The following is a 144,179-nucleotide window of genomic DNA, read 5'->3' as shown; positions in this document are numbered from 1 at the left end:
GTGTGTGCATATACACATGTTAAATACTTTATGAATGAAACCAAATAAAATCATTTAAGTGGAGTTAACAGGCTATCACGTTCTTTACATTTCCTCTCATCAAACAGAATGAACTCTCCTATTAGATTCAATGTTATAATTAGGCTACAGTTATCAGAACAATACAAACATTCAGACTCCCTCATGTGGCTTAAAAGTGTACTGCACATATAAATGTTAAATAAAAAACTATGTAAGAAATTCTGCAAATTTATTTGGCGACCCAAATGAGATCTCCTGCAATCAACCTGTGGGTCCCGACCCGGTGTTTGGGAGTGGTTCATACACATACATTCTTACACATAGAGTTTCCTCCGGTCTCTCAACCACACTACCTCTACCACAAAGGCGATCGGTGGATTTTTGTAAAATTATGTTTTTAGGGAAGAGCGGTGAACAGCATGTCATTTTCTGCTCAGTTTTTCTAACTAATTTCAAAACTAGCATCCCTACAGTCACATGGCAGCTTCCTCCACCTCTAGGCTGCTGATCCAAAAGGAGATCTGCTGCATTGCAGCACAAAATCTGCGCCTCAACGTGCAGGATGCCAGATGATTCCTCGTGAAATGTTCCGTCTATTAACCTGATTAGTTCCTCGAGCTTTTTGAAGATGTGCATTTGTGAGACACTGCGATGGGTTGTAATAGATAGAAGGGGAGAAGCAGGACGTCGCTCTGGCTCTTCACATTGGACTGCAGCAGTCAGCACAAAATGCAGTTCATAAACATGGCAATAAGACCAACACAAAAATGAGAAAAGGGCAAAAAGCAGCAGCTTTATTTTGGAACTTTCTTTTAGCTAAGTGCTTATGACAAGCTGAAGAGGTAAGACAGCAGAGAGCTAATATTTATAAAACTACCCTACAACTACACTACGACTAGCTGACACATTTTTCTTTTCAGGTAACTATATCAGCTAGCTAGCTCACTATCCATGTGTTCAGTTAAGCTAGTTAGCAAGCCTGCTCGTCTGTTTCAATGGAGAAAGTGAAACTAACCAGTAAAGTCAATGGTGACTTTGGTATTTTTCAACCTGGACCCTATCTTCCCACGTTTTTGTGTCTAAGTGACTAACGGGGACAACATTTTCTTAAACTGGTCCAGTATTGAGGGAAACGGGCCCTATTGTAATGTACGTCTACTAAAAGTGCTTGATTTTGCAGGCTCAGATTGTTACTATAAGTGTCTGACAACATAATGGAAAGGACCCTGTTGAGAAATAAAAAGGTTTTCTTTACCTTTGTGCTTGATCTATCCACTCAGAAAAAGTCTCGTTCTGAAATCTCGTGCAGGACCCATATTATTGACATCACCTACAAATTCAGCCTTGGCATTGAAGATCTTTCTTTCAACACTCAGCTACACTTTCACCGGCACTCCTTTCTCCAACTAATGACAATGAGCCTGTCAGGGGCAAATATAAAAGCACTTTTAGTGCTTTTAGTACATCGACGGGGGAGGAGTTCCCCCAAGAGATTACATTGCAGCCCGTTTAGCGCTTTCCCTCAACACTGGACCAATTTCCAAAATTGTTATCCCTATTAGACACTTAGCCAAAAAAAACATAGGAAATAAAGTCCAGGTTTAAAAAAAAAAAAAAGTTACCCTTTAACACGCGACAGATGATGTCTGGAGATGAATGGCACTGAACTACAAGCAGTCCACTTGTAAAATGTTGTACTTACCTGTATCGCGCTTTACATGGACTCAGCGGCCCGTCCAGTTTCCTAAAGTTGTTGACATAATTGAATATTCATTGTGTACAGTAAAGTTTCTGTTACAACGACAAGATCATGTACAAGATTGTCGGCACCAAAGTGCAGTCATTTTTACTTCACGACTCCGGAGGTCCGGACCAAACAGGAGACAGAAAGTTACAGCTGTAGCAGCTAAAGAGCCAGATGTTTCCCTCAGATGGTGGAGACCAAAACAGAGCTAAAAGGAGAGGGAATATTGAGCTACCAAGAACACTACTCCAAATTAGTGACATCCTTGTCTATGTCTGCTTTGTCCGAACAGGTAACCTGAAGTTGAATTTTTCGATAATAAATCTTTTAAGTGAAATTGTTGAGGTTGGAAGTCTGTTTGTTTTTCGTTTACACCGCAGACTGTCGGGAGCTCTGGGTGTGGCTGAGAAACCGAACGGTTTCTTTGCATGAACAGATGGAGAGAGACAAAAAATAAACAGAGGAAAAAAGTAAAGAGAAGGGTGTGTCTGGAAGAAAGAACCGGATGAAGAAGCCGCATTGAAGTGGATGTTGTTGTACTGTAAACTGGTGTGGTTGGGTTCTAATTATAGGCTGGTTTTAAAGAGCATGCATGCTATCATCAACTGTTGCTGCTGCCACCGGGCTGGGCTCAACCACACACAAGTATATGATGCCGCATTCACACACACATTCCAGCTGTTGGCGTATGAATGACGCAACAATTAAGTAAGTAATTTAGAGTGCAATAAGGATTCTACCTTTGAGTATGAAGACTGCTTATGGCGGGTGGGAGGGCAGGTGGATGGGTCAAACAATGTCCCAAAGTGTTGTTGAGTTATCGTGAAGTTGCGTCAGGGATGTTTGCGATGCGGTTTTTTTCACACTTAAGTCATATTGTTTACATTTGACTTAGTTTATGTACTTTTTTAAGCCCAACCATGATATTATTCCAAATTCTCTGTTTTTGCCACCTAAACCTAACTGCGTCCGTTTCCCAGAAACACCGCTGCGTAAAATGACACGCAAAAAGCCTAAAATGCGTTATCACGATGTGCGTAATGTCCTTTTAAAGTGTTGTGCTGTTTATACGCCTTCCCGGCAGTGTTGCCAACTTGGCGACTTTCTCGCTAAATCTGGCGACTTTCCAAACCCTCATGGCGACTTTTTTTGTCAAAAGCTACTAGCGACAAATCTAGCTACTTTTTCTGGTGTTGTTGGAGACTTTTCTGGTGTTTTGACTCTGACGTGAAAGCCCCTCGCGCAGCAGTCCCAGCTGCAGAAAGAGGAGACCCACACTCTCCGTGTCCAGACTGCAAATGAATCGCGCATGCGCAAAGCCGCCGCTGTTCCCGCCTCTCTCCTACAGCGCTCATTACAATTATGCAAATTAGGCGATGACGTCATTTAGCGACTTCTAGCGACTTTTAGGACAGCCAATAGCTACTTTCCTTACTGAGGAGTTGGCAACACTGCTTCCCGGGATCAGGTCGCACATTCATACAACGCCGTATACACACATGTGCATGAGAGCACGAAGGCTTAACCTCATGGAAATTGCGTTAAGTCCGATTCTACGCGCACACACACAAACACAATAAACACACACACAAATACCATTCTTCATCGTCAATTAAAAAGAACAGGATGTCCAAGTACGAAATGAGACAAACTCTCCTCTAATCTCATTGTGGGGAGAGTAGGGACTTCCACCAGACAAGCCCGTAATAATGTCACCTCCCTTTTGTGTCGCACACACACACACACACACACACATCTCCCTCACTCCAGTCCTCTCGTCTTTCAGTCTCTCTCCCCTCCCTCTACGAGTTGTTCTTTTCTGGACGGAGTTGCGCTGCCCTTTTCAAAGTTATTTCGAACGCCTCGGGCTCCCATTAGTATTCAGCTTAACACTGGCTCTCTTTGTTTCAAGGAGAAATTGCCAACTCTTATCCTAAATTTTGCAATAAGACACCGGCAAATGGTATACAGCCCAGACAAAAACGATATGATTCACCTGGGTACCTCTCTCTTTTCTTTCTTTCTCTCTCTTTCACCCCACCCCCCCCCCCCCCCCCCCCCCTTCCTCGGCGGGTGCTGTTATGAATTGGTTTGGTGGAGGTTATTGCCATCATGAGCTGCTTTTGAAATTAGTTTTTTTTTTTCTTCTGAAATTGGATTTCGGCCTACAGTAAAAAAAAAAATTACACTCAGGCAATATGGTGCTCCGCATCTACCTGCAATTAGTACAGGCTAATCCTTGGGCTGTTGCATCATGTGTAATACGTCTTACACACATACGCTCAGGAATGTGTGTGTGTGTGAGAGACAGACAGACAGATAGAATCTAGATCAAGCCAGCTCTTGTTCTCAGAAAGTCGTCTCATCAACGCGCCCTTATGCCCATCCATCACAGAGCACACACACACATACACGTATTCACACACACGTGCGCCAAACACTATTATCTACCCATCCATCACACCCGATCAGTCAGTAAACCTGCTGAATTTTTCATGTCCCGAATCCTTCACCTGTTGAGAACCGCCTGTCTGCAGTCAGGAAAACATCCAATATTTACTCAGTTTAGTGGTCCGCGCGCGTGTGTGTGCGTGTGTGTAACCTTTCTGCCGACTCTAGCAGACATTCTACATGAAGTCTTCTATGTTCAAAGGCAGCAGGGAGTTCAGCACACACACACACACACACACACACACACACTCCCTCTATCCCACCTGCTTTTGAACCGGAGAATCGATGTGAGGGCAGGTCCGGCCTGTGATGCTCTCAGATATTCACCGAGAATGTGTGGGTGCCCGAGGTGGTATCCGTATCTGTGAATGTTTTGATGGATTAACGGCACCCTGTAACTGCTGTTCTGTGAGCGTGCCGACGGTACAGACAGAAGCACGGGCGGTTCAGTGTTGACGACGACTCAGACAACCGCCTGCGGGAGGTTGAAAACAAGGGGATCGGCGGGTCCTTAGAAATGTCTGGAAATGTTTTGTTCGAACCACATTTGGACCCTAAAAACAGTATTAAAGGATTCTGGATGCTATAATCAGAGCATTGATAGAGCAGCAAACCGCTATTTTCTATGAACGGATATAGTGATGTCCACCTGGGCAGAGAATGAAGCCACTCTCCCGTTGAGAGGCAACATTACGAGGCTAGATCTATGAGGAACTCGGCTCTTGCAGTGGCGGAACTACATTTAGTCTACTCAAATACTTCAACTAACTGTTACTTTTATTTTGAAGTATTTGTTTTTTACCAGTGTTTCCATTTAATGTAACTTTATACTGCTAGGTTACAACATCTCAAAGGGAAATATACTTTTAGCACTACATTTATTTGACTGAATATTAATGAATATGAATTACTAGTTTGGCTACTGTACAGATTCCTAATACAAAATATTAATCAACTAATGAAATGTATTATAAAGAAGTATATAGCAGAAGTATTAAGTATATGAAGTAGTTAAAATGAGCTCCACCATTAAACTGATTCAATCCAATAATATAGGCCTACCATACATATATTATTTGAAATGGGCCATTCAGCATAATGAGTATACTTTTACTTGAAGTACTTTTTGATGGCAATACTTTTGTACTTTTACTAACGTAACATTTTGAATGCAGGACTTTTACTTGTAACGGAGTAGTTTTACACTGTGCTCTAGTAAATAATTATATCAATAACATGTTGATTGTATGAATATGAATGGTAAGTTCAAAATATTAAAGGGACAAGTCACCTCAAAATCAAAAATACATATTTTTCCTCTTATCCATAGTACTATTCATCAATCTAGATATCAATGTTGTTTTGGTGTGCATTGCCTAGTTTTAGAGATATGGGCTGTAGAGACGTTTGGCTGTTTGTGTCTTGTTCAGTTCAACGTGAAAAACCTTGGTCATGATCCATTTAACTGCATCAAGACTTTTCTTGCTCAGACTGAATCCATGTTAAGTACAACCGAGAGCTGAATTAGACATTTTTAGGCGACCAAAAATGTTTCAATTAACTTCCATGAAGTGAAAACACACTGTGAAAATGTTAAAGTTCTAAGACGACGACACGGACAACTCTCAGAGGGTAGCCCCGCCCTAAAGCAAACTCTGTCTATTTACTCTAAATGGACCATAATGTACTAAATGAACATCATGCTGTACTGAAGAAGACTTGAAACTAGAGATTGAGACCATAAACTCATGTTTACAATGTTTACTGAGGTAATAAATCAAGAGAGAAGTAGAGTCATTTTCTCATAGACTTCTATACAACCAGAGGAGTCGCCCCCTGGTGGACATTGGAAAGAATGCAAGTTTAAGCTACTTCAGCATTGGCTCCACTTTTCAGAACTCTAGGTTGCCGCCTGTTATAAACAGATGTAATGGACATGATGTGTTTCACACCATCTTTCACACAACAGAATCAGCAGCATCAGGCCAGGAGTGTTGGACTTCACAAACAGGTTTGACTCATTTCAATTAGCAGGATTCCGGCGTCTGCGGTGTTCAACATCATTGCATTTATAACCTACAGAATGTTGTAATAGAACATTGTGCTTGTTTGATATGCCACAGTAAATTAAACACACACAGTAGTCATCTAGATAGACTTTGTTCTTTCACTCGTGATGTCTTCACAGAATTGTAATTTAATGTGTTATTAACGTCACCATAGAGACTGACTGCTTCTAATTGACTGAAAGATAATGAAGGCAGTTTTATATGATTTTTTTCCTCCTCTTTTAAATGACTTAACAAACATAAACAACCTGAAACCGATGCCAAAGGAGCAATAGTCTAAACGTGTTGGTTGTTTGTTTATCGGCACGCCGTGTTCTCAATCTCCCTGAGTATCACACCTTGGTGACAGCGGCGTGGGCGGCGACAGCGCGTGGTTTCCACGGTGACAGACTGATCATTATGGGCTGTGGGATGCCATCATCTCCTTTTTACGGTCCAGATGTTTGTCAGAAGAACTGACTGAGATGGGAAGGACATGACGGTGTGTATGTGTCTGCGGGAAAGTCATCGCTTGTTTGACTTTGTATGTGTTTTATGTCTGTATGACTGCTTGTTTGTGTGTAGACCTTCCTTTTTTCTGTGTGTGTGTGTGTGTGTGTGTGTGTGTGGAAGCAGCTGCATAGGGGACTCCAAATAGAGTGCTGATGAGCAGGGAAAGAGTTGCTGACTGAGATGCAGAGCTGAGCTTCATGGTTGGAGGACAAAACGTAGTTTTATACACACACACACACAATTTCTTGCACACACAGGAACAGGAAACTTTTGAGACACTGCCAGTTCAACATACAACAGGGTACATATATAATGAAAATATATATACATCAGAGGTCCAGAGTTCAACCCCCTGCTGAAGTGTCCTTGAGCAAGATTGAATTCGTACAGCTGCACTTGAATCGGATCCAGTACAGAGCGTGGACTGCCAGTTCACCTCCCGTGTACTGCCGAGGTGAATTTGAGCAAGGCACCAGCCTCCTAACTGAATATCTATGGGTCCTGTGTGTGTGTGTGTGTGTGTGTGTGTGCGTGTGTGTCCGTTTGAATTAGTGTACTACATTTCTTGTCTCACACAATGTACGTCACCAACACTGCCGTCACCCTTGGCTAGCTAGCTAGCTAGGTAACTTGTTATGCTAGCTAGCTATCTTCAACGCACAAATGTAGTGTTTTCAGACCTGATGTGTTTCATCCAGCGACTCTTTTTATCAGCCGGGAAGCGAAAGAAGGAGCGAGACCCGATGTCGGTGTGAGTAAGAAACACACAGGCATCGTATCTTTAGGGAGAGACGTCTCTTACTCGGCTTCTGGGCGTGTAGTCTCTCTAATGACGTATTTTCAGTCTTATTATTCAACAGCTTTATGACAAAATGTGGCTTTCTTGACATACAAAACATATCTTTGAAATTGACAGACATCATATATATATAGTATATAGTATATTGTACCATATACTATATGGTACAATTTGAAAGTGTTAAAAAAATGACTTGTATCTCAGCGTTGCCTATCCCATGTGGACCCATGATGGACCACCAGTACGGGCGGGACGTTATCATTCAATTAAGCTTTACAGCTGGCAACGATTCGTGGACTTGTTCGCATAGACACTTTGGAGTGGAGGGGTCGTCACACCTTGTTGCACTCTGTTGCAAGAACTTTGCAGCGTATGACTTTGCAGCATCCAAATGCAATTTACTGCTTGCTTTTACTTTTGTTGCATTTCATGTTCGCAAACAGTAGAAAATGGTAATCTGCAATTCAGAATTGTGTACATTAAAAAAGAGAGGATGTCAGATGTGATTGGTTACCACGTTATGATGTTCCACCCCATACCGAGTCATGATTCATTTATTTGAACGTTGGCCTCTGTCTGCCTCTCCCTCTCACCACCTGTTATCCCATTGTGCTCTTCATGAGGGATTTGCCACTCCTCATAGAAAAAGCATGAAAGGCTCTGCCCAGGTGGCTGCATTTGTTCCGACTGTTCGACAGCTATCATGCATTCTGCAGTAAACTAACGTGAAGTTCAAAATATCCAGACAGAATCTAGGGCTGCCATTATCTATTAGCCTGTTGGTTATTTGTAAGAATATTTGACTGATATTCATAAGGGTATAACTTGTTTTGTCTGGCCAACAGTCCAAGAGCCAAAGATATTTAATTGACAATGATTTAGAGTAGTGAAGAACTGCAAATTCTCATATTTGAGAAGCTGGAAGCAGTAAATCTTTTGTGTTTTTAGCCATGCTGGTAGCACGGCGCTAGGGGTGAAAATGTCCACCACTTTGGTCTCCATTAATAATTGGTATACACATTCATGTTCCCCGCTGTATGAATAGTGATAAATCATCTAACTTTTCATTTAGTGCCCTCATCAGTCATAACCTTTTTACTTGTCAAAAATACATTTTTATCAACCTTCCCATCAGCCTCTTCTTTGTTTTGTGCTAAGATGAAATCATTCCTCGATCGGAATCCCCCCCCCCCCCTCAAAGTACACAGTGCCCAAGTTAAACTGCCGGCTCAATGAGCAGCTAGAGGCTGTGGACTTTGATTCTTGTTGCTTCATGAACTTCTTTTACAGCTAATCAATTATCAAAATAGTTTTTCATCATTTTTCCCTTTATTGACGAATCAAGACTATTGATTATTTGAAACCATAATGATATGAGACTTCAGGTAAATGAGGTAAAAACAAATGTTGATATATATCACTTTTAGTTTTCTGAAACTTAATGTTCAAATATGCAAATGAGGCATTATCTTGTAAAATATGTGGTAATTTGCACAAATCTCTAGAACAGAAGTTCTTGTTTCATTTTGTTGACGAATTAGAATCAAATGTTTTTACTGAAGGAATATTGGATATCATTTTGCATCATTAACAGAAATCTTCAGAATATAGAGAGGGATGATAGTGGAAGCTTTGGTGTATGTAAGAGCTACTGAAGAGGAGATTTCTGCTTCAGTCAGAGAAAACGGCCTTTAATGATATGTATTGCAAAACTACTTACATTTTGCAAGATGAGTAGTTATACTAAGATCATTGTTTTTTGTGTTACAAGCTTCATGAAATGATATGTTTAAATATGCAAATGAGTCATTATCTAATGGTAACTTTTGGTGAACTCAGGAGAAATCTACAGACGCAAATAGACAAAGTGGATGTTTCCTTTCCACTAGTCTAAAAGAACGCATGTTATAGAAGCTAAATGACCAGTGCATGAGAAACAATGTTTTTGCCAGGGGTCTCGCATAAAAAAAACCTATTTTGGTCCTAATGCAATCCGTCTTTGTGCCATAAATCATTCCTGCAGATCAGCTTGTCACACAAAGAGCTCAAAACACCCAGTAGATTTCCAGCGTTATGACCATTTTAGAACAAACTCACCCACAACGTGTCAGTGTGGGTTTTGATTCGGTGGAAGTTTATCTACCATCATCCTCAATCTTGTTTTTGTGCTTTGTATTGAGATTGTGTTCCATTTCACACTCAATTTAGGAACTCCTTGTTACCCGTGAATGTTTCTTTTAGTTTTTAATGTCAAGACATTGAGTGGCTTCCTGTGAAGAAATGAATCCGACAAAGAAACATCTTTATCTGCACTCACCAGCCCTCCCTTACTTATTCTTCTGTAACGCGTAAGGAAGACGCTCCATATGATACCGTGCTCACTGCTGTTTGCTGGCTCGACTTTGATCGGGATAACAACTCACACAGGGAAAATGTCATTTATCAGAGCATAGTCACTGCTGTAAAGAGCATAAAATATCACCCCTCAACCCTCAGTCTTGTTCCAATTGAGTTATACCGCTAACAAATCCGCTGTAATTGCAGTACATTGGATTATCGGAGCTGCATCTCTGATTTAGAAGAAGGGTTTGTCCTGTATGCTGGCTAGAAAACGAAACAGACAATCAAAGCACAACGTATGATGGACAGCATGTTCATGGGAAACAAACTTTAGTTTCAAGTTTTAACCACCTGATTGCTTCTCTTCCAATCTTCAAAGTGCCTATTATTCAGCCCAACAAATGCATATTAGGAAAATTGCAGCCTGGCCGGCTGATTTGCCTCAAGTGCCCGCTGCCGAGACTCAACGCGAGCAAAATGAAAGAAAATAGCCCGTGCTCGTGGTTTGAAATAATACAGGAAAAGGGGGAGGTAGAAAAAATACGTCTTGCAATCCCCTCGCTCTGAATGCAGTTTTGCGTTATTGTGAATCAAACTGAAGTGGAACACAAGAGGAGGAAGAGTTTGAAATGCAGAGAGCAGAGGAAGGGCAGGGAGAAAGGGGGAGATAAGGGCTGAGAGGCTTAGAGTCAGGAAGAGAGCAGAATGAAGAGGAAGCATGGAGGCAGAGAAAGTAGCGGGGGGATGCTGAATCAGAGAGGAGCGAGAGATGCTGCGATAAGTACTGCAGAGAGGAAGTGGGGCTGTCAAAGATAAAGACAAACTCAGACAGAGGGAGAAAGAGATTAGAGGCAGGCTCGACATTTTCGAAGAGCGATGGAGGGGAGAAGGAGAACAAATGGAACGACGGAGAAAGAGCGACGGAAGAGAACGGGAGACAGACAGAGTGGAGAGGCCAAGGAAGTGTCTTCAGGGTGCCAGCCAGGAGGAAGTGCCAGTGGCCGTAACCACGGCAGAGGCACTGGTCGCTATGGGAACCAGTAGGGCCGGAAAAGACAGTCTGGTCAACAAGGCCAAACCGACTCTGTCCTTCCTTTTTTTCCTCATGAGGAGAAATTATCCGTAGCAACATATTCGTGACCTTTTGGTATTTTACCCGGAGTCACATAATCGGTTTTTTTCTTCCACTTTGAATCCCAGATAGAGATGCATTAGTGGTGTGAGAAAATGTAGGACATACAACCTGCAGCACATGTCCACACTTACGGGATGATTGCTTTGACATTTTAAGGACAGATAGCAGAAGTCGCGGCTATAGCTGCAGGTCAACGACTAGAGAGTTCAGCTCAGCTCCACTACTTACTAAAACTGTCGCACTCAGGCTGCATGGGGATCCATTGTAAAAATCCTCCCTTCCTAAATGCATCCTACAACACCGCTGCTTGTCCGAGAGTGGAGTGCTATGGTGAAACTTTAGCCCCATTCACACATGCACTGCAAGTCTGAACTTATCTAGACATTACCTGAAGGGGCCCGTGTGTGAGAACGCAAAGAATCAGTTGTACCGGTCATCAAACAAACTGCCAGCTCCCGAGTAAAAAGTCCATGCAACGTCTGATTGAGCCCACATGTGGGTAGAGACGCTCAATGTCCAAAGAATTCACAGTGAGTGAGTGGCTGCGTTGGTGACGTTTCCAATGCGACCCTCACATCGGAACAGGAAAAACTCCCCCAAAAAAAACTTTAACGGGGAGAAAAGAGGGAGAGACCCTCTAGGCTCCCCTCCAGCATCAGCTGTGGACATGTCAGGGTCAAGTTTCCACTCATTACATATTAGTGTCTCTCCAAAATAAACTTCCGTCTTCACAGGAAGTCATGTTTAGGCAACCAAACCAATTTGATTTAACAAAGAGCGTGGATTATGATAACTACCTAACCTACTAGCGAGTCAGATGAGTCACGACTGACCTGACAAAATGTCAATGTTTACCTTTAGTTTCGCACTGGACATGAACAGCGGTCTCCTGGCTGAAAGTCCTGTGTTTGTTTGACCCAGGCGGCAACTTGAATTCTCTCGACTGACCAGCAGGGGGCGACTCCTTTGGTTGCAAAAAGAAGTCAGATTGTATGAGAAAATAACTCTACTTCTCTCTTGATTTATTACCTCAGTAAACATTCTAAACATGAGTTTATGGTCTCAATCTCTAGTTTCAAGTCTTCTTCAATACAGCATGATGTTCATTTAGTAAATGATGGTCCATTTAGAGTCAAACAGACCATAAAGCAGGGTATGCTTTAGGGCGGGGCTATCTTGTTAGTAATAGGTCGCTGCCACTACCAGAGCTGTATGCGTTGTCCTACGTCACTCCTCTGCATTCAAATATGGTAACTTCTGTTCTCCAGTTGAAAAAAGTCAAGATGGTGATGACGAAATCGCCGAACTCGAGGCTTCAAAACGTGTCCACAAACCAATTGGTGACGTGACGATGACTACGTCCACTTCTTATGTACAGTCTACGGTTTGACGCCGGAGGGTTTACGTTGGAGTTGCTTGAAAGCGTGGCAGTATCAGACACCGACGGACACCCGGCGAGTTGGAAGTGAGATCCGTGGTCACTGGAGACGTGCGTGCGGAGACTCATTCTGATGCCGGGTTTGATGTGACGTACTCAGATCGCACAAGGACGCGTGTTAATGCCAGGTCTGAACAGGACCAGAGAGGTAGGGGAGAGCAGAGACAGAGAGAACCAGGGGGTGCTGGCATGCTGTGACGTGTCCTGTTCAGATTCAGACAGCAGTCAGGGACCCTGTACCCTCCCAGCAGTGCTGTGTGACACAGCTACTAACTCGCTGCACACACACACACACACACACACACACACACACACACACACTTGTCCCCATCCGGCCCAGCGCCGTCTAGCCGGAACTAGGACAGATGAAAGAGAAAGACAGCAAGAAAGAGAGGAAAGCGAAGAACAGGGAGGCGAAAGCAGGAGATGATGGATGAAAGGATGAGAGAATTATTTTTAAAAAGTAGAGGAAACAGAAAATGCAGATAAACAGAAAGAGACACAGCCAGATTTGATAAAGGCAGTACATTGCGTGATCTGTTCTCCAGCGCGCTTGTGGTGCCGGTGGAGTTTGCAGAGTGTTTTTTGGAAACTAGGTCATTGTTCCTCCCACTCAGCCTGTCTGATCCGGCACATAGCCCGGCTTTTTTATTTATTTATTTATTTTTGCTTTTTTTCAGCTAAGCACCTCTCTTGTCTCGTCTTTTTCGGGTGGGAGGGGGAGCAGAGAAGTGGGATTGTTAAAAGTCAAGCACTTTTTAAAATGTGGCCACACACACACGTGAACATGCACGCACACAAATCTCTTAAACAAATGCTGACTGAAATGACATACACACACACACACACACACACACACACACACACACACACACACACACACACACACACACACAGATGGCCAAAGCGGCTGACTACATTGGGAAGAGAGACTCCTGAGGTATGTCCAATATGTCCAGCAGTGCTTTCCTCTCCTCCTCCTCCTCCTCCTCCTCTGCTAATGGCTGCGCACTGACACCGACACCGTAGAGGCTCTTGAATATTCAGTCTCTGCATATTGACCGGGCTCCGATTGAATTATACAGTCATTTATTCATCACTCAATTCACGCGAGAAGGTGTGACGCGCTGCCCCCTCGTACCAATCTGTGAGACGTGCATATGCACACACACGGCCACACACACACACACTGCGGGTAGAGCAGACAGGAAGGGCAGCGAAGGCTGAGGCTCTGCTATCCAGGATGAGTAATCATTGCTAACTGTGCCAGCAGTGAAGCAGCGCGATGGGAGGGAGGGGTGGGTGGGGGTGGGGGTGGGGGGGGGGAAGAAGTGAGAGAGGATGTCAAGAGTGGCAGAGGAGAGGAGAGAGAGAGAAAAAAGAAGCCCGGAAAGGAGCGGAAGAAATGAGGGGAGAAGGGAGTGTAAAGATGAGGACGCAAGTTGAACGAGGAGACGGAGTCGCGTGACTCAGCGTTAGTCACATTATAGAGTTCAGCTCAGGCTGACGGAGGGGGGGGGGGGACCAGTCTGCACTCGGCATGAAAAGGTTGAGTCAACTTACATCGAACTGTTTCTCTCCAGATGCCTCCCAGCAGCTTTTACCCACACTCACAACCATCTGGTGGTAAAAGACAGACCGGCTCAGAGGCGTCCAGCTCTGTCTCACTACAACAGCAGTCTCGGCCTGAATGCTTCAAAGGGGAACTAGGCCCCATTTTAGAAATTCAAACAAGTCATTCCTTGGCGCCGTAGCGCGAGCCTCCACAGACGGCTCTGAGCATGAACGGAGGCGTTTATACTCCATGCGCTGTGAGCTGCATTACACCAGAGAAAAACAAAATGTACCCCAGAGATATGCCCATAGACTGTAGGTGTAACCAGCAAACGCCATAAACCAACCTCACACGTTCATTCAAAATATATAAGACGAGGAGTGATTGTAGTTATCTGTAAACTCATACCTCATATTCATGGGCTACTTTATTGTCTTTATACAAGCCCAGTAAAGAAAAAAGTCAAGTATCACATGCATTATAAAGAAACAAAGGTTAAATATCCTGTAAACAATTTCATTTGGCGTCAAATGATTTACTTTATCAAGTTAAGCAAGAGGCGGGCTTTACTACTTCACCACTGACTTCCTGTTTATATTCCGGTAGATGTGGTTAGAATGGACATTGATATTAGCGATGGTTAATTGCGATGAACTATATCATTTTATCCCTCCTCCTCCTCATTCAACAGCAGAGACACAGCAGGAGCTCCATGTCTGTATATGGGTACATTTTCTGTTTCGCAACTAAAAATTTGAGAACGGTTTCACAACTCTCGTCCATTGTCAATGGAACAGCGCCAACAAACTGACTGTCCCGTGTGAAACCAAAAGTCAATGTTGACTTTTTTCACCTTAGCTTTGAGATACTTACACACTTAACTGACATATTTATTTTAACAAACCACAATCTTTTTCCATGCCTAACCGCCGTGTTTTTTCCCCGCTCCAAATCAGTTGATGCCTAATTGAGGTTTGTAATGAGCATTTCTGTTTTTTGCGACATTTGAAAATATGAGTTTAAAATACGCTTGACAACTATAGATGACATACTGTACTCACTCTTCCTTCTCTGCACTGAGCTCTGCAGACGGCTTTGCATCTATGACATTTTGTCCAGCTCATGCTAGATACTGTATGTCTTCAGTCCCCATGATATAAACATTTGATTAATCCATTGAAGTAAGAGGGAAGATTCAAGTTTGTTTTTTTAACAACAACCGTTGAGACGAAGCAATCATCTTTTCAACAGTGACTTGAGATTGCAGCCAAAGTAAAGGATTCTGGATTGTTTTAATTACATGTATTGCTCTGCATTACAAATGCATCTTATGGATTCATTTTGTAAATGAGGTGGATTTTGTTCAATGTCGGTTTTTGTACTACCCACACACACCTTAGCTTTAGAATCAAATACAAATGTGGAATTTTAACCCTGAATTTTAGCATTGACTTTAATTAAATTCTGCCATCTATTTCAAATGTAATAACTTTATGCTCATATGTCTTACCCTCTTCTATTATTCTTTATCTATTGTTTAACCGAAGGCGGAACATAAAACATATATATAAAAAGAAAAAAAGAAAGGAGGACAGTGTTTTGGAGCCATGACATTACAAACTTACAATAAAAAACGATTAAATTCAACTTTAAAGTTAACCAAATTTGATCCTTTACCCAAATTAAATTACCTTCCACCATTCAGACGGTTCATCAGAGAGACTTAGATGTGGGGGACTGAAGTGTGTCCTTGAATTACTAAAGTCCAGCATAAAGAAAGCACAGTAGTTGTGTGGTGATACGCCGTCTGTGACGTTCCCTGCTTATCACGGTTAAAATGTGCCATTGAAAAGAGATAAAGGCTTGCCGTCGGTATGGAAATCAGAACTGTGATATCATAACAAAAGCAGAGGAATTTAATTTGGGGTTCTCATTCAGGCCATAAGCTTTCAGTAAGGCCTTCAGGCCTGAAATCAACTATATATACAGTATATATATATTTATTTATTTATTGAATCAAACTTTTTCACTTTCATTTGGATGTAGTAACCAGAAACCTTTACTTGAAAACAGATTATCTTATGTTTTAGAATATGATTTGGACTAAGTTACATGCCAGTTTTTGTTTACATATTTATTTATTTATTTAATTGTTTTGTTATTATTACGTCTTTTTTCTTTTCCCTTGATTTTTGCTGTTTTTTAAAAATATCTAAATGTATTTAAGTGTCTAGATAATCAGGGAATGGGACACATTTTAAAACATATCAGTGAGCAAACATGTTGTGTTCAGAGTTCTCTCGTGTGGAACCAGACGACCAGTGTAGCACGTAGAAGCCGAGCTCTTTGACCCAGCCCCCATGGTGCTGCAGTCTGCTGTGTGCCAGCCCACCCTACAGGTTGATGAAGGGCCTGTACGGTGGTCCCTCCACACCGACCTGGGCCTGCACCGGCCCATCTGCAATCCCACTCTGTCCTGCCCCCGCTGAGCTGGGTGATAGAAGAGATCCGTGTCACCGGGCTCCAGAGTGTGGTGGTGGTGGTGGTGGGGGGGATTCATTAGCCGACCTGTGCTGCTGACCGGGACACCATTGACTCTGTGGCGGCTCCGTAATGCTCCGACACAGAGAACTAGATAGATGACAGAGTGGAGAAAGAGGGGGATAGTGGATTAAAAAGAGGAGAAGAAAGGGGGTGTAAGAGAGGGATAGAAAAGGTGAAGATAGATGAGAGAGAGAGAGAGAACACATGAGGGACACATGAGAGGAGGGAAAAGTGAAAAACAGGGGGGGGCTAATAGAAAGCAAAGGAGTATAACCATAGATATGTTTTCATCTAACTGTCAAGCTGATTTTACGCGAACCTTTGAAATGCCACAAAAAAAAGAAGTGAGTTAGGCGCACTTCCATCAGCCGGTTTGAAGTGGATCAATAGTGCTTCTGAATGTGAGACCGAACACATTCACCAGACTCTTTCACTGGCTGTTCACCGGGCAAGTTGCTGTTGTCCTGTAGCTTGCGCTAATGCTGGCAATATGTCATGCTTTCATCTGAAGATGAAAAAGAAGACATGCACCTGGCGCTTTTTTCGACCAACTAATAGACATTAAACCGCAGCAGGAGCCTCGAATGAGTCACAAGGGCTTTTTGAAATTTCTGGGAAGATGTGATTGGCAGATATTTCCAGAAAGACCTTTAAACTTTAGAACTATATGCGGCACCGGGTTACATCATTTCTTTGCTTCACAAATGTGTTTTTATCCATAATTAATATATTAATTTATGTGTTCATTCAAATGCAGTTTAACTAATCCAGGCTAACACAATGTTAGCCACATCAAATGATCCTATTAATTCTCATCCCGCTAACTTGGTTTTTCAAACTTAATTAGCTCTTCTATGATTGGCTGAGCACTGATTGTATGATTTTGCTCGTGATTAGCTGATATGGCACTGTGGCTACAGATGGTCCATTTTGACTGCATCTACACATTGTTATTAGGGGTGTAACGATACACGTATTCGTATTGAACCGTTCGGTACGGGGCTCACGGTTCGGTACGCATTACGAACCGAACAATACGTTTGAATAATATTAAATTGCTTTTGAAATATAAAATATAGCTGAAATTGGTGGAGCCACTGCGCTCAAACATGGCAACCCACCCGACGTAACGTGCTGTCCTTCCCTGATTCGCCACGCTCCTATCACGTGACCGTTCCCGGATGCTCACAAACAACAACAGTCTTGATTACCGATCGACTACCAGGGCCCCGTTCCTCGTACGGGATAATTTTCAGGATAAGATTACATAAGTCAGGCTTTTCGGTTCCACGAAGCAAGTTTGGCAAAATCACCATAGCAACACATCCATAAACTTGAACCTGCTCCAGCGCAGGCTAACTGAAGGTAGCTGGATAAGCTTGCCACTCCCCCGGAAAAAAATGGCAGCTCCCTTCCTCAGAGATCCCATTGATGAAGGAGCGATATTAGTTAGATTAGCGTTTTATAGGGAGACAGTCAATGCAGCCGAGCATTGACTGTCTCACAGACTGGATGCAGCCTTGCGCTTTTTTGCGACCGGTACATTTTTGTACAGTGTCGGCGATGCGGAGAACATCGGGAAAGCCGCTGCATGCCGTGCTGTTCGTAAAGTTTATTTGGTGCTTAATAAACTCATGGATGTGTTCATTACATTACCATGGCACATATTGTATTGACTCACCATTCTGAATAATGTTTTGTGCTTAGTTTTTACTTGCTCCCATGTCCTCTTGGGTTGCAACTACATGGGGGTTGAAAGCACTCATAATTATATGACAGTGTTATTGGTACACCATAGCATACCATTATTGTAGAAAATGATTAAGGTGGACTCATGATAAGAATAGAGAGAATCACACACAATTTATTTTCACTGCTTCAATTGATTGAATTTCTGATTATGAATAATACATACATACTGATCCGCCCATACACAGATTCACACATACATTCAAACTCCTAGTTCTATATGGTAATCTACACATACATGTATATACACATATATAGTACATGATACATAAGCGCATACAGTACATATATCCTCATAAGTATCTATTAATTCGTATCAATTAGATACTCTTTGGGCTTGTTTTTATCTACTTATTCTGAAAGAGTTGAGATCATTATTTTCGCTATAAGATCTCATTGGATGATGCATTCCATTAAGCCTACTGCCAGCAGGCACATTTAAAGAAATATAATCTGATTGATTGGGGTGATGAGGCTCTTAAAATTTGCCTATACATTTTCCCAACACTTACGCATTTAAATTGTCTGCGATATTTTGCAGTGCTTCTTGTCTAGCCCTCGCAGCGGTGGCGGTGTTAGATTTTGCCATGATTATTGTCTTGAATTCCTCATATGCATTCATGATCATCTCCTGCTCGTCAGTGGAGAAAAAAGAGGCTCTTTCTTTGAGTTTATTTGCCATTGTACTGTTAGAAAACCTACGGTCTAATCCCGTTTCTTTGCATGGAGGGGCTTAGGACCCAGGGGAATGTAGGTGAAGGAAACAGGAAGTGACGGAACGGAAGACACGCCACACAAACAGCTGTTCACGGCCGACCAGCTGTTCGCTGGCCGGCCGTTTCTTTTCAGCGTTAATTAATTAATGCTTTAACGCAAAAAAAAAAATACCGTGATATACCGTGAAACTGCCAGAATCTTGCAAAATACCGTGATATGCATTTTTGGTCATACCGCCCAGCCCTACCGCAGCGTTTAGGTATCTGTTCCCTCCTGATTCAAACAGGGCTAAAGGTATATCCCTACTCTGGAGTGATAAACCAGGCTGTAGGAACATGCTTAATGCTATTGACACTACTCCTTCACCAGCCCATTTCTCCAGACCATAATTCCTGCTTTGTAAAAGAAAACAAAAGCCCAAACAGAGAATCAAATCAGACACGCCCCCTTGAGAGTCTCACCAGCAAGGATGAATTGTATCGTATAGAACCGAACCGAGGATTTTGTGAACCGTTACACCCCTAATTGTTGTACATTTTAGAGTTTAATCAAAATACCTCCATATTTGATATATATTATTATCTCATTGTGTCCATAATAAAAAGGAGTCTTTTAAATGTGAAAGTGACTTGATGTATAGAATTTCTATTCGCAGAAATGTTATTATAAGTGTATAATCCCCTGAAACTAAGAATCGTTGTGTTTTTTGTAGCTTTCATTAGAGCGGGTCTTAAGGGAGTCCGCCATGTTTCTACAGTAGCCTGGAAAAACCATACACATAAAACGTCTTTAACACGCTTGTGAAACTGTGGTAACATGAGCCGCACACTTCTGTTGCTCCTATAGTAGTGTTATTGTGGTAAGGATGGCCTCTGGTTTCGGAAACGGAGGAGTGAGCAGAAGGGTATTCAGTTGGTTGCAATTTGCAACCGTTAGATGCCACCAAATCCTACACACTGATCCTTTAAAGGTCTTCGTCACGATCCAGCTAACTGTGATTAAATCTGCACCTTTTACAGGTTTGGAAGGAAAGGAACGTTATAGTGTTTTTCAACCCGGATTTAATTCTCCCAGTCCATTCTGACTGCGGCTAACTTTACATTTGTCCCCTCTATTGCAGAGATGTAGGAAGTATGGAAAAATAAATATTGAGGCAAGCGAGCGACACAAGCTCCCTAAAGCTATACGATGTTTTTACAGACTCCACGTTTCCCAAATCTCTCCAACAGACGCGACAAGTGCAAAGTCGGCATGGCCCCGTCAAAAGGAACGCAATGACGTACTTGTTGTCATGTATGAAGTTCAGGGGGAGCGACAGGTAGTGTGTCATAGACGGATACAAACAGATAAAGATGTACAAGATGTTTCTCCTCACTCTGTGGCTTACAAGAAGAGGGAAAAACGAGGTGAAAAAATGGAGAAAAGCCGGGCTCACCTACACAAACACACACACGCACGCGCACACACATGCTAATCTGTCAAGGCAACAAAGGGAAGTAAGCCAGGGCTGCATTTGCATGACAAACTGGCCCCGCTAGGTTGATTGAAGAGAAAACAATTTTAGGAGACAGACTGACTGTGTGGTATGGTGCCTGCCACCTCTGGGTGGGCCTCAGGACCCATAATCGGAGTGTGTTTGTGTGTGCGTGTAGGTGGCTGGTTGATTTGTTTGTGAGTGTGTGTGTGTGTGTGTGTGTGCGGCTGTGTGAGACATGGTAGTTAGGGGATATGAGATTTAGCTGGATGGCAGGAAAACAGAGAAACAGAATTCATCAGGTCATTGTGTCTTTCTGCAGCTGCGTGCGCGTGAAAGAGCATTCGTGTGTGTTCCTTTAGAAATACGGGGGGGTTTGTGTGTGCATGTCCATGCCTGTTTGTAATATGAGGGTACGTAGGAGTGTGTGGTGTGTGGTTGTGAAAGACACTGTGTGTATATAGTCTACTGTGTCTTGTCTGTATATACAATTGAGTTATAAAGCAAGTGTGTGTGTGCATGTGTGAATCTCTGTACCTTAATCCCCAGATTGCCAGAGTTGAGGGTTCAGACATACGCCGGCCTTGTTGCTACTGTCAGCCTAATCTAATCCTATCATCACTCTGAAGCCTTGTCTGGCAGAAAACACACACAGAGTCATGTTTCCATCACTTAAGAGGACATTACATTGGCTTACATTCATTTCCTGGAGACTTACCCGAACCATATTCATAACCGGTACAAGTCTAACCCTAACCCTAACCTAAATCTAAACCTAACCTAAACCTCACCTTATCTTAACCTAACCTAAACTTTACCGTAACTGTAACAGTAACCGTAACCATAACCTAAATCTAAACCTAAAACTAACATTACCCTAACCTTACCCTAACCCTAAACCAAGTCTTCACCCTAAAATGTAGTGATTTACATTCTGTCCCTAGAAGGAAGGCGAGTCCCCACAACGTGACAGGGTAAACATTTCTGTATACTCGTACACTCACCCGCGGACTAATACCCACTCACACACACTTCCTCCCTTGTGTTCTCTTGCTCAGATGAGCAAATGACCGACATGGCTTGCAGTAGCTCTCTGTACACACAGGGCTTTGGAGATGTAGGTTCACTGTGATTTCTGTGACATTTGCAGCCGTGGCACATTGCAGACCCCTAGTCAAAGCATCAAGTGTCATTGGTTCCCATTTGAAATTCTAAAGCTTAGAAAACCAACCAAAACCACATGTGAATCATTTTCAGGAGGAAGAAACCAAACCCCGCCCTAAAGCATACCCTGCTTTATGGTCTGTTTGACTCTAAATGGACCATCATTTACTAAATGAACATCATGCTGTATTGAAGAAGACTTGAAACTAGAGATTGAGACCATAAACTCATGTTTACAATGTTTACTGAGGTAATAAATCAAGAGAGAAGTAGAGTCATTTTCTCATAGACTTCTATACAATCACACTTCTTTTTGCAACCAGAGGAGTCGCCCCCTGCTGGTCACTAGAGAGAATGCAAATTTAAGACACTTCAAGGCCAAACCCGAACATAATTTGTAAATGATTTGTAAATGATACCCGCCGTGGAACGACAGGCTCTGGTCCGGTATTCACACATTGTTGTACAACAAAGGTTTGCGCAGTGAAATGCTGTTTATACCTCACAAGAATACAAAACAAAAGAAGCAATGCATTCCCGTAGTGCATTTTTCGGTTTACATCAGGAAGAATGTAAACAGCAGCAACAAAAACACTGGTGAATGGAATGGCAGATGATATGGGCGACATCTTAACATAAAAAACATTGACATTAGAGAAACATTGTCCATTGACTCTTGACTACGTTTGAGCACCAATCATCATGGATGCACACATGGAAGACGGACATTGTTTATTTCTCTGCATTTCATTCCTGTGATTGTCAGCTTGTCACCCTGCCTTGTCGTTAACAGTTAAACTGTTGCCAGAGTAGCGTAGTTGTCAAACCCTGTTTCAATCTTGCAATCTTGCAATCCCTCAGTTACATTATTAAGCAGTTGTTGATATTTTCTTACATTTTTCAGATGTGTTTCGGGCTCCAGATTCAGCCTTAGTACCAGATAAGAGACACAAGTAGTCAGAACGCATTAAAATCATGATAAATAAATTGTGTTTTCAAGGCGAAATTATGATGATTCTGCCCCAAATGTCAAATGTAACACTGTTGCCTGTGCGACGCTCATTCGTTGAGCATATAGCATACAATGGGATAGCCAAGTCTTTAGTGAATGACTTCATCTCAAGTGACTTGCTGTGAGTGAAACAGAATAATGAGCAAAACATTAGTGCCCTTACAACCTTGTGGTGATGACAGAACCACCGTATAAGAGCAGCAGAGTCATGGACAAAGGAGTCAATGCTATTTTTCAGTTTTGAACTTGCCATTTTATAATGGGCCTTAAATAGTCTTCTGTGTGAGCGGGTGAAACTGCAGACACCTGGTTTGGCTGACCAGAGGGAGGATTAGGACTGTTAGGATGGACTGAGGCTGTGGCATCACACCAGCTTCCAGTGACCTGACTTGTGTGTGTGTGTGTGTGTGTGTGTGTGTGTGTGTGTGTGTGTGTGTGTCTCTCTCATCAGCTCTAGGTCAGTGGTTCTTAACCTCGGTTCGATCGAACCCCAGGGGTTCGATGAGTCACTCTCAGGGGTTCGGCAGACACACACTGCGGTCAAGTGAGCCGCCGCTTTAAAAATTAATGACCGTCTATTTTCCTTAAGGTGCTGTTCAGACCGAGCGCCCCGTTCGGTGTGAACGCAGCATAACGGTACGGTGGCTTGGATAGCCCTACGGTGGCTTGGGTAGCCCAAAAAGCACGGAGAAAGCTAAAACTTATGCTGCGTTCACACCGAACGGGGCGCTCGGTGTGAACGCACCTTAAGGAATAGACGGTCATTAATTTTTAAAGCGGCGGCTCACTTGACCGTCTGCCGAGGGGTTCGGCAGACACACACTGGTGGCAGACACAGGTAGTTTACATGTAAAGTCAATGCACAGACGCGAATGGTTGCGAATGACGCGAATTTCAACCGGGCTGCGCGAATGACGCTGGAAGCGGCCGTCATTCAGACGCAGTTGTGCGACTACGGAAAATATCGCTCTCAACGTTTTGGTGTCACCAAATCGTACCATACCCTCGTATTGTTGGTTTTGTTCTTTGCACACAGTGATTTTGTGTGCAACTGATGCATGGTTCATTTTGTGCACTAATAAAATATATACCTATGTTTTGAAGAAATCATATTTTATTTTTCCAATTACGAAGGGTTCGGTGAATGCACTGATGAAGCTCGCAGGGTTCAGTACCTCCAATAAGGTTAAGAACCACTGCTCTAGGTGAAGGCAGGGAGTCCTGGTGGTGACAGGTTTATTAAATATCTCAGGGCCCACAGTGGACATGGCAGGGAGGGAAACCCCTACTGCTCATTTAATTAATGTGGCCACTCAATGATCATGTTTGGAGCCTCTGTGTGTGTATGAAAATGTGTGTGTGTGTGTCAGCCTGTATGCTTTTCACTTTCCCAGCATGAGTCTATTTGTTAATGGGTGTGTGTGTGTGTGTGTGTGTGTGTATGGTTGTTTTCGCTGCACTGTGGAGGGACAAGGAGCGGTTCTGGGACTGTGACTGTGGAGAGCCGTCCTGCTGAGAGAGAGAGAGAGAAATTGGAGGTGAATATGGTGATGGAGAGCAAGGAGGAGAAGGAGGAGGAGGCTTGGAAGACTCAAAAACAATCCTGTCATGATTGATTACTGAAATTGCTTTGCATGTTTGACATTAAATTAAACGTGAAACTGAGACTTCAGTCTGCCGAGCAAAACAAATTGGTCAACAACTACAAGAGAAACCAGAAAACCTCAAGAAGAATCTCACAGGAGGAACATATTTAGGAACCTCACTTCCACTGGAGGAATCAGGGTCTAAATGTAGTTACTTTGCCGTGGTTCCTTTTAGGGGAAGTCCTTTCTCATGGCCAGGAACTACTTGGGAGCATGACCCAGTGGTCAAACACAAAACTCTACAACTTGTGCACAGCTTCATTTACACAGTCAGCGATCAAAATCATCAGGATGGGGGGGGCGGACATTTCTTGTAAAGTTTCTTCCTCACCATTGTAGTCAAGTTTGTTGACATTGAAAACAAGTTAAAACACGTTCCTGACTAGTCTAAATAAGATGGGATAAAGAAAGATCTTCTGATTGAGAGAGAGATTGAGACTTATCTTCACGGTCAGATGCAGAAAGGAAAACATAATGAGGACTTAAGTTCCTGTGCCTCCTTAGTATCTGGCATTATCTAGTCAAAAAGGGCCAAACGACGTAGTAAGGTAAAGCCTTAATCAAGATATATTATACAATATTTAGTTCCAAACAGGCATTGTGATTGGGGAAGAGACATTCCATGCTTGCTAAGATACTGCAGTATAACGCTTACTGACTGGTATCGCTCCTATTTGTTCACGTATAACTGGAATTCGAGATGTGCTCCAATTGAATTTCGTTTTCAAAATGTGCACGTTGGACCACTGCTGTTTTTGCGCCTGCTTGTTTGTTACAAACGGCCCATGAATGTGACAAATGATACACAGGAGCTGCCAGGAGTTGGCGATCAAGATAACAAAACCAAACTGAAAGCTTATTTCTTTGGGGTTACCTTCGAGAGTAAAAACAGCAGTACTCAAAACTCTGCAACATTCAGTCATTGGCACTGACAAACACTGAGGTCCTGCAAATATGAAGTAAGTTAAAGATACAAAACTCTAAAAATAGCTTTAGTCTGCACCATCTAGAATGAATGTTGACTCCAAAATGTAAGTTCAGACAGAGCACTGAAGTCGTGCTTGTATTGGCTGATAGGTATCAGCTCTTAAAAATATGCTCTACAATGATTAAGAGCTGTGCTGCTGTAAGGTCCTAACACATTCATAATGGTGTGTAGTGCGGACATTATAGCCCGCTAACCGTCACTGTCACTGTATATAGAAAGTGGACGTAGGCACCGTGACGTCACCCATTGGTTTGTGAAATGCCGTTTTGAAGCCTTAAGTTTTTCATTTTGGCCGTCGCCATCTTGGTTTTTGGCCGTTGCCATCTTGTTCTTTTGGAACCAGAAGTGACATGAGAGAGTGGAGCTAAGTACAACTGAACACTGAATATGATATTTTTAGGAGATCAAAATGTAACAATTAACTTTAATGAAGGGAAAACACACTGTGAAAATGTAAAAGTTCTCAGACGAAGACACAAACCGCTCACATATTTTGTGAGTGAGACTGTTTCAGGTTACTGGCAGCTGACAAAAAGGATCAACAAGTGCATTTCCATTTGTTGGCTCCTTGCAACAACTGACGGCTGGATACCAAGTCCAACACATGAGTAGGACCAAAAGCAGAAGAGGATTAGCTCTTTATTGCTACAGAGTGGAGCAGAAATGAGTCCTGAAACCTGGAATTAACTTAGTTTTTTTGCACTTCCATTCAAAATCATTGGGTTTTTGGTTGGATGCCTGAAATAAGGTCTGTGGTTAACACAAGCTTCAGACAGACTGTCCTACGACATATATAATACGCAGTGGCGGGCCGTGCATTTTATACCTGGGCCTTCACTGCTGTCCTGCAGCTGAAACACAGCTACGGTTATTATTTGTTTTGTGTAAAAATGAAGCCAACACCTATAGATACACTATCTGCAGAGAATACGCCGAGAGTGCGTGTCCTCTCTTCTCTGACTGCAGCGCGAGGCTTCTGTGAGAGTTACCGCCTGTGAGTGCTTTGGGGCGGCGGAGGGGCTCACGGCAGCACCCGCTGCTCGACAGTCGAGCCTCCCCAGTTGTATTTCTTGAATAGGTTTTAATGCGTTTGAGGGCTGAAAATGTCCGCTAGACAGAGGCAGCCGATATTGGCATTGTCACCGCCCAACATGTCAGGCTAGCCCACTGACCAATCACGTATGACTAGAACAGCTAGAAGGCTCTGACATGTCAAAGAATACGCCCAACATGTCAAACTAAAGATCTGATTGGTTGAAGACTATGACAATCAACAATATCGTCCGCATTCACTTAAACTGCAGTGTATTTAAGAAAAATTATTAAATTATAAAATAGCTATAACTTTGTGATTCTGTTTAGGCCAGCAGAGAAGGCCTTGCAGGCCCTGACGGCCCACCACTGATAATACGTCATTTTGAAGTTTTACGTATCTTAAAAAAGGGCTAACAAGTGGCTAAATGAGACTGGAACACTGGTCCCCCTTTAGCTTGGTGGTGAGGTGAAGTCATGTGACCGTGCTGTAGTTTGTTTATAAGCTAACGTTAGCTTTTTTTTTTTACTTCGGTTGCATTCATGCTTGAAAAAGCACTTCATATCGCTGAACAAAACATGGAATTATCTTGAACAAACTATTTTCTGCAAATGTGATGCTCACTTTGGAGGTTGGCCAACAGAAAATACGTAACCCCTGCAGCATTTTATACTTAGAAGTTACTTTGGAAACACGGTGCCATCAGAGCTAAAATCGTTTAGCTTCACTAAGTCAGAATGAACTGCCAGACAACGCTGGACAGTCGGGTGTCAAAGGTCATTGCAGTAGTGCCAGTATCTCTCAGTTTAACACCCCCGCTTGTTGTTGCTTCATTAAAAGAGGATTTGTGTTGTTTTTTTCACCAGCCACATGTCCACTTTAGTACACAATCAGATTAAGAGTACAGTATGCAAATATATGCACTCTATGCCCTGACAGATTTTATGTTACTATTTCTCATAGTTTAAGAACTTTTATTATTTGAGTTCAGTGTTTATTTTCTATAATTTGGTCGTAAATTTGTTAACAGCTTGGATTTTCTTTCAAATCTTCAAATGTAAAAAAATTAAAAAAAGGCCTGTCAAATGATCTGTGAAAACAAGTGAAACATAACACGAGACACATGAAACATGCAAATGACAGAGAGGAGAGCCTGATTAGCTGTGAATGACAGGGATTGGACACTAGCGAAAGCAGACAGAAAATGAAATAATGACACGGGCAGCTCTCCCACCTGCACAGACAGACTGTCTCGCCAGCAAACCAATCACTCTCTGAGGAAGCAGCCTCTCACTGGGTGTCACTGGGCAGACAACAAGCACACACACACTCACACACAAAATCAGTGAAGTTTTTCCAAATCGGCAGTCAAATCATTTTCCGAATCTGTGTTCCTGCTCAGAGATCAGATAGATACAGATACATGTTCTATATCTAAGGCAGAAACACAGCAGTCAGACGTGATTCAAGCATGCAGCGCCAACAAGAACTTGGACTGAAAATCACTTTGACTACACTATGAACTCTTGATGATTTGGATCCTGAAGCAGGAATTCAGACTGAAAACAGCATTGTGATAATAAAAATACAAATGTTGGTGTGGTTGTGTTGTTACAGGTAACGCTGAGACAACGTGATCTCACCCCTACTCATCATATTGTGCCACTTGGACTAAAGCGCGGGCAGCCTTTTGCGTAGTATCTCGACGCTGAAGGTTTGCGTATGGTTAACGTTGCAACACGTGGTTATGGGGAAACGCCCCGGGCAAAAACATTGTTTTGTCATGAGCTGGACCCATGGTGGAAAATAACAGGTCATTGTGTGTTTTAAAGTGGACAACGACATGTTTATCGGACTTCCTTATCAAAAAAATTATGTTTACATGCCAAAGTATTGTGTTGTTGCGCTTATCGACAATAAAGGAAGTAGCTCACTGAGCGTATATTTAGTACATTGCATCACGTCCATGAAACATGACCAAGGAAAGCAATACAACCTTAATATTTTATGACTCTAACTTATAAAGTTAGGTAACTCAACGTTAAGCAGCAAATAGCTTTACTAACCATATGATTTTGCTAGCTAACATTAGCTAGCTATGCTAATGTCGTTAGCACAAGAACAGAAAAAATATATACTAAAAGCTTAATTTAATAATTTCAGCTAACATTAGCAAACACATAAACGTTGCGTTACCTAACTTTATAAGTTACAGTTATATGAAGATATCAAGGTTGTGTTGTTTACCTCGGTGTTACCGGTGGAGAATGTTTGGCTTCCTTCAAACTAATACACGCATGCTACCGTATCCGGATGATCGTCTCTGGCGGACACAACTTTAGAGGTCACTTCCTTCTCCACGCTCAAATATTTAGGTGTTGCGTTTCTCTCTTTCCTTCCCAGTCACCACCAAAGGGTTTAGGCATGGAAATAAGATATGGGAAACCCAACCAACATTCAGGATATGTGCATTAGGACATATTTCTGCTGTGAATCAGATGTTACACAGTCCTCAGGTTATGTCCCATGGAATGGCAGCATCTGTCAGTGTTCCTCACGTGTGGAGATACGGATAAAAAATAATCAGCTTCTGCTGCTAATTCCACACCGTCAGACATTTTTATCCACCATGAATAAAACACCTCTGCTGACTGGATGCAGCGTTCATGTTGTCGTGCCGCCTCGCCTTTTGGTTTTAGCACCTCAGCGGTGAACGCTGCGGTTACAAGCTGTTGTGGGGTGATCTGTTGACTCCCTATAGTCCTGCTTACTACTGCTGTAAAAGGAAGTTGGGGTGGGGGAAGCTGGGAGGAGGAACCGCTAGCAATGCAAGCTGTGAGCGGGGACTCTCGCTGGCCTGGTGCAAGCTGTTGACTCCCTGGTCCAGCTACAGAGCTATAGGACGGCAGCGAGGCAGACTGTGGGGAACGCTGGCTGGGCTGGTGCAAGCTGTTTACGGGCCGCGCTGTTTACGAGCGGCGTGGTGGGAGTGAGTCAACCTTGGGGGCTAACAAAGCTATGTGGTGGTACAATAACACAACATATATGCATGCAAAAATCCAACCGGTGAAGGCAGGGGTCCAGCGGAAGCAGCTGTGTTAGTGTAGGCAGCGTTAGCTCGCCCGGTCGCGCTAACCTGCGCGTCGCTGAGTTCTGCCAGGGTGGTAGCAGGTCTGGGGCGCTGCAACATGTTCCCGCCGCCGTCCATCTGTCGGCGCTTGCTCCGAAGCACATCATCTCTCACCTAATGTTATGTTTTCATTATATCCCCCTCAATATGGGAGCTATAGCATTTTGTGTGGCGTGGCCAGGCGGGCAGAGAGGAGGAGTGCTTGGATTGCTGCAATTTGTTCATATGAGCGTCCATCTGTTCCGAACCTGCTGCCCTCACAGTCGGTAGCTTATGCTGCGACAGTCTCAGATGTATGGAAGAGATGATATGTGAGACTGACTACACCTCATCTGAGATGGCTGCTCGAGTTGTGGTTTGAAACCTAAACTCGCAGGGCCTAAATTAAATGTAATTATTTGACAGATTATAAATTCTCAAGGAATTTGGCTACAATCCATTCCACCTGACAAAAAGAAAAAGCAAAAGCAGAAACGGGACCAACGATCCTAATTAGTCCCCGCAATCAAAGTTAAATTAGTCATTATAATACATCCAAATAACTTTGGATCAGGCATTGTTTCGACAGATTTAATGGCATGAAATCTAATAGCAGAACACAGCTAATTATTTTGTTTTTCGGGGTGTCATCGCAGCGTTCGGTTCGCTGGAAAAACAAACGCCAACGTATCACCCACAAAGCGATTGTGTTGAAGAGAGAAGCTGAAAATAATTATCCTTTTTAATTCGAGAAAGATGATAAGTAACAAGTGAAACGGGACAGCATAACTCTACACTGTATGTGTGTGACAGGTAATGGGAGATTTAGAGGCACAGGGTAAAGGGGAAGGGGAAGAGGACGGCAGACTGACTGATAAACATGTGACTGATGTTGACCATGTAGACAGACAACAAATTATTAATGTGACTGTTGATTGTGTAAGCAGAAAACAGTGTGACAGTCAGGTGACATGGCTGTTGGGTAACAATGTACATTTCGGTTCCATTACTTTTGATCATTCCCAGTGTTTGAAGTAGTTAAAGATGCAGTGTGTAGGAATTAGTGCCATCTAGCGGTGAGGTTGCAGATTGCAACCAACCGTAACTTCTCCTGTGTGGGCTACGGACTGGAAAAGGCAAAAACACGAATGGACCCTCTCTAGAGCCAGTGTTTGGTTTGTCCGTTCTGGGCTACTGTAGAAACATGGCGGTGCAACATGGTGGAATCCGTGAAGAGGACCCGCTCCGTATTTAGACATAAACGTTTCATTCTAAGGGAACAAAAACGTTTCAGGTGACTTTATACAATACAGAAAACACACTTATTAAATTCTAACTTCACCTCCAGGTCTTAGTTTAAGTACACCCATTGCATAATATTAAAAAAAGCAAAACCACATTAGTTTCTGTATGACCAAAGTCATGACGTAGCGTAGACAAATATTACTGCTACAGTAGCTTTGGACAATAGCGACATGGGGCAGTGAATTTGATGAATTTACAGCTCGTCAGACCTCAAATGGGACAAGAATTCGCTAGCTTTAGACCCAGCACTGCCGCTGGCCACCAGTTCAAATCATTTTCTGTAACTGTGTAGCATGAAAGCGTGGTGGAATTATCAAGTTAACGTTAGCTAGTTAACTAGCCAGCTGCTAAATTTCACAACTTCCGCCGCCGTTCTAGCCACAACGTTGTATTTAGAAATCCCCAGAAATTCTGCCAGACCACTGTGAGGCTGATGGGAGTGTTGTTACCTTTTGAGTATATTTCATAAACCGGTAAAGTATTGGACAGCGAAAGTAAAACTTTAAACTGATGATCGTGCTAAATTTAAAGTTCTGGAGATTGTTACAATTCATCCTCAGGGGAACATGAGTTTCTGACCCAAATGTGATAGCAATCCAACCAACAGGTGTCAAGGTATGAAACTCGAAAACCACAAATGTCAACCTCATGGTGCCACTAATGAAAAAAGTCAAGGGATTGCCAAAGTGAGCAGAATTCATTGCTTGGGCATCATAAATGTCACATTTTCAACCAAAAGCTATTTCAGATTAAAGTGGTGGACCGACTGACATTACTATCTAGAGATAGCGGGGCTAAAAATACAAGCATTTTCATTGTATGTACTGAAATCAGTAAAACATGAAGTTGTATTAAATAAAGCCAGCCCTATTTGTAACATATTCCATCACTTCAAAACAGCGCCAACAGGGGATACCGATTTCCCTTTCCTTCCTCCGTGTTGTCCTCGCGTCTTCGTTTTAGATGCAGATTGAATTCAACACGGTTGTGTTGTGAGGCCACGGTTTACACAACGTGTCGAGATCACTGTCTGAGCAGCAGACCTGGGGATAGGAGAGCGCCGTGTCGAGGCTGCTGGGAAACGCCCGCAGTGAGAATAACCGTCACGTTGAGTGAACGCAAACGCATGTACTGTAATAACAACAACGTGCTTTTTAAAGCAGGCAAAGCAGTGCTGACTATTCTGAGCAGGTTGACCGTCTGTGCATTTACATATTAACATGTATATATGTTGATATCATATTAGCATACGACACAAACGGAGAGAGCGAATGCATGTATGCATATGTATTCTAGCATATGTAGGCATCTTTTGATTTTATGTTTTAGCAATAGGTTTGTCTCAGTGTGTGTGTGTGTGTGTGTGTGTGTGTGTGTGGACTCCTAACAGCAGGAGGCTATAACCTGAACCATCCACCCTCTGTAATCACTGCTGTTTATGGCTGCATAAAACAACACGCACACACACACTCGCTCTCTTGCTCTCCCTCATTTTATCTCTTCTTCACTCACTTTTACACACACACACACACACATATATACATTATAGCCGCTGTGTGTCTCCCTGGCTGTGTGATTATTGCCGTCTGGTCCGGGGCTCTTATCACTTTTGTGACGGAAGTGGCTGACACACACACACACACGACCCTGACACACCTTCGCCCTCCTCCCCCGTCTCTCTCTCTCTCTCTCTCTCTCTCTCTCGTCCTCTCTCTTCTCTCCCGTGTCCTTCCTCTTTTTCTTTGCGGCGGCGGAGCGGCAGCGTGGCGTCTGCACTCGGCCCCGCCGAGCCGTGTGCCAGTTCTGGGAGATTGGCATTAAAGCCAGACATGAGCTCATCGGCCCAGCTGGGCAGACAGCCCATTACAATGCTCAGCAGGGCTCTACCGCAGGGGTGAAAAGAGCTCAATACCTGCTGATTATCTACTCTTTCTCCCTGTCTGTGTCTCTGGGTCCCTCTCTCCCTGACTCACTGGCTCTCTGCTCTCTCTCTCTCCTTCTTCCTCTCTCCCTTTTCTCTCTTTTCTTCTCCTCCTGTCTCCTATTCATTCATTCAAGTCAAGTGTCCTCCACCTCGGGCTCCGTCTATCTCTTTCTTGATCTGTCTCATTCAATCTGTCTCCCTCTCATTCAAACCCAAACTTGGACACACACATGCGCTGTCTGTCTGTCGTCTTCCTTTCTCTTTTTCTCCCCCTCTTGTCTCTCACAACTTTTCCAGCGAGCGCCGTGGTGTCATTGCAGTGGTGCCTGCGGCAGTAAGAGAGGTAGGGAGGGGTGCTTCTTTTTTTTAAATGACAGGGGGTGGAAGCGAGGTGTGTGTGTGTGTGAGTGTGTGTGTGTGTGTGTCTAGAAATGACAGGGGTGGGAAACCAGACAGCTGGTGCACCTGTGCGGACAGGATATGACACGGCGCTGCAGCCAGACAAGGGCAGGAAGCAGCAAATATGATGTGGCGTGCCAGACGTTTTTTTTTTTTTTTTTTATTGAACGCAACTCTCTACTCTGCAATCTCTCTGTCTGGAGTGGCCTTTCTGTTACTTAGCGCTCCGCTGAAGACGCCCGAGCTACAGTCTATGCCTAGGCAAACACTCCCCCCTCAACCACCCTCTCTCTCCCTCCTGCTCTGTCAGCTGGCGAGATGTATTGCGGTTAATTCATGAATCCCATTCAGCCTTGGTATTAAGGCTGAGTCATATCCATCTTTTGTTCTGCCATTTGGAATGGCATTCAGTGATACAGAGTCCACACAGAAGTCACGGGGTGTGTTTTTTTTTTTTCAAGTTATTAGTCTGACTGAAAATGTTATGTCAGAGTCAAAATGGATCACCGTCATGCGCGGGTACTTTCATCACAAAAGTCCCATGATAGAGGCTGCAGCCCGCAGGACGATTCTTTTTTCTTTTTGGATAAACAGGCATTAGGAGATGCAGGATAGAAACTGTTTTCCTGCTGTTTATATAATGGCTTTAAGTGTGTTGTGTGGATTTTAAAGTGGTGCGGGTTGATTCTTGTTGTGCTGCATGAAACATTTGTGCATCTGGATGAAGGGATTTGCTCAAGTTCAATGGAATATCCCAATGGCTGCCATGAGCAGTGGAGGTTCGCCATCAGCCGTGATGTACAGCAAATTAGTTGTAGAGCACTAGTGATAGATCATTAAAAGGAACAGATACGTTCTCTTTCCAAATATAAATCGTACTGCACTTTTCAGAAGATGGGGTAGAATTTAGAAAATGTCCAGAAGCTAAGCAGATGAACTGGAACACAGATTCAAACGGCGAGGAATGGATGAAACATGGTCAGCTTAAATAAATCATTTTGTGATGATGCCTTGCACCTACATGAGACCTGCGTTTAACGACAGGTAGGGGGGCCACCGATGAGGGCTGACAAGGCCCCGCTACGTCACTCCTCCGCATTCTAAATATGGTAACTTCTGTTTATTGGTTGCGAAAACAAATAACATGGCGATGGCTGTAATCCAAGTTGGCAACGACGAAATCGCCAAACTCGAGGCTTCAAAGCGGCAGTCCACAAACCAATGGTAACATCACGATGGCTATGTCCACTTCTTACACACTGTCTGTAGTTTAACAACAGGTGTTTGCTGAACATGAACAATAACAATCGGGCAGGATGTATGGATTGGGTAGCGAGTGACAGGTGTTGTTGTTGTGATATTGGATTGGTGCACAGACTGGTGTACTCTCAAAGGACAGATTAATATAAAAATCGAAGCAGCAGAAGCCGTGATATCATGACTTTTATTTAGTCAAGTCAACATTTCCCATAATGCAACTCTAACCCCTTCTAAATGCTACAGTTTGTAATGTAGGGTTTACACCGAAGTTCCATAATCTCAAGCCCAAGCCCGATGGTATCATCAGGGCTAATTTTTTACATTTAGGAAAGCTCCCTCAACAACAAGACATCATACAACTGTTTTCACAATCCGACTTGGACTTCTTTTGACGAATAATCTGAACTCCATGTGTAAAATCAGTGGAGTGGCCCTTTAAACTGTTGCTACAAAGTTGGAGGCACACTATTACGTAAACCGGTGTTTCACAATCTTTTTTTTTTGGGGTCCACTTTTTAAAAAAGACAAACCAACGCGACCCAATTCACAATAGGTGTTATCTATAAATCGTGAGTAGAGCAAATTTGTGCATAAAGAACGTTCCTGACCATTTTCACTTCCATTTACGCATCACATTATAATATCCAGCCATTTAGAAGAGATAAACGTTTGATAAAGCACAACTTTATTTTATGCTTTGTGCTAATGAAAACATATACACATGTTAAATATTTTATTAATGAGACCAAATAAACATTCAGGCTCCCTCGTGTGGCTCAAAAGTGTTCTGCAGATATAAATGTGAAATAAAAGACTACGGAAGAAATTCCGCTAATAATCTCTCGCGACCCCGATGTGGGTCCCGACCCAGTGTTTGGGAATGACTAGTCTAAAACATGACTGTATGCGGTTGCATCAAGATTTCCAGACCAAAAGAAGGCCATTTAAAAAGAAGTGTCCTCTCTATAAAAGAAAACTGCTGCATGTAACATTCTTGTTCTCCTTACCACACTGTGATTCACATGGACGTTGTGCTCAGCATGAATGCAGAGTGCTCTCTCTCAGCCTCGCGGTCTCTGGGCAAGAACAAGAGCACATCTCTACACCAGCTGCAGGATGTGACTCTCTCTCTTTTTTCCCCGGCTCCATGTTCCCTCGTGGTTTTCTGATGAAGACGAGTCGTAATTGATTCGAAGCTTCAACCCGTGCCCGGGGAGACGGCTTTGGTTTCAGAAGTAATAGAGTGACTGAGACACCAGAGAAGTGGAACACTTCTTTCCTGCCCATGTTTTTGGGGGGAGCGATGAACCGAGCGGAGCTCCTCCGAGCTGAGCCACGAGATGGCGCTGTGACGTATCGCCTCTGTCAGCGATGGGAGAAGTTGCTTTGGAGATGAGGGGAGGGATGGACCTATCTTACCACTGAGGCCTTTTACTGAGCAGCCTTTTTTTTTTACAGTATCAGCCTGATCACGTCCCTGATGCGTTCATGGTCTCATCACAAATGACTAAACTTTCAAGCATCTGCTTGTCAGTCATCTACTGCATGTGTTGAAAATACAGGCAGGAAACTTCTTCTTTAACGTTGTCTTCAAATATCCAAAACATCTGAACACACACACACACACACACACACACACACACACACACACACACACACACACTCTCATGGCTTTGAATGTGGAGTCTTAATGTCATCAGCAGTGTGCTGACACATGGTGGTGTTGTTTCCTTTCCTGCCTGCCTTTAAAAAATGTTTTTAAATACAATAAAAATTTAATAAAATAATAATTATATATATATATATATATATATATATATATAAAGATATTTTGGGGCATAACATGAAGATGTCATGCGCTCACAAAACAACATGAAACCCATGTGTAAGCAGTAAAAGCCCAACTTTCCTAATATTAACCTATCAACCTAAAGTTAGTATTCCCAAATACAAGATGAGACAGACGTTTCCCGAGAGAGACGCAGTGAGGCTATGCGTGCCAGTGTGTGTGTGTGTGAGTGTGAGTGTGCAGACCGCAGTCGGGGGGGGGGGGGGGGGGGGGCTGGTAGACAAGAGTGCATTTGGTATTCAGCCGTGCCTAGTATTTATCTGTCTGCTGGCTGTCTAGTCTGGTCTGGCCTGTTAGCCGTGTCACCCTGCGTGCTCCCCGGGGGACTAAATTGACGCTCCAGACAGACCGCGCGCGCGTGTGTGTGTGTGTGTGTGTGTGTGCGCGAGTGCTGTGTTGGTGGCCTGTTTTTTTTGTGAGTGGATCGAGGTGGGCTGCAGGAGGCGAGAATCGATGTGTGCTAGCCTGTATGTGTACGAGAGCTTGTCTGGAGGTGTGTGTCTGGAGTGTGTATCGTACATGTGTGTGTGTGTGTGTGTGTGAGAGAAAGAGAGAACATGAGAATGACCTCACATCAAGGCGGAAAAACCTGGAGGGGCCACCTGAAAGCCCCCTTCAATGACTTCTTAGACCTCTTAGTTTGGGAACCTGCTGGTCAAGAGTGGTATTCAGAGCCTCTCTCTCTGATTGGAACAGCCTAGTTTATTTATAGACTGCCGACAGTCCTGCGCTTTAGAGTGTGTCTGTGTGTGTGTGTGTGTGTGTGTGTGCGCGCGCGCGCGTGTTGGGCTCCATTGGTTAGATTCAGAGGGGATGTGTTGGGCTGGGGGGGGGATGCTTCTCTGCTGCACATGTGCCCCTGAACCACAAGACTGGCGCGGGGGTCACCTCAAGGTTAGCCCCCTTCAAAGAGCCGTCTCCATTGGCTAAGGCCCGCCGTAACAAGGGAGTGAAACTCGAAACGCTCTCCCCAACCCTCCCCCGAATAACACACCAGACCGACCCCCCCCCCCTCGTCTGTCTCCTTCCCTCGTCTGTCTCCCTCCCTCTGCTCTGCTCTGCTCTCCCACAGCCATTGTCAACCGCGACCTGGCCGTCTGCTAGCTTTCTGAGTCAGGTCAGCCGGTGAGGACCCCCCCCCCCCCCCCCTACAAGTTAACCCAGACACACATACATGCACAGACATGTAACCCAACTATGTTGCTGCCTTCAAGTCCTCCTGGTACAGCTCTAAATCCTTGTTGTGTATATGTGTGTCAATGCACACTCAGGTCCTGATGGCGAGAAATAATGTTGCAATAACAGTAGTTTTATTCTGGTGAACTGCTAAACTGTAGAAATCAAATGCCATAAATTACTTTGCGGTGCAAGTCAGTATTCATTTTTTGTACTTTTTGGCGCTTAAAGCAAATACTTCAGACTCAACCACGAAGAGGATAGTTTGCTAAACAGGTGCAGCACTCTCAGCTGTATAAACTGTAATATTTATGAATAGTCAGTCAGCACAATAGCCAATTAATGCATTCTGCAGCTAATATATGCAATGGCCTTCATGTATATTAACTAGGCCCACCAGACAGCACCACACCAAGCATGACTGCAACAGGGGGCCTTGCATAAACAAAAATAGTATTTTCTCATTCAAAGACAGCTACTTGCTGAGATCAGAAAATATGTTTATTTGGCTTTGTCACATAAACCACTGGCAAGAAGAAAATAATGTCAAATGACCAAAATTCACGGATAGAAGGACAGGATTGGTCTAAATGTGTTTATGATCGTTTTCTGTGTTTGGTATGAAAAGTGTTTGAAATATTGGATCTCTAATTTGCATAATACGACCTGTTTTCTTTCTTCATATTATCAACACAAAGCGTGGTTGAGTCAGATAATTTGCCAGTCGGAGAGCTTAAACACGCCCTGACACATGTTTCACAATGAGTCCAGACTTTCCCTGTCTGTATTTTACAGTCAAGTCTGAGTGTATATTGCATTTTATCATATGTTGGGCTGCTTCAAGTTAAGAGTCGTGTTATTTCTGTCCGCTCCTGAAGGCAGCACGTCTCTTTCCCCCTGTCTGGCCCGCCTCTGGAGCCCTCCAATTGGCCGGAGCGGCATTCTGTCAGTTTGTGGGCGAGGCGTGAGCGCGCTGTGTGTGTGTGCGCTCTGCTACAGTAGAGGAAGGACAGCTGCTCTCAGCGGCGGAGGAAGGAACGGAAAAAAAAACTATACAATGCGTTAGCCACGGGCAATGGCTCGTCCCCAAAACCTCCTTCTAGTTCACTCTGCGAGCCGCTCCGAGACAAACATGGCGTGAGAAAAACCGTGGGGAAAATAAGTGCGAAACTGTCGGGAGTTACTCGTTGCGGCGGACTCTGCTGCCGCTGCCGGGAAGTTTTCTGTTGTTTTCCAGTCGTGGGGCCCCGACAGTGGCGGCGGCGGCGGCGGCTCTCACCCCGGAGCGGTGTCCCGGTCTGCCCAGCCCCATGCAAAACCTAACGGCCCCTGGCGGCCCCGGCAACTCCAATGTCACCTGCTCCTGCAACTGCACCGCTTCCCAGCCACAGGGAATGGAGATATGTGAGTAAAAAAAAGAAGAAGTGTTGCGTTGCTTCTGACCGTAAAAAAACCTGCCCGCTTAATCTGTTTTATGTGCACGCTCCAGTGTAGCGACAGAAGGGACAACAAATCAGACCAAGTCGTCATGCAAGACGGGCAACCAATTCTGCTGTTAACTCGCTATCGGCCGGACGGACATTCTGTCTTCTGTAGGGTTTACAGTATGTTTGCAGTCTAATACAAACTTTACGGTGATTTTAGGCTCGTTACTGGTGCTTTTAATGTCTTTTCTTGTCTTTATTGGACTCGTAGTTTTTCCGTGCCACACCATATTAAGTTTACAGTGGTTAACAAACGATATGTTATTGCTATAGTAGTCATTACCTTACATAGCCGTGCTGTAATACTCCACATGTAAAAACTTTCATATTCGTGTAGCATTAGCATCGTACAAACTTACAGTCAGACTAGCTATCGAAACGTAATACAGCTTTTCTGCAGTTTCTTTTAACGAGAACTCTTAGACTGTGAGTTTTTCCATTTCTGTTTCTTCTTGCTTTACTTTTTCCGCAGAAAGGGATGCTTTTTTTAAATGAATACTTGGAGGCGAATAGGCCGTGCATAGATAGGGCCGTGCATATGCTCCGAGGGATCCCCACAGAGGGTTAAATAGTTTGCCTGTCAGCACAGACAGGAAACGCTTGAATGGTATGTTATGTCTGTCTGCCTCCTGAGCGAGCCCAGAGAGAAACTATCATTATCAGCTCTGCCCCCCTAACACCAGATCCACTGCAGATGTTCCTCTTTATGACTGAAGACACACAGACAGGGGCACAGGGGCAGCAGCAGACACATGCAGACAGACAGACAGGTAGAAACGCAGAGGACAGACAGACAGACACACTGTGTGTGTGTGTGTGTGTGTGTGTGTGTGTGTGTGTGTGCGCGCGCGCGTGCATCCAGTCTGACAGATCTTCAGACAGACGGAAGACAAATAAACAAGAGACAGGCGGGTATGGATTCACAACCAGGAAAAAAGCCAGACAAGTAGGGACAGAGATGCGGACAGACACATCCGAAGCCAGACGTAGTGACGGACGGACACACAGACGAGCTGCAGACAGACGGACAGGGTTACAGTGATGTGTCATTTCCATCAGGGGCCGAGGCCGGGCCTGGGCAGAGTGAGGTGAACGTGGGATATTAGATGTAGATTTGGCAGCAGAGCGTGGTTTCTGCTGACGCCACATTGTAACCAAGAATCGTGTCTGTGTGTGTCTCTGTCTGTGTGTGTCTCTGTCTGTGTGTGTGTGTGTGTGTGTGTGTGTGCGTGTGTTTGTGTGTGTGTGTCTGTGTGTCTGGCAGGCAGACGAAACTGGTGCTCTACCATTTGTTTTTTTGTTTTTTTCTGTGGCATCATCGTATTGCCAGCCAGGAAAAAAAGCACATAGTCAGGCATGAACGGGTGCACCCACAGACGCACTGATACAGCAGAGAGAGCCTAATTAGATAATCCAGCAGAGAGCTGCATGAGACTTCAGACAAGCAGAGCTGCAGAAAAAACAACCAAAGTCAAATGATTGTGTATTTAAGTATGTAATAAACGGCGTACTGTATTTAAGATCATGCACGTCTGTTTGGTGCCAAATAAAAATGCCGGCCCGGTATGTTCAACGTATTCCTCGTCATCCGAACGCCTCACCAGTTGGAGGGAGCTCAATTCACAAGTGGTTTGAAATAGCCGTGTCCTACTGTAGCGGCCGTCTGGTTTTGAAAAGAGCTCTTGTTTGTCGGCCGTGTTGTCATGCAGACTCGGCAAAGGCTGAATAATGTAGCTCATGCTTTGATGATTTCTGTGGCTGAAGAAAAGAGCTACAGTCTGCCTTTTTTTCCCTTTTTTTCTTCTTCTTCCTCTTTTTAAAGCAGAGCAGGCGGTCTCGCTGGTGCGTTTCCTGAGGAGGGGAATTGAAAGGGACCACGAAAACACAGAGGGAATCACAGTGCAGACAGTGTGTCACGGCCAGGAATCGAACCCCTGCGCCCACACACACTGACTGGGATTCACGTGTAGAATTTGAAAGGAGGAGAGACCCGTAACAAGTGGTCTCTCGCTGTTGCTTGCTCTCGGATTCCTTGTGGTTATCTGGTATCATATGTGTGGTGTTATGAAGTCCTGAGATATCGTCAAGTCCTGAGGTCAAACGGCGCAGCTTCATAAAGACTTTGTTGTATTTGTGCATATTTCTTTAGCTTAAACCTACAGTTAGCCGTTGATATTTTTAACCCACAGTGATGTTTGATTGCACATCTACTGTTATAGGAAGTTGGGGTTTCTCTGTGAAGGCATAGTCCCTGCAGGGTGACACCATAGGCAGGTCCTCTGCAAACACTCTTAAGTCATTTAATCTTGTATTGACTCTTCCTCCTATCAGTCCCGTCTTTTCTTAAGCAAATGGGGAAATACTACGCCAACTGCATGAGGTCATTTCACTTGTTCTAATGCAAACACCCTTTCCCTTTTTTTTCAGTCAAGAGACGTTATCTTGGTAGCGCTGCAGTAAAGTTTTCATGTGGTTGCTTGTGTTTGGACATCTAATGTTTAGGAACATGGGCATTTTAGACCAAATAAAAAAAAAGGTTCTGTATCAAATAGGGATGCTGTGATACTAGAAATGTAGTAGTCGTGCCTGTACCTGTGAATTCAACCAATTTTCCATACCCAGTTCAATACCACAGTAAGAAACGAAGACACAACAATATATTCCCTGTACTTTAAGATACCACCTCCTCCCTTATTACAGTTTGCAGGCTAATATTCGCCAAATTATTATTAATCCCGGATGTTCCGCGTCAAATTTATCATTATGACGTTATCATTTACCTTCGCCTAATACAAATTTTTACTGAACATTGCTTGAACGCATCATAATGTACCTCGATGCAACCTCCCTATGTTAGCTATTAGCTAAGTCCGAGCAGGACTGTGCCAGCTGCTAACGGTAACTAGCTCTCTTCAGCATTGTTGTTCACAAAATAGCATTATCAGCAATATTTTCTATCGTCCGTGGGACGATGGGACACCTCGAGCCCTGATCCCCAGTACGTACGGTACAGTCACATTTTCCAATTTTTGGCATCAACTTGGTACCGCAGTATCGCTTCTTGTGACAGCCCTATCGAGTATTGAAACTTTTATGTTTCTCATAGTAGGGCTTCCAAAAATTGTCTTGATATCGGGACCCAAACTTAGATATCGTATTGGCGTATCAACACAAAGGACAATAAAACCCTGTTGTGTGGAATAATCTTACAATGTGTGCTTCTCATCCTCCTGGTGCACACACAGTGCGCATGCACTGGCCTCTTGGGACAGGCCTCGGTGCATGTGTCAGAGACTTGAGCGGCTGTCTGCGTCTCTGTGTATGTAACAGTTAGCCTGCAGCAGGGGCCAGCCAGCCAGACGGATGTAAACGGCCTGATCTGTAATCCTGTGTGTGAGCGGTGTTAGTGTGTAGGTGGCGGCGGGGGTCATCTGTCAACTTCCCTTAGGCCAAACACGCACACCGGCTACTTGTTGACTCTCCCTCGAAAAACGCACGCGCAAGAAAAATGTACACATAGGCGCACAGGCGTTTACAGCCAGATATATGCACGCAGACGCACGCAGACAGCCACTCTCCGGCTCAGCCAATATTTACCCTGCAGTCTCCCGCCAGACAGCCAATCCAATCTCTCACTAAGCTCTTTGTTGTTTGTTTGGGTTCTGGTTTTTTTGCCTCTTGTTTGTGGAGGTGTTGTTCAGTTTGGAATTAGTTTTTATTTCGTTTTATTGTTAATGAATTTCAATAATTAGCCCTGGTTTAAAAGAAATAATGGAAAAAAGACTCTAAATACAAATTGAAAAAATCTTTTCTTTTTTTTTCCTTTTCTTGCGATCACTGCTCCTGTAATTAATTTCACGGGGAATTTCTACACTTGGTCAGTGTCTCTCACTGGAGCCTTATTTAGTCTGCCGCCTCTCCTGAGCTGGGGGGGGGGGGGGTTACAGCAGGGAACAGTGGTGCTCAACGTGTGCGGGGTTAAGAAAGAGCTCCTTGTTTTCTGTAAGTCAGCGGGTAGAGGCTGCTTTTGTACACCGTGGGGGTTGACCTGCAGACGCACTCTGCTGGCTCAGGTGACTTTAGCACATATTCTGGTAGAGAGCACACTGCAAACATATCCATGTCGTAAAGTTATCCGGAGAGAGTATTGGTTTTTCTCAATTACATCAAAACAGCAGACTACTACAACTCAGGGTGGGGAAATATTGCTCTTAACTTGCCATTTAGTCCAACGTTTGTGTTTTCTTTAACCCTTTGAAATCCAATACTCCCCTTGTCTTTCATCTTAAGCTTAAGGACATAATCCAACATGCTCTATTTTGCAATCTTTTTTTAAGCCATGTGAAGTCTCACAATAAGCAAAATAGGACTGCTAGTCAATGTATTTTTGATCATAGATTCTCAAATGTCAGCAAATATTCAATGGCTTCGAGCGTTTTCAAATGTCCGACCAACAGCCCAAACCCCAAAGATAATCAATTGACTATTAGACAACAACATCAACAAACAAAAAACGTAAATATTCACATTGAAGAAGACGAGACCAGTGACATTTTACAACAATTACTGAACGGTTCTCTATACGACATTCAGAGCATTTAACCTCCGGTTCTGCCGATGTGGAAGTGTCTTAAAACCTGCATTCTCTCTACTGTCCAGCAGGGGGCGACTCCTCTGGTTGTATAGAAGTCTATGAGAAAATGACTCTACTTCTCTCTTGATTTATTCCCTCAGTAAACATGAGTTTATGGTCTCAATCTCTAGTTTCAAGTCTTCTTCAATACAGCATGATGTTCATTTAGTAAATTATGATCCATTTAGAGTAAAATAGACCATAAAGCAGAGTATGCTTTAGGGCGGGGCTACTGTGATTTACAGGTCGCTGCCGCTACCAGAGCCGTATAGGGCGTCTCTACGTCACTCCTCCACATTCCAAATATGGTAACTTCTGTTCATTGGTTGAGGAAAAAATGACATGGTGACAGCTGTAATCCAAGATGGTGACTTAACGTTTTTAAACGACACTCCCCAAAATACAGTCTATGGCTAGCTCAATCAAGGAAAGCCGTGTGTAGATGTTTTTGATTTTTAAATTTAACACCTTTTAATAAATGATCAAATTGTTTGCTACCTAATTTTCTGTTGATTTGCTGGATGACAAATCAATACCTTCTTGAAGCTCCCTATTGAAACGTTTGACCCTGATGTTGCACGTTTTAACGGCTGCACCATTCCATCAATTTGAAACATTCTGGATGTCTTGTACATTTTTTAATACACATTTTCCTCCAAAATTCAGACTCACATATTTAGTACTTTTTGTGAACTTCGTAATCTCCACTATTAAAACAAAGTTCTGTTGGTTTTGGCTCAATAACATGTTTCAACCACTGGTGGGTCAATGAGGTAGAAGAAGTTACTTTTCATTGGGAAATAAAATGCCAGTAAAGTTTCATTTATTATGCATGTGTTCGTTAATTAATTCACTTTTAAATCAAATTCTGTCGTGATTGGGGTTGAGTCATTTCCCCTAATTGTTAAGAAGAAGGTCAAAAAGCTTCAAATTCCTTTTAATGACTGACTTTATCCTTCAATTATTTAATGAGGATGAAATCTTCAGACAGGTTTCAAGATACCTTCAGGAGTTGTGGACCACAGCGATGTTTATTTTTTGCAAGGCGGATCCCAGCGTTGTGTGTGTGCAGCGGTCATGGCGTTGTGTTGTGTTCCCATTCATCACGTTTGTTTACTCACAGAGCGCTTTCTGTATGAGCAACACTGAATGTAAACATTTGTTTGTTTGCTTGAAAACAGCCCTGGGCACTTCTTTTTTTTTTTTTTAAATGAATATTTTTGTTGTCGTGGATGGAAGCTGTGTGGTTGATGTGTGACTTCCCGTGTTTGTTTGGGCTCCTGGTTTCTGTGGTACTGAGCCCTCACACCAGTGGTCCAGGATGTTCAGCTATATACATTATGTCATGTTAGCACAGCAGGGATAGGATTTGTCATGGCTTCTTCTTTGGTCATTTTTAATATTTGCCTTAAATCAGCTTGACCACCGTTCACATTCTCATCTTGTGGTCGTGTTTCTGGAGTCAAACTGACAACCTCTTGAAGCCACAAGCGCTGTGGGAAAACTTAGCCCACTCACTCCAGTCAATCCAGGTCAAGTTCAGGCGGCCACTTCCGAAGTCCAAAGCAACGAGAGGAAAAAAGGTCAATCCCCCCCAACTCGTCCCGGCAGCACCTTCGCTGCTCCAGCAGCATTCACGACCTCGTCACTGGCTGCCGGGGCTCCCTTTGTGTCTAGATTCTGCACCCCCAACCTCCACACACACACACACACACACACACACACACACACACACCCTCCCTCCCTCAGTTCCCAAAATGCCCGTGGGACCAGGGCAGATTTGTAGTCCTAGTGTGTTTGGAGACGGGCCATCCGTCAAGTGTGTGTGTGTGTGGATGATGGTGGGGGGTTGTTGGTAGTCTGCTGTCTCGGTCAACATCTATTTACACACAGTCTGACTGCTCGAGACTCTAAAGAGTCCCAGTGAATGAATCAGCCCCCGCTGTCTGCCGTGCGTCCCATGACTCCAGGTCCGGGGACATGCACGGGGACATATTACAGTCAATCAAGTCGCTGCGCTCCAGACAGTACACAAGCACACTTGTCTTTTTTTTTTTTTTACCATGTCGCAGATTTGTTTTCCCCAGCATTGAGACAAATCAAACCGCTTGGCATGTTTCTTACCCTTTGTGAGCCCGATTTTCTCTCTCTCTCTCCCTCTGTCCTCTGTCCTCTGTCCTCTCTCCTCTCTCCTCTCACTCCCACTCCCTCACATGAAACAAAGCAGCGATTATCACTTTGAAATTACAAATGCTGTTTTTTTGCATCGTATGAGACAAAACGGGAGAAAGAAAAAAGAAGAATCAAGCAGAAATGCTGTGCCGCCTGTTGTTTGTCATATTTTTGGGTAATCTGTTTGTTTATGCGTGCAGGAACACCCAGACTGTGGAATAATGACATGTCTCTTCAAGTGGTTTGCCGGATTTTCTTTGGATTTTGAAGAGGCTTACGTGAAGTTTCCAAAGGGAGGTGTGTGTGTGTGTGTGTGTGTGTGTGTGTGTGTGTGTAGGGGGGCATTTAAGAGCAGAAGTTTCAGTTTGCAAGAGTATAGTTGTATACTTATTGATGAGAGAGAAATGAGCTGAGAGCTGTGGACGTTGGTCTCATTTCTTACTATATTATTTAAGTTGTAATTGCATTGTTTAATCCATGCACTTGAAGGAAATGATGCAGAAAACCAGCAGTTTATTCATAGGGATGAATACATCACAAAGGGCTCCTATGTATCAACAGCAACTTTGACTTTTTTTGAAATGGGAATAGTTTACCTTGTTAGGGAAGTGAGTGTCAGTTTCTTTTTGGCAAAGCATCATGCATTAGGCATGTGCTGTTATTTAAGGGGACTCGGGGAGTACTACTGTGGAAAAAGGTGCATAAAAGCTAATGTGGCTCCAGAGGGAGCCGTGTGAAGCCTGATAAATTGGCTCCAGTGATCACTGAATCAGCAGCGGTTGGGCCGCAGACTACCAGCTTGTAAAATAAATTTTAAAAAAAATCAGATTGTGGAGTTGGAAAGAAGTGAGCTTACTAGACCTCCGCAAGCGCTGCTTGTGGACAAGGAGCTCGAGGCTACATTAGCCGCCACTAGCTTAGCACACCCAAATCTCCATTGTGGGTAGGACAAGAGGAGACGAATGTGTGGAATGGAAAATCATTATGTCTGGTTCTGCTGCATCAATAAAAACACAACAGCTCGGTAGAGGGTTTGACAGTGCTAAATCAGTGGAGTCCTCTTTTAAACATGTGGTGCGGATTGTTGAGCCCTTTCTGACCTGATGATCAACCTGAAGTGTGTCACAGCTGAAGGTAGAGGTGCGTAGTAATTCCCGGCACCAGGGAAGCCATATGGAAACATACCCGTCTGTCAATTTCCTGGCAAAGTGCGATTTGGAAAAGGGAATTCTGAATTCTTCGCGTGTACTTGGAGTCTTACTGTCTGCTTTTTAAAGCAACACGACTAAATGAGAGCTGCAACGATTAGTTGTCACTATTAAATTGATCAATAACTATTTTGATTATCGGTCAGATAGTTTGAGTATTCTTTCTAAAGGAAAGAAACTCTAAATTCTCTGAGTCCAGCTTCTAAAGTGTGAATATTTTTCTTGTTTTTTTACTCCTCTGTGACATTAAACAGAATATCTTTTGAGCTGCGGACAAAAGTAGACATTTGACGACGTCATCTCTATTTTCTGACACTTTGTAGACCAAACAACTAACCCGTTAATCGAGAAAATAATCGACAGGTTAATCGACAATGAAAATAATGGTTATTTGCAGGCTAAATCATAACTGTAAAGTAGGTACATGCAGGGTCTAAATTTGTAACCCGACTTTTGCCAAACGCGGCAAAAACGTAATTCGCTATTGGCGTGTTGTCGTAATAAGTCTGCTTCACTACAAACTCTCTTCACTATGAGTTGATTGTTATCTAACTAGTGGACACAGCTGTCTCTATGTCAGAAGCAGTCAGAATCAGTGTGATTTAAAGCTTTAACAGATAACAGTACAGTAAAGATATCATCAGGATTTCTTTCTTTAAAGCAACAGATCAGTTTAAAGTGAATTCCCCTTGTAATGGTCTTCTCTCACACGTCCATAAGTTGTGGTCTCCCGCTGCAAGAAGACACCGATCGTGTGTGAACGAGCTCCTCTCGTCACGACTAGTGGTTCTTGTTGCTCTTTTTTAAATTTGCCTGAATATAACTGAAGCGATTGACAACGATTGCGCGTTGCCTAGCACCACGTCGAAGCCTCTCACTGCAAATAAAGTAAAAATAAAACGCCTAAGTTTGACAGGAATATGAGCTACAAAAAGAATGAAAGCATTGTGGTGTGCCTCACGTTATTAATAATCCATAGTTTTAATTCTGGATATTGCAGAATGTTCTGGGTAGTTTGTATCAAAGAAGTGGTCGTTACTGCAGAACCCTCTGCTGCTTTGTGCCAAGATATTAATCCTATTTTCATGCATATTCCATGGTATATATATCTATAGATCCCCCCCAGCTGGGCCGCTGGCTGCTTCCTAACAAGGCCTTGCTCCGGGTTTGACCGCATCGCAGGAAATTACAAGGATTACACCAGAGGTAGAGCAGGAGATGGAGATAGCTTTTGTGTTTTAAATTTAAAAAAATACAACAGTGAAACAGCTCTGGGTCAATATATACTTGGATGAAATGTGGCTCCCCTTCAGTCCATATGTATTGGGACTAGGTAATAGATGGTGTGTTTTTGTTAGCATCGCACTGGTTCCCTTCTACAAAGAAACAATGTGATTTTTCCTTTGGATTTTTGATTATTGCAGAGCATATGCTCTGTGGCAAACACAAGTTCATGACACTTAAATGTTTTGTTCAGTGAGATGATCTTCACAAATGAACACCACTTTTAGGATTTTTCAAGCGTGAATGCAATCGGCAGAAGTGAAAAGCTAACGCTGGGCTATAAACAAATACTAGACCACTACTAAGCTAAAGGAGTAATAGACTGTGTATAAGAAGTGGACGTAGTCATCGTGAGGTCACCCTTTGGTTTGTGGACTGTCGTTTTGAAACCTAGAGTTCGCCATCTTAGTTTTATTTTTGGAACCAGTGAACAGAAGTGACCATATTTGGAATGTGGAGAAGCAACATAGAGATGGCTCTGGTAGTGACCTGTCAATCACAGAAAGCCCGCCCTAAAGCATACTCTGCTTTATGGTCTGTTTGACTCTAAATGGACCATCATTTACTAAATGAACATCATGCTGTACTGAAGAAGACTTGAAACTAGAGATTGAGACCATAAACTCATGTTTACAATGTTTACTGAGGTAATAAATCAAGAGAGAAGTAGAGTCATTTTCTCATAGACTTCTATACAATCAGAGGAGTTGCCCCCTGATGGTCAGTAGAGAGAATGCAGCTTTAAGACACTTCTGCATTGGCTTCACTCTTCAGAACCAGAGGTTGCCGCCTGGTGATGACATGTTGTAGTCTCACTCGTTAGCAACCGCCCTCTTAAAAATACTTTAAAGGAGAATTTTTAAAGAGATGTAAAAGCTTCAAAATTCACGAGACAAGTATTTGACATATTTTTACGTCGTAAAACAAAACGTTAAAATCACTTAAACTCGTGTTAATCACAGACTTCATTTCAGACATCTAACCAAAAACCCATTAAAAAAAACCCGACTTCCTGGTGAGGGAACCGGAAGTGCCAAAAATGCTGACTCACTTTTGGAGTTTAGGACTTATTCCTGCAGCACTCTATGGAACAACTCGATATTTTATTTTTTAACATTTTAACCCAGTTTAACCTCCCAGCCTGGAGACAAGTGGTAAAAGTGTGGGCGTCAGAAAGAGAAGGATCTGGTCGCCCAATCTCCTCCTCCTCCTCCTCCTTCTCCTCCCTCTACCTTCCCATCCAGACACCGCAAGTCAGACAGCGGTGTCTGATACCTACCACCCCCCACACTTCTCCCCCTCATCCTCCCCCTCCTCTCCCCTCAGCAGCCACCAGCTGACCCCAATCAGGCACAGGGCCTGCTGTATTGTCTGGGTGGGGAGGGGACACACACACACACCTACACACACACACACACACACATGCTCATAGACTCAGACAGGGGGTCAGAGGGAGATAGAGGCTGTCTAGTCTGGTCTAGCCTGCCTCTTTGACTCCCAACCCCCCAACCATAACACGGCATCTCTCCTCTCCCCTTCATCTCCTTTTCCTCTCCTCTTCTCCTTCCCTGCCTTCATTTAGACTCGGATTCAGATTGGAAGTCCCAGATGTATCTGACGCTTGTTATGCAAAGTGTGTTGGAGTGGCATTGTCTTGCTAACTGAGTTATTTAGCGTCATCATCTAAATGAGTTGGTGTTCTTGTCTGCCTGCTCAACATTGCGGACATATGGGACGCCGATTTCTTTTTGTCAAGGAAAGAGCATCTTCAAGCTTGATTTTTGTGAAGTTGTATACCAGGCGGCAACCTCTTCTGCAGAGTGAGGTTAATGCGGAAGTGTCTTAAAACTTGCATTCTCTCTGCTGACCAGCAGGGGGCGACTCCTCTGGTTGTATAGAAGTCTATGAGAAAATTACTCTACTTCTCTCTTGATTTATTACCTCAGTAAACATAAGTTTATGGTCTCAATCTCCAGTTTCAAGTCTTCTTCAATACAGCATGATGTTCATTTAGTGAATGATGGTCCATTTAGAGTCAAACAGACCATAAAGCAGAGTATGCTTTAGGGCGGGCTAACTGTGATTGACAGGTCGCTGCCGCTACCAGAGCTGTATATGGCGTCTCTACGTCACTCCTCCACATTCCACGTCCGTTTATTGGTTGCAAAAAAAACGTGGCGACGGCCGTAATCCAAGATGGCGACTGCGAAATTGCAGAAGTCGAGGCTTCAAAACGTCAGTCCACAAACCAATGGGTGACGTGACGATGACTAAATCCTCTTCTCATGTACAGTCCAACAGAGAGACTGCTGCATCAGAGCCAAAGTAGCTCATTTTAAATTGTATTGTTTTATCGGTAATCTTTATTCTATTGACGCTGTACATACAACTCACGCCATTATTCCACAAAATTTAAGTTTGCTCCTAATACAACTTTAAATGATGTGGAATACATAGTTTGTGTTCAGAGTCTGGTTGTCATGGAAATAATAGATGAACAGGATGAGAGAAAGCTGAAGAGACGAATGTATCATGTAGGCTAACTGAAAGCATTTGACTCATAGTTTAAGTGGCCATTTGTGTTGAAACTCACCACTTTTTCAAGTTCACACACTGACCACACATGCAGCCTTTCCTCACTGAACGAAGGAGATATTTTTAGTTTTGGATTAGACGCATGGAGAATGGAGAGGAGGACGAGGATGGCATCACTCTCTGCCTGTCTCCCGTCCCTGATCTTCACTGCCGGCTTTCTGCTTAAAGCCGCCGTGGCTAGCGTTGCTAACGACGACCGGGCCTCCGTGCTGCATGGAGATCCCACATGAATTATTAATATAGGTCACAGTCGCGGCATCCGGCTCGGCCCGGGCCCAGGTGCCGTCCCGACGCCATCGCAACACGTGGCCCCTTTCCCTCGCTCACCCCCGGTCCTTCCCCATCTGTCGGCCGGATTAGCCCGAGCGGATCACCCTTCACCGAGGTCTGCGCCAGGTGAGACCTTCTAGCGAAAAAGGGCCCCCTCGACAAGAAATCGTCCTGTGAGGGATGCCTTTTACCTGTGAATTCTAATTCCCCCAAAAAATTTGTCCGAGGCTCTGATGTCGTGAATAGTCCAAAAAAGTCTGTGTGTCTGCGATTGTAATGAGGATTCTTTCCATAAACACTTAGTCCCCCGCCAGCTATGCTGCACCCTGGGCCGCTCATTTACAGCAATTATATTTTCATGAGACAGGAATCTTAATGGGAAGAGTTTATGGTTCCTTAGAAAGAAACTGGCTTCCCATGATGAATTGTATCCTTATATATGTGTGTGAGTAAGTGGACGGGACCGGTCGGGAGTCCCATTTCAAGAGCCAAATTGCTTTGTGTGTGTGTGTGTGTGTGTGTGTGTGTGTGTGTGCGTGCGTGCGTTAAACAGAGACAGACATGCCCGCTCAGCTGTTTTTTGTCTGCAGAAGCACACACCGAGTCAGACTGCAGCATTGAATGGCTGAATATTATCTAAATCTGCTTTTTATCATATTGTCAAAACACCTCACTTAAAAACGTTTTTTCAAAGCTGTCCAATTAATCGGGCTAAAAATATAAACTCGCCACGATCTTGACCTGACTCTTGCGCTAAAGGTTAAGCCACCTCCATTGGAGCAGGACGCACCGGAGAGTTCACTAAAGAAAGAGTGTGTGTCGCTGAGTCGTAGATGCCTCCGGTTACGTTCGGCCTTCGCGTCGTCCCAAAAGCAGTTCCCCCTCGTCGAGTCGGATGCTTCTTTTCATTCCGCGATATTCGCCACGAGCTGAACTCCCCGAGTGGCGCTTTCTACAGAGAGATGGTGAAAAAAAGGAAGGAAGAAAGTGGCGTGGGAGGATGGGGAGGGGGTGGTGCGAGGAGGGGAAGAGGAGAAGAGATGGTGTTGTTCCACTGCTCTCCTTGTCAACTCTAGAAAGCGAACTTAGTAGAAAGACATCATGAGATGCATTGGAAAAGCGCTTCGTTTGATGTCATCTGCCCAAAGCTCAGCTGTATCAACCCATCCTCTCATCAGCAGCCAAACATGACAACACACCCACACACAAGATTTAAGAAAAGAAAGAAAAAGACGACAAAACCAATCCCAACATATGAAAAGGGTCAGTTCACCCAGAGTACAAAGAAAGTACCATAAATTAGGGCGGGGCAATAAATCGATATTATATCTATATCGTGATATGAGACTAGTTATCGTCTGACATTTTTATTTTTTTATTTACGGCATACCCTGTTTTTAAAGGCTGCATTACAGTCAAGTGATGACATTTTCTGAACCCGATTGTTCTAGCTGTTCTATTTACCCACTTAGTCATTATATCCACATTACAGATTGTTTATCAAAAATGTAATTGTGTAAATATGTCGAGAAAGCAATCGTTTATCGTAGCCAGAAGCTGTAAAAATGGACATAACCGTCAGATTGTGACGCTCCTTGAACACATCATGTGTGGCAAATGCCTCCGTCATTCCCTAGTTCCAGCTTCTGCGTTGTGAGGATTTGTTGCTATTCTCTGTCTCATGTAAGAATAAAGTGACTGTCAGGCAATTTGAACCATTGGTCTTTAGGGAATAGTGATGGGGCATGTTTCACCACATTCCGTCATTTTATAGACCATACGACTGATAACACAGAGGAGTCCCCACTCTGGAGATGGATATCTTAAAAACCAGAGCACATGATACCAAAAATATTCAGCCATCCAACGAAAGCAGAAGTTTTCACTTTCATAGTTTGTGCAATCATTCCTCGAGAATCTACTGTAGGCGACAATATACACAACAGGCCTCGTGTGACATACATGACCTTGTAACAATACACTGCGTATGTAATCAATGTTTTGTGTCTCCAGCAGTCTAGACACATGATGGAACATTTCTCTAGAGGCGACAATAACAACAGTATTTCCATTCATCCATAAACTGCTCAGTTTATTCAGCATGGATAACTCATCCGTTGCATTTCATGTCTCGTAGTGCAACATAGAGCAGACATTTGTGTGTGTGATTTAGAGCTGAAGCGATTAATCAATTGGTTAATGGGCAGAACATTTATCTGCATATCGAGTGGTCACTGTAGTCACGACAAACATCTCCTCAAATGTGAGGATTTGATGCTTTCGTCCGTTTCTTAAACTGAATATCTTTGGCCTTTGGACTGCTGGTTGGACAATACTGGACCCGAATCGGAGTAGTTTGATTCAAATTGGATTTCAGCTGTTCAATACATAGACGTGCAGAAAATCCATTGCCATGATTTTGACCCCGTTAAAATGCGGGCCCCCTCCAACAGTTTCATAATGAAACGGAAATATTTTTTACACTTCTCAACCTGGTGGGGTCCGGGCGGGCCGCTGACTGTCCCTCCGCCGGGCTCATGTCGTCCGGCTGAGGACCGGCTCAGAAGGGCCCGAGGGGAAGGTGATTGGGTTTGCCGTGATTCTGTTAGCTCTCACCACCTAATGCAGTGGTTCCCAAAGTGGGGGTCGCGACCCCTAGGGGGGGCGCGGTGGTACTACAGGGGGGTCGCGGCTTCATCACCAACCCACACACACAGACGCACACATACACCGGTAAAACAATATAAAATAACCGACGTGACATGCACTGTGTTCCAACCACGCCACCAGAGCGGCTCATGTCACAGACAGACTGTGGCAAAACCAGCGAGAGCGAGAGCGAGCGCGCGCCCGAGCGAGAGAGCGCGAACGAGCGAGGGAGAGAGAGAGTGAGGGAGCGCGAACGAGAGAGAGACACACAGCGACACAGAGCGAGAAAGATACGGAGCGACAGAGAAAGATAAAGATAAGAGAAGGAAGTATGTACAAAGATGGACAGATTTGTGACTGGTCTAAAGCGCAAAAATATTTTATACAGTTCATGCATTATAATGCAATTCATTAAAAACCAAGACAAATTTGGGGTCGGGTTGCGGGGGGGGGGGGGGTCGTCCAATGTTCCTATATCATCAAAGGGGGTCTTGACAGAAAAAGTTTGGGAACCACTGACCTAATGGAACAAGTCATATCTTCCCTGATATCTTGCGACAATAAAAAAAACATTGACTGTGCTTGTAAAACTATGTTGATATCGATCGATGATGAAAAAGGCGACCCATGGGTCAACCTAATTGCTGACCCCTGCACTAATAGGTAGCAAGAGAATGTGTTTTTTTTGTTCATTTGGACGAACCAACCCTTTACATGTTGACCGTACTGCTTTAATGGCGGTAAAGGGGAAGCAGTCAGTTGGAGGAATGGAGATACTGTACCACCGCAGCATCCGGGTTGGTCTGTTGCCCAGAGGACTTGATTTTTCTTTTTTCTTTTTTTTGTAAGACACGAGCTGCTCTCCACATTTAACTACCCTCCCCTCTGTTTGAACCCCTTCAATCGCTCCCCCCCCCTCCCCCCCCCTCCCCCCCCCCCCCCCCACACACACACACACACACACTCCCCTCCTCCTCCTCCCCCGCCGCCCCAGGTCTATTTATACCTCCGTTCTTCCCGGAGCAAGCTTAAAACATCCTGGTCATCTCCCAAACACCCCCTTTTTCTTCTTCTTCTTCTGCAGCTTCTTTTCCTTTTTTGTAGTTTCCTCTGTTTTGTCGGCAGCTGTTGCTCAGCACCGCACCGAGGTTCAGCCCGCGGTCACGGCCGAGTGTTCCAGCAAGGGGAAAAAAAGTTTTTTGATAGGACTTTTTTTTCTCCTGTATTTCCCTTTATCTTGCATTTTTCTCCCCATATATATATATATTATATGTATTTATATATGTATGTGTAACTTGCTCCCCCCCCCCCCCCCCTTGCACTGACGTTGCTCTCACTTCCCTTTATCACTGTCTCACTTTCACTGTCTTTCTTTCCTCTCTCTTCTGTCTCTGTCTCTCTTTCCTGTCTAATCCTGCCTCCAAGGCATTTTGGGGGGGGGTGGGGGGGTTGCTCTGTTGGCTCGGCACATTGAGAGCGCGTGTGGAAGACATGTTTACACCCCTTCATGTGAGAAATCTGAGGGAGTGGGAGAAGAGGAAAAAGTGGGAGAGAAGGTGGGAGAGAGAGAAGAGAGGAAGAAAAAAGGATAGATGGATTAAGGAGGAGATGGGTGAGCACAGAGTGAGGGAGAGTGAGAGGAGTGTGATGAAAAGAGTAGAAGAGTCAGACATAACAAGAGAGGAGGAGGAGGAGGAGGAGAAAGGCAGGCTAAAATAGAGAGAGAGAGAGAGAGGGGGAGAGAGGTGTCTCTCGGTGGGGAGACGGCGTGTTCGACAGTGAGTCATAGCAGAATAAAACGCCACGCAAGCATATGTTGCCGTTGAGGAGCCATCTTTTTTCCAAAATGGAAACCAGTTATGATTTGCGGAAGAGATTGAAAAAAAAGAAAAAGAAAGGAAGCTGAGCAGATTAAATTGAGTTACTTCAAACAGACGGGGTGTAATTACACAGCAGAGGAGGAGGCCGTTTGTCTTCTGAAGACACGGAGCACTCTGTTTCCTCATTATGTGTTTTTAGATGTTTAATCCACTTCAAGTTTGTTTTTTTCTGATTTAAATCAGAATTGGAGAGGTGTGAAAAGGGGCTGCAATTACTTTTGCTATTGTGTCCATTATCTATTCATATTTTTGCATATCGTTTTATTGAGTATTCAGTCTTTAAAATGTCAAAGAATAGTGAAAAGGTGTGTGGACTTGACTTTTTCAACTGAGGGAAATCTTAAAATAACTGTGAGGAACTTTTATCTGGTTATGACACAGTCTGTTTAATCCTGATGACCTCCATCAGTACATGAGACCATCAGAGAAAAGATTGGTTATTTCCATATAGTTATTCTGCTTGTCAACGGTGCTACCGGGTCGAATCCCACGCATAATTAGACGGAATCATTCAGGTTCTCCAGAAACTCCTTCAGCTCAGACTGCTGGGCCCGCTGGAGGGAAGGGAGGCACGGGAGAACCAGAACCAGGACTGCAAGGAGCAGACTCTCAGTCCCCTGCTGTAATAGAAATTTGAGGTTTTCTGAGTTTCTGAGTTCTGGCACTCGGGAACACGACCGCCACTTTTGTCCACAGGGGCCGCCAAAAATCATTCAATAACATATTAGCCAGAAGTCGGCTGCAGCTAACTATTGTTCTGATTATTATCATCATCATTATCCAGAATGAGCCCAGTATGTCTTTGTAAGCCCAACAGGCCCAGCAGCTCCAGTTTGGATGCGTCCCATCATGCCTCCCTGAGCTCCCTGTGTTCCCACCCACGGTCTCCCCCCCCGCTGTCTCTTGTTTGGCTGATCGCAAACGGCCACAGAGAGTTTTGCAGCACATACTCAGCATACGTTCTGTCTGAGAGGCGTCCGCTGCACCTCCCGACGTTTCAAATAAAAACCTACTACTAGAGTTGGACTGTAAATTCACCTCTCATGTGGGGGTGAGGTGTGTGGTGGTTGAGTGGGAGGCGCGGGGGGGGGGTTCTATTAAATGTGCCAGGAAGCATGCAGACAGACAGACAGACAGAGAAAAGCCCACTCGTTTCTTCTTCCTCCTCCTCCTCGTCCTCTCTCATCTTTTCTGTTTTGTTCTTCTTCTTTTTGTCCGCCGCTCTGCTGTTTTGTTGTTCCGTCTCAGAGATGAGGCACAAGACGCCTCGCTTTTGTTGTGTGTCTGCCTTTTAACATCTGTCTGCCTTCACCTCTGTCCCTCCCTCCCCTCGTCCGTCCTCCTCCCGCTCTAATCTTTGCATCCCGTCTCCTCTCTGTGTCCAATATCTCTTGTGTTTCTTCAACCTGAGCCGTATTCTCTTTATCCTTCTGTTTTTTTTAAAATCTGAGCCAAGCTGGCAGCTATGTGCTACTCCCGCCCCCCCCCTTTATGTTCAGCTAGACTTCGGCATGAATTTTTTTACCTTGAGCAGCCTGTGATGTTGACCTGCACAGAAATGAAATCTGCAGAATCATTTTCATAAGCCCCCACCTCCCCCCCCACACACACACACTGCTAAGTTAACAGCAACTCTATGTGTCGGCGTGCTGAGACGTTCTCCAAGTGTATCTCTTGTTTTCTATCTGTTCAGTTTGGGAGCTTGCGGTATTTTTCTAAAGTACTTTGTAAGTTGTTCAATTCCAACAATCATTTAAACATCATATTACATCCAATTATTTTTTTGGTGGTGTTCTGTTCTTCTTATTGTCAAGAAATTCCGTGATTCTTGTTAGTGGCGTCGATTTATTGTTAGTTTGATCTTTCATGGTAAGTTGACAATAAGGGCAACATCAGCAGAGTTATCCTCTGAGGGCATTTTCACACTTATAGTTTGTTTGCTCTGGTTCCGAACTGGGGCCTCCAGTTTGATTTTGTGTTCAAACAGCAGCGTTTACAAGCGAATCCAATTTGTGCTGCATGAGGAAAGTGCTCTCCGATTGGTCAGAATCTTTAATGTGGGAAAACTCCCCAGAAGTTAACAAAGATAAAGAAGAGCAGACTCCCGCTCTGTTCCAGTAATAGTATTAAACGCGCTGCTTTCCAATTTCACAACGGAGGGACAAACACGTTCGGGTTAATCTCGGCCCTGGTCATCGTCGCTAATTACACCGTTTGCATTTATCACACAAGGGCAAGAGATACAGTTTGAATGAGCTGCGGCTGGAAAATAATGTTTTGATGCGCAGCCGGCTGCGGGAGCTGGTTTAATTCAGAAAAACAGGGCGCGTTGCTTCCTCCAGCTGGGTCGGATCGAGCTCGGTCCATGTTCTCGCCACAAACAAACTTGTTTGATTTCAGCAGGACCGAGGTCACCTCTTAGACCGGGTCTCGGTCTGGCCTCACTCGAGGTGCAATTTGCTCTGTTCACACCTCTCCAAACAAAGTTCCCCAGGGTTCGATTCAACCAAACTAAAGGATTATTTTGCCTATTATGGGTTAACGTGATCTGTAGATGAGTTTAACTCGATATCAATATCAGCTGCATCCATGTGCCTGCCTGTTGGTGCGTATTCGCCCTTGGGTTGTATGTGCGCATCCTCCCACTAATGCTGTCACAACAGCCCACTGCCATGTGTCCGCCTCACATGATGATGATGCGTACGTTAGCGACGAGCCCCGTCGTTTTTCCAGTCACTGTCAAAACTCTGCTCCCAGGTTAAAGCCCATCACTGCACACCCCTCGTAACCTGCTCCGGGTTATTATGGTCTGTTGCAGAGTGCTGTCTGGTCCCCACGACCCCCATTTACTCCCGGCAGAGCCCTTAGCTGTCATCACGGTGTTTCCATCATCATTTATTGCCTTCCGCTCGTTGCTTCTAGAGGTACTCGTAGGGCTTTGGGTTCAGGTTGTTGTCGTTTTATGTTCAGACTGATCGCCTCTCGTTCATCTGCTGCCAGCGTGTGTAGAAACAGTGGAACAGACTGACCGAAGTCCTTTAAAATGCATAGTTGATCATCAACAAGCAACTAGATGATCAGATAACTTATTATTAAGGATGGCACATTTACCTTAAGTAGAATAACACACACAGCCATACAGGCAACCCTGCTGGAGCTTTGAGCAACATGCTATAGCAGGCTGAGCTCATACAGAATGTACCATAACCCCCCCACACTCATTTACACTGACCCTGGTTGACCCCGGTCAACACCACACACGATACGCACACACACACACACACACACATACACACACTTTAACCCTTACATCACTGACCCTCCAGTCTGGTTCAATCACTCAGAGAGAGTGTATTCAGTCTGGACAGGAGGGGGGGTAGGGGGTAGGGTGGTTGTCTAGACGCTATCCTGTCTGTCTGGCTCTGATAATGTGTACACACACACACGCACACCTGAGAGACTGCAGGCCAGCTCTGACTGCAGAGTGTGTGTGTGTGTGTGTGTGTGTGTGTGTGTGTGTGTGTGTGTGTGTGTGTGTGTGTGTGTGTGTGTGTGTGTGTGTGTGTGTGTGTGTGTGTGTGTGTGTGTGTGTGTGTGTGTGTGTGTGTGTGTGTGTGTGTGTGTGTGTGTGTGTGTGTGATGAACCAGCTGACCCGTCCGCCATCTCAACGACCGGATGAATCCTTTACACACTGCCCCCCCCTCTCCCTGCTTCACCGCTGTTCATGAATATTACATCATTGGAATATTGATAATATCAGACTACATTGTAATATTTATGATGTGTTATCACAGAGCGCGGCGTTATACGTTTCTTTTGTTCATGTTATATTCATGTGGGTGGAGACGATACGGCCTCTTTTTTTTTTTTTTCAAGAGCCAAAGTGGGGATTTATCTGCCAGCAAGGGTCTCATCATTACGGCCTACCTCGGCAGTAATCAACCTGAATCTACGATGAGGGAAAATGTTGGGGGGGGGGGAGCATTTAGCTGTAATTGCAGATGCATGTCGAGTCAGAGTGAGAAGGTGAAATAAACGTGGTAGACAGGACGAAGTGTCAGACGCGATGAAGAGAAAGCGTGACTACGACCGAACCCCAGCTGGTGCTTTTAGTGCATCGTCTCTACATTCGAGTCGCAGTGCTGTCAACACTTACCACAGTTTTTTTTAAAGGGCCAGTGTGTAGAATTTATGGGGATCGATTAGCAGAAATAGAATATGATATTCATAACTATGTTGTCATTATTGTATAATCACCTAAAAATTAAGGATGGTTTTGTTTTCGTTGGCTTAGAACGAGCCCTTCATATCCACTTTGGGTCCTGGGTCTCTTCACGTATGCCGTGTTTCACCTCCATGTTTCTACAGTAGCCCAGAACGGACAAACCAAACACTGGCTCTAGAGAAGGCCTTTCAGGTTTTTTACGTTACCTGAAGGCCACCGTAGTTTGTGAAACTGCTGTAACGTGAGCCGCAGAGTAAATAAATGTAATCCTTTGCACTCTCTGGGAAGAATCAGGGAATATCAGGCAATTCTACACATGACCTCTCTTCCTGTGGTGATTCAAATATCTGGTTTCATAAATCCTGATGAATTAGTTATGTAAAAATCACGAGTAAGCTCATTGCTGAATTCTGGGAATGTGATGACAACGCATTCATTCACGCCATCTGCATCACCAAAACAAAACAAAAAACGTACCTTGTCATATACCATATATTTATCCTTCCAAACTCTACCATTAAAAATGTTTGTGTGCAGTTTTTGCAGCTGTTTTTTTCAACTTCTGAAATGAAAACTATGCGAGGAAAGCGCGGCGGAATGTCTCCCGTCCCGATTCAAGAGCTAGAAATAGCCATCGTGTACGAGTCCTGCTTTTTGAGTCCCATTTAGTCTCTGTGGGGAAGCAGAGACGGGCTGCCTCATTCACCCCTGTGCTGTGTGAGCGAGAGAGGAGGAGGATGGATGGAAAAATGGAGAGAGAGAGAGAGAGAGAGAGAGAGACAGAGCTGTAATTGTTTGTTCTCTTGTTGCCCATGAGTCCCCCATAGCATGTCTGGCACCTTTCTCTCTCTTGTCTCTATCTCCCTCCTCACTGTCTCCATGTCTCTCCTGACCCCGAGATACCTGTCTAATGGGCTGAGTATCCTACACACACACACACACACACACACACACACACACACACACACTTTTGCGGGTTAAGCAGCACTAAACTAGTTCATTTATTTCCATGGAGAGACTGAATGACTGTAGTAGAGGAGGGGAGGCTGTAACTAGGCTGATATCTACTACATGCTGTGTCTCTCTCACACACACGCACGCGCGCGCGCTGTGGTTGAGAGAGACTGTTGCTGCCAGGCTGATACCGGCCGTCTAGACGTTACAGTGCACGTCTCCCGGGGGAGGTAGAGGGTAGGTGTGTGTGTGTGCCTCATTTTCTCTCTCCCCTCCATCTCTCCTAACTCTTTCCATCCCCTCATTACCGAACACACTCTCTGCTTCCCTTGAAGTGTGCCAGTCTTTTATTTTAAGCGTGTGCTTCCTCTCCCTCCTCATTTCCTACCATCTCACTATCTAGCTGCGCTGCTGTGCGTGCGTTTTTTTTGTGTGCGCGCCAGCCAGGTCGCTGCAGTGGCGCCCTCGGGCAGCTACCGGGCCTTGTTGATCACCGCACCATGCCCAAGGGTTACCATAGCAACGACGGTGGCAGCAGACAGGTGTGTGTGTGTGGGCCCAGTGTGGTGGGCAGCAGGCTGTGAACTCAGCAGGCCTCTAGCTGGTAGGACGAGCGAGTCGGAACGAAGAAAGCTTCCTTTATTTTTTTTACTCTCTCCGTCTCTCTCTCTCTCTCTTTTTTTATACTTCTATTATCATACAGGTTTACAGATACACAGGTAAGAAGTAAACCCACGGATTGAGTGCCCGGGACTTTTGCAGCACTTCCTCTATCAGTTTATGGAGGAAGTGCTACATTTCACAGTAAAGTGCAGTTTTGATTGCCAGGTGCGGGAATGGTGATTTCTCATTTTGTTTTCATGACTGAGGGCAGCAGGAAACAGGAAATGACTGCAGAGGATTCATTTGGAGGGTTTGTTGAGCTCAGCTTGGCTAGGTAAAATAAATAAAATTCCCAAAAAATATATAGTCTACATTTAGTTTTCAGGGGGAACAAATCCCCAATCATTCCGCCGTCATCTCAGTCCGTCTCCTGTCCACCTCCCAGAGCTGAGCCCAGTTCAGGCTGCGTTTTCACCGACGGGGCGTCCGATTCAGCAGTTCCACAAACCGCTGCTTCGTGCCACTCGGCTGCAAGATAGGGATTCATAAGAGCCGGACCTCGTTCTCCCTTCTAGTCTGAGAGAGAGAGAGAGAGAGAGAGAGAGAGAGAGAGAGAGAGAGAGAGAGAGAGAGAGAGAGAGAAAAGGCATTTCCTCTGCTGGTGGGAGTAGCTCTCCCCCTCTGAATTAGCAAGCAGCTAGCGAGCCGTTCCCCCTTGCACGCTCAGGCTCCGCTGTCAGCACACATCCACTTCCAAACTGTGGAGTACATTCTCGTGGCTGCTCCTTTGTGCAAACTAAAACCAGCCAGGCCCTGGTTTTTTTTCTCACGGAAGCGTCCAAGGTCATCCGAGCTCAGACGTTAAGTTTATCGAGCGATAACAATGTCGGAGGCCCGGGCTGAGTGTAAGCAGTCTCTATAGATAGTCATTAGCCTTAATTTTATTTCAGGGCCAAACAGGGTAAGCCTCTGCGCCCTCATTAGTCACAGAAGTGAGTTTCTCTCCAGCATTCACGTTAGCAGAGTTAGATATCTCAAAACCTGAAGAATTGTAACCAAAACCACCCGAATGACTAGAAAGCTACTGTTATCATTACACCAAAGTAATTAATGTCACAAAATGATAATTTCTCATATGTGTCCTCAGACTGTGTTGTGCTCTGTTAGGGGCTGCTGTGTCTGACAGCTTCTTTTCACTAGCGGGTCCTCTGAACTGTGTCACCTTCCATGGCCTCTCTCTCACACACACACACACACACACAAAGTTCAAAGGGCCGTCATTGGGTCACCGTCTGTGTGTGTGTGTGTGCGCACACTCCATTCTGTTTACTCGCTCTTTTAGTGTTTGGTTTTTGGCTGTCTGGGTCTGGTAAGGCTGGTGTCATAACTCAATATGTTTCACTACTGACAAAATAAACATATTTATGCTCCTCAAGGTAAGGTATCAAAAACAGTTACATTTTGGGTAGGAAGCTATACCCAGCTTGAGTCCCAACAAAAACAATAATAATTATTTTATTATTATTATAAAAAAGGCACGAGTACTTTAACACAGAACGCAAATGCTACATGACAAAAAAGAGACGTCATTTAGATTTTTCTGAGCTTCTGCAGCGCGAATAAAGGTATCAACCAATCACGTTGTGCGTAACGGACGTCTTCAAAATGTACACTATAGTGTAGTAATAACAACAACACGGAGGCACCGGAGTCTGAACCAAGACGACACACTTTATTACTTCTTTCAAACTTGACAAAGGCAGCGCAGACCAGACCCACTCCTTCCGTTCACACCTTTCACAATAAAAGCCCAAAACATATAGACATTTACACTGCGTAGCTGTTTACCAGAGGGAACTCAAATTCCCTCGCAGCATTTCGCTTAAAAGGAAACTCAATAAAATAGCTTTCAGTAGCTTGGGCTATACAACAATTGACCTCAGGTAGTTGATCCTCTGCCTGCATGAATCTATGTAAACCTATTTATTGAACAAGTGCTGCAGCTGTTGCAAAGTCTGACAACCTGAAAGGATATTTGATCCTTCAGTAAGCTGTTTCCTAGTTGTAACCAATGTCTCTACAGATGTTTGAAAGAATAGCACTACGGTCCGGTCTAAACGGCCTCTCTCTCTCTTCACCACAGAATAAAAATAAAAAAAGATTCCGCCTACCGACGGAATAAGGGCGCTGCAGACGTCGGGCTGATATTGTTTTGACAAGTGGATTACTGTTGTAACAACATCAGACCGGTGCTGGTAATGCAGACTGCCAGCACACACACACTCGATCTCTGGCCTGTGTGACAGTCGACGCTGTACATTGTGTTCTGGAGCCTCTGAACCGGGTGCATACTAGAGTTCAGGCAGGATAGGCCTCTCCTCTCTCCTTCCCACACATCCTTCCTCCCTTCTCAGCTCCTCCTCTGGCTTCCTTCCTCCCCCGATGTTCTGAGGATCCATTAGAAGCAGTCGCTTTTATTTTTATTTTGCTTGAGCGGTAAAAAAAACATCCCCACCTGTACTTCAGAAGACCGCTTTGAGTCTGGTTTGTGTAGCTATTTATTTAATTTTTTTACAACAGCAGAAGGCTGATATTTATCCGATAGGCTTACAGAAGGGCCTGGTTTACTTTGGTGTTCCCAGAAGTCTGTTCTCTGAATGAAATCCTCCCTCAGTCCCCCTCCCTGTGGCTGAGTGCGGTGAGCACAAACAGGCCTGGGCTGGTAGCGGCTCAAGCTCCCGAATGAGACGATCAGTCCAGCAATGTAACATCTATCCAACGCATTTTCTCTTTTCATAGAGGCCAGTGGCCCCCTACGCAGGAAGACGGCCTAAAGGGCCACGTTACATAGAAAATAAGTAAAATGATGTTGGTTTTCTACGACTTTAACCAATTTCATGCTTTTTAGCCACACTAGCAGCATGGCTCTTTGGATGCCATGTAAGTCTATCTCTCTGTCTTTGGTTCAGACTGAAATATTTCAACAACTATTGCCATGGAAACTTGTACAGACATTTATGTTCCCAAGAGGATAATCCTCATGACTTTAGTCATCCCGTCTCTGCAACAGTTGGGTGGATTGCCGTGAAATTGTGTAGATTTGACATTCCCCTCAGCAATAATTGTAATAACTTTGATCCCTGGACATTTCATTAAGCGCCGTCATCAGTTCCACTTTGTTCAACTTTGAGTTATAACCAGGAGGCAACCTCTGGTTCTGTTGAGTGGAGCCAATGCAAAGGTGTCTTAAAACTTGCATTCTTTCTAATGGCCATCAGGGGGTGACTCCTCCAAACATTGTAAACAAGAGTTTATGGTCTCAATCTCTAGTTTCAAGTCTTCTTCAATACAGCATGATGTTCATTTAGTAAATGATGGTCGATTTAGAGTCAAACAGACCATAAAGAGGAGTATGCTTTAGGGCGGGCTACCTGTGATTGACTGACAGGTTGCTGCCACTACCAGAGTGGTATATGCCGTCTCTACGTCACTCCTCCGCATTCCAAATATGGTCATTTCAGTTTCTAAAAAATATCAACATGGCGACGGCCGTAATCCAAGATGGCGACGGCAAAAGCACCAAACTGGAGGCATTAAAACAGCAGTCAACAAACCAATGGGTGAGGTCACGATGACTAAGTCCTCTTCTTATGTACAGCCTATGGTTATAACCAAATACCTTCAAAATTAAAGACATTGCCATCAGCCTTTGCTGTACTTAGTTTGTTATGCAAATTAACAAATGTTAGCATGCTAACACGTTAAACTAAGAGGGTGAAAATGCTCAACATTGTACCTGCTAAACATCGTTAGCACGTTAGCATTGTCACTGTGGGCATGTTCAAGTGCTGATGTTAGAATTTAGCTTAAAGTTCAACTGTCCCGAAGTCGAGCCTTACAGAGCCGCTAACAGGACTGTTAGGACTGATACGATTTAACTCTGATACACCTCTTCCCGAAAATCGGAGGGGAAGTCCATGTTCAGTCCATGTTCAGCCAAGATTATCTGGTAACATCAATGGTTTACAGATCTGGTCTTTAAACTCCCAAACCGTTCGCAGTCTGTCCCGATAATTTCAAACATCTTATATGATATTTTGGGGATAAATCCTGATAACGTCAGTACTTTCTTAGCAAATAAGAGAGACGAGCCGGAGCAGCTGGCTGTTTTTACGAGCAGCGATAAACATTGTAGCCCTTGAGGGCGTACCACTGTTGATGGATTAAAATCTCACCTCCAGGCTCGTAGCGTCGCTTCCGTCTCCATCTTGTTTAAATCTGCTTCCCCATGAGATCATGTGAGAGACGTCACATGAGGTTGCGCGTTGCTCCCTCTGGCACGATAGTAATAATATCCTGTATTGTGTGACGTGCCATTATTCTCCTGAATCTTGTAATCTGTGCATGTTTGCGATTACAGAGAAGAACTTTGGTGAAGTTTCTCAACCAGATTTCAAAATCGGTCAGGATTTTAAAACTCCTGTGGTCTGATTCTTATGAAATACTTGAGTTTTACCTTGATAGGACTCTTAAGAAGGGGTCATGAGAAGGTATTGCTTGGCTTTAAAAGGTTCCCTAGACATATAGATTTGGAACCAGTGATATAGGGGATCACCTGACCTGAAGAAACCAGGCGTAAAGGGTCATGTTAGTTATTCAGAGCTCTGGGTCCTGGAATGCAACTTTATTTTAACTCCTCCCTTTGAGACATGTTAGGCGAATTTGGCAGTTTTTTGTCCTCTTGTGTGGTTGATGACATTGCCAGAGGTGCCGCTTTTTCTTCACTTTCAGCCCTTTGTTCCCTCAGTCCTGCATGTTTCACATTAGGTGACTCCTATTGTGACGAACCGCTTTAAATAAATAAAAAACTCTGTTTCAAATGTCTTGTGGGAGACACGTTTTGTTTTGTTGCTTCATTAATGAGGCGGGTTCCAGTCATTTGTTGTGTTCTTTAACACAACACCACCTCACTCATCGTCTCATCATCTCGCAAAAGAAAAAGTTGTCGAGCTTGTCAGCCGTTGCTGTTTGGCACCGAGCACCTCGTTCCTCCGCTCTTTGGTGGTTAATGACTGTTGGTTTTACTGGCTTGGGTTTCGTTCTTCACAGCCCCCCCCCCCCCCCCCCTTCCATGTGGTTTGTACTAGTTGGCCGTCTTCCTCTCAGTCTTACCCCACCCCTCCCCTGTGGCGGCTGTGGTGTGGGGAGAGGCAGGCTTGGGTGGGTTTACGTTTCAGCTCGGGCTCGACACTAACCCACCGTAATGCTGATGAATAAGCCGAGGAGGATTACAGAGGCTGGGAACACTGGGATAGGTTGGGTTTACTGGACTGGGCTGGTCCCTGCTTTGATTTTTTGTGTGTGTGTGCGCGTTTCTTGTACCTTTCCTTTTTTCGGTTTTGTTAAAAATACATGTTATCTTTTGTTTCAAATTCCTTTTTTTTGGGTGTTTTTTTTTTAACATATAATTTTCTTGTCTGTACCTGATCCTGTCCCTGTTGTTTGTGGAGGAGCTGTTCGCGGGAATCGAGGCATCGTAGCTCAAATTGCTGAGTGTACATTGTGTCACTGTTCTCACAGAGCTTGCTTGAACACACACACACACACACACACATCAAATGAGTGTCCAAGCAGTGAGTAAGAGGTAAGACTGGGTGCCAAGACCAGACAAGGTCAAGACTTCTGCTCAGAATGAACCTGACGACTCCATGACAAAAGGGTCTCAGACTGCAGGGAGAGAGGGAGAGGGGGAGAAAGAGAGGAGGGACGGATGGACAGAGGGAGAGAGAAAGTGAAAGTGGGAGACAATGGTGAAATAGAAGAAATGCAGAGGGAGAATGATGGTGGGCGAGGGAGGAATGCAAGAAAGGAAAGATTGATGAAGGCGGGAAGAGTTGGGAGAGTACATAAGAGACTTGTGGGACAGAAAGAGGGATGGAGGAGGGTTTGGGTTAGAGGAAAAGATGGAGAGAGAGATGGAGGGGGCAAGTGGAGATGTATGAAGGGTTCAAAGAGGAGGAAACAATGAACAAGAGACAAGAGGCAGACGTGACTACCAGCGGTGCCCTGATCTGGGAAGGTGTGTGTGTGTGTGTGTGTGTGTGTGTGTGTGTGTGTGTGTGTGTGTGTGTGTGTGTGTGTGTGTGTGTGTGTGTGTGTGTGTGTGTGTGTGTGTGTGTGTGTGTGTGTGTGTGTGTGTGTGGACAGAAACACGGCAGTTATTCAGTATCTCCACAAAGAGACCACTGTACGCTGGGACAGACTCCAGAGTCTCAACACTCATCTTTCTTTCTGTGATTTGAAGCTTCTTCTCTGTAGAACTCCTTAGCAACATGGAGTTTGACCTGTGCCGCCCTCTGCTGGTGGACACGCGGTCTGACACAATAATGCCCAGTCAGTGGAATCTCTGGTTCCTTTAAAAAGAAAAAAAGTCTTAGAACATCAGTCTTTATATGACAAATCTGTGCTTAGGGAGGCACAGAGGACTCTGAACAATGAATCCATTTATTTTATCCTCCATCACTATTAGATAGCAACAAGTAGTAGTATTACATTATATGGTTTTATTGTGGACTGATATATTGTGACTCTTAAGTATTTATTTCTGGTTTGATTACACCAGGTTTTATGATTTGAAACTGTTGTCTTTCATCACCTTTTATTATTTGAAGGTGTCTGTCTCACTCTCAACATGTGAATTAGATGCATGAGTGTACATATGATGTATATTCTGTGTGTGTGAGCACTGTGACAAATGGAAAGTGTGTTGTGTGATGAAGGTCAATGAAGAATATCTTATCTATCGTTTCTTAAAATGTCTTAGTTAAATTAGTGAAAACATATCGTCTCCCAGTTGAGAAAACGACCTCACCAAAAAGGGTCCATTTAGTAGCTGTTCTGGAGCTTTCAATCGTTTCACCAGATTTTCATTAGCTGCTGGAGTTCTCCCTGTTTGTGCTTTTTTAATGAGGACTTTATTGCAGCAGACACACTTGGATATTTATATCTACTGCCTTAACAGTTAACAGCTTTTTGACGAAAAAGAAATCCCACCATGAGGTCCATTGAGTAGCTCTTCTGGAGCTTTTTGATCCAATCATTGGACCTCCCTCAGCTCAGACGAGTTGTGGATTTGTCGATGTTTTTTTTTTTTTCAGATTAAGACAGAAAAGAAAGTGTTTTTTATACAGCACTTTACCACAATCCCAACAATTGAAGTCCTTGTTTTTGTTTCAATCTCTAATAGTGCAGGTGTATTAGCTGCTCAAAACAGCTTCACAATGTTCTTTTGAAATGCACGCGCCCACATCTCTTCTTCTAAATGTCCGATGCTAACCCCGCCTCCCTTTTTTTGTGTGTTTGTGCAGCTGAACTGGAGTTTGTTCAGATCGTCATCATCATCGTGGTGATGACAGTGATGGTGGTGGTGATCATCTGCCTGCTCAACCACTACAAGCTCTCCACCTGGTCCTTCATAACGCGGCAGAGCCAGGCCCGCAGGCACGACCATGCCCTGCAGCAGGTCAGTAACGTCTTCTGTGCGTTGGGGAGGGAATGACAGACTCCAAAATAAAATGTATATATATTATACTGTTTGTTTTGGGTTGTATTTCATTGTTCTGGCGCTGCTCCCTCCCCCCCCCCCCCCCCCCCCCCCTTGCCGGTAACATTTCGCTCTAAAACTGACAGTGAGTGAACAACTGCCCACTCGTCCACTCTCACTGTGACAGTGCACTTCTTTATTTTCCCCGACGCAGGACAAACACAGCGCACCAGTTTGTTCCCAATAAAGCCGCGCTGAGCTAAATGAATCCTCTTCATCCCCCCCGTCGCAGTCTCTGTCCCAGTTTCACTGCGGCAACGGCCCCCGCTTCAGTCTGTTCAGGTGAACTCGCTGAATTGGTTTCTTCAGAGCCAGACTCTGTCGGGCCTTGATGTTTAATTCACTACAGTGCCGTCTAGACAGCGGCGGCTCTGCCCCCCCCCCCCCCCCCCCCCGAATATGATCCGTGCATTGACACACAGCTCCAAGACCGTTATCTGACAAACACAATGAAAGCTTTATCTCCCTTTACACATTATTTATATCCCGTCTTAATCCCTGCTCCGAAGAAAACAAAGATTATGCAAACAGAACACATAGCAACAACAAAAAATCCCCAAATGCAACATCAGAAAGCAACAGAGGCCTGTAGCAATTTGGCCCCTTGACAGACACTGAGCTACCAGGACTCATACATGTTGGTCCCCCTTTTCATGTTCCTTTTTTTCTTTTTCCTCACTAAATGTTGCCGGCTGTGCCCCCTTTTAGAAAAGATCCTGAAGTCAAATGCAGACGAAGGGAAACAGCAATTATTTGATAGCCTCGTGTATTCGCTGTCGCTTTCATCCTCCTTTTCTTTTCTTTTTTTTAAAGAAGGGAGCCGTCTGCCGCCTTTTGTTGTCCCAGCTCCCAAACGGGGCCGAGATTTTGTGTTTGAAGCCATCGGGCTTTTCTCAGCATTTGTGTTTTATCTTTTGTGTCCTCCTCAAGTTGTTACTCTTAAAATTCTTCTTTTTTTTTTTAAAGAAGAAAGTTTGTAGAGTCAGCTTAATGGTGTCACATCAAAAAAACGTCCCAGACATAAATAACAAAGAAAGCAGTAATGACTGTTGATTTCTAAAGCTCCATCTGTGAAAGGAATCTAACACGTTGTCAAATGCTGATAATGTCTCATATTTGTGAGAAACATGAATATGTGGGAAGCAGTTGCTGATAAAGCGTCAGCCTTAAAGACAGATCTTAAAGCCACCTGGGGACTTTTCAAAGCCTCATTCTTTCTTGTTTCTGTCTCGTCTGTCTCGATGTGTAGGACGGGTGTCTGTGGCCTTCAGACAGCAGCTCTCGACAAGGTGCCTCGGAGGTAAGACCACCACCACCCTGACCCCGTTTAACCCAAGCCAGCCGAGCCGTGTTCACTGTGGGGACGCAGCGGACGATAGCTACACTTATACAATATTTCTAGATAATGTGAGATATTTACAGCACCGTGACAGCAGCTGTATGTAGAACTGTGTCCTCTCTACTCTACCGGGTTACGAGCAGGCGGCAAACTCCGGTTCTGCAGACTGAAGCCGATGCGGCAGTGTCTTAAAACCTGCATTCTCTCTACTGACCAACAGGGGGCGACTCCTCTGGTTGCACAAAGAGGTCTGGTTGTATAGAAGTCTATGAGAAAATGACTCTACTTCTCTCTTTATTTATTCCCTCGGTAAAGAAATCCCCAAACTCAAGGCCTCAAAACATCTCTCCACAAACCAATGGGTAACGTCATGATGACTACATCCACTTCTTATACAGTCCATGGTTACGAGCATGAAGAAGTATCATCATGTGTTGGGCAGGGCTGGAGTAGAAGATCTAAAATTACTCTCCTGATAAATTGACACATTGACTGCATCTCAATTTATTGAATACATATTTAATACATAAACACGTGCCGTAGCTTACTTTTATATGTTGGAGACTGGAATTATTACAGTATGCCCAACTAAATATAGGACTTGTGGATTGGTCTTAGAGCCTCGCTGGTCCACTCAGCCTCCTTACTGATTCATCCCAAACCGAGAACAAACTTCAGTATTTCTGAAGGAACTCCCAATGTCTTTACATTCTGGAAAGCCCTCAAGTCGAAGATGAATGCGCCTGTAACGTTTTTTTTTCTTATCTTCAAATTCTTGGTGGAGGGTGTTGACTTCAGCTGTATTAGCTATAGGGTTAGCTTACAGGGACGCCGTCATCTTCTTGTCATCCTCTAGCCATTCTGTCCTCTTCTCGACTTCACACATCTGCAAAGACAACTTTCCTTCGACCGAGTCTGTAGTACCACGCTCATAAATCAACAGACGTTTCCTGCAAATTTGCAAACATTTCAATGTATCTTTAGCTCCATGCAGTAGCCGTGTCTTCCCGGACTGTTGCTGTCGCTAAAGACATATTTTTTTGCTGCTTCCACATCGTAATTTAAGTGTTTCTAACTATAAAAGCAGGATAAGCCGTCTCCACCAACCAACCAAGTCACGTGACTCTCGCTTAAAGCTTTATTTTGTTGATGCTGTATATCAGAATTAATAGACTCATGTTGTCACAATTCTCATAACTCTGATGTTACCGTTACCTGGAGAACTTCCTCTGTGGCTTCATTGAAAAGGTTCAATATGTTCAGCATGAATCTTTTTTTTTTTGCTGCCTTTGCAAGAAAGGGCAATTTGTGTTGAAAGTGGAGAACCCTCCCTCTTCCTGTTTTGTGCCATAAAACTAACTCCTGGTGCCGTAAAACAACCCGGCAGAATTCCTGACAAACTGATATGTTTGTGGTCTTGTTTCTAAGAAACCTACTTAAACAGTATTTGGAAATGACTAAGATGATAAATCGTTTCAAGTAGCACATTTAACAGTTTGACAGCGTGGAGTGGCAGTATAGACTATAAAGACGGCAACTAAAATGAATAAAGCAGAGAGAAAGGGATCTCTTTTGTATAATTTACTGGTTTCTTTCTGGCTCGTCTTTGTTTCTCAGTTGGCTGAGCACTCATCCATGTATAATTGTGTTGTGGTTACAGGAATACTATCGCGGGACAAAGATCCTGACATTTGCATTTTGGTTGCTTGTAAATATTTGATCATCCAGGAATTGAAGCCTGTAAGTCGCACCGGGTACGGCTGGCACTGCACTCCAAACGGAATCAGATTTGGCGTGTCCTCAAAGACTGGCGAATCCAGAACCGCAAACAAATGGCAGTACACTTGCTGTGAACGGTGATCTGTTTGCTCGACGGCGTCCATGCCAGATGGAGGAGCTTAAGAGTCGCGGTGGGAGGAAGTGCACTGGGAAAACTAAGAAGCCCTCGTTTCGTGGAAGAACACAACCGGTCGCGCGGTGTGTCATTGATAACTTGCATTGCCGTGTGAGACGTTCCGCCGACCAGTCCGTGGCAAGTTTACGTGAGCGTAAAGCGCAGGTTTGCACCAAAACAAGCACGCTAGATTCGCTTTCGTTTCGGAGCACGCTGCCAGCTAAAAGCCTTATCTATAAGCAAAAAAAAACAGAGGGACACGCAGCCAATGAGTGTGGGTGGCCGATAGATGCAGTGCGTGTGCGTGTGCGTGTGTGTGTGTGTGTCTGTCTGTGGCTGGGGGGTGGATGGTTTTTGGTGCGTCATTAATCAGCAACACCTCCCCTGACACTGTCTAGACAGCCGTCTGAGATCTGCCCTGCTCCGCTGCGCTCGGCTCCCTCTATCAGCGATACACCTTTCTCCCTCCCTCCCTCTGTCTGCCTGTCTATCTATCTGTCTGGCTTCATACTTTTTCTTTCTGTCTTTATCTTTCCAGCTCTCTTTCTCCCTCTTTATCGTCCACAGCTCTTTCTTCTTCTCTCCTTTCTGCTCTCTCTTTCTCCCTCCTTATCTCCGTAGCCTTTCTTTTTAATCCTTTCAGTTCCACTTTCTCTCTCTGTCTCTCCATTTCAATTGCCCTGATCCTCTATCCTCCTCCCCCCTCAGGGTTTTATTTCCTCCAGTCTGTTCTCTTCATCCATGCTGCCTTGTCAGTGGGGGTTGAGTATTAGAGCCACAGTCACTAATTGAAATGGGTTCCCTCTGATAATGACTTGCACAACAGTAGCGATGTGTTGAATTGGACAGAAATGAGGAAATGATCCTGCACAGTAACAGTCTGTGGAGCTAATTGAGGTGAAGATCTCTGACAAAGGCTGGAGCATGAACCAACACGTTGGATGTTGTGTGGTCGTAGAAGGCAATTTGGATCTTTTCTCCCTTTCACTGTAATTACACGGTTATGTCTTTAATAATGGATTGGGGATACATCGGTGAGTCCTGTTGCTGCCACAGGATCATCCTTCATTGGAATCAAGTGTTTACATTGAATATTGAATTCAGTTCAGATATACTCATAAATATATATATATATACACACACACATACAGCAGGATACTGTTGACCACGCCAGATGAATAATATTGTTTGGCTGAGCATTTCTATGTATTCGTCCTGAACTGATATATTTTTTCATTTTACAGAATTCGAGTTGTTGATTTTTGTGTTTTACACATTTAAAGAGTTTTTGTTATGTACTATATTATAATGTAACACTATTCACTGCATTGACCACGAGTTTGTTTTATATGAACACATTAGCCATATTGTGGTATATATGAGACAAATATAATCTCCTCCTGCCTCCCTCACTCTGCCATCTTCTCTCTGTCCTGCTCTCAGGTGTTATACGCTCCCCAGGCCAGGGATCGCTTCACCGCTCCCTCCTTCATGCAGCGCGACCGCTTCAGTCGCTTCCAGCCCACCTACCCCTACCTGCAGCACCAGATCGACCTGCCGCCCACCATCTCGCTGTCGGATGGCGAGGAGCCGCCGCCCTATCAGGGGCCCTGCACCCTGCAGCTCCGCGACCCCGAGCAGCAGATGGAGCTCAACCGGGAGTCGGTGAGAGCGCCGCCTAACCGGACCATCTACGACAGTGACTTGATCGACATGGGGGGAGGCGGCGGCGGCGGCGGTCTGGCAGGGGTGGGGGGAGGTGGGGGTGGAATAGGAGGAGGCGGCCCGAGGCCGCCGAGCAGTAACTCGGGCATTAGTGCGGCCAACTCCAGCAGCCACGGGCGCATGGAGGGCCCCCCGCCGGCGTACAGCGAGGTGATGGGCCACTACCCCGGCTCGGCGTTCTTTCTACACCAGCACAGCAATAACCAGAGGGTGGGGGGGCCGGGGAGCAGGACGATCCAGCAGCAGAGCCAATCAGAAAGCACAATAGTACCTGCCAAGGCCAAGGACGGCCAACCGGAGGACCTGGTGTGAAGAGAAGGGTCGGGGGCAGGTGGGGGCCGCCCACCCCAGACTGAAAGCTGCCTCTCCTCTTCACCCCTGATCACCTATAAGCACTCTATCGGTCTCTCTATCGCGCTCTCTCTCTCGCTCTCTCTCTCCGTCTCTCTCATGTCCGCTCCCCACACTCCCATGCACAACTAAATATCAACCATAGCTACAACAAAACAAGGAAAAAGGAACCAAGAGTTGATTTCCTTTCAGTGTTTTTTCCAATGTAAGTCATCTGAACAGCTGGCACTGCTGGGGCAGGATGTATGCACTGCATGGAGAGCTTTTTTTAGAAAGAAACTGCTAGCACAGATTGAAACAATTTGCGTTTTTTTTTTTTTTTTCGTCCCCTCGAGCGACGGCTCTGTCCCCGTGGAACTAAGGATGATGTTGATTTCATATTTTTATTTTTTATTTTTTTCGGACCGGGATCTGTGCACAAAGCGAGAACTGAGAATCACAGAGAAAACGACAAAACAAGAGACTCACAAACCCAAATCTTAGTGCCAAGGTCCACGAGGAAGCAAAGTGTGCGGGGGGGGGGGGGGGGGGGTGTGACTCCTTCTAACATTCAAAACACACACAAAAAAAAGAAAAGTTACCTAAAAGTTGCACTATCTTTTTGTTGTAAAAGAGAAGAGGGAAATGATGCTATGTGATGATAATGATGTGTCCTTTTTTTTTCTTTTCTTTTTTTTCGTCCTTTTCATGAATGGATCGACTGACTGAACTTTGCCTCCAAAGTCATTTAAACAGTTGGGAGCAAAAAACAAAACCAACAACAAGTATTATAAGCTTATGTCCTTCCGTTTTTTGAAAACAGCAAGAAATACTCGTACCCAGCCTACAACTCTGTCTGCTTACACCACAGGCACAGTGAGACTTAGTAAGAGAACAACCTTGTACCGCTCACGTCCGAGGAAGAACTGCCCGGTGACCAGCCGCTGGGTGGACGGGACATTTCCTACTTCCTCTGGTGGTTTGTTACAAGATTTGGAGATGTGTTTTTCCAAACCAGAGTAGTTCCTAAGCTCAACTGCTTGGAGAGATCCGACACGCTCCGTGCTAACGAATCAAGTTAACCAAGAATAACATAACTCAATAACAATAATCATTTCAAAGAACATATCTTAAGTGTCCATCCAGCAGCGCGGTCACAGCAGATCCTTCAACTCTGTCCCCCGACCTCTGAGCACCTTGACACTTCCTCTTTCCTGCGTCCCCCCCCCCCCCCCCCCGTCCCCCCCATATCTTCTCCCACCGCTCATCTCGACATGCACAGTTCATTCTGCCAACAGCCACACTGAACACGAACCCCCTGCCGCCATGACAACGAAACAAAAAACAGAAGGATCGGCTCTCCGTCTTCACGTTTCTAAAGACACACACACACACACACACACGCATAAAAAATACAAATAAAACCGACACAAAGGGAAGATTCCTGTCTGCATCCGCCAGCACAGCGATCAGGTCCTAGATGAGGAACTGTCTGGTCGAAGTCAAAGGGCTATGGGATGGGTCCTTCTTTTGTAAAAGAAAAAAAAAACTTTTTGAAAATTGAGCCTTTTTTCTCTGCTCATCGTTGCCTTCTCCTCTGCTCTTGCGCTTTTCTCTGTCTCCCCTTGTAAGCATTCAACGCCAGTGCCCCCCCACACCCCTCCCCCTCCTCCCACCCCATCCCAAGCTTGTTAACAGTGTCTCTGCTAAACACTGTTCGTCACCTCCCATCCGCGTGCAGAAAAAGTTGCGTTCAAATGATGTAGAGTCTGCCAAGCCCTTTAAAGTGGAGCCCGGAGTGGAGCCCTTGTCTGGCAGTGTGCTAGTTTCCTCGCTGTGTGTTTGTTGGTTTGACCTTTTAACAACACAGAAAAGCTCTTAATGTTCCTGCTGGAGGTGTGTGTGTGTGTGTGTGTGTGTGTGTGTGTGTGTGTGTGTGTGTGTGTGTGTGTGTGTGTGTGTGTGTGTGTGTGTGTGTGTGTGTGTGTGTGTGTGTGTGTGTGTGTGTGTGTGTGTGTGTGTGTGTGTGTGTGTGTGTGTGTGTGTGTGTGTGTGTGTGTGTGTGAGATTTATTAATCGACTGCTTTGTCTGAGTTTAGAGATTCGACAGATTTGATATTTGGCACCGCCCATATTATCACATCATTAATTAAGCTTTCGTCCAAGCCAGAGGTGCATGATGGTTATTGTCGTGGTGCACAGTCCACTCCACAACACCAGGAAGACTCATAACATTAAAACAAAGATGGTGTTGAGACGGCTCACGGAAGGGAAAATAAAATGTAAAGTACTAAATCTTAAATTAGCTTTCTCTTCAATGATGTTAGAACATAAGTCTGGTGTTCATGTGTTTCTTAGTGCCAACAAATCCCACAAAAAAACCTGCAGTGTGTTTCTTGGTCTCAATGTCACAAAAGAGTCCTTGACTCATCGTCCACTTGCTTGTTTTTTTTCTTTCTGACGCTTTGTGGCAGTGGGCCGGGGGCTATCTTTATCCCCCCCCCGTAGACTCTACCACCTGTTATCACATGACCAAAGTCCCCGACTCGCACATCGTAACCGCTGAGCTACATTGATGGACAATACTCTAATCTGCTAAGGAAGACCTCGATAGGTGGTGAAAAGCTCCCGGAAAAGTTAGTAAGTGGACCGTGAGTTATGTTTTGTTTTCATTTGTTTTTCAACAAAATGTATTTATTAAAAAAAAAAAATAAAAATCATAAAACAGCTGATCAGTATAGTTTTTATCAAACGTTACTGAAACAGGAGGAAATGGTGCGTTTGTTTTATATTCAGCGGCGGATTATTCCACATTTGGTCTACTGGGCATTTGTGGCAGCAGTACGGTGTACGTGGGTACGAGTGTAAACAAACTACACTGTGTATATGTTCATTAATGAAGGAACATGGCAGCCAGAGCTACAATGTGGCTCATTGATGTGGTTTTAATAGTTTGTGGACAAATATGGACCTCTATGGATACATCAGGCTTTGATACACACAATCCTTGTTAGTAGGATCAGTCATTGTTGGTTCGAGTCTTTTTTTAGGATTTGATGGCACTAAGAAGAATATAGAATAACACCAGACTTCTATTTTAATCGGTAGTGGCATTCTGAAGTTGATCCGTTAGCACACGGGTACATTTGAAGCTCTAATTAAATCATTTCTCTCCTGATTTTTAGCCCTGACCTTTAGGAACCTTCACACCTGCTGAAACATTCAGTTGTACTCTGGTGGCACTCGTCGCAGCCGGTGTGAAGTTGCCTAATGCGGCATTAATGAGCATTTGAAGGCATCGTGCAATGCTAATGTGGCAACGAGGCCTTAAGCGGAATTAATTTGCCTGTGAAGAGCTCCTGTAGAGGAGACGGAAGTAAGCGAGCAGTCCTCGTGCACTCAAGAGCTCATGTCTGGCTTTACACCGTTCACATGTCGTGATGGAGGAGGGAGAAATTAAACGAAAAAAAGGTTTTGGGTCAGTTTGAAATAAAGCCTTCTGATTCTGTTAGCATCAGTGTGTTTGAATGTACTGCACATGTCCCCAGTTGTGTGTTTCTGGTCAGTGTCCACCTGGCTCTACAGTGTGTGTGTGTGTGTGTGTGTGTGTGTGTGTGTGTGTGTGTGTGTGTGTGTGTGTGTGTGTGTGTGTGTGTGTGTGTGTTACTACATCGCTGCTGCTATTGCTGTTGCTGCTACTGCTAATATCGTTGTTGCTACTGCTGCTTCTCATGACCCTCCCTCCCCCTCTCCGCCTCCCTCTGTCCACCCCCGACTCATCCAAAACTAGAAATCTGACCCTCTGCAGTCAAAAGCACAAGTACTGAGACAAAACCTGGTCTCGTTTCCTCGTATTAAAACATTTTTGTTCCACACAAAACGCGGGCGAGTCAGTTGCGGTAAGATTTGTCCCAACACTTCGGCCTTTGACTGCACAGACCTGCTTTCGGAGCCTGCGTTTCTTTCCTCTTCTTCCTCTGTTGTTTTTTTCCTCTCGCCTCGTTCTGTCCGCGCAGTCATAGCTTGTAAATTGAGGATATAAAGATGAATTTTATGTTTTCTACAAGGAGGTTTTGCATGTTACTATTATGTGAGTAAATAAGGTGCCTAATGTTCATGTTTGAGCAGACCACACCTCAGTCAAACTGCTGCTTGGAATCCCTCACAGGCGCTTGGCGTCGGGCCGACCGCTTGTCCGGCAGAATGGAACGGACGAGAAAAATAGTTTTTTTTTCGGAGACGGATCATTTGTGGTGTTCTGTGAAGCCGTGGACCGACGTCACGGCGGGGACTTTTCAGGAGTCCGGTCTGGGTTTCTCACTCACACTCTTGAGCTCCTGCTTGATTACAGACAGAATCTGATCCTGCGAAGAAGTGGACAAAAACAAACGTTTAATTCAAGCGCCACATGAAACTATAAATGTTGGTGCCTGTGTCCATGTCAACAAAACTCTAGCCTTGACTGTTCTGTAGTCCCCGTTGTGCCGGACAGGAGCGCTCGCCACCGAGGCGGCTGAAGCCATTTCAACCAGCAGTTTGCCCAGCGTGTGGAGCAGACATAGGAACCCACACTTGCACTCAAAAAAGCTCCCACCTTCGTTGTGCCTCACTTCCAACGGTGCTTTTTTCAGTAGTCTGTCTTTCTTTGTTTGTTTGTAAGGTGCTGTATATAACTTGAATATATTATGCACATATCCTACCCAATGGGTAGAAACCACACACAAAAAAAATGTTGTGAATAATGTAATATAATGTATAGACAATATAAGAATTTTAAGAAGGCAGCATCCAATTTGTAAATGCCTACAGTTAAAAAAAAAAAAAAACGTGCTTTGTCTTTTTTTTTTTATGAGAAAACCTGGTTTGCAAAGTACGCTTAGAATATGGTTGCGACACAAATACAAATTACTACTTATGATATTTTGCTATAAATAATAGTCTGTTATAAGGATGAGATAATCTCTGTATTAAGGGAGTTGAGAAAGGATATTATTCACTCGTTTATGGGAATTCCTCATCAAAGAACAAGCTTTTCGCAGCGCTTGCCATCATTTGGCTGGTGGTTTTTATTATCTACCCCAACCGACTAACAAATGTATAGTTCTACGCCTCAGATCTTTTAAAGAAAAGCGGAAAAGCCCAAGCACTCGTCAGTCGCTGTTTTATGCCACGACTTCAGCCGGGCTCCGGTTTGATTTTCTACTCGCTTTGTAAATTGTTGGAGCGAAAAGCCGAAGCTTGACCACTGCACACGAGAGCCGTCAGCGCTTCCGAATACAGAAGGAGCGCGCGTCCGTACTCATAGATCTTAACTTTTGTTTTTGTTACTGTTCAGCTGTAATTTTGTATATCTGCCAAAGTAGAAGTCTGCGGAGCACTCAGCACTGCGTATAGGATGTCGGGCTCCGGTTAAAGCATTTCAGCCAACGTCGAACAGGAAAGCGCGTGAAACGTTCAAGGACAACTCGTCATTCCCTATTTCGGTAAAGATTGGAAAGTTTCACCAGTGTGGAGAAAAACTAAAATGCCGTTCAAACTGTCATTTAACTTTTCTCTCATATTATTTTTATTTTAGATTTTCTACATTACAAATGTTATATGTGGCACAGTATATTGAAACTTCATTTATTTACAGTATGTACAGAGAATAACTCCACTTTACGATAACCGCAGAGCATGTTCATTCTTATCTATAGACGGTGTACATAGCAACGCGCCATCCTCCTCTTCAAAGCACCAAATAAGTGGCAGTTGTGTAGTTTTGATTTGGAAAGTAGTCTCTATCGTAACTCTGGCTGGACCTTTTTTTTTTTTCTTCGTTTCCTGCACTAGCTTGAAGAAACTAACGGGGGCTCGGACTCATCGTTCTCCCCCCGCCGCGCGCTCCCTCTCTCCACTTCTCAGAAGTCTGTACTCAACTGCTGACAACAAGTAGCTGTTTTATCGTTCCAGATTTTAATAACGATGATGATAATAACAATGATAGCGTCTCAACAGTTTGGTATTCTCTCTGTCTCGACGGTTACCATAGGACTGCTTCCATCATGGGTTTTGTATTATCAGTTTGCTTTATTTACAAAAATGAATCCTTCTTGTTCCCCCTCCTCTGCTGAAATCTAGATGTGTATATATATATATATATATGACTGTATTCAGTAACCATACAGTGTGTATATATTTATATATATCCAAAACGCAGAGGTAAAACTGTTGTATTTTTTGCCTCTTTTTATTTAAGCAATTGTGATGTAATAGGTTTTAGGCCTAAGGTCTGTTATTGCAATACTTTTACAGAAAAGACGAGAAAAAAAATCAAAAAATGTTGCTCTAAGTGCTGTTGTAGTCAAAGATTTTATGCTTGTACTTATGCTGTAGTCAAACTGCAGCGTAATGAATAAAACTTTAAAAGTGATTACTCAGGTGTTCTCCCAGTATGTTTCTTTTTCCCGCTCGCTTGGTCTTCTAAAGATAATGAGGTTTTGTAATGTGATCAGCGGAGCTGTCGCTCGGCTCTTTATCTGTCCTCGCACTGATGCAGCCAAACAACAACGCGAGCGGGGAATTTAAGGACGGATCAGCTGCTCCTCAGACTCGTCCGCCTGGTTTCTGCGTTGCCAGAGGGATGCAGGTGGAGGCCCAATGCACCGACGGCAAGGAAATACTGTATTATGCATCGTGCGCACTTCAATTTACAAATGAAACTCAACCCAGTGAGCACTAACCCGGATTTCAACGTTGATTTCTGGTTGAAAAGGGTTGATTTGGGGTCTGAACGTCTTAGACGTATTTTAACCGTCTTTTGAACCGGCTAAATTACGGTTACAATATCAACGTGTCACAAAACACCAATTTGTTTAAAAATATTGATGGTTTGTTCAGTTGTAGGTTGAAAGAGACGCGATTTTGGTTACTTTAAACGTATTTCTCCAAAATCATATTACGCTGGCCGTTGATATGTGGTCTACACGAAGACGTTATTTCAACGCATTCAATGTCTCATACAAAACTTCGTAAATATGGAACTATAGACTGTGTGCTGTCAACAAGAAGCTCCCAGGACATCATAATGAGAGCAGAGCACATTATGTCTGTATAATCACGTAAGTTCATGTAAAATACAACTCTGTGTTTACTGCTGTAACACGCATGCGCACGGACTCAGTGCATTTTTCTAAGTTAGAGACGCTGGCGTGCTGTCTGCACGATGCTAGCTAGCTTACTGAGTGATGAGCGAAATGAACGAGCTGACGGAATAAACGAGGCTTCACGCTAACGACACACTCTGTAAGTACTTGAACTACTTTATTCCAATATTGCAAACCGAAATATCATTACTAAACAATTAATATCATGTTATGCTCATCATGGTGGCGAGGCTGCTAGCAATTGTAGCGTTAGCATGTTAGCTTGTAGTGTTAGCATGTTACGAAGGTAAACATAGACGTGTGTGTTAGTTAATATTGGAGACACTTTCTTTGTGGGCTGTCCCTGTAGCCCAACGTTATAAAATAGAGGACATTTCACATGTAAACCACGTGTATTTTCCGTATTTTTCTTACTGTCCGTAGTACTACGGACAGCGAATGGGGCTGTACACATTTTAAATACTTGTTTTATTTACAGAAGTCCAGCTTGAAAAAAAGGCAGATCTCCTGAAACCGGCTCCTGTGTGGCTTTGAAAACGACATTTAAAGAAGGAGAAGGAGATTATGGTTTTATATAATTAACATTGTTTATATTCATATTGTGCTTTAATAAATACAAATGAACTGTTGCCTGTGTCACTTGGTCTTTTGTCCTGTAAGTGGAAACTGTTGATGTGTTACTAACATTAAGTATTTAGTTGCTACATATTGATCTGAGAGCATTTTGACAGTTAAAACACGGTGATGTTGAAATCACGTTGAAAAGTGAAAGTTTTTTTTAGCCGACTATTTAAAGACTTTGATTCAACGTTCACGTTTAGACCAGATATCAACGTGATGTCCAATACTGGCTTTCAACTGATAAATGTGGATGTGGTTTCTTAGTAAGCCTCTAAATCATGATATATTATTATTAGCACAATGTAGAGGACGAAAAATTATAGTATTGCAAATCACGTTTAAATCTGGTCTAAGCGTGAACGTTTAATCAACGTCTACAAATAGTCAGCGAAAAAACTTTCACTTTTGAACCAATTCTTAACGTCTTTTCAACGTTGGGCATAGACGTCTTTTAAACGTCTATTCAACGGAAAAATGCTCACTGGGAAAAGAGTAAAAAATAAAATAAAGACACCCGTTCTACCAAAAGCCATAAAATGTGACTGTGGGGCTGGGATGTAGTGACTGCAGTGCTTTGAGCTAAATGCTAACATCAGGATGTTAGCATTTAGCTTAGCCTGTGAGCATGCTTTGCCGCTGAGCACTAAACACAGAGCACAGCTGATGGGATGTCGTTAGCTTTGCGGGTATTCGGCGATAAACCAAAGTATCGGATTAATTGGTATTTTGCCCTGATGATGGAGCTGGATGAAAAGTCATGGGATCACCAAAGTGATTCTTTGCTGTTATGCATTCTTGTCCATTTGCGGTTTCAGGTAACTGATGTATCGGAGCTTTCAGACAGATAGTTTCCCAGTAATTACAACTTGGATCGTGAACACTAGTGCTAATAGCGAACACAGTCACTTCAATATGCAACACGTTCTCACTCCAAACTCGTCAAATTCCGGAAGCTACACTTCAAACTACGACGCTCTACGTACCCCTCTAGTGTCGAGTTACGCTCGTTACAAGCATACACCGTCTATGGCTTTGTAAAATAAACTTATGTTCACAGGAATTAGCTTGGGTTGGTTTCGGAAAAGTCAGTAAGTAGGCTATGTTACGTGCTAAACATAAGTCGCGTAATGTTAATTAATCTACGTAAAGTCACTGAAAATAAGGTAATGGGGGCGACCGTGGCTCACTGGGTTAGCCACGGGGAACCGGAAGGTCAACGTTTCGATCCTTGACTGGGACGTGTCACGTGTCGTAGTGTACCTGAGCAATACACTGAACCCCAGGCTCCCTGGGCGCCTGTCATTGGCAGCCCACTGCTCCCTATATACAGGGATGGGTCAAATGCAGAGACAAATTTCCCCCTTAAAGGGATCAATATAGTATATAGTATAATAAATTAAATTTAAAAAAAGTAATGTCGACTTTTGGTTTCATATGGGACATGAACAACAGTCTCCTGAGTGAAAGTCCTGCTTTTACCAAACCATCCACCCCAGCTTCCCCAAGTACGGACTTTATTGCTCTTTAAACTACATCACCTGACTTCCTCCTTTACACCGCTCCATAACTACGACCACGTAGTGTCAGAGTTTGATGAGTATGGGAGTGAGACCTGAACACATCATTAGTCCCAAAACCGAAAACACTGGATCCTCATTTCCCATAGTGCAACTCAATAGCGTATTTAGTTAGACCGTCTCTGCCAGGTAAATACCCATCACTTTTAAACTCTATGCACCCAGTTTGTAACAAAGTGCCCTCTGTTTAACAATATTAAAATTTCCCTTCTTAGTTATATTTTGCAAAGTTTGTCGAGCCGCTGTTGTTGCCGCTGGTGGTAACACGAGCAACTTACTCCATCACCTCAGCAGAAAACACGTGTTAGAATACCAAGAGTGTGATTACGGTCGTCGGATTCGAGGCCGTCAACCAGTAACGTTAACGTGAGTGAAACCGTGAAGCCGAAGGGTCACACATCGCTTGAAGAGGCGTTTGCTCGAGGCACTGCACATGACAAGAAAAGCAAGCGGTGGAGCTACATTACGAACGCAATAACGATCCACCTGTGCAAGGACATTGTCCCGCTACAGACAGTCGAGAAAGACGGGCTCAGAGCAATGATTAAAACACTGGATTCAAGGTACGTCTTACCGGGGCGACAATACTTCAGCCAAACTGCTATCCCAACATTATAGGAACAAACGAGCACACCCTATCAAAGCCTTCATACATGATGACATATGTTTTTATATTCTATGTACTCCTGACAGTAGAGTAAGCCTCTATAAACATATATAAAAACTACCGTGATATACCGTGAAACCACCAGAATCTTAAAAAATACCGTGATACAAATTTGTGGTCATACCACCCAGCACTAATCCAGATCACATTCAAAATCTTCCTCTCCCTCTTTTTTTCTGAAAGAGTTATTGGCAAAGATCCTCTTGAGCAAAAGACTCGCTCAGCCCCGTAAAAGTAATGAAATGTATAAAACTGTACATTTCAGCAGTAAGACCGGGTGTATTTATAGACAGACCCCCATCTGGCAACTTGTCATAACATTCACAAGAGTGAAACAAAGCTCATGTTCAAAGCACTTAGCCTCACTTACAAGTGCAGAGAGGAAGGGTGCTGGTGCTGCCCCCCCCCCCCCCGCCTCCTGTCCTTTCTGTGAACCTCCTGCTGCAAAACGCTGCAAGGAGCACCACCGCCCTGAAACTGTTCACATTTCCCCCTGACTCACTTTCTTCAGACTACATACACACACACACTGCTGTCGGTTCAGAGATGAGACGCGATGCACATTCGGAGTCTGAATCTCTCGCAGGCTTTTAGCAGCAGACTAGAAAATAAAGAGAAGGATGAGGAGGAGGAAACTGCTTTCTAGTATTTCACTTCCAGACTTAATCAACATGGTGCCCACATGGTCCATCTCGTTTGGAAACCGGTTTGAAGGAAATACTAACACAGTGAGGTTTAACTAAGGCAAGTAAAGCTCACTTTGAAATCAGACCAGAACCTCTTTAAATTGCTATGACTGAGTTAGTGAGCGACGCGAGGTGAAAACACTGATCTTCATGTGAAAAGTTATATGGGTATGCTTATATAACCATAAGTACTTTTCACATTGAGATCAGTTTACTTCTCATAAATAGTGCAACTCAAGCAGAGTTTGAAATGCAGGGAGCTCCTCAGAAACTACAAATCATGTAATCGCTGTCCGTGTGTCCTTCATATATCTGGAGAGCCGTTCGTCCGATCTACTTCACACTTGGCCGGTGTATTGCTGACGACCCCAGGACGTACAGTGTCAAAAGTGGGGCAATTTGCACTCGTTCTGTATGAATACACTTTGGAAAAAACAAGCAAATAGCGCTCTGAGCAGCAGTGGGGGGGGCGGGGCTTCAGGGCTCTGCGGACTGAGTCGAACACGTCGTCCGCAGCGGGACTTTACAGGCTCATTGACTGCGGTCCACTTTTGCTGCTGGATGCTGGATATAGGCTAAAGCTACTACTAACGACCAAACTCTTTACTCACTTTATCGGAGTCGAGTGATGAGTGGTTCTCGAGAGTGCTGCAAGCAGCACTTCTGGGGGGCTCCATGCTCCGAACGACCACGTCCAGAACGCAAACTGCACTAGTTCGAAAAATTTAGGGGGAGCTCTAAAGTATCAAAGCAGTCTAGAACCATAGACTGTATATAAGAAGTATATAACCCTAACCCTGCTTTATGGTCTGTTTGACTCTAAATGGACCATAATGTACTAAATGAACATCATGCTGTATTGAAGAAGCCTTGAAACTAGAGATTGAGACCATAAACTCATGTTTACAATGTTTATTGAGGTAATAAATAAAGAGAGAAGTAGAGTCATTTTCTCATAGACTTCTATACAACCTGATGGCCAGCAGAGAGAATGCAGGTTTTAAAACACTTCCGTATCGGCTTCACTCACCACCTGACTAGAACCAGGCCTAGAGACTTGTGACATTTAACTTGTCCCACTCAAGGACTATAAACCAAGTTCCATGACCAAAGTATTCCAACAAATGTGACCATGACAACTTTCTGATGTGCACACAGTCTGTTGGCTGCATCAAAGATGATTCCACTGACCTTTTGTAAGAAAAGATGTAAAGTAGAGAAAATCACTGACTTTCGACAGTTTTTTTCCCTCCTGACCTGTGCTTCACATCAGGCTTCCCAGAAGCATCTTGACACTTGAGTCATGTTCAGCCACTGGCTCACACCTGAGGGACACAGATTGTCTTTACAATGAAAGGATTTCGGGGAATAGCAGCGCCGCTCTGTCCTCCGTGTCTTACTCCCCGTGGGAGGACAGACAGGTGTTTGTGTGTGTGTGTGTGTGTGTGTGTGTGTGGGGGGGGGGGGGGGGTTGTGGACTGCATAAACAGTTGTTCATTAGTTCGGACGGCAGAGGTCATTGTAACTCACACACAACGTCCCGCCAAGCAATGCTATCATATTTACATATAGATAAGATTCATAATGAGGGAGGCAGGGTCTGGCAGCATGATGTCTAGATCTGTTTAGCATTTCTGGACACTGACAGCTAAGAAAACTAAGCGCTAAGGTGCATACTTGACCTTGACCCACTGCGTCTGGGGAACAAACATCCAGCACAGTGACTGAAAATCATGGAGAGCAGAGTTACTTGTGAAACATTTGATAAGGATGACCTTTAAATTGCACATTGACATGAAAGTAGAAGTGGGACGTAAAGTACATTTCTGTGCATACCGGTACTGTAATTGTGTTTCTATGTCATTCTACTTTATACTTCTATTACATTACATTTAAGGGACAATTATTATTATTATATAATATTTGAAGGGTCCCTCTTATAATCTGAAGGAACAACCCAAACATTTACTTTGAGGCTATCTCAAGAAAGAAGCCCTCATAGGGAATCCCTCTGTGTTATGTAGGATGTTTAACACCATGCTATATGGGCTCTCTGAATCTGCTGAAAGACATCATAGAAGCCCACACATGAGAGGCCACCTGACATGGTCCCTTGGTAGGGCCCCCCGATATGTTATAATCACGACTACACTTATTTGACAGCTATATTGTTGGTAGAATGCGAATTTTATATATAGATAAAGCTTGATTAGTTTATAAAGAAAACGCATTGTTACAACTTTAACTAACCAGCAATATGTAAAATAAGTACAATTAGCTCCACCATGACCAGCTGAAACTAGTAAGAGTTACTCTTACATAAATACATTAGAAATAATAATCCAATGATATGTTGAGTATTTAAAGACATTTACAGAGATGGTTTTTCTGTATGATTACTTTCACTTAGCTGCAATGAGTTTTTTTGGCCACTTGGGGGCAGAATTCTCCAACAAAATAAAATGACACACATTTGACATTCTGTATTATGGCTTTGTAAAGTTGAGAGCGCTAACATGTTGCCAAACAGTTACTTTTTTTAACACATCCAGCAGACACAAACAAACCACCTGTTGAATGTAAGCCCAATATTGACTCTCTTTTGGCTCTGTTCTGGTCTCCACCACCTCCCAGGAAAAATACGCAGGTCTTTAGCTGCTAAATGGCCAACTTTGTTCACCAGCTAATCGCTAACTTTGTGTGTTTTCTGTTTGGTTATCTGAAGTCGTTAGCTGAAACCAGCCTCCTGCTGCTGTTGTAAATAGTACACTGACGACAGTGTTGAGAGTGAACCAAAAGAAAATCTGTTGGATGTCAAACCAAAACAATAAGCTTAAAGATGCTTAAAAAAAAAAGCTCTGCAGAGCTGAGGGGACCTGCAGAGTCCAGCGATAACTAGGCTACTCAATCTTAAATCAATTTTCACCTATTACTTGGATTACGTCCAAATTTACACCAATAGTGCCCTGATAGCTTCCCTGCACTTCAAAGCAATATCACAATATGTATTTATTTAAAAACTAGAACGTACAGGCTCTTACATACAAAGTTGTCCAAAGTGGAAATTTCACACGAACACCTTTTTATAAGAAAGTTACTTTTACTTAAGATAATATTTGATGGTATGTTGGCACAGTTCAGGCCATCAAAAACAACAAAGGGGGAGCAGTAAAGCAAAATGTGTAAAGTGTGGAGTCAAATGCATTTTTAGTGCTGGGCAAGTTAATGCGTTATTATCGCGTTAACGCATTAATTAATTAACGCCGACAATTATTTTATCGCGGGTTAACTCATTTTTAAAAATTATTATTTTGAAAGTCCGTTGCTCTCTGGCAGCGGTGGAGGAAGTCTTCGGCAGACTACGTTGGATGCAGCGTGTGGGAGACGTTTAGATAAACAAAAGCAAGACAAGCTAACAGAGAAGTGGATAGCTACAAACTGCAGCCGATTAGTATTGTGGAAGATGTCGGTCTGAGGAACGTTCTCAAGGTGCGTTCGCGTCGCGTTTGGTGTGAACGCACCTTTAGGATCGCAACGAATGACGGCACGTATGAGCCTCAAGACGCACCGTCACAAGAAGAATACACGAGTTGTATGAAAAGGAGAGGACTACAAAAGCGACGGCGTTACAACGTGCAGCAGCTGTTGCTCTCACTGGAGACTACTGGACATCGACGCTGGGTCACCATCATCACCTCGGAGTTACAGCATTATATTGATGAACAGTAGAGCTGCATTCACATGCTCCGACTGTCATGAAGACACAAGACAGACAATTTGATGAAACGTGCTGAAACATGTTATTCATCTTGCACAGCAGTGGAACGTTTCACATACAGTCAGCACACTGAGCACAGATAGTGAAGAGATAGAACTGCTACTCTGTAAAGAGAATACTGCTGTTAAAAATAACCTTAAACTGTTTGCAAACCAAATGTTATTGCACTTTTGTTCATATAGCAGTACTTTTAAAATAAAAGTGTGCAATACACTACTTATGAATTAATTATTGAACTTTGTGTATAACAATGCGATTAATCGCAAAAAAAATCATGCGATTAAAAATTGTAATCGTTGCCGAGCACTAGCATTTTTTCACAGTCATAAATTCCTTTTATAGCTTTTAAACTTTAGGAGATGCATCAAAAATCAATTAAACATCAATAAATGTATCTCCATTCAACCCTTAAGTTTATTCTGTGATCTGTCTTCACTCCGGTACAGAAGCTGCTGATATACAACGGCGGTTAAAAGACTTTCGTGGAGGCTGCTATCCTGTTTCCTGTAAAGATCCTCACTCACGGCTCCTCAGGGATCCTTCCTCACCCCTCCATCCTCGCTCCACAGAGCAGTGGACTGTCATTATCCCTGCTGTTTTGGATATTGACAAAAACGTACATACCAGTCTCTGGTGCGGCCCCAGGGCAAATCTTTAACCCCACAACAGGTTCATCTGGCCATGAATCAGATAAGTCTCTAAGGAGTGGTCTCCACTTCATTAACTAGCTGCTCAAGAATCACTGAAACCAGTTGAAACATTCCCCAAAGTAGCCTAATGACAATTAATGGAAGACATGACTTCTATTTATGTTTTTACAATATACATCATTTTCTACACTGAAATACCAAATTAATTAATAAACAAATGTGTTGTGTTCCCCACAGAAAGTGCCATCAATACTGATGTCTTTTGAATTTTTCTAAATAATAAAAATAATTTTTAAAAACATCTTTGAAATGACTGTCCAAGATGGCGGACCAGAGCGACTTCCGGTTCAAGTGAGGAGCGAAGGAAATGTGTTGCCCTCAGTGGGCTTCAGCTAACGGCTAACGACGACAGCAAACTCCTTTCAATGCGGATGTATATATAACTAATCACAGAAGACAACCATAGCTGGATTTATTAGTTTTATTAAGTTAAGTTTATGGTTGTTACATGCTGGATTACAAAACTCCTGAAAGGGACACGAATGCACCAGAGCCCTCGTTGGAAAGCGACAACTATGACTGAGTGAGGCGATTTAAAGTGAGTTACAGCGTGCCAGAGGTATTCTATAACTACTGCAACATACTATTACTCATTACTACCACTTATTTTGTCAGACTATTACTTTTTTGACATACCATACAATGACTCATTTCGACATACTTTACTTTGACATTTTTGGACATACTATAACTTATCACTTTTTTTACATACTTCACTTTTAACGATTTTTACTTCATTACTATACTATGACTTATGTTAACATGCCGTTCTATGATACTTTACTATGACTTTATACAACATACTTTACTTTGACTTTTTCAACATCCTATGACTTTTCTCGGCATACTGCACAATGACTCTTTTATGAATTATTTTGACATATTATACTATGACATTATTCGACATACTAAACTATAACTTTTTAATGTCTTTCTTCTGTTTTTCTTTTTCTCGAAAATACAATACATTTTAGAGTTTTTTCATCATAGTGTACTATGACTTTTTCAGGACTATTTTCGACATCCTAAAAGATGTCTATTTCATTACTCGACATACTATAACTTTTTTAGACGTATGACATTTTATGACTTTTTTTCAACATACTGCACTATGAATTATTTCGACAAATGATTTTTTAAATTACTGTTTTCAACACTATACCATGACTTTTCTCAACATATAGAATGTCTTTTTCATGACGTATTTGGACATACTATACTATGACTTATGTAAAAAAACAATCGACAAACTATACTTTGACTTTTATAGAACATCTTTATGCCATACTATGGTATGATATGTTTAGATCTTTTTCTGGTGTGAGAATGCTCCTTTAGCAAGATTTGTACTCAGAGAGCACATTGTTATTTCTGAAAATTGTCTAATACCAAAGCATTCATCAGTACAACAGGAAAAATTAGGAATGCATTGCTTTGCATGTCGATTCATTGGTCCTTCTAAATGTTGTACTGTTGCTCCTACAGTTTTCAGTAGGAGCACAAGTGTTCCACAGTTAGTCTGGACTGTAGTCCTACCTCAGAGCCTCTTCTTCCTAGATGTCATCCATTGAGGTTGCATATCTAAAAGTGTGTGACAATAAAATAACTTGTCTTAGCATGCAACACAACTGACAGTTAAAAAAAATACAACAATGATACACTCTTTTAGAATTTAGTTATATAGTTAGCATTAACACTGGAAATTGAATAATGTTCATGAATAAAATGACAAACCTGAATACTCATCAGAATTGCATTAATGAGTTGCATTAATTTCAAGATGAATCATGTTGCACACATTCAGACCAACCTTGGTGTTTGAAATAATAAGTGGATATTAATGGCGATAAATTATTTTTTGTTTAATTTCATTTCCATGTATTTTTCATTCATCATTTTAATAAATTTAAGCTTGTATGAAAGTTTGTTTTTAGGAAACACTAAATTACATATTTTTGTTACATTTGGATTGAAAAATCAAAATACTCTTATTTACTATTTTTACAATGTCTCTGGAATGCTGCAGCATAGAAACTCACATTAAACTGCCTCCGCTCCATCAAAGTTGTAGCTTTCCGGTGAGATAGTGTTCCCTTCAGAAGCTTTGCAATGCAGCAAGGAACAAAGAGTGTTTTCTTAGAGACTTTATAAAACTAATAAATCCAACAATGAATGTCTGCTGTCATTAGTTATCATGTCCAAGCAGAAAGCATGCTTGCCCTGCTGTTTACCGGCAAGATGGCGCCCATGAGGCATCTTCTTCTTCTTTGGAGTTTTTCGGCAGCCGTCATCCGTTACGTCACACTGCTGCCACCTTGTGGAACTAGTCCGTTACTGGGCCATCTCAGAGGCTTTTTTTCCTAGACCAGGGCCTCGTAAGAAGCGGCCTTGTTGGAGCCATTTTATTCCTTCTTCTTTACTAACAGAAGGTGATGGCAGAAAGAGAAGCGATGTTAACTGAAATGAGAAAAACAAAACAGTCGAATGCTTTTTGAAATTTCTGTTAACCCCATTTCCCATCACTTCTCTTTCTGCCCCACACCTCCGAACATAACATGACCGTGTACACTGTGCTGTTTGTTACTGATGGCACTGCCATGGGTCCCACTATCATTCTGGTCTACTTTACCTGTTCCCTCCTCTGACATAAAGGTGTCTCTATCTGTGCTCCCAGTACTGTGAGATCATGTTGTGTTTACCTCTATGTCTCTCTTTTTAACAGCTTCCTTTGCAAATTTTTTGTTGCTCAAAAATGCCAATATGTGCTGGGAATATTCATTAATTAGATCTACTTTTTCATTCCTCATTCTGGCTTAAAGGAATGCCAGATCAACTTCCAGGGTTCCAGCAGCCACACTGGTACAGAAGGCCATAATACTGCAGCGCAGAACTCTGGACAACTACCTCTTTTGAGCGACTATGGCTCAGTGGTAGAGTAGGGTCGTCCTTCAATCAAAAGATCGGCGGTTCGACCCCCGGCTCCGCTAGTCCATGTCTAGTCCTTGGGCAAGACACTTAACCTCAAGTTGCTGGCAGTGTGTGAATGTTGTATGAATGTTAGATAGGCCTGATGGGCAGGTGGCACCTTGCATGCTAGCCCCTGTCATCAGTGTATGATGACATGTAGTGTTAAAGAGCTTTGATTGGTCAGAAGACTAGTAAAGCGCTACATACGTACAGTCCATTTACCCTTTTTTCCTTAAACAAAGTGAGAGTGCAAAAAAAAAAAGAGACAACTTTAAAAGCCTCTAGGCTCTAGTGATGGAACAGAGTTGAGGTGTAGGATAGATATCAGGGCATTATTAGTGCCAATTTAAACTAAATCCAAGCAGTGTGAGAAATATAAACTAGATTAAGTAGGTGACTTTGCTTAACAGCAGTAACTGCGCTGACAAAAGACAACTGGCGTACAATTGATGTTAACTTAAAACCTAGATTTTCACTTCAGTCAGTGGCGCAGAGATGGTGACTGAGTTAATGTTGAAATGCTAATAATACCTTTAATGTACCAAAGATTAGCCACCATGAGCTTCTGGTGACATCAGACCAGGTGAGGCAGCAGGAAAACCTCGTAGTGTATGCAGCTTAGCGTTGACCATGGGTTATGAATTTAACTGTTTTATTTTGAAGTGGAACAATGTTACTTCTTCCATCTAAAGTTAAGTCCCACTTTAAGCACAAACACATCTATATTTTGCTAGTGTCAGTACCCACATAGTCTTTAAATGCAGCATACAAAACTTGGATGATTAGCATTTGATTTTATTCAGAGACATCTGTTTGAATTACTGATGAGAAGATTTGTGTATTTAGTACAAAAGTGCCCAAGACATTTCATCTGGCCCACTGTGATAGGTGGCCATAATCACAGTGGGCCCACTGTAGCTGTACCTTTACATGTGTGACGGACAATTAGTTCCATTAACCGACATGTACTGTGACTTCTCTTTAAAGAGCAGCTTTCAAATCATCATTTGACTTTGTAACTTTCAGTCCATACATGAAGTGGTACAGACACGCATTGGGCTTTAAATACATTAGAAAAACTGAATTTCTTTCTGATTACATTAGAAAAGACACATTGATACCCAGCCTTTCAGCTCCGATGGACTAGTACACACAGGTAACCAAGAGCTTCAACTTTTATTTTCCCAACAAGAAATATTGGTACTGCTCTCTCCCATACAGTTACTGTTATACTGGTTTATTTTTTTAACTCTTTGAAGCACAGACTTCTTATTTTCCTCATGTTTATGTAAAGCGCAATAAGAATGCAGCTTCTCTTCTGTTGTTTTAATGACCCAGATCACTTGAGCCTGTGTAAATCCAGTCTGAGATGACTGAGCCAGAGTGTGGCGTAGCCAGGAGTCTGCTAAGCTGCTGTCTAGTCTACACTTACTGTGCATCGTGTTTGGACAATTAGGGACTGCATTTGACACATAAAATAGACAACAGTGGACAACTGAGATGTGTGAAACTTTAGGACCAGTCTCTCTTCTTTCAGAAAAGTCTTACAAGTGCTGTTACTTGGCCCAAACCTACGGATTACTCGTTGAGATCAAAATAGAATCATCTACTCAGAGGCCCCACCAGCAAAGGGGATTCGCTACTCGTTTTTCTTCCGAAAAAACGCTTTCCCCTCTGTGACTCTGTCTTTGGTTTCCTGCAGTTTCTCAGAGAGCTTGTCCTTAGTCTCCTCCATTTTCTCAGAGAAGAGTTCTTTAGTTTCCTCCATTCTCTCTGAAAATCTGTCCTTGGTCTCCTCCATCTTTCCAGTCAGTTTCTCCTTTGTCTCCTCCATTTTGTCCTGGATGTATTCTTTGACCGGCGGTGGTGTGGACATGTAGCCGTGCTTGCGGAGATACTGAACAGAGAGTGACGTGCCGCCTAGGGTCGCCGTGTATCTAGCAGGGGTTGCAATCTGTAGGGAAACAAAGAAAAACACACATGCTGGTCAGCACAGCACAATGCCAGAATCCATCACTCATAAATAGCTGGTTGGATACATGCACACTGACCGAGGAAATGAGACACACGCTGATCTAAATTAGGTAAGTGTGAATGTTTCATTAAAACAATGCTTTGATGCTGATCAATTAATCAAAATGTTTGATGTTCATTTCAATAAAAAAATAAAAAACAGAGGATCCTGGATTAAATGACCTTGTACATGGCGTACGCAGTCAGAGCGTAGCCACTCGTAGAGTTTCTCAAAAGGCCGACGAGTGACTCTGGTAGACCAATCAGCTCCAGGAAGGGCACTACATTCACACCTCTGAGAGGAAGGCAAACGGAGGGAGTTAGTATCCAGAGTTAAGATTGTGCAGCACATAAAATACAGTCTGTCATTCTTCCAAAAAAAGACTTTAAATAAATCTATTTCAGGAACAAATGTTAATGTTGATCTATAATGGACAGCCATGAACTCAGAACACAACAAGACTCACTTCATGGCAGCGTAATAGAAGGTTCCAAACCAGACTGAGGACGTCATGAGATGTACAGGGATCATCACCTTCCCATACTGTTTGAAGGTCCTCTTAAACCTCTGGACCAAACCGATGGACTTGTCCTGCAGGGGGTCCACCTCCACTGCATCAGACCCAGCGTCCTCTTTCTGGACCTCCTGTGTTTGAGGTGTGGAGCCGGACTGGGGCTCCTCCTGCGGTGCCTGGTGTTTTGGCTGATGTGCCGCCTTGCTGGAGGCTGTGGTCGACAGCCAGCGCTGGCCTTCGGGTGCCGGCGGTGACAGGCGGAGGACACAGCAGCAGAACGCTGCTGGTGGTTCGGGGACGGCGACGCCCACCAGTAATGGCCGTGCTGCTGCCAAACGCTGCAGAGTCCCGTGATTTAGGATGCGCTGCATTTTCACCCCCCCCCTCTGCTCCTCCCCGCCTCTCTGCTGCTGTGACGTTTAACCACAGACTGTGGGATGAGACAGACATTTCATCAACTCAAAATCTAGGCAGTGACATTACATCCTTGTTTAGTGCGGCAGCTAACAATCATTTTAATTATCAATTAATCTCCCAATTGCTACATTGAGTAATCGATTACTCATTGAGTTGGTATCATGTAAGAAAATATTAAAAGTCCATTACAGGTTCTAGACTCCAATGTATCCGTGTGCTTTGGCCCACTGAGCAATTTATAGGTTATAATCAAGGAAGACTAAAAAAAACAGCAAATATTGAATTGAGAAGCCTGATATTTTTGCCTTTGAATTTGAATGATTGCCGATTGATTTTCTGTCAAAAGACTAATCGATTATCTGACTAATCCTTTTAGCTCTACGATCTTCCTGAATTCACTCTGTCTGACTGAGAACTATAGACAAGACCAAATGGGCATTTTTATGCAATGACGAGTCTGAATCATAAACATGTCTCTGGAAAAACAAAGGCTAAATCCTGCACATGAAGAGTTTTTCATATTTCATGTCAAGGACACCAAATCTGACATAAAAGTCTTCCCGAGGCCCCCAAACATACTACTGAAATGCACCGTTTTCATTAAACTGTCTTTGATCAACACCTAACTGTGATCTTCCCTGCACAACATGGCAACATTGCAGTTAATCTATGTTGATTGTTCTTGCTGGAAAATGTCCATCAAAAGCTCTTGATCAGCCTTTAAAATACATGTGAAATGCCTGCAGTCCATTCTGTGTCTGCATCACAGCGAGAACTGCCTGACACACTGAGCAGTGTATGACCTCATTGCCAAACTACGGAGTGCCGATATGTTGACACTCTAAGAGCACGTTTTTTTTTAAATAATTATACTATAATTCATATGCCTATGTTATTTTGGATTAAAAGCATATTGTTCATAAATGTTATTATACAGTAAAGCTAGCTCCTCTGATAAAGTATTGAAACCACCAAGCCAACTCTTATCTTTTACAATTCACTGAGCTAACCAACCATGACCTACATTTCTGTCATGCGTTATCTATAGCATGATCTCCTTTACATTCATTGATAACACAGGTTATGAAACAGATTACAGGTCCCTGAACATACCTTATGTTATGCTTGCACAATCATGAATACAGCTCCTGAAGCCAAACAAACGAGTGGGTGGTTGAGTTTCATAAACTAACGTTGAGTTCAAGAATGCTGGTCTCAAAAACGTAAGGCTAACTCAGATTACGTTTCAAAAAGGTAACGTTAGCGAGGATACGCCTTTACTAGACAAGAAGGCAAGGATTCCTGTTGCGTTGCAAAACTTCTGGTGAACCTACTAGCGGCTAACGTTAGCCACAATACTGCTAGCTGTGCGACAGCTCCACAATAAGACCGGAAGTCGTTAATGTTATCTTCACAATAAAAGTACTCAAATAGACTGTAGGATAAAACGACGGTAGGAATTTGTCTTGCCTTATTTTAAAAGTTCCGACCGGAAGTCTATAGCTAAACCGATGCTAGCTTTCCACGTGCATCTATTTCAGTTGACATTGGACAGTTATTTTTTGGAGGACAAGGAGGAAGAAGCTTTTAGGTCTTAGTTTGCTGGGGAACGCAGCAGAGGAAGGCGAATTAAAGCGGCTTTTATCGTATTGACGCAGACAGTGTTTCTTCTTTAGACACTGATTGGCAGGCGGCCAGGCTCGGAACTGCTGCCAACTTTGGCTTCTGACGCCCGACGTTAGCTAGTTAACATTAGCTGTAAGCTAGCAGCACTGCTAACCCTCACAGGCAGGAACACAAGTTGTCACTATACAAGTATAACATACCAAAGCAAAGGATAGAAAGCGGACTACACTTACGTTGAATGTTACGTGAAGGGTTCAAGTCAAAACCGTACCGCTTTATGCTGAGGGCCATGCGAATGTCCCCTGGTTATGTGTCGTTCAAGGACCACATTTAACGCTGCTTCAGCCCAGACTGCGTGGAGAGCAGTATGTAACCCCAACTGCGCACAGAGCCATGGGAAATGTAGTTCACTGTGGTCCGACTGTGAAACGCAGCTAAGACGTGCAAGAAATTCATTTCCCAAGCTGCCTAGCGCAAGGTCAACTTCTTGGGTTTCTTTTCAGTGTGCCGTTAGCGACCTTCAACTTTGGATGCATAACGTCAACTATTTAGTTAAATACAATTGTCAGATTCACTCAACGACACAAAAGAAGGCCAAACCTGTAATGCCCGTAGTCTGGCTCCAATGTTTACTATACATCAATTAGTGGTTAGATAATTTAACCCCAAACGTTTGTGCATTAACACCATCCTATGGAAGCCCATTTCCGACACTGTGAGGAAAAAATAAACATCCTGCAAGTCATTATAATAAGATACTATCTCAAAATTTCGACTTAGCATCTCATAATAATGAGATACTATCTCATAACTTTGACTTAGTATCTGATATCTCTACTATAAAAATCGTATTCAAATTCATAAATAAATAAACAAATAATTGAAGTAATGTTTGTTGGTTGTTTATTGTTACATTTTGAGTTGCCCTACATGCTTCATATACAAGCTTTGTTTGATGTATAAATCAGGGGACAAACCCTGATGAGTTTTCATTTTCACCCTGAAAACTTTGCAATTTTATTATACATATCGCCATTAATATCATACTGTAATTTTCATTATGATCTTTCTTTGAAATACAGGACCAACCTGTAAAAGGTCAAAAGACTGTTATATCCCACTGCCATTTCATTGACCAAACTTACACCCAGTTAAAAAAATCTAAGTTGGCCAATCTATTTTTAAACATATTATATTTGTTTGTTTTTGCTATCCAATGAAATTAAATGAACAACACTTGAGCATTTATTTCAACGACATTTTACGGGTTTAAAACACATCAGCAATATACGGTTTTATGGCAAAGAAATGCTCTGAATATTAAAACACAGGTAAGAGAAAATATAATATAACATAAAAGAAAATAGTCAATATCATGACTTGAACCTTTGTGTCCGGCCACTGCAACGGGGTATGCGGGGCTCAGAATGTCTTGCAGCCAGCTGAGGAAATGAAAATAGTAGGGCTGGGCAAGTCAACGTGTTAATATAGCGTTAACGCATTCATTCATTAACGCCGACAATTATTTTATCGCGCGTTAACGGAGTTTTTTAAAATGTATTATTAAGCGGGCATTTTTAACACAAGAACCGGGCAGCGAGCAGTGAACAGCTGTGTTTGTGTGGCATCTCTCCCTTCTCTTCCTGCTGCCGCTCCCCCCCCCCTTCACTCCGTCACCGTAGGTCCCTCCTGTCTCATGGTGCGTTCACACCAAACGCAGCGCGAATTATTCGCCCGAGATTACATACAAAGTCTATGCACAGACGCAATGAGACTGGAGTGACGCGAATTCGCGTCAAACGCTAAATCGCCCCAAACGTGTGAGTTCAAATTTTTCAACTTCGGCGAAAAAATGGCGTGATGCTGTGGCACGATAGCCTATCAGCGTTGAGCTGTTTCCCCTGTCTTCACTGACTTCCTGCCGTTGTTGAATCAGGACATAAATACTGTGGCCGTCTGTGTTCACCCAGAGCTCTACGATACCTCATATCAATGAGACCGGACCAAACTATGTGTATAAATGTGTGTGTGTAAACCATATGGTACAAACAATGAATAGAAGCTGCCGTATTTACGTCTACATGACGTTATTCTGAGTGTTGGTGGAGCTGCTACAATGTTAGCATAGGCTAGCACCGATCGATCTGAGCTCCATTGAGAAGACAAGTAGCCCACAAATCGGCATCATTAAGTAGTTATTTCGGAGTCCCTTTTTGTCGGTTTATTGCCGTTAAATCACAGCCAAATCAGTTTATTTTGTGTTCATACAGCTGTAGTAAACAGCGACGTGTGGCTTGTTAGACACAGTCAATACAGCTCGATAAAATCCACGGAACTCCTCTGAACAATATTATGAACCAGACATGACGGCGTTTAGTTTCCCGGGATATCTGTGACTTCCACAACACGTACTAAGCAGAAATAGAGGTTATTTTTTTCCATGGTTGATGGCGGACAGTTGAACAGCTTTCAGGGCGATAAGCCCCGCCCCCTCTCCGGCGCGTCCAGCGCGATTCACGCGAATGAACACAAATAGTCCCCGGCGAGACCGGCGGTGTGAATGACGCGAATACATTCGCGCCGCGTTTGGTGTGAACACGGCATTACACACACACCTACACAGGCGCGCGTGATCGTCTCGTTACAGGATCAAACGTGACAATATCAAAATACATATTGTCGTGTTTTTAACTGAACATATAAGCAGATTCGAACTTTTGGCAGAGCACAACCTGGCAATGTCTGATGATGTGTATGAAATGGAAAAAAATGGGATTGTTTTTTTCTAATAGGATTAAAACCTCTTAATCTCGACGCCCCCAAATTTGGGGGCTCTCGGGCTCAGAACCCCTCAAACTCACATGCGGAAAATAGCATGATTGTTAGCCAGTAGTGTGGACACGGCCACTTTTTTTTTTCGATGAACCAGCAACGTCTGGACAACAACATCATATAAGTCACTTATTATAAACTCCAAAGACAACTATAGGCTACTCATATAAGCAAAAGTATATCGTGGCATAAAAGCACCAAATCCGGGCCAGAAATCGGCGCTATGAGTACAGTAAATCAATGTTTGTACCCTCATGCTAACAGCTACCCAGTCATACAAAGCATGTAATAGCATTAGCACACGTGGCGGAACACGTAACTAACTTCTGTTTTACGATCCGTAGAAGCACTAAACCGTTGTGTGTGATCAAACGTACCTTCATGCTGAACTTCGCCGAAAAAAATCGTGGTTATGCGCCCAACTTTCTCAAAATATGGATAATAACGTCGCGGAATTTCCGTTCCAAAGCTGTAGTCATTGCTGCCAACTGCATACTGTTGACTTCCGACTTGTTTCCAGAATAAGAGCGGTCAAGGGGGCTTGGGCGAGTGGTCAGACTGCCTGCGACCGGAAATTTCCGCCGGGGTACACGCCTCACTTCTGGCAACTTTATTCTATGAAATCTTTTGACGATCACCACCAAATTTGGCATGAGTCTTCCTAAGCCTGTGACGCGTCTAAGGAGGGGTTGTTTTTGGAAATCGACCGAGGATAGGCTGAGATCCAGCCACACACACACACATGAAATGAGAAAATCCTACAGATGACAGCCAAAACTGGCTCTGATGATGTTATGAATATGAATATGATTCCTATTATCTGTATTTGGATGTATTGAATCATATGAGTGATAAAGAAAGTGAAATATATAGTTATATAGTGTATAAAAGTACAATGTAAGAGCTGCAACAGCTGGTTCGAAAATGATGGCCTCGCCTGACTAAAACCTCTTATTCTTAACTTTATTCCACTTTATTCCACTTTAACCTTTTTTTAATAACTACTGATCAGTTATGCTATGACTTGGGAAAGATTCAGGGAGCTAGCTGCATTATTTCAATAACCTTTTATCACTGAAAGTGCATTTTTCCCAGGCGAGGCTGAATATTTTCACTTTCAGCTGTGTTATGTCTTATTTTCTATATTAACCAGCAACATATTCACAATATGACCTATGTAAACTATGTCACAGGTGTTGTGATCTGATTATATCAACAAAAATTATTAAAATCGACCTTGTAGTTACAGAGCTATGGTCAGTTTTGTAGGGCTATGCTTTTTCGCTCAGAGACCTCAAAAACGGCTCCGAGCTTAAAAGGTTTTAAGCAGGGAAATTGGAGCTACAGATCTCTTTTTTGTGACTGTGCAGCTTGATCATCAGCGCACAAATTCACAAGCTTAACTACCTCAAGGTATAAAGAGTTACAACTGTAATGGAATGTGTAATGTTGCTATGGTGTCAATATACCTATCAAAAGATCATTTTCACTGTTTCTATTTTTGCTACATTTTCAATGTCTATCTGTAGAATATATCACAGAAGTGAAATGAAAAAAATATATAATTCATTTATTTAACTTAACACTTCCTGTCTCGATTTTAAATTAAATGCCCCCTAGCATTTCTGTGGATGGAATCCCTTCAATTGTTAATGCTTTTATTGATGGTCATTATCAAAGACAAAGACAAAGACGTTGTCTGTGTGAACAGCACATGCGTGTGCGAGCCGCAGCAGTTCAGCGAGGTAGCCAACGCACAGGTAGAGGTATAGGCAGTGTGGCCCTGGCGTAATACTGTAGCGTCTATCAGCACCATGGACAGCACTACAGACAGTGCAGGGCATGCGGACGTGCACGCTGTTTCATTCATTGTTTTTTCGGAATTCCACAGAGATGTTAAAGCGACGGATCGCCTTCCGCATGCCCTGTATGTAAATTTAACAGATTAAGGTAGACACAGTTTATACATTTCATCAAATCAAATTCAAAAATATTAATTTTTTTTGTTGGGTTTGCATCTCCTACCTGTGTGTCATTTGGGGTTTGTATGTGTTCAGGGTATCTACATAGGTGTGTGTGCTCACTCACGAGGATTCTAATTATTTCCAAATGACAGAGATGGGGAGCCAAGCAGACACACAAACACACCAGCAGCTGATGATTTTGTTACTTTTGATATATTTAACCAGATCAAAAGTGAAGACCTGAGAACCAGTGCTGCCTCCTGCTTCTTAATTGAAAATGCCAAGACCACAAAATGAACATCATAGGCATAACCCAGGCAGCTACATATATATGCATCTGTAAAAGTATGCACCATATAGTAACAGTACTACATTTTTAAAAACTTGACAATAAAAGAATATGACTACACAGTACTGGCTACATAAAGATGCATCTGTAAAAGTTGGCACCATATACACTGTAACGGTACAGAAATACATTTTTCAAAACTTTGACAGTAAAATAACAAGATTTAACAGTACCAGCCAAAGATATTTTTGTAAAGATTCTTACACATATTTCTATCTTCCCTTCATGCCTTTATCTGTCAATAAAACATATTATTCGGCTGTGTACTGTAGTGTATATTCTAATGAGACAATGATGAGGATGCTGCTGTAGGTGTGTAACTGGATATTTCTGACGATTTAGCCAATAGATTCCTACACAGAATTGTTGTTTTGAGAGGGACCAACCCTGAGAGTTGAACAGATAAGTGATTTTTGCCATAGTGCTCTTTTCATCACACATTACTTACATTCTCCCAGAGCAAGAGAACACTGAGCAATTGTAGAATTGCCAATTATTTTACTTTTGATATTAGATGTTTACACCACTTACTGTTGGCATGTATTTGTTGAAGAAATCTGTCAGTCTGCCATAGATGTCCTTCACAATAGGATTAAGCCTTAAACTCAAGGGACATTAACTAATGCCAGCCAAAATGTTACTTTTGTAGTATTAACTTTACATACCAATTGCCAGTGGTGTATAAAGTACCCAAAAGCCATACTTGAGTAAAAGTAAAGATACCTTACTGGAAAATGACTGTAAAAGTGAAAGTCACCTATTAGAATACTACTTGAGTAAAAGTCTTAAAGTATATAAATCTATAGCTTGTGTTAAATTTTTAAATGATCTTGTTTACAGCCATGTCAACCAGAATGCAGTAATGAGCTAGTTGGACCACCTCAGAAATGTGTGACGTGTGGAGAGGAGTTCCCTTGAGAGGAGTGCGTGAGGTATCGCTCTACAGAACTAAAACGTCACATTTGTCAAGCACTCAAGTAGTCGTACATCAGACATTAAGCATTAGGCTCTGGGAGTCTGCCAAAAGATGTAAAGCATTTTGAATGTGGATGTAAGATAAACAATTATAGCTCTAACTGTAAAAATGCAGGGCAAACATTATGACAAGACAGTACATCTGATGTGTCATAATTATGGGCCCTAATATTAGTTATTTTGATACCAACAATCTCTCTGTAAAGCCAAATTGTTCTGTCTTCAATAATGCATAAAAAATATGGAGGATCCTGTATGATCCTGAATATTGGTCTTGAGGGAAAGTTGAATTTGAATGGATTCATTCTATTCTATTTATATGAACATTCTTTTCTAGTTGCAGCGTTTTTGTGAATTTGTAATGTAATATAAAATATGCTGGCCCCAATAACAAAACGTGCTTCTCTTTACCCAAGACCATCACAGAACAGTGGTGAGGTAGAAATTGTGGTGACCACAGAAAGGGCCTCCCGAAGTGAAGGTAGATTTGTGAGCATGTTGACAAGACTACAAGTGAGACAACAAGGGCCAGCAACACAAACTACTGCGTGCCACCTCTCAGGGACATGTATGCTGCTCCTGAGATAGTTGACCTAGATCCCACTGAGGAGGGAGGCTTCCCAGGTGTGTTACATCATTTAATCATTTATTGCAATAAATTGTTGCTCTCTACATATCAATTCATCCAGTATTCATTTAAACAATTTAAAAACTTTTTTTAGATTGGAAAATTCTTTCAAATCCCAGTGAGGCAGCAAAGGGATTCAAAGAAGACATTTTAAGCCAGCATGCAACTGGAAAATCATTCTATCTTACCATGGATCATGAGGACAGTGCAGAGGACAGTCCTTTCTTTTTATAAGAGGGCTAATGCTGAGTGGGCTTGTCCCTTGACATGCACACGCAAGGGTAAATTGGTTACACACACAAAGATAAAAAATGATCATATATTCATTTAACTGATGTCTGTACTGTGTATTTTGCTTTTTCAGGAGATCCAGCAATTGGTGATGATGTGACTCGCCATTTCTTTGCAAGCATCATGTCCAAACTTCATTTGGAGATGAATTTTGGTAAGTGAATATTCACTTTGGCTGATGGCTGGTTGTCAGCTATCGGGCTCTGTGTTTGGTTTGCATCAGTTCCAGGCTGACAACAGATCTGTCTCTACTTACCCAGAGAATACCTAAAACCTTAAAAAAAAAGTATTCAGTGGCTGATTGATATTTCCTTACTAATTCTGTATGAAAGTTTGAATGTCTATGTCCTTTACATCCTGCACTATCGATGTTCTTTCCCTTTTCTCTTTTAATTGAAGTACCAGGTGGAACTCTTCTTTTTGAGGGAGAACAAGATCATCTGATTCCCTCCACTTGGCATTACCTTTTGGAGAGTGACTTCTTTGTTGTTGCTGGCCGAATGATTGGTCATTCATTCCTCCATAATGGGCCATGCCTTGGAGGACTCAGCATGTGATCTTTGGTGGATCCCCAGAAGAAGCCATAATAGATATTAAGGACTGTGCTGACCTTGACATCCGTGAGACAAAGTGGTAAAATACATTTTTCCAGTAAGATTTTAATGATACAAATTTGGGGCAAGGACAATAAAAGGAATACCTGATGTCAGAAAGTTTTCTCAGATATTTATAATACCACAATCACATAATTTACTAATTTAAACCAGCAGGGGGTCCAGAAGCAATATTAAAACCATAAACGTAAGTCCATTTCTTTAAAACATGTAATTATAGTGACGGATGTCATCGTGTAAAATGTGTTTTTAGAGCAAACACAGTTTGAACTGGTTCCCAACATGCTGTTCAAAAGTGATAAAAAATTACATTATTTGGCGTGTGGTTTGAGACCAGTGGGTGTCGTCAACCGCGTGATTATTGACAAGTTGTCCTCTCCCTATTTGTTGTATCAAATCTGAATATTATGCAAGTCTTGAGAAATCAGGAATTCTAATCTATTCTAATTCTAATTGTCATTATTAGCTGGAGGGTACAGCAGATCTGTTGGCACTGTCATGGGATTTGCCTGCAGTCACATCTGAGAACAGAAGATGGCTGCTAGACAAACTGCTCCTCCATGCTGCGAGTATTCTGATCTGTACTGAACAGATCATATAAACCAGACCGACTAATGAGAGTTGAAGTTCTGACATTTTGTCTTTCACATTTTGTCTTTTTTTTTGTGACATACACAGATGGATGTTGATGAGTTTATTAAGTAATGCTAATTAGACTACTAGTTAAAGATTAGTAAGGCTGCTTTGCTTTTCTGTTGCGATGCAAATGTTTTGCAGGTCCTTGGAAGAAGCTCAAGACAAGTGAAACAGTTCTGAAGGGGTTAAAAGAGACACTGATCTGGCCTTTGCTAACTGAGAGGAAAGACACAATTCCGCTCCTCTTTACAAGAGCATCTGATGTACAGTGCACACCACAGGTAAGTGAGCCCATGATGCTGAGTCAGAAACACTCTGAACTCACACAAATGACTTTCTCAGAAATGACATGTGTTTTCTACCCTCTGGCAGCCATTGGTTTAACTTCATTACAATAAACATTAATCTGGTGAGATTTGAAACGTGTTGCATTGAAATGATCACAGTCAGCATCTCTTTTTTTAAGTTAAACCTACATCACATCACTGCATGAGCAAGTACTGCTCAAACATGGTTGTCCTGAAGTCCTTGCAAGTTGAGTTTCATAGAAATGAACTGACACTAATTGCTGCCTAAAAGGAAGGAAACCAATTTAAAAAAATGTGTTGCCATGCAAAAACCTCCAGTATGGTTCTTTAAAATAACAACTATGTCCTGATCGAATTACAATTTGGATTATTAGACTTGAAAATCTCTCATTTTCTATTCTTCTGTTTATTGTGCTTTCTGTTCTCTTGTTTGTTTGGAAACACAAGTGTTAACTGATTGTATAAAATGAATCGCTCAGCTGGTCTTGGAGAAGATAAAGTGGCCAACAGAGGATGAGGATGAAGACGGTGATGTCTCTTTGGAGGATATATGTCGGATCACAGGATTCCTTCTCACACTTATTGAGAACGGTAAATGAATAGAAACTTTTAATAGTTCCTCACAGGTTATTTATCTGAGTCTGTTGTGCTTCCTCTACTTTTCTTTTTAACTATGAATTATCAGCAACACTAACAACCCAAAACACAAATTCAGTAAAATAATCATTTAAAAATCGCATTCATGATTGATGCAACAAAATCCTTCTCGGCAATTAAAGAAAATACCTAGTTGTTAATTTAATACCATTCTAATTCATTGTATATACTGTGCATTTTTATTCTATTTTATCTTATTTTTTATTATTCTATTTCTTCAAATTCAATATCTGCTCTGTTATTTTATTGTACTGTATATATTGTGCATTTCCATACGTAATATTTTACTCTGTAAATTGCTGCTGCTACAAACTAATTTCCCCCTGGGGATGAATAAAGTTTATATCTATCTATCTAAACATTGACTCTTCTTTTTTGGAAGCGTCTCCAAGCATCCTTGGGAAACTGGTGCAGTTGTGGAAAGGCTGGAATGTGCTTCCCAGACACCAGCTGGATATTAACGTGGTGGAGAGCAACTTCCCCAGTTCTTCCACCTGCTGAAACTTCCAGGACATTACAAAGACGACTGTAACTTTGAAAGAGACATTCTTGCTGCTATTTGTAGCACTGACACTGGGTTTGGATTGGTCTAAGGAGACTGTACATCAATATATCACTCTGTATGTACACTTTAGTAATGGTGTAGCATCTGTTGTCTTGCTTGGCCAGCCAAAACATTGAATTACAGTATAAAAGCAGTTGAATGAGTGATGTAAACTAGTACCTAGTTCTGTTTGATATACATGCTTTAAAACAAGTTCTCTTGATAACTATAGGACAGCGTCTCGTACAAGGCTCTGTTACAAAACCATAATGGTTTTACAAAAAGTTCATTAATTGTAACAGATGTAAATTGAGTAAAGCAAAAAGTGTTTCTTTGCAAGCATATTGTACAATGCAACAAGTGTTTACATTGACATCTGCTATAAAAAACAATATATATACTGTCAGTGCTGTCATTACCATTCTTTTTACTTTTGTGTTAATCTTTTTAGTCATGTGAAACAAAGAGGAGTTTAGTAAATAAGAATGCGATTCAACACTGGTTTCAGAACTATGCTTAATTAGCATTTATGTCACTTTCACCTGCATCAGAGAGCTTGTGACGCAGGCATTTACTGGAGCATTTCTGATATTAAGCTCACAGTTTGTACAAAGACATTCAACACATTGGACAGGGGGCCATCGGGGTCTGGTAGACTTTCAACTTCCTGGTCAGTTAGTGAGCATTGCAGCTGAACTTCAGGGACCACAACACCAGGCCGACGATGACCACACGGTCCAGTCCAGTCAACTCCAAACTCCATGTCAACCTCCAGTTAAAATAGTTGAGGTTAAAGGGACTGTTCAGCCAAGGGTAATGTTTAGGTTATTATGGTCAACATGTCTATTCAGTCATTTTCAGTCAGTTCCTTTTTTAGAACCTTGTTTGAAATATCACTTGTTTTATCATTTCCTTGGATTCTGGATGAAGATGCCATGAACAGCTATGGCATCAGAAAGAGAGCCAATGAATTACTATAGGGAGCAGAGAGCTACGATGTATAACCATCTCTCTTAAACACTGCTCCTTGTTTGATCACAACATTTTAGCAACACCTTATTGAAGTTTTGAAAGTGCCCATGATATGCAGAACAACAATAATCCACATGTACAGGCCTCTATTAGTTACATTATGCTTCTGATACATGCACTTTGGAACGAACCTTCCCTACATTATTTATAATATAAAAACTTTGTGTAATGTTAGAGACAGTGGGATTCATGTTGACATTGTCCCATATAGGAAAGTAAGGTCATAGTAAAAATATTCAAACCTGCATTGGGTCCTGCTGTGCCTCATGTTCATGGAGAGTCCACAGTTGCAGCGGGGACTTGTTTCCTTCAGTGTGTAGTCTGTGGCAGTTCCAGCCATGCTGGACAAACTGAAGGTGCTTCTGTATGTGGGGTACAAAGCACCGGTGCAGAGCAGAGAGATGCATTTCGTTGTTGGGATTGAGAAGGCCTTCTCTCTCTCAAGGTTGGTAAAGATGGTGTAGAAGAGAGCAAGTACGCCGCCATAAACATCTCTCCAGAGCCTCTCTATTCTGATGGGGAACAAAATATTTAGTCTGCCTACAATGACAGTTTATTACAAATATTTGTGTTCATCTCTTAAAAGGATAAGTTGACTGCCTGACATTTTAAATGAACTTTAGCAAAGCTCTTCAGACTTCACAATAGAAATAGAAGGTTAGTCTAGGGTTAGCACTGTTGGAATATCAGCTGAACTAATCACAGTTTAAAGCTCTTCAATCCATATTTACAGTTCAATAATCAAACTAATTCAACATCAAGTTCAACAGGATTCTTCTGTCATGTGACACTGTGGGACATCCACTAAATGGAAGTCTGAATCATTTCATTCTTTTTTTGGGGACAAAACTATTTCAAATGTAAAACATTTGGTGTCCTAATTATACTTTTATAATTATACGTTAAAATAGTTCTTGTTGAAGGAAAGCAGAGACAGAAAACAGCTGATTACTAACTTTTCAAAGGCAGTGTAATAACATACAATTGAAGAGAGTTTATACTGCCATCTTTCACAAAGGGTTACTTTGATAAATGTTTGAATGGATGATTATGTTACCTTTAATTATGGACGCTCCTGCCAGCAATGAGTGAATTCCTGTTCAGTCCTCTGTTCGCCACCATGTAGCGTGCAACGTCAACATTTTCCCCGCCTTTATCTGACCTCACACGAGATGGCACACCGTAGACACCGACAGCTTCCAGAAAGCTTCTTAGGACTGTTGCTGCTCGATTGTTGGTGGCGGCACTCGAGTACACGATTAAATGACTAAAGCCGTCAATACCACCATGCACGACAATAAGCCATCTGAAAAAGATAGGTATGAGCACAGATTAATATCAGTACCACTGAAAGTCACTGCTTAGCTGTAAACAAATCCAATAGAGAAAGTGTCACTTTCAAAATAGTTTCTAACTGACCTGTGCATACACACCACTTAAAAAAGCCACCCCTAAAAGTTCAAAGAACCAACCAGCTTTACTCTTACTGTCGATACTGGCACAAGCCAGGTAAAACTGATGTTCATGTACAAGAACTTTGATGGCTTTGCTCCATCCATCGTGGATAAATCAAAGGCTGGCGTGCAGTGATGCTGATGGGTTAATTACAATCGCAGATGGGCCTATCTTTGTAACTGTTCTGGATATACAGTATACTGGGTAGTAAGTATCTTGAAGTAGTAAAATCTACAGTGAAGTGAATGTTTGAGCAATGCTTGAGATGGTTTATGTTTTTTTGATACCTTATTAGTTTATGATTGCCGTCAATGTGCCATAAACTGTTTGGTTCTGGTACAGAGTACTTCCTGTGCCTTCTTGGGTTCAGCTGAAGGGTGCGCATCAAAACCCCACCAGGATCCACACGCCGCATGGATTCCTGGACACGCTGTCCTATAATGTGCAAAACCATTGTTTTGAATGCCTTGTGCATTCAAATGTCCAACCATCATTTTGTATCCAGTCTTGGGATGTTGCTGCAGAATTTGGGTCACAGTTTCATCCAAATCGTTGTCCACTAATGGAGTTAATAGATCGTGGACTCTGATCATCAAAGATAACAAGACAAAAGTCAAAAGAGACAACAAAAGAAATGTCACCTAACTCACAGTACAAACGGAACACATTGATCACAAGATGTACGTTGATATGTCGTAAACTGCAGTTTAAGGTTGAGACTATTTTAAGCCTGTCATCTGGAACAAAATCATGGTGAGTTTATGAAGGCAGCATTATCATAGGGGGTCAAACTGATGCAATTGTGCTTAAAAGGTGTCAAATCTGACTCCGTTCACCTTTTATCCAGTAATAGGGTTACAGATTATCTGACGAACTGAAGAGTTTAATTCATGGCAACCATGTAATGTCAACGTTACCATCAATAAACATTACGTACATTTGCACACAGATATACTGCCACTTTTAAAAGATAATACGTTTAACCAGACAAACACACTTGACATAATGTGGAGTAAAACTACACGTTACCTTATTCCGTACTGTACCATCCTCTGACGAATCGTTCTCTCGCACACTCAGAGGTGTGCCCCCTAAGTAGGCGTGCTTCGATTATATTTGGAGGTAAAATGTACGACGGACGTCCAAGGGTCGCCTCCTCTGTCTCCGAGAGGATGTGAGGTTGGCGGGCAGCTTCTTGAAGACTGTCAAACACTGTTTGATCAACTTCCACATCCATACTGGCATTGAGCTGAGCCAAGTCATCTATCAATCTATCCAGCCGGAACTGAAGATAGCCGTTGAGTACATGGTTCTCTACATCGTTCGCTAATGATCGTATTTGATTTGAAATGGCTTGTAAAAACAATCCCATGAATAAACCAGCGTTAAAACAAATGCTAACGACTTCGACTTCTGCTAACGGGTAGCTGAGCGGGCTAGCCAACTTCAACATTACTGGGCAAGACAGAAGTAGTAGACCAGAAGCGATCACACTCCTGTGACCAATCCTGCTTCAGACAGAGGTTAGGACCTCCCACCTCATTAGCATACAGACACATACATGAATAAATTAATAAATGTAGGTGAACAGAAATGTAGAAATAAATACATGATATATGTATTTATTTATGTCCTGTTTGATTATCAACTTTTATTTATTCATCTATACATTTATTTATTTATTTCCATATTTATTTCAGCATTTATTTATTTGTTTATACTTGTATTTATTTATTCCAGCATTTAATTATTCTTTTATTTATTTATTTCTGTATTCAAACATTTATTTAAGCCTTTATTTATTTATTCCTGTATTTATTTATACATTTATTAATGCATTTATTTATTTATACTCAAGCCATATTCTGTCCTCCATAGAATGGGCTTCCATACAATTCACACACAAGATATAGTAGTAAATGCAGTACAAGTATTCCACCAGCAGAGGGCAGTCTGGTTACATTCTACCAACTAGACTATTTTTATTATCTGGCAATGCACAGTAAAAATCCTTCTTATATACAGTCTATGATTTAAAAAGAAAAACAATAGTCAGGTAATTAAGAACTTATGACTGGGAATACAAACAATCACAGTTATGATGAATCCCAGCTTTTTTTTGTTTTGTAAATGACCACCTGAGGTAAAAATGAAACCTGTCACACAGATCATCCCCGAAGCTGATTAGGATTCCGGTCACATTCATTGGGTACTCAGCGGATGCCTGCTGACAGAGGGGTTAAAACCAAATCCGGCCAATTTCTCTCTGTATTGATGTGCACACAATTGCACAAGCTTGAATCGATCATTGAGCTCCAAGCCCACCTGGGACTCGGCACACATTATCCCAGTTTAGAGAGTCACCAACGCTGATCTATTGACAGGCTGAACCAACCTGAGCACAGATCAGATCAATCTAGTCTTACAAATCGGAATTCAATGTATGAGTGCATACATTAGCTTTTGAGATTTGATGTTTGCATGGATCATGAGCAACCGGATTATTTATATCCCTGTTTACATGACTCTAACAGCATCCAGGATACTAGTGCGCATGTTAACGCCCTCTATGATGTTTGTCGCGTTGCTAAAACACCAGTGAGTGCTGGGCAGTACAGCTCTTGAACTCCTTACACGTCAAATACAACACCTAAAAATGAACTTTCTCTGACATATTTAAAGCATTTATTAACACTGGATGAACTGACTATGTGTAATCTGAAAGGTGTTGCTCTTGGTGATGAATCCATAGTATCATCAGTGTTGCTCACAGCCACAGAAAGCTCCAAAAAAACAACTGTAACCCACCAGCTCGACACCAAACAGCAGACAGACAAAGGTAAACATAGTGTTGCATTTAGCCGCTAAAAAGCCAGATATTTTTTTATATTAGGCTTACATTCATCAGGTAAATAGAAATAATACTCATACATGTAGCTACATATCTACTTGATGTGTAAATAAGCAACTGTCTTCTTACAAGTGGCAAAAAACAACAACTAATGCAGGTTAAAATATAAAGTAATTTATACTAAACAGATCAATAACAAGCAATGAAGAGGCTTACGGGGAAATGTTAGATGGAACAAATAGAGCATTTAGTACAGCATGTACCCTTGTGTTAATTGCATTAGCAGAAGGCAGGGACTGCTGTCATGTATGTCATAATACCAGTATTGTATTGTGCATTAGCGAGCAGAGAGTACTACACAGTCACACAAGGGGGAAAACTGTAAAGACGAACTTGTCAGGTGGGTGGGGGTGCGAGGCAGCAGGGAAAGGACCCAAATGTACAAGAGCGAGAACATGTTCAGTCATGAGTTGAAGAGGTTAAAGGGGTTTTCCTGTACCGATGGGAGGGTTCTGGGACAGAGGATGTCGTATATGTACAGATTGTAAAGCCCTCTGAGGCAAATTTGTGATTTTCGGGCTGTACAAAATAAATTGAATTGAATTGAAGATACATGAGCTAATAGCAAAGTGGGTTTGGTCTCAGATGGCTGATGAAGGAAGGTGAAAACCGGTGAGCAGGTGGTAGTGTGATCCAGCTGACTGGGACCAAGGGGCAGACTGAGTAAAATACAAGCAAACAAGACAGACATTGTGACAAAAAGTGAAGAAGATCAGAGTCTTGGTTCTGACATGTACATCCTCAGGGAGACCTTCAAAGACACAAAGTCTGTGTTATTTTCTAATGAACTGGAAAATCGGTGGCAAACACAAAGTAGCCCAGATACAGCCTTTATACAATCCAACTGTGACATAACGATGATTGTTTTTATAGGTTTTAGATTTTATAGGTTCCCAGGGACATTTTATGTACATTAACTTCTCGTACCATCTTTAAATGGACGTGGTTGTTTTCTGACATGAGTGTGAGCAGAAAACACAACACATCCAGTGTTGTGTTGTCATGCTAATCCCAGTCACACAGTAAAAATAATAAGGGCTAAAGGTTGAAGAGGCTAACCCGTGACTGGAGGGTTTCCAGGAAGAGCAAGTGGGGTGGAGGTGATAGATGGGATAAGGTTTGGTTTAGGTGCAATGCGGGCAGTAAGAAAAATAAATATGTGATTGTACTGCTGGTCAGATGCCAACTGCTAATGCACAGTGTGTTGTGGTGTGCAGGAATTTGGTAAAGAGGGCAATGAGAGTTCAGTCAAGCTTTCGTAAGTGTTTTTAAGCTTTAACCTTTGTCCTGATCTCGTCATTCCAAACCAGGAAGATCTTGGTAATCATTCCTAAAAAGCTTTGTACTGGCAGAGAACATATTTGACACAGAAAACGTCCCAAAGTGCAGGGCATTACGGGTCACTGAAGGTTTTGATGAGTATGAAATGGATGTGAATCTTACGCTATATCAAGGGCCTTCACAGTCACGAAGTGTTAGACCGCCATCATTCAAACAGCAAATGAAAGAATATCATTGGGAAGAATGTTGTTGTTCATCCCTCCAGGGGAGTTCTTAGGTAGCTGTGTAGTGTATTTCAATAAGCAGGTCGATGAGAGAGCTGGCGGCAGCGATCTGATGATAAAATACCAAATATTGGCTGCAGCCTTTATGGCCCTAAATAGCAGTACTTAGAAACCATACTCAGCAGGCCCCCAAGGACGGGCTGTGGTTATTTGGGAAAACAGAACATTTCTCCAACCGTCAGCATCTTCTAGTCTAGAGAGTGGGGAGATTGTACATTTTGCATCAGCATATTTAAGTAAATAAAATCAAGTCATTCTATTTCCTTTACATTTGTTTAAAGCTGCAACAACAGATTTATCTGACCACTTGGGGCAACGCAACAAGCGACAAACGCAATATTAACATCTCCTATGAAGTCGTAATAACTAACGTGTTAGCAAACTATTATCTTTTCACGCATGCTGCAGACACAGAGCAATATTAGCATTCATTTGGAGACAGGAAGTCCAATATTCACTCTTCTTTTAGCTCTGTTTGGTCTCCACCAACTCTGAAGGGAAAGATCCTGCTCTTTAGCTACTAAATACCAACGTTAGGTGAGTGGCCTGAGGCTTCAAATTTCTTTGGACGTGTCTGGGAAGGAGTGTCAGATTTTGCTCGTTACATGCAAAGTGTTTTTTTCAAAATGAACTTCTTACGTAGGTTTACTTAGTCTTTAGGTTTACTTACGCAACAAAACTACTTCGTTAGGTTTAGGCAACAATGGAACTTGGTTAGTCATAGTACTGAAGTTGTGGGATAAATGTAAGATAAAATAAGTCAAAGTTGACTTGGTTTCACATGCGACAGGCAGCGGTCTGCTCGGTGAAAGTCCTGTGTTTGTTTGTCCCTTGGAAAATATGATCGGGGTGAAAACAGAGGTGACTTTCGTTCCATATTCTAAGGCTAAGTTCAACATTCTCAGACCTTCAGAAAATCTATCTTGGTCAAAGAAGACAAAGTGAAGCTGAGGAGGGGCAAGCAAGCAGAAATGATTCTAGTTGACTGGGATTTCTACCTGTAAATTGCACACGTGCCTCAAAATATAGTTAAACGTGCTGGTTGAAAGAGGAACTGAATACATTTTACACATAAAAGTTAGTTTAATAGTCATCGTGAGTGCTCAGTCTGTGAAAACGGCAGTGGTGGGCCGTCAGGGCCAGCAAAGCCTTCTCTGCTGGCCTAAACAGAATCACAAAATTATAGCTGTTTTATAATTTAATCATTTTTCACAAATACATGTATTATCATTTTTTATGATCTAATTTTCTCATTGCACAGCTACTGTCTTCCTCAGTTGCTCCGCTTCCAGTGCAGCTTGTTTTAAGTAGAGCTTTTATCCAATCAGATTTCACCTCTGTGTCTCTTGGTAAGAAGAGAGGCCCGAGGCCTGCTAGGAAGCCTTTGCAGTTTAAGTAAATGGGGACGATATTGTTGATTGTCATAGTCTTCAACCAATCCGATTTTTAGTTTGACATGTTGGGCGTGCCAGAGCTGTCTAGGTGGCCTACAAGTACGTCAGCATTAACGTGGAGCTCAGCAATAACGTGCGGTGTGATTGGTCAGTGGGCTAGCATGACTGTTGTGAAACTGAAGCAGGTAGCAGAACTTAGTAAGAGTAGTAAGAGTTCAGGTTGTAAGATATTTATTAAGAAGTTATGACATTGACATGACATTTTTTACCATTTTGCTTGGTGTAGATTCTTCTTCTTTTTTTTTACCTAGCTCTGTTTTTTTAACACTCAATGGCTGAAGGAGTAGGAGAAACGGATTTGGTGGCGGAATTACTGGCAACGCCTCTCTGGAGAAAGGCATTTCAAATATCATGACATAATTTCATTCAATCGACCTTAGAAGCCTAGAAGACATTATACAACATCTGAAGTCATCCTCCTGCTGCTTGGATATACCAACATAATTTTTCAAAAATATTTCAAACTGCATGACCACTGATCTTTTACAAATTGTAAACACATCCCTTCTCTCAGGCGTCTTCCCACAAGCCCTAAAAACTGCAGTTATTAAACCACTCCTAAAGAAGGCTGATTTAGACTCCGCAACAATGAAAAATTATAGGCCAATATCAAACCTCCCACTTTTAAGTAAAATAATTGAAAAAGCATTTTTTCAACAGCTGAACAACTTCTTGGCCGTAAATAACTGCTTTGATGTCTTCCAGTCAGGCTTTCGACAGCACCACAGTACTGAAACTGCTCTTGTTAAGGTTTTCAACAACATCCAATTAAACACAGACAATGGCAGAATTTCAGTCTTAGTATTACTGGATCTCAGTGCTGCATTCGACACGGTCGACCATCACATACTACTAGAAAGACAAAAAATCTGGGTGGGACTCTCTGGCACAGCACTCAACTGGTTTGAATCCTACTTGAAGGACAGAGAATACTTTCTGTCTGTAGCTAATTACACATCAGAGCTGACTAAAATGACATGTGGTGTTCCCCAAGGTTCAATACTGGGGCCTCTTCTGTTCAACATGCTTCCACTAGCTCAGATTATGGAAAACAACAAAGTGTGTTATCATAATTATGCAGACGACACACAAATCTACATAACTATATCACCAGGGGACTATAATCCCATAAAAGGGCTGGGTAAACGCATTGAACAAATCAACAACTGGATGTGCCAGAATTTTTCTCAATTAAACAAAGATAAAACAGAAGTAATTGATTTTGGTACCAAGGACGAACGACTGAAAGTCAGCGCTCAGCTTCAATCACTGATGTTAAAAACCACAAACCAAGCCAGAAATCTAGGTGTAGTTATGGATTCAGACCTCAACCTGAACAGCCATCAAGACAATTACAAAATCAGCCTCCTATCACCTGAAGAATATATCAAGGATTAGAGGACTAGTGTCTCAACAGGATTTGGAAAAACTTGTCCATGCATTTATCTTCAGTTGACTGGACTACTGTAACGGTGTGTTTACTGGTCTCTGTAAAAAGTCAGTCAGAAAGCTGCAGCTGATTCAGAACGCTGCAGCTCGAGTCCTCACTAAGACCAAGATAGTGGATCACATCACTCCAGTTCTGAGGTCTTTGCACTGGCTTCCTGTCCAACAAAGAATTGACTTTAAAGTCCTGCTGTTGGTTTATAAAGCACTGAATGGTTTAGGACCAAAATACATCTCTGATCTGCTGCTACCTTATGAACCATCCCGACCCCTTAGGTCGTCTGGGACCGGTCTACTTTCTGTTCCCAGACTCAGAACTAAACATGGAGAAGCAGCGTTCAGTTGTTCTGCTCCACATATCTGGAACAAAGTCCCAGAAAGCTGCAGGTCTGCTGAGACCCTCAGCTCCTTTAAATCAAGATTGAGGACTTTTCTGTTTGCTGCTGCCTTTAATTGAACCACATTCAATTAATATATTAATCAATTTCCTGCATTTCTGCATTTTACTACTGCATTTTATTTCTTACACTGCTTTTTAGTGTTTCAATGACTGTTCTTAATTGTTTTTAAATCTCCTTTTCTTTTGGCTTATGTTTTGATGCTTTTAATGGTTTTATGTGAAGCACTTTTAATTGCCTTGTTGTTGAAATGTGCTATACAAATAAACTTGCCTTGCCTCCAGGAAAAAATGGACATCGTAAGAAAGGGTCGGCCAACCCCACAGCTAGCAGCCCTGACCCAGCATGGAAAAGGATTCGTACGAACGGTATTTCTGGCTGACAGCGTCGGAGAAGTGTTGCACATGTTATGGCAGGGAATGCGTTTCATTTGCAACTAAGCGTCTTGGTGTTTGGAGTGTACTTTTGCTCTTTTTCCAATTTTGCCAGCAGCTGATACTAAGAAGCACTGCTTATAAAAGGAGGCTGATGCTGCAGAGGGATTTTCCCGGAGCCATCAGTGTGAGGAATTTAAGTTTAAGAGCATTCTTAGTATGATTAAAAGCACACCTTGTAGAAGATATTAAATGTCACAATATATTTACTTATAGAGGATATTATATGTCTGCAATATATTTACGTGTAGAAGCTTTAAACCAAAAAGACTGGAGGTATAATCACTGAATGTATTGAAGGAGATTAGATGAATGTTAGGTGAGTGAGGGGTTCACAGGTTGCAACCATACACAGGAAAGGAGTGAAGACACCGTCAGCTGGGGGGGAAGAGAAAGCAGACTTCAGAGGAGGATTGACCAGGCCAATGGGTCAAAGGCCAGGAGGAGCTTATTGGATTTCAGCCAATCACTGAGCTGATATGGGACATCTCAGAGACACTCAGAACACAAAACAACTGTGACTGTCCGGAGAAGATCAGACCTAATGTGGAGTACATTACAGCTAGACTGGGCAACGCCAGACTGTGGTGTACGACATATTGTGTCTCTGCTCCATGGAACATTAGATTATTAATAGTGTGATTCAGTTTGTAACTGTTTTTGCATTTGTTGGATAATAAATCCTTTTGATTTTGACTTGGACCAGCTGTTCTGTTTTGGAGGCGGATGAGAAACACATGGCAAGGGGGAGGGGCGGTTTCTCTCTTCGATCAGAAGCTCTGTGCCCTAACATCAGCAAGGCAGGAGATGGCTGAGGAACTCAAAGAGTGACACGCAATCTAAAAAGTGAAAATGGATTTTTTTGAAGTGGCAGTCTAAACAATCAGAGACTGGATTTGCGCATTATTGTTGTTACGGTTCAGACAGCGATGCACAATGGGACCAAGATGAGTCTGTAAAGTGTCTGTCACCTCTTTTCAAACACACTCTAGCGGGCTTTCCCTCTCGGGTACACCATTTGCTGTGAAGTGATTACATTCAGCAGTAAACATGGATCGCTTGCTGACATGAACTTTTAGAATTCAAGAGTTGTTCGTGATATTTTCTGAGGCACTAAGCCGCATGTGAATAAATTGTTTTTCAATGTTCAGTTTGCTTGATTCCCTTCTGCACCATGGCTTCTACCTTCAGGCTGTTTCACAGTTATTAGTACCGCTGTGTCCTACCAACAAGTTGTCAGTGCTGCAGCGAGACACAAGCTGCTACTTTGGCAATCACAAACACTTTTAGGGGGCTGACAGTTTGCAATTTACACATCCAGCTGCCAAAGAGGCAACATTGATTGATTGCCATCCGTCATGTTTCTGTCAGTATTCACTCTCCTTCCAGCTCTTTTCGACTCCTGAGAAAATATATATCCAGCTCTTTAGCTGCTAAATGCCGCACTGTGTTTCCCCGGCTTTTCTCTAACCGTGTGTGTCTGCTGGGCAGATCGTGTACAGTAGGTCGTGTACAGTAGGTTTATCAGAGCTCTTTCACCAAAAACAGCTCCCTGCTGCTGCAGTCGGCGATGACGATAGCAGTGAGAGTCAAACAAAGATGTAAAAGTTGCGTCTGTAAAGCCAAAACAATGAAATAAAGAGGTTTAAAAAGCTTGATAGAGCTGAGGGGAACTGAGTTGGATGATAATTCTGTGTGTTCCATCTATTGCTCATACTGAAATATGAATTAGGGCAGCTTTGAAAAGATTCTAAGTGGTATAAAGAAAAACAGGATAGACCCATAAGCAATGCAGGCAGTCAAGCTTTTCTGAAGTTTGTTTTTAATGTTTAAAAAAAAATGTATTTTATTTTTCTATGCCTTTTCTGCGAAAACAACACATTTAAACTCAAAGGTGGGGCCTGAATTATCCTGAATTTTTGAAGCTCATACCAATAACGTCATTTGAAAGTCAAAACAATCAGGCAATATTAGTTTTGAAGCCGTGCTAGTGGCACGGCTCTAAGCGGCAATGTCTGCCAGTTTAGTGCAGACACACAGATAAATCACACAGATATTCATGTCCCCCAAATGATTAATCCTATCGTGATCCCCTGACCTTTGCTCTTATGAGACCATGAGGTCAAATCATCGGGTCAAATTTTTGAATTTGTGCAATACTGTGGCTTGTCACCATCATCCTCAGCTGTAGTTCAGTGCTAATTACCTACTACTGATTTACACATCCCATGTCCTTTTATGCTTTGATAATTTAGTTACTTTTGTTGAATAAATGACTTTGTCTGATCTCTGAGGCGGAGTGTGTCCCACTCATACCTCAAGAGCCGGGAGTAGCCTGCAACCATAAAAAACAAAGATTCTATGTATTTGCTTCTCAGAGGATAGAGATCAAGATGTATTCTGATTTTTTAGTTTAAAAATAACACTGCTTCTAAACATCCTCTAGCATATCTTTGACATTTCTATACTATAATATCTTGTAATTTATTGGCAGAAATACAGTATATTTTGATAGAATGTATCCGTGAGAGCCACTCAGCAACTGCAGCAAACATATAGGCATGGCGTGTCCTGTATAAATCAAACCTAAACAAAGCATGCACAAAGCAAAGCCTTGTGATTCGAGGGGTGATCCCTGTTCAGGCCTGAAAACGGGCTAAACATCACGGGAGCATAGTGTTGAGTTCATGTTCATTTGTTTCTCATGTCAGCTGACATGAGAAACACAGCTCACAGTGTAACACAATGTTGTGTGAAAAAATGCCTCAATGAGTCGTTTGTTTTAGCTCTGGCCTCTCTTTAGTATCACAAGAGACATTATATACAATAGCCATTCAGTGAATGGACATATTCTTCAGTGTCCACAAGTTATGAAACTGGATCGTTTCTCTCTTGTGTTGTTGATATTGCCATTTATTGGGTTCTATTATGTTTTTTTTTACCCGCTGTGCTTTGTTCCCATCTCTTATCCGTAGTCATTAGCTTATTTTAGCAATTGCGCACCTTTTCGGTACATTGCTCTTGCAAACGGCACCCAATATGCTGAAAACACAAAATTATTAAACAAATGATAAGCTTGTTTCAATGATTTGAGAAACAATGCAGCGTTTAATAATACATGGTCAAAAGTGTGCTGGGCTCACATACTGTATATGGCACAAACAACGAGGGACTGTTGTTCTGTGCCATATAAAATTAAAGCAACTCTTAACCTGGGTTGTTGTCTAGAAAAAATCCTGTACACTCTACGTAGTAAAACTCCGCTTCTGTGTCCTTGGAGAGGCTGGGTTCCAAAGTGCAGGGTTTCTTGTAGAAATCGCCTAAAATCACTAGAGGTCATCAAGTCTAAGGTGAAATGGTTTCAGAAGAATCTATTGCTTGCAACATTTAAAGTCAGTTCAACAGAGGGGCAATAGAAAGCATCTTGACTGGACACATTACAAACTGGCATGGTTTGTATGCGGCCCTGAACAGAAGGGCTCCACAGCGGGTGACTAGCGCCTTCTCTGCTGGCCTAAACAGAATCACAAAGTTACAGCTATTTTATAATTTAATAATTTTTCACAAATACACTACATGTATTCTAATTATTTATTAGCTGTGCAATGAGAAAATAAGCTAATGGGAAAAATAGTTGTACATGTACATGTAGTGTATTTATGACAAATTATTAAATTATAAAATAGCTATAACTTTTTAGGCCAGCAGAGAAGGCTTTGCTGGCCCTGACGGCCCACCACTGGTGTAAAATCATATCCATAATTTGAAATGTATTCATGTATATTCAAATTCATACTGTGATATTGACCTGTATCATTATGTTATTCACATCACTAAGGCAGGGTGTTTGTGCTGTTTTAGCCGCCTCAAACTTGTAACCTTTTGACACGCAGGTAAAGCAAAGTTCAATCTTTGAGGCAACTACTTCACAGTTGAGTGTAATGGAAACAGGATGCTCTGTCAGGGGGTGAAAGAAAGGGGCACTGTCAGACAACAATTAGTGGCGCGTCTATTGATTCAATTCAATTTGCCTCACATGCGACGATATTGTTGACGGGTATAGGGGAAATCAGGAAATATGTACGACGCGAGCTGTAATCTATGACGGCCAAGGAATTAGGAAGGGACAGGGAGTCTTAGTTTCGCTCTACATAAACATGCACAACTCAACAATATGAAAACATGCACTACTCAACCAGACTCGTGTTCTAATGGATGGGGGGCAAGAGCCGGTCACAGTGACCTGCTGCCACTGGCGTTAAATCAGAGGAAGACGAGTGGGGAAGGAGACGGTGATTAATCAAAACCCTCTGTTTTACATGTCCGTTCTACACGTTGTTGCATGTCTATTTAGGGGCCTAGAGACAGAGAGCAAGGCAGGCACCTGGGGAGGGGGGAGACCCAAGGGACCGATAAAGTTACCCCAACCTAGGGCAGAATGGAGGTATGAAGTGATCTACAATGCTATTGTGAAGTTACAGTAGTTGATTCCGGACAGCTCGGTTTACTTGTACACTGTGATGCAGATAAACCTGAACTCTTGTGGTCTGTGGGTGTTCGTTACTGAGTTCCTAATAGTGAGATCCTGTGGTGTCTCACCACGAGTCAGATAGATAACAGTTATTGAGTTAGATATTGAGTTTTAACAAAAGTCATAAAGTCAAAGAAGCTGATCATCGACATCGAAAATCTATTTCAAAAATAAGAAAAATCCTATCTTCATTTTAGAGAAGCAAATAAATGATTGTCTGTGTCCTATTCTATCTCAGACCTCCTATCTTAACTATCAATTAGATTTTTACAAGCCATAATATCAATGGCTCTCAATTGTCACTGGGTATATGGCTTGCTATCATGAACAAAAAAGAGGCTGGCTTTAAATGTTTTAATCTGTATGACCACTGGCAGAGCCTCATGCTTCCTTGCAGGCCTCTCTAAGGAAACATGTGTCCTAACTGAGGACACATGTTTCCTTAACAGCAAAAATCCTAAACATCATCCTAAATTGAGTTAAGACTGGAGGTTTCTGTGATGAGACATGTTGTGTGCCTCACACTGAATAATCAGTGCATACAATCACTATATTCTCACATTATTCCTACACTGATACATTCATTTTTTGAGAATTTATTGGGTAGGATAATACACTAAGCATGTGCATTGCTTACATTAAGTTTAGGAATACATATGGTGAAGTAGACAGTGTGGGGCTATCTAATACTAACTGTACTCCTGCTCTGGGTCTGTATGTTTACAGCAACGATTAGTGGAACATGCTGGTTCTTCTCTTGTTTGGTCTATTAATGACTGAACTAAATGTTAAATAGAAAGTTACAGAGTGTCAGATAAACAGCAATGTCAGCGAATCAAACCGAGTGCCTCTAAAGTCAATATTACTGATTCAGATTGCAATCTCTGCTGTCCGTTTACTGCTCAGCCATTTCAACTGTGCCTTGTAGCTGGAGAGCGTGGCGAGAAGCAAAGCGATCACTGTCTGGAGATTAGTGAGCATGCTCAATGGATTATATGACACAAGTGATTCCAGACATTTCTAATGTCTTGTTGGTGTATCTCAGCCACACCATCAGCATCTCGTAGAATTAAAGCTGAATGCAGCTACTTCTACAGTATGTGAAGAAGTACAAACTTTTCTCAGCTGCTTTCAAGCCTTCAAGCTGTTTTTTTTTTTATATCAAAATAAAACAATTTTCACTTTAATGTGCCCTCAAGTTATGAATCTTTTGAAACTTCTATTTCCTGCAGACGTGATGAAATGCCATCCTGACTTTGCCTCAGCTGAGGAAGATAACAATTTTCCATTAGTAGAAGTGAGACAAGAGAGGAATATCAAGGACGAACGGGAAGTAAAGAACATAGAAGATAGAAGATGTACGGTAAGATTGAGCTTTTCATTACTGCTGTGCTGCTTTTCATTACTGCTTTATTCACTGTTGCCGTGATACAAAATGCAAAGAGAAATTAGGTATGATGACTCATTAACTTAAATTAAATTAAATTAAGCCAGAGGAACAAAAAAACAACAACACTTGGAAGTGTCTCCTCCGCTATTAGATAATTAAATTGCTCCGGCGGTTCTTCGGTGCTTAGTTGTTTTTAAAAGAATAAACAGATTAGTGGGAGGTCTGGCTGCAGATTGCGCTCGCCTCTCCCGCATCTAATTGCCACTCGGGACGCTAAAACATGGTTAATGTAACCTCCCTTGTAAACCTTATTTTGGCTCGTTATGTCACCACAGGGTTCTTATCCAAAGCCAAACGCCTAACCCACCATGGACATTCACTATACAATGCTCCAGCCTCACATACTCTGCAAATGCAAATGAATGAGAAAGCAGTGTGTGGGTGCAGCCACTGTTTTTTCCCCATCAATACATAACAATGCTGTTATTCAACAGACCTTTCAAAGGATGTTAAAGGTCAGTAATTCCCTGAGCAATCGACGCCCTGCCATAAATTCAATTTATTCTGGGTGGGAATATAAATGTGTTTAGTGCAGAAAAAAAAATCTAAAGTAAGTATAATCTGAGTAGCGCTCAGCTAAATATAATATCTAAATATTTTTTTTAATTTATTATACTATATTAATCCCTTTAAGGGGGGAATTTGTCTCTGCATTTGACCCATCCCTGTATATAGGGAGCAGTGGGCTGCCAATGACAGGCGCCCGGGGAGCCTGGGGTTCAGTGTATTGCTCAGGTACACTTCGACACGTGACCCATCCCAGTCGAGGATCGAACTGTTGACCTTCCGGTTGCCAGACAACCCTCTTAACCCAGTGAGCCACGGTCACCCCTAAATATATAATGGTAATCAACTGAAAACAACTGAATGATTCAGGTGTCTCTCGCCAGTGAAGATAAAGTAATTACGAAGAAAAGCACTCAATTGATTAAAGCGCTTAAGCCACACACACGCTTTTAAAAAATAAAAGTCAATGTCATTCTTTGTCATCCTGTAGCTCAGCATCATTCAAGCCACTGGGATTTTGTTTTAATTTTTTCTGAAACAGAAAACAGACATTTGTGTATCTTCAAGGGAGTTTTTGTTGCGGGAAATAATACTTTTACTGATGGGGAAGCCGAACTCAGGCTGTGCATGCAATGCTTTTTAAAGGTCTGTGTGTGTAGAGCTGCGTTGACTCCGAAGACAAACTGCATTATTCATCCCGCTATAATGTCTGCCCTGTGTCCAACTGGTCGTCCTCGCGGCAATTTACTGCACATCCTGACTGTCACGTTCAAAGCACATGTAACTGGCAAAAAAAAAGAAGATATGTCAAGCTTCTAAAGGGACTGGGCCTTCTGGACAAAATAAAGAACATAAACAGAAGAGAGAAAAAAACCACACACAAACATGCATTGTCCAGTTAACAAACTGAACGATTGTGCACAATAAAAGCAGGCGGGAATAGAACTGTATTTGTGAAGACCCGTAATTAACATCCTTGCGTCTTTGTGCTTAAAGCCTCCTTTGCTGCATGTAGGAGATAAAAACAAAACAAAACAGGCAGCCTGTTTGGAGGATGTGGAGAACACAATCAAGACAGTTGCCTCTGAGACATTACTTTATACTGCCAGTTTGTCGGTTAATTAGTTCACAATGCAAAGCACAAAAAAAACAGCTATTTCTTTTGTACATAACTTCCCTTTCATTTACCGACCGTATCAGTACGGTGTATTAGTTTTGCAGTGAAGTTACTGCGATGCTGCAAACTGCAACACGTTTCGGGGTTTCATTGATCCACCATCCAGAAGGTGTATTTGGATAAGGAACATATAGTATAGTTTCACCACCTTGGTACTGCTGAGGGTTGGGCATTTCCCTTTTCCTGTTGATCATGCACTGGCTTGTAGGAATCCAGAGAAAAACAAAGAAAAAAGCCAACCAAATCATGAGAAAATAACGGTTATATAAAGTGTTGGGCCGAGACAGAAAAACCCCACTGCTGCTCTGATTTTTATGAAAGGTGCACTGTACCTTGTTTTATAAATCAGGGTTTAATAGTCACAAGCAAAACGTCAGTTTGGTAGACTGGGGCTGGGCATCATGGGAATTGTATGCTAGGTTTCTATGGAATGTCAGGATATTGAAGCCTCTTCTGCATTGATTTCAATTCTCATTTTCAACACAATAAGTCCACAAACTGTGTGATGTTACATCAGTTTTCTATAAGGAGAACATTTATTGTTGTCGGCAGTGTGGGTCATATTAAAGAATAGGTTTCATCTTACCAGAAAAATATGGTGGCTAACCAGGTACGCTGAAAGAAAAATGTAACCTTGACTCAACTAATGGTTCCCATTCAATGTCTTCAAGTTAAACCAACATAATTCTATTCCAAGTCAAGTGTAACCATTTTACTAAAGATGTACACATAATAGTAGCGTATTGTATTTTCGGGGTTTCTGACCTGTTCATGGAAAACAGTTTGAGGTCTAGTGGATTGTGGATTATTGGTAGAGCCAAGGTTTCTGCTACTTGGATTAATGCCTAATCTACTCATGTAGCTGCATTTTCAGTTCAATTACATTTGATCTGTATAGCCCAATATCACTAATCACAAATTCGCGACAGAGGGCTTTACATTCTGTACAGCATGTTATTCCTTTGTCCTTGGAACCTTTTTTGGAAAAACCTCCCAAAAAAATAAATCAGTTTAACAGGGAATAAAAAAGAAAGAAATCTCAGGGAGGGCAACTGAGAAGGGACCCCTCTCCCAGGATGGGCAGAAGTTTAATAGATGTCATGTGTACAGAAGGAACAAAATAAAACTACAACATAGACAATCCATATGACAGAAATGTGTCACGATCAGGCTTCGCCTTCTGTGTTCTATGTGTGTCTTTGTGTAGCTCCACACCCTCCTCACTCTACCTGTCAGCCACTCCCTCAGCACCAGCCTAACTCCCTTCACCTGCCTCTGATCACTAATCAAGCACTCCCTCATCAGCACAACTCCCCTCACCTGTTCAAGCCACTATTTAAAGAGCTTGCGCAGTTAGCTGTTCTGCTCAGCGGCCTGCTCAGCCGTCGCCATGTTGAGAGCTGTGTGGGAACAAATCCTCAATCATGCTCTGAATTTTGAATTTAACAGCGTAACAACAGTTTAAAAGCCTTATTTCACTTTGAAAGATACATTTAGTAGCCTTTGCTTATTTGCTATCTTCCAAATCTGTCTTTGATACCAGTGGTAATATCGCAAAATAATTTAAAGGTCACGCAGCTGCAGCTGCAGTTTTGGTCTCTTACTGCAGGATATGCGTGTACACATTCAGAACGGCAATAACAGCGTGTTGCTATCAGTGCAACTTTCCACTTGAGCAAACGTATTGGTATGAAATTGTTCAAGAGTTTAACACACACACACACACACACGCACGCATAGTGTATCAAAATATCTGCTCTTCCTCTTGCTGCTCTTTCTGTTCCTCGCTGTACTGCAGGTTGGAATTCTGCCCGACAGGAAGTCACACCTTACGAGCTAAATTCTTTTTAAGATGGAGCTCCTCTCAGACAGAATGTTTCCAACATGGAGGAAGCTCTGTGCTTTTTGGCTGCTGCTGCCTTCAACCCACTGTGCGAGATGGCTAAAAATTGCTGTAAGTAGCTGCATGCACACTGTCAGATCTGAAAGGGGGAATCCCTCCCTCCTTCCTTTCCTCCCTCCCTCCCTCTCTCTCTCACATCTTATCTCCACTCTCACGATGCACAAATCCACTGGTCCGATGCTCCACAGAGGCACTATCCATGTGAGCCAGTTGTGGGAATGCTTTCAGTCACAGCTGCTGCGAGAGGTGAGTCATTATTTATCTCTGTCTCTCCTCTCATGATGGACTTTACCTCAGAATTTCACCACCTCTTTGCATTCTTACGTTCATTTTTAAAAATTGTCAAAACTGTCATTTATAGATCTGATGTAACACTGGCTAGAAATGTGAGCAATTCTATAGTGACATCATCATAATTGTTTTTTGTCACTGAACTTGTCTCTTTCTGGGTTACATGGCTGAACATGTTGCAGCTTCATGATATTTTTAAGGTTTTTTTCTTGTTTATTTTCTACTTTTTGTTTGGGGAATCTGTTTGACCAGAATAATCTGTCAAGATCAACTACTAACAGCATCATATAAACCTATAAATCATACTATATTTGTGTGAATTGTATTCTAAACTTATAAATCCCCACATCATCATAAGGCTATTTTGCACGTTTTACTCTCGTAACCAACAACAATGATTCAAATGGGGTATAAAACGGTTTTTAATAGCTTTTTGTGTGTGATGGACTCGAAGCTGTGCAGCGTGTGCTAATGTGCCACACAGTCTCATGGTGCAAATGAGTGATACAGTGAAAAGTAAGAGACCCCTCATTCATTGGTATTAGGAAAATCTTACAAATGCCATCCCCATTGTCTAACTGTCACTGTGATAACGGTCTTCAGAAAATATAATTTCCTCACAGATTATTCACCACAGTGGCAAAGCAACAGCAGTGTGCATCACGCTGCGCGAGACGAGGAGCTGGCTTTGTAGGCGCTGACCTGAATCTGGTGCCTGATAAACACATCCCCTGCTGGGGGAACAAAAACTCACCTCATTTCAGCTCATTTATTTGATGTTCGTTGTGACGACAAGTATGTGCGCTTCTCTGTGGCATCTGCTGAAGAAGAGAAGTGTGGCAAGTCACTTTATTATAGCTCATGTAAATAGTGACTCATAGGACTCAGCTGGCTTTGAACAGAACGTAATTGGGAAAACAGCTGCAAGGAACAGAACGGCATCGGTTCAATGTGGGTCTCCAGCACTCTTAATTTGTCAGGTAGTTAATCCAAAAGATAGGCCAACAACACACATTACTATCTGGTATTCTGTTAATAACCGTTTCACTAATGGGTTTCAAGGAAATATCATATGATGGTATCATGATATAAGATTACAGAATTTGTATCCATATTGTGCACTCCTAGGTCCTAGTTTGTTCTTTTTTTGTCATCTTTGTGGAAATTGACATTGTATGTAGTTATTTTGTTGATAATTGCATCCAAGTTGCTGTTGGTGGCAACCACCAACAACTAATCACCATTAGACTACAAGCCAAGAAAAGCATAGTCATGACTTGAATGGTGATTAGTATAAGTTTGTTCCCAGTAAATGTATTGTTCCTTACAATCAATGTACTTCTTTAAATTTAAGCTGCATATTTGTCTTTGTAAGGAGGACAATTAGCCTACTTTAATTGAAAAACACATTGAAAGACTACTGTTGTGGACCTTAAAATGTTAAGTCTATGCACATCCGATAACTTGTAACTATAATATAAGAAACCATAGGGTATCATTATGTGATTCCTTTACTTTCGTATTAAAATAGTTTTCAACTAGCCTATAAATACTACAACAGCACAACATAACTCCTGAATATCAGTTTTGGATTCCTCAGGACTTTCTGTAGCCCCTTCTGGACACACCTATTGAAAATGGCTGCGTCTCGGAGAAAAAGTAAATGACATTTAATACTGTGTTTGTGATAGCTTAGCCATGGCAACCTTTGAAGAGGTGATTATTAATATAATGTTTTGCTATCGTTCCGTGTCATTGTCATTGGATACAGTCGGATCATGAGATTGGCTGCAGATTGAGATTCGATGGATGTGGTGGATCAGCTTTGTGCTGCCCACGCAGATCAGTGTGAGAGGATGCTCAGCGAAGCGCTCTCTGCTACACTGTGAGCTTTTAAAATCCTGACAGACAAAAGGCATTCAGCAGGACTGTACTTCAATTTGAGCAGATTGGAGAATAAAATGCCAAGTCGATAAACTTGCAATTGTATAGGCTTTTGTAGATAGTAGTATATGGAGCCACAAAACTGACAAAATGTATCAAAGGTTATCAGATCATATCACTATCAATCAATATTGAATACATCAAATAATAGGCTACCTTTAGTAAAATGAAGTGTAAAAAGAAATAAAAAAAAATGTATAATCAAAGCTTTTTATTCTTTTACTTTAGCACCAATCAGTTGATAGAATAAATTAAAACCTTTAGATTAGAAAACTTAATTAATCCCCAGTGGGGAAACTCATTTGCCACCCAAAAACTCATACAGACAACACAGTACACAACACAGTCCACAGTACACAACAGACAAACACATTACAAAGGATAAATAACACCAGACAATGCCATATAAAACATGATTGACATCAGAAAGATAAAAACCTCTAAAGGTGTTCATTAAAAAATCGGACTGCTACTGGAACGAAAGACCTTCTTATTCGTTCAGTAGAACACTGAGGCATCCTGAGTCTCTCACTAAATGAGCTTCGGAGTCCATTGAAGACACTGTAGTGGATGGCCTTCAAACAAGACAATTGTTTTTAACTTGGCCCTTGTTTGCTTTTCAACAGTGATTTGTATGCATGTGTGACATCAGTGGAGTGATCGAGAGGACCATGTGAAGTTAAAGCAATGTCATGCTGCGTTCCATTTACCTCAAAAAATAGAAGTTGGAGTGGGGAATCATATCACATTAAGCCCAATAAGTATAACAAAACACAATGGGGTTTGCTCAAGCCAGGTTAGCAATAACGCATTACGCCAGCATTTTGGGCATACAAACAATGCACCAACATGTCACCAGATATGAGTTGGACAGTTCTGTATCTATGACTGATTTAATGAGACACAAAAAAGACAGAAGTGCAAATAAATAGCATATTACTACAGATATTTTACTGTTAATGCACGGAGCAGCCATCTTGGATTTTGAGGTTGGGATTGGTGGGGTTCGTCCGACTTTCCGAGTTGGAATCCAGTTGAAATTTCCGACTGGGAACTCAGAAATTCTAACTTCCCAGTTCAAATGGAAAGCAGCGTATAACATCCATACATTGCATATTGTTGTAGCATCATATTTATAAAAGTCTTGAAACTGTAGCAAAAGTTGGCAAGCTAACGCTACTAACTGTAAAAGTTCCCAGACACCTTATGCCTTTATTGTCAGAGTATTATTTCAATTGTAAGTTTTACACATGCTCTCGCGACAAACCTCCATTTTCAAGCTCAGCCTTCGCTGACTCATACAGACAAGTCCAGGCTGATTACCAGTTTGTGATGTAGCCAGAAACATGTGGCCAGATCAGGCGGCAACCTCCGGTTCTGCTGAGTGAAGCCGATGCGGAAGTGTCTTAAAACTTGCATTCTCTCCACTGACCAGCAGGGGGCGACTCCTCCGGTTGCAAAAAGAAGTCTGGTTATATAGAAGTCTGAGAAAATGACTATTTCTCACTTGATTTATTACCTTAGTGAACATTGTAAACATGAGTTTATGGTCTCAATCTCTAGTTTCAAGTCTTCTTCAATACAGCATGATTTTCAATTGGTAAATGATGGTCCGTTTAGAGTCAAATAGACCATAAAGCAGAGTATACTTTAGGGCAGTGATTCTCAACTGGTGGGTCGCGACCCAAAAGTGGGTCCCACTAAATACGGGTCCGCGAGCCTGAAAAAAAAAAAAAAAAAATCCTGTGCTTTTATTTTGAAGGTGATTTTTTTTATGCAGCAGAGTGTCGTCTATTCACACTCCTTAACAATATTTGCCGTTAATGCCTTGTAATGCTAATATCAGCAGAGGATAAACTGAAAGCTATACCTCTGTCAAATAACACTAAGTAGATAAATTGAAGACATGTCGGATGACATCAAACAACAGACCACAGCTCGAATTAAGGCAAGTGGTCATTTTGCATTACAAATGGACCAATCTACAGACATAACAAACAAAGCAGTTTGACTCGTTTACGTGAAACATATGTGGGACGGGGACTTACAGGAACAATTTCTCTGCACAAGAGAGGTCCCTACACTACGACTGCAGAGGACATTTTCAGCTCAGGTTCAAACTGCACCATCTTTACATTAAATACATTTTAGAAGTTGAAAATGTTGCTCTATTTGGGTCACGGCTTGTCATTAAGGGGTGATGGTGGGTCCCGCAGCCAGACCAGTTGAGAACCACTGCTTTAGGGCGCCGTCAAAGACACTACGTCACTTTTCCCTATTCCAAATATGCTAACTTCCGGTTGCAAAGGAAAACCAAGATGGCGACGGCGAAATCTGCAAACTCTAGGCTTCATAACAACAGTCCACAAACCAATGGGTGAAGTCACAATGACTATGTCACTTCTTATATACAGTCTATGGGCTAGGTAGATGCAAAGTGCGACCTGCAAAGTGCGTCGGGAAATTGCCAAACAGACTTTTGTTGATTTTGTGACCATTTTGTGGCGAGGCTTCACAATTTTTAGTGGGGCTTTGTGACTGAACTGTTTTTTTATCTGTCAGTCTCCAACATGCCTTTTGTGTACAGAAGAAACTGTAGAAAAATTAATCTCACTTAATTAATTGATGTGTGCATAAGCACGGGGTGTTCTGTGGTTATTTTACGATGTGCTGATGCTGGTTGCCAAGAATGTAACCAGCAGATCTGCTGTGCGTCATTGTGGCTTTATAGTGTGCAACATCACTCCAGTTAGAGACTGCAGATGGAACGGATACCTGCTGCCTTCAGATGACTGTCAGGAGAGTCCCCAATATAATACTGTTGCTGTCACAACAAGTAACTAAATTGCACATGCTACCAAACTCATCATCAGGAGCGATAACCCTGCAGTGGGTTATGTTACACACAGCAGAATGTACTGACTTCCCAGATACCGAATCTCATTAAATAATTTCCAAAGTTGGCAGCCCTGACCCCAATGCAAATACAACTTTATTTTCTAGATGTGTGTGATTTGATGTTTCTTTTCTCACTGTGTCAAAGAGAATAAAAAAATAAAATAACATAAAGATGTCCAAAAAAATTCAAAGTGTTAGCTAGCTTTCTTCTCTGGTGTTAGCTTGCAGGCTAAAGGGCTTTAGCTGCTGTTGCAGGGGTTAATATAATGTGGATGATAAAATGACGTGCACTGACTGGTGTAAATTGACGTAGTTTCGGAGTGGTACCTTGCTGAAAAGGCTGATCATTGTGTGTATATGTATTTTCTGTTAAGCCTATAGCATAGACTGTATATAAAGAGTGGACGTACCCAACAAACATGCCCGAGCTTGCGAACTGTGGGAAGGTGTGGGTTTACTGTGCTCTTCAGGGCCCCAATGAGGGTCTTCTGTGGGCAGACCTAGTCACTGTGATGTCAGCCATTGTTTTGTCGACTGCCGTTTTGAAACCTCAATTTGGGCATTTTGACGGTCGCCAAGGGTGAAGCTAAGTACAACTGAATAAAACATTTTAGGTGACCATAATGTTACATTAACTTTCATGAACTGAAAACACACTGTGAAAGGGTTAAAGTTCTAAGACGACAACGTGGACAACTCCCAGAGCGGACCACACCGTGGTAGCGACCCGTCAATCACAAGTTAGCCCTGCCCTAAAGCATACCCTGTTTTATTGTCTATTTGACTTTAAATGGGACCATAATTTACTAAATGAACATCATGCGGTATTGAAGAAGACGTAATAAATCAAGTGAGAACACACTTGAAAACACACTAACTCTGGACCAAACGTTGCCCTTCATGGCAAAGCTTAGCTTCTTATCATCATCATTAGGAAAAATATAAATGACATATTTTGCAAAACAGACTAGGAAATTTAAAAGATAAATCAATTTTATCGAATAATTGCTACTTTATTTTAGTATACCTACTAATTGGACTTAAAGTAAAAGTATATATTTATTACACTCCAGTTATGTTCTTCACTCTGATAACCTTTCATTACATTTAGTCAGTCGGGGCTCCATCTTAATGCATTCTTATGTCACAATAAAGCAATGTCATGACAAGAATCCTCACGACACCCTGATAACTGCAGATCACACTCACAGCGGCTAGATGGTTTGTTCATTGTCATTCATATGCTTGTTAATATTCCCATCATGAATGGATCATAACAAGTAAAATAGGACACACTACGCACATCATACCATTGGCTTGTTAGTTTAATGGCTACTTTGAACTCCACATTTTGACTGTACCATATAACATGCCGGTTTGTTGAGGAAATATACAGCAGTTACCTCATTTCCTTTCATATACTGTATTGTGGTAGATGTGCAAACAGCCCATGCTCACAAGTTGTTCCTTTGGTCTGATTAATATTTCCAAGTGATTATGTTTAATTGCATGTGTTATGCTGTGCATAATTGATGATTTCCTGCTATCTGAATGAATAATGTAAGACACATGAAACGCAAACCTACACCTGGGATCCTCTGTTGTTTTTTTTGGATTTCCCATTGAAATTAACCCCAAAATAGGCTCATAAATGTAACAGCTATTCATGTGTTCTATTTTATTCCACGACGTGAGCCTTCTCATTCACAATAATACAAAGTCTGCATGCGTGGGCTGAAAGCATAGTTATATAAGCTCTTACGTCACAATTTAACAGAACAAAAGAAACATGTCCACATGTTCCTCTTAGAACCTGTTTTGATAGTGTGTGTCAATGATCAATGGCGGACCTTTGAAGTCTGACAACAATTAGCTGTCAGAAGCTTCAAGATGTCTCTCCTCTTGATCTTTATGCTCAAGGTGCAGATCTTCCATTCTGATTTGTGACAGTTACAAGGTCCCAGCCAGAGTGAATGGTGCTTAGGTACGTGACATTGATCGTAACTGAGAGCACAATTTATGCAGTACGATAGTGTGCATCTTCACATGGGAGCAGCCACACATCACACGGTGCCCTCCGTCTCTGACATCACGTCCTCAAACAGCAACACAAGTCGGATCACAGGAGCAGGAAACGGATAGCGAGGTGTGTAGACACGCCACAGCAGAGAGTACAGGTGGCCACCATCTGCAGAAACAAATGAAGAAGTATATCTCCATAATGGGCCGTGTTGTTGACCTGGCTACAACAAAAATGCCAGAGGATAGATTTCCAAGTATGTTTCCATTATAAACAGAGCCCTCTGTTACGCAGCCAGAAGCATTTGGAAACATTCGGAAAATTGGTTTCGTCACGGTGTTTTTCTTTAAATTAATCGCCGTGGAATACAATTTTAGAATGAACAAAATGCTTTGACCAGCATGCTCTATGAAGTCATATGAATGTGAAAACTTTACAAAATGTTACTGGAGGGGATTCATGAGTTTACACTGACAAAAAACAAAGCAGCAACCCCTCATGTCTTCTTGGTAGCTGAGTTTGTTTGGTTAATATTTCAAAGAGTTGGTGTCATGCTGTTGTGACTTGCAGCTACTGCTATTTTGCATCATCCGAGGATGAATTACTTATAAGAGGATGGCCCCCTGGGCACAAATGCATAAAATTCCACAAAGGCAGACCCCCGCCGCAGGCAGAGTCGTGTTGCTCTTGATCAGTTTCCATCTTTATTTGTGAGATTTGAAGTATTCCACCTAAACGTATATATTTTGTTCCATGCTTGAGGTGAAGACCTGTTTAAAACCTCACAAAAACTTCCTACCATAGGTGGTCCCCCACACTGACCTTTTCTTTCCATGGATAATACATAAAACACAATAGGGCTGTAGCTCCCAACCTGTTTTGTCACATCTCAATGAAAATGTAACATGAACTTTTCTTTTCTTGCCAAATATATGTCAGGAAAAGTATTTTTACATCAAAATCCCCATCAATGGTTTCAACTGTTTGATGACTCATCCTTTTCAGGGGCGTTTACAATAATTAATACAATAAAAGGGTGCAATGCATGGCTTTTCCAACCTCGTAGAACCGGACCTGGCTGCTAGTAGAACCAGAAATGTTGCCATGTGCTGGTTACCGTGATTCACGTCGTGAAATCAGCTGTACACGCAGCGCTGTCCAACTTCTATCTGTGGACATGTTGCCATGTATCACCTAATTCTTTGTTATCACCAGGTGAGCAACATTTCTGATGGTTGATGACCCCGACTCCTGCGGTAGGTGATGTCACTCATAAAATGGACCGACTTCACCGAAGTAGTAGATTCCCAGCTGTCATACTGTATATATTTAGATTTTGCTACAAATTTTTATTTTGGCTCAGTTCATTTTAAGTAGCTATATTGTGAGTAAAAATATATAATTAAAATAAAGATATAATCAGACTCATTGGCGCCTAATAAAGGACTCAAAAGGGGATCAGGAACAAAAAAGAAACGATCTGTCACAACTGATAAGAAATGTTAATACTGGTCTCTTAAAAAATAGAATCCATCCAGTGCCGCTAATGCAACAAATCCTCTGCTGTGCTACGTCTTAATTCATAACTCTGTCTAAGGCCCTGTCCACATTACTCCGTTTTTACTCCGTATTTGCTACGTTTACACTGAGCAGCCACACTACGCCGGAGTTTTGGAGCACCCTAAACGGAGGAATCTGAAAACTCCGCCGAGGTTGGAGGTATTTGAGAACTCCGGGGTTGCGTTTGCGTGTGGACGGTCGTATACGGATGTGCTTAGAAAAAATTACGCCCACACCCGTGTTCGCTACTGGATTGGTTTTTGGCAACCATGACGTCTCCGTCCCTTATTCGTCACACTCACTATCACGTGACCCGTACCCGGAAGAAAACAAACTGGGCTACCAGCGATTCATTTCAACATGGATAACTAATTGCAAGCGTTGCTGCTAGCACAACAGCTAGCAGCTGTTGTGCAGTAAAAGTCTGCATTTCTGTGGAGGAAGCAGCTGTTATTGGAGTGATTAGCGAGCGGCGTGACCGGCATCAGCCCTATGGAGCAGCTGGTTGTTTTTAGATTCTAATGAGAAGACACGCTGTACTACTTCTTCCGTTTGGTAGCCTTGAGAGACCTTAGTCTGTAAGTATGTATTTATGAAGCATGAAAAGATGTACGTAGATATATTCTATTCGCGTGTTTAGTATAACATTTGTGTTGTATTAAATGCTAATCGCGGTTAGCATTTCTCCATTGGCGGTAATGTTAAAATTAGCTTAGAAGCTAGCTAGGCGGACATGTTACATGCTGGCTATATCATGGATTGTTGTTTTGTATTCATGTAATGTGTATAGGGACAGTTTGTAAAGCCATATTTCATATTGTGTTTCCACAGTTTTACAAATAAGAAAGATTCACACTGAAGTCTTGAAACTCTTCTATGGATTCCATTGGTCTTTATTTCACGGATCTACTGTTAGCGATCTGCTAAGCTTTATGCACGAAGCAAGAGCAGAATAGAGTGAGAGACGTGTGTTGACCACATTTATGGACCCATATTCTAGTAAACGTTTACGTGTAAGTGTTGATTTCAAAGTAAATTTGATGTGAGAGAGAGAGAGATAGACCCGCAGCGCTGTAATGCTAATCGCGGTTAGCATTTCTCAATTGGCGGTATTGTTAAAATTAGCTTAGAAGCTAGCTAGGCGGACATGACGTTCAGAGCTACTAGTGAGAACAGACATCAACAACACGGAGGAAACGAGTGAGAGACCACATTGATGGACCCATAATCTAGTAAATGTTTGTGTAAGTGTTGATGTTAAAGTAAATTTGGAGAGCGAGAGAGAGAGACCCGCAGCGCTGTAACTACGTCTGAAAAATAAAACTTCTAAAACTTTCCACGAACTGTGTCTGTTTGAGTTTATAGAGAGAGATTTTAGAGGAAGATCTTAAGTATCAAATACAACCTTTCATTATTAAAGACTACTTTATTACTCTGTCGTATTTTTTTTTTTTTTTTTAACTAAGCAAGCAATCCACTTCCTGTTTACACCGTCACGCGCATGCCCAGTGTACGTTAATGGTCACGTGCTGTCCGCCTTCGACGGCTGCCGTGTGGACGCAGATCAACTCGAGAATGATGCTGAAACTCCCGTGTGGACGGAGATCGTTTCTATTTGACAAATCTGCTTCCAAGGAGAAACGGAGTAATGTGGACAGGGCATAAAGCTGACAAGTTTTCTTTGATACTGTGATCTCATCCAGTCTGAACTACAGCGCAATGTTTGAACGTCATCGGCACTTTCAAATAAATTCTACCTTTGAGTTTTGACTTCTAGTCTTTGAAACAGCTTAAGACAACTTCTGTGTCAATTAGTGCTGGGAAAAATGTAATTCAAATTATGCTGATGGGATTCATACTTCCTGCAATTATTGTGTTCAAAGTGCATACATAACAGAGGCATCTTGTCATAACATACTGGCTTTGTCATTTGGCCATGCAGCAAAGGTTAATTACTGTAACCAATGTACTGCTCGTGTAACTTTGTAATGATATTTGGATAATTGCATTCTGCTCACTTGAGACAGACAGGTTATGGTGGGCATAATGGAGAATTAATTTAAGCGCTCAATTTGTGCTTGGATGGCTTTGTGTTGGCTTTCCACTCTTGATGTTTTTTTTTAAAATCAGCTTTCAGCAGCAGCTCCTGTCCTGGGAACATGACGTGCACCACATGACTGGAGAATGTTTTAAGTAAAAAAGTTTATATAAACCCTGTGCAGACAAATGAACAACTCTAATAGTTAAGGGAATAGGTCACCCACAAATTAGCATTTGTGAATCTATTACTCACCCCGTGTTGCCTTGCCTCGACGGTGAACAAAGAAAAAGAAAAGGTCTTGACGAATTGAAGTAGCTGTAAATGGGAGTCGCATTTAATCAACATCAAAAAGCTGTTTACAATCTCTCACACAACTCGTGCCATATAATCCAAGTCTTATTTATCCATTCCTTTGCTCACTTCTTCCCAAACACTGAGAAAAACATGGGGTGATTAATTGATGCACAAATGGTCACTATGTGGGAGAAATATTCCTTTAAAGCTATTTACGGATATCTCATCACATCTCGTCAGCTGAAGCCAGCACACTGAGGCTTCCTTGTGTCCCATTCGCAGTGTGTCACGACCAAAAATGGAACGTCGAAAACAAACTTCAGTGCTTTTTTTTTTTTTTTTTTAGTTTCAGCTGAGACTCACTGACGTATAATGGCACATCATTTGAACGCAGTGTGTAAATGTCTATTTATGTAAAGGAAAACATTAGTGCTGGGCAACGATTGCAATTTTTAATCGCATGATTTTTCTACGATTAATCGCATTGTTATGCGCAAAATTCAATAATGAATTCAAAAGTAGTGTATTGCGCACTTTTATTTTAAAAGTACTGCTATATGAACAAAAGTGCAATAACATTTGGTTTGCAAACACTTTAAACAAATAAGGTGCTTTTTAACAGCAGTATTCCCTTTACACAGTGGCAGTTAAAATATTTATTGTATATTATATATATTTTATGAAATCAACACAACAAAAAAAGCAATGTGTGTTGAAATAATATTCTATGAATAATTTAAGCCACTATAATGTAATTGAAAATCTTCCTCAGATTGGACTGCTTAGTTGTGGAAGTCCCAGATATCAGGAAACTAAACCAGGCAGTCTTGTCTGGTTCATAACAGTCCAGAGGAGCTCCGTGGATTTTATCGAGGTGTATTCACTGTGTCTAGCAAGCCACATGTCGGCTGTTTACTACAGCTGTATGAATACAAACTAAACAGATTTGGCTGTGATTTAACTGCAATAAACGGACAAAAAGGGACTCCGAAATAACTAAGTAATGATGCCAATTAAAAAGTCTGAATTCATGTTTAGTTAGTTGTCTCCGCAAGACGACAAGCAAATAACTTTTAAAATACTTGTTTTCTGAATGGAGCTCGAATCGATCGGTGCTAGGCTATGCTAACATTGTAGCAGCTCCATCAACACTCAAAATAACGTCATCTAGGCGTAAATACGGCAGCGTTTTTTCATTGTTTGTACCATATGGTTTATACACATAGTTTGGTCTGGTCTCCACTAATATGAGGTATTGTAAAGTTCTGGGTGAACACAGACAGATACAGTATTTGTTTCCTGATTCGGCGTCAGTGATGACAGGGAGAGCATCTCAACGCTGATAGGCTATCGTGCCGCAGCGCCCACCCCAAATGCTCTCGTTGGTTCAGACGCGTGATGACGCCCAAGCCAATCCTGATCAACATCCCGCCCCTCCTGTGAGCCATGGTCTGTCTGTCTGTGTATTCAGAGCCAGTGAGCTCAAAATAATAATTTTACTCTTCCATCCTCTTTTGTGTCTTTAAACTCTTTAAATGTGCATGTGACAAGTTCGGAAGGGCCGCAATGTATTGCTGTTTGAACCAGGACATGTCTCGCACCGGTCAACAAGCGATTCTGCTCCCCTCTCGCTCTGCGTTGGTTCATTCCAAAGATAATGCGAACTAGCGTGTATCTGTCCGTCTGTCCACGGCTAATCTCACATACTGCTGGACCCATTAGCCCGTCATGGTTGCGGTCTTTCACAATTTTTGGTAAAAGCTAATTTATTGACTGTTTCAAGCTTAATTTATACTTGCCGCATCCATGAGGGCCGCAATGTCCACATGGCCAAAGTGACATCACACCATTGGACACTCCCCTACGCAGGTTTTTGCCCCTTCCGTGAAAATGTTGAAGAGCTTTGTGGATGTCTGTTTGCTGCGAAGAGAGACCCACACAGAGTATCAACGATGCAACATGTCCGTGCGATCGTCCTTGCGGAATGTATAACCGCTCATCGAATGCTGACTCCTCGCTCCTCTTAAAAGGCGCACCAAGAGGGGCACCAAGTGATCAACAACTGTTTCAGTCGCCAAAGGCATTTACTGCAATTTGCTTGGCTATAAACAAGCCTAACCTAGTCGGTTGCAGGGGCCACATTTTGAGTATAAGGGAGCTGTGGAGGGACAATTGAGTGACACTCAGCTTCTTTGTTTGGGAGGGAAGAGGGAGACACACCTGATGGAGATCTGTGCTCTACCAAGTGCACTTTTGTAGTCTGACTGTTTTACATCATTTCATAAAGGGAATTACCTTGAAATCTCAAATTTCTCAAAAAAACTATTGATCCCTGATAATACAACTCATCCGACCAAATCCAGTGCAACAGATTTGTGTATTGTGTAAACGGGCAAGTAAAACAGGTCAAGTCTAGTCTCAAAGGAACAGGCGAGAAGTGGATGAGAAGATTTACCTCTGGCTTATTGGTCTATTCCTTTAAAACATTAAAGCATGTAGCTACCACCAGCAGTGGCTTAGCTTAGCATAAAGACTGGAAGCAGGGGGAAATAGCTAGCCTGGTTCAGAATCTGCCTACCAGCATCTCTGAAGCACACTCATTAACACCTTAAGTTAAGGAGCAGTGTGTACCATTGAGAGGGATCTATTGGCAGAAATGGAATATAATATTAATATGAATTGGTTGTATCTGCATACGGATGGGGTCCTCTTTACGGAGCCGGCCGCTATGTCTCTACAGTAACCCAGAATGGACAAACCAACCTGCTTCGGCTTCCCGACTGTGGACAGAAAACACAGAGAGGATAATGTAGTTTTGTTCTCCAGGGCCAGAAATCACGGGAGACCTCTGTTGGGGTTGAGGAGCTGCAGCATTTATTTCTGCACAAACTCTTCTGCTCTGCTGCCAACTCGTTCACCTGAAGTATGCTACTCTCTTACAACAGCTAAGAAAGGGCCATTTGTGTTTTCACACGTTTGCATCAGTCACCTTAGTTCTCATACACACTTGGCACACGGGAGAAGTATTAACTAATTGCAATCTGCAACCGCACCGCGACGGCAAATCCTACACAAAGCACCTTTAAAGAGAGTTGCAAGGTAACTAGTGGCAACTTTGAGAAGGGATGAAGTGAAAAATGCCTTTCAAACCCTTTTAGACCACTTCCCTTGTCGTATTGTGCACCTCTTTAACAATATATGCACATAATCCAATAACTTTTTTCCTATAAAAGAAAATGTAATGTGTGCTTAGTGCCAATCAATTTCAATAATATCTTGACATCCATCCATCAATCAATCTGCGAATTTAAGCACCAATCAAGGTGTGTGTGGTGTATAAGAAGTGGACGTAGTCATTGTGACGTCACCCATTGGTTTGTGGACTGCAGTTTTAAAGCCTTGAGTTCGCTATCTTGGATTACGGCCGTTGCCATGTTTGTCTGTTTTTACAACCAATGAACCGACGATGAACTATCGACTGAGACCATAAACTCATGTTTACAATGTTTACTAAGGTAATAAATCAAGTGAGAAGTCATTTTCTCATAGACTTCTATACAATCAGACTTCTTTATGCAACCAGAGGAGTCGTGTCCTGCTGGTCAGTAGAGATATTGCAAGGTTTAAGACACTTCCGTATGTTATCTGAGCTGCAGTCAAAACAAAATATGACACTGTCTCACATTGACATGTGTTTTTTTTTTGCAGCCTGCTTGAAAGATGGCATTCAAAATAGAGCAGCAGTGATCTGGACATAGCCACAGCAGGGATGAATCTGTCTGATGAGTCCTCCTACCAAGAGGAGTCGCTGCTGGGTAACTTCACCATGGCTTACTCCTACTACCACCAGAACTACACCCTCGTCCCCCCGCTGCATCCAGACAAGACCAGCACTTCCAAACCTGCAGCATGCGAGCAGGTCCACATCGCTATAGAGGTAAACAGTACGCACGGTACTGATCACCGAAATGTTTTTTTTTTTTGTATTGTTTCATTTTCTTTTAATGTAATTTTCTGAACTTTGTTTAAATCGCAGAAGTGGCATTATCTTATCAAATATGTGCTAATTTGCATACATGTCCAAAACCAAAATCTGAACATTGAATAAAGACAGATTTAAAATTATTTTTTCATTTTGTTGACATATTAGAGTCAAAGGTTATAATAGAATGTTGGATATATCTCTGTATCACTCCTTAAATCAGAAAATACTGTCGACAGCCATAACAAATATACCAAATTTGGCCATGTTTTAGAACTAAATTGTTGTATAAATCAGGCTGTGAATCAATCAAGTTTATAGGTTATAGTAAAATATGCAAATCAAGCATTATTTAATGGTAACTTCTGGTGCATTTGGGGAGAAATCTACAGATGCAAACAGACAAAGAAGTAAAATAAACACCTACATGGGTATTTGGGATGTTTTTTCTCTGCACTAGTCTGAAAGAATAAATGTTATGAAAGCTAAATAGCACAAAATCTCAACATTGACCAGTGCGTGAAAAAAAGAGATATCATTCTGTTTTTCAATACTCTATTGTGCTCTACTCTACTACATTATTGTCTGCTACACCCAATTACCTATTCACTATTACTACACCTTTCTACTGTAACTCTTACCTTGTTACTCTACATTGGTTCCCAACCTTTTTTGCCAGAAGAGTGACTTGGCCCTCTCGTAATGATTCTTTTTAATAGTTTCAAAGTTCTGATGTGTTAAAAAACAAAAACAACGCCCGGGTTGGGAAACACTCCATTTCAGGCCACCCTACTATTCTGCTGATCTTCACTCTTCCAATTATTCTCTCTTACACAGTATTCTGCTCTCCTCAGGTCTTTCTGATCCTGGGTATCATCTCCCTGCTGGAGAACATCCTGGTCATCACAGCCATAGTGAAGAACAAGAACCTCCACTCACCCATGTACTTCTTCGTCTGCAGGTAAACGGTTCAGCTGTTGAACACACACCATGGAATATATAATGTAATAGACTCAAAACAATCTTAATAGAGTCCATGCTGTTACATGTTCCCATAAATATACCAGTGCAGCAGGATTGAACTAATCCTCATATGATTTGTACAATAACTTACTAGAAGTTACTTAGGTTTTTTTCGTGCGTTTTCCTACAAATGTCCAGCAACACAAGCGACCGGTGTATCTGCACAAACCCCTGCAGCCTTTAGGAAACAAAACTACTTGGTTAGGTTTAGGAAAAGATCGTGGTTTGGGTTAAAATAACTACAGAAGTGGCTTCACTTTAGTAGAGAAGTTTCTTGACAAATAAGTCAACATTGTCTTCTGGTTCTTTTTGCTTTTTGCTGTCCTGGCTCACGATTACGTGGATTACATATGAATTGATTACGTGGGTTATGTATACACATTATAGTGCATTATTTTTCAGAGTAGTAGCTACGAACAGTGCAGCAGTAGTTTATCAAGCTTTTGCTATTCTTCAGTGTTTATCCTATAACTTGGTGTGATACTTCCAGTTGTAGTTATGCTGCGATATAATAAACCACAACTTCATTAAGGATTATGCCAGTGGCGGGCCGTGCATTTTATTCCTGCAGCTGAAAAACAGCTACGGTTATTATTTGTTTCGTGTAAAAATGAAGCCAACACCTATAGATACACTAACTGCAGAGAATACGCCGGGAGTGCGTCTCCTCTCTTCTCTGACTGCAGCTGAGACTGCTGCGCGAGTTACCGCCTGTGAGTGCTTTGGGGCAGCGGAGGGGCGTTAACTGTAGAACGGTAGTCCTTCTGTAGAACTGTAGAACGTCACAAAAAAAAAAAAGTCGCTAGATTTGCCACTAGTAGCTTTTGACAAAAAAAGTCGCCAAGAGGGTTTAGAAAGTCACCAGATTTAGCGAGAAATTCGCTAAATTGCCAACACTGGCACCGGCTAAATATGTCCCCAGAGCAACATTGGACGTAACAATGGTTCCTATCACATATTAAACCAAACAAAAATCCAATCTTCGTAAAAACAAGTTGTACAAATAATAATATATAAACAAGCATCTTAAAGCTACTGCAGATGTAAAAACAAACGCATTTAACTTACCAGAGCTGCTGTTCACTATTTAGCTGCTGTTCC

At 42.4% G+C, this 144,179-nt stretch overlaps 3 protein-coding genes and 2 long non-coding RNA genes across 5 annotated transcripts in view; 3 read left to right on the top strand and 2 right to left on the bottom strand.

Moving 5' to 3' along the window:
- The first annotated feature begins 38,355 nt into the window (after nucleotides 1-38,355).
- LOC142955114 (protein TMEPAI-like) lies at nucleotides 38,356-80,654 on the top strand. The gene is made up of 4 exons (XM_076096488.1): nucleotides 38,356-38,797; nucleotides 68,719-68,873; nucleotides 70,204-70,254; nucleotides 73,631-80,654. The coding sequence occupies exons 1-4, from the start codon at nucleotides 38,704-38,706 to the stop codon at nucleotides 74,222-74,224; spliced, it is 894 nt and encodes a 297-aa protein (XP_075952603.1). The 5' UTR covers nucleotides 38,356-38,703; the 3' UTR covers nucleotides 74,225-80,654.
- Nucleotides 80,655-81,423: 769 nt separating this feature from the next.
- LOC142955104 (uncharacterized) lies at nucleotides 81,424-82,016 on the top strand. Its single transcript, XR_012955793.1, has 2 exons — nucleotides 81,424-81,526; nucleotides 81,866-82,016. It is a non-coding gene; the product is annotated as an uncharacterized LOC142955104 (long non-coding RNA).
- Nucleotides 82,017-90,812: 8,796 nt separating this feature from the next.
- LOC142955072 (uncharacterized) lies at nucleotides 90,813-92,880 on the bottom strand. The gene is made up of 3 exons (XR_012955789.1): nucleotides 91,658-92,880; nucleotides 91,466-91,528; nucleotides 90,813-91,007 (listed from the first exon to the last, which is right to left on the bottom strand). It is a non-coding gene; the product is annotated as an uncharacterized LOC142955072 (long non-coding RNA).
- Nucleotides 92,881-93,172: 292 nt separating this feature from the next.
- On the bottom strand, nucleotides 93,173-97,336 carry LOC142955159 (uncharacterized protein C18orf19 homolog A-like). Its single transcript, XM_076096567.1, has 4 exons — nucleotides 97,198-97,336; nucleotides 94,874-95,351; nucleotides 94,590-94,701; nucleotides 93,173-94,347 (listed from the first exon to the last, which is right to left on the bottom strand). Exons 2-4 carry the CDS (start codon nucleotides 95,290-95,292, stop codon nucleotides 94,033-94,035), a joined length of 846 nt encoding a protein of 281 aa, XP_075952682.1. The 5' UTR covers nucleotides 95,293-95,351; nucleotides 97,198-97,336; the 3' UTR covers nucleotides 93,173-94,032.
- A 44,506-nt stretch (nucleotides 97,337-141,842) lies between these two features.
- The window catches only part of LOC142955198 (melanocortin receptor 5-like), a 7,672-nt gene continuing 5,335 nt past the window's right edge, over nucleotides 141,843-144,179 (top strand). Inside the window, exons 1-2 of the mRNA XM_076096645.1 lie at nucleotides 141,843-142,010; nucleotides 142,910-143,016. Coding sequence (XP_075952760.1) covers nucleotides 141,843-142,010; nucleotides 142,910-143,016 — 275 coding nt within the window. The remainder of the gene's footprint in view (nucleotides 142,011-142,909; nucleotides 143,017-144,179) is intronic.

This window comes from Anarhichas minor, unplaced genomic scaffold (genome assembly GCF_050575085.1).
Source record: "Anarhichas minor isolate MPS153535 unplaced genomic scaffold, ASM5057508v1 ptg000022l, whole genome shotgun sequence".
In the NCBI taxonomy this organism is placed as follows: domain Eukaryota; kingdom Metazoa; phylum Chordata; class Actinopteri; order Perciformes; family Anarhichadidae; genus Anarhichas; species Anarhichas minor.
Note: the sequence above shows the minus strand (reverse complement) of the source record. Positions and strands in the feature narration are given on the sequence as shown.

Coding starts and splice junctions, on each gene's coding strand:
- LOC142955114 (XM_076096488.1), top strand. CDS start 38,704: ATGCAAAACCTAACGGCCCCTGGCGGCCCCGGCAACTCCAATGTCACC. Junction 38,798..68,718: donor GCCACAGGGAATGGAGATAT/GTGAGTAAAAAA, acceptor GTGTTTGTGCAG/CTGAACTGGAGTTTGTTCAG. Junction 70,255..73,630: donor CTCGACAAGGTGCCTCGGAG/GTAAGACCACCA, acceptor TCCTGCTCTCAG/GTGTTATACGCTCCCCAGGC.
- LOC142955159 (XM_076096567.1), bottom strand. CDS start 95,292: ATGCAGCGCATCCTAAATCACGGGACTCTGCAGCGTTTGGCAGCAGCA. Junction 94,702..94,873: donor TTCTATTACGCTGCCATGAA/GTGAGTCTTGTT, acceptor CCTTCCTCTCAG/AGGTGTGAATGTAGTGCCCT. Junction 94,348..94,589: donor CTGCGTACGCCATGTACAAG/GTCATTTAATCC, acceptor GTTTCCCTACAG/ATTGCAACCCCTGCTAGATA.